At 46.3% G+C, this 122238-nt stretch overlaps 3 protein-coding genes across 11 annotated transcripts in view; all 3 read left to right on the top strand.

The window, feature by feature from the left end:
* Positions 1-19101: 19101 nt before the first annotated feature.
* LOC140907831 (cryptochrome DASH-like) lies at positions 19102-51372 on the top strand. Of its 5 annotated transcripts, XM_073334697.1 has the most exons (14): positions 19103-19258; positions 20851-21023; positions 22994-23087; positions 25002-25132; positions 26408-26556; positions 27649-27737; positions 29198-29271; positions 31256-31345; positions 32817-32896; positions 33741-33800; positions 35375-35532; positions 43765-43884; positions 45617-45793; positions 47248-51372. In XM_073334697.1, exons 1-14 carry the CDS (start codon positions 19190-19192, stop codon positions 47356-47358), a joined length of 1575 nt encoding a protein of 524 aa, XP_073190798.1. In that variant the 5' UTR covers positions 19103-19189; the 3' UTR covers positions 47359-51372. The 5 variants fall into 5 exon arrangements, with proteins under 5 accessions (XP_073190799.1, XP_073190801.1, XP_073190802.1 ...); XM_073334698.1 differs by lacking the exon at positions 43765-43884 and having other exon boundaries at positions 19102-19258; XM_073334700.1 differs by lacking the exon at positions 47248-51372 and having other exon boundaries at positions 19102-19258; positions 43724-43884; positions 45617-45706.
* A 3472-nt stretch (positions 51373-54844) lies between these two features.
* On the top strand, positions 54845-71623 carry MYD88 (MYD88 innate immune signal transduction adaptor). Of its 3 annotated transcripts, none has more exons than XM_073334702.1 (6): positions 54845-55235; positions 61878-61997; positions 63203-63383; positions 64855-64946; positions 68108-68282; positions 68792-71623. In XM_073334702.1, the coding sequence occupies exons 1-5, from the start codon at positions 54893-54895 to the stop codon at positions 68260-68262; spliced, it is 891 nt and encodes a 296-aa protein (XP_073190803.1). In that variant the 5' UTR covers positions 54845-54892; the 3' UTR covers positions 68263-68282; positions 68792-71623. The 3 variants fall into 3 exon arrangements, with proteins under 3 accessions (XP_073190803.1, XP_073190804.1, XP_073190806.1); XM_073334703.1 differs by having other exon boundaries at positions 69073-69131; XM_073334705.1 differs by lacking the exon at positions 68792-71623 and having other exon boundaries at positions 65810-68200.
* A 20449-nt stretch (positions 71624-92072) lies between these two features.
* OXSR1 (oxidative stress responsive kinase 1) overlaps positions 92073-122238 on the top strand; it is a 117650-nt gene continuing 87484 nt past the window's right edge. The window contains exons 1-3 of one of the 3 annotated variants that reach the window (XM_073334695.1): positions 92195-92282; positions 99238-99352; positions 101232-101434. Coding sequence is in view for 1 of the 3 variants with exons in the window: in XM_073334693.1 (XP_073190794.1) it covers positions 92213-92282 (70 nt within the window). In the remaining 2 variants the exon portion in view is untranslated. Of the gene's footprint in view, positions 92283-99237; positions 99353-101231; positions 101435-122238 lie in introns of all 3 variants that reach the window. The other 2 variants (XM_073334696.1, XM_073334693.1) reach the window with 2 other exon arrangements.

Below are 122238 nucleotides of genomic sequence, written 5' to 3'. Positions count from 1 at the left end.
CTGTTCCTCTAGGCTGGGAGGCCACTGTTGCAGCTTGCAGTGTGGCTAGAACTGCAACTCTGTTGGCAGGCCCATCCGACCCCTTCCCTTTTGATGTCTATGATGGCCAGGCTTATTTGGGTGCTGTCATGCCCAATACATCCAGTCACAGAAGCCCATACCTTAGCAACGTCCTGCTAGAGATGTTACAGAACTGCAAAACTTGAATTTGGATCTGAATTTACAATCTGATTTCTAGAGGTGTGGAGTTGCTGTCCCTCTCTTTCAAGTAAATGGGAGCTGTAGGGACTCGGCACCTCTGAAAACCAGGCTACCTGATTTCAAATCCTATGGGCAGTTGTCCAACCAATTTGAACTCCCCTTTAAATCTGCAGGCAGGCAGAGGCAGAGAAGGCCTTCCACGAATGCAGCTGCTGAGGGGCATTCTGGGGCATGTCCTATGGATCAGAGATCATAGTCCGCAGATTGCTAGCCACAGGGTCCCTGACTCAGTACTGAGCCATACACTCAGACCCAGGATTGTTTTGTCTGGGGCAGAGGGAAAGATGGGGATAGGCACTGCTCTGCAGAACAGTGACACCCCTGAAATCCAGAGATCTACTCATAACCCATCTCCTGGCGATGGCCATTTAGAAGTCTAGGAGAAGAAAGCTCTCTGTGACTCATGCATACACATCTGGGCAGAGTGCCGCTTGAAATGGAAGGCTAACCTGGTCAGCCATTAGGTGGCACTGCATGTAAAATACCTTATTTAAACAAGCCTCTGCCATAGAACACTGAAGGATCTTATGATGAACACATCTGGTATGTATAAACTAGCTCTGTAGCCAGTCCATATCTGGTTCAGGAGCAGGACACCATTGTCCATGGACTCCCTCAGAGCAGTGGCTATTACCTAGAGTTCTCTCCTCACTGCTCCCTCTGATACACTCTTTTGCTCAGCCTTTGACTTTACTCCAATCATAAGAGCAGCCATACTGGGTCAGACCAATGATCATTCTAGCTCAGTATCCTCTTTGCTGACAGTGGCCAAGGCTAGGGGCTTCAGAGGGAATGAACAGAACAGGCAATCATCAAGGGATCCATCATCCCCTGGCCTCCCCCGTCCCAGCTTCTAACTGTCAGAGGCTAGGGACATTCAGAGCATGTGGACTGGACATCTTGGCTAATAGCTATTGGTGGACATATCCTCCATGAATTTAATTGCCTTTTTTAACCCAGTTATACTTTTGACCTTTGCGATATCCCCTAGCAATGAGTTTCCTAGGTTGACCGTGCGCTGTGTGAAGAAGTACTTCCTTTTTAAAAAAACCTTGCTGCCTATTAATTTAATTGAGTGACTCTGGGTTCTTGTGTTATGTGAAGGGGTAAACAACACTTCATAGAATATCTGGGTTGGAAGGGACCTCAGGAGGTCATCTAGTCCAACCCCCTGCTCCAAGCAGGGCCGATCCCCGACTAAATCATCCCAGCCAGGGCTTTGTCAAGCCTGACCTTAAAAACTTCTAAGGAAGGAGATTCCACCACCTCCCTAGGTAACGCATTCCAGTGTTTCACCACCCTCCAAGTGAAAAAGTTTTTCCTAATATCCAACCTAAACCTCTCCCACTGCAACTTGAGACCATTACTCCTTGTTCTGTCATCTGCTACCACTGAGAACAGTCTAGACCCATCCTCTTTGGAACCCCCTTTCAGGTAGCTGAAAGCAGCTATCAAATCCCCCCTCATTCTTCTCTTCTGAAGACTAAACATCCCCAGTTCCCTCAGCCTCTCCTCATAAGTCATGTGTTCCAGTCCCCTAATAATTTTTGTTGCCCTAATCCTTATCTACTTTCTCCACACCTTCACATAACCATCTGACCCCAGTTCCTTTTTATGACTTTGAGAGACAGGGCCGGGTCTAGGTTTTTTGCCGCCCCAAGCGGAATGCCACCGAAGCAAAAAAAAGAAAAGGGAGGGGTGGCGGAATGCCACCCCTTGAAAAGTGCCGCTCCATGCACTTGCTTGGTTTGCAGGTACCTAGAGCCGGCCCTGTTGAGAAAGTCCAGAGAGGAGCAACAAAAAGGATGAAAGGTTTAGAAAACATGACCTGTGAGGGAAGATTGAAAAAACTGGGTTTGTTTAGTTTTGGAGAAGAGAAGACAGAGAGGGCATGATAACAGTTCTCAAGTACATAAAAGATTGTTACAAGAAGGAGGGAGAAAAATTGTTCTCCTTAACCTCAGAGGATAGGACAAGAAGCAATGGGCTTAAATTGCAGCAAGGGCAGTTTAGGTTGGACATTAGGAAAAACTTCCTAACTGTCAGGGTGGTTAAGCACTGGAATAAAATGCCCAGGCAGGTTGCGGGATCTCCATCACTGGGGATTTTTAAGAGCAGGTTAGACAAATACCTGTCAGGGATGGTCTTGATAATACTTAGTCCTGGCGTGAGTGCAGGGTACTGGACTAGATGACCTCTTGAGGTTCCTTCCAGTCCTAAAATTCTATGGGCTTTCTTTTTCTGTGGGCTTGGGACACTCATCTGTGGCCCTTCCTCATTAGTGGTGATCAGATGGGCCAATGCCTTTCACCTGCGCTAAATGCACCCACATTTTTTATTAAGATGTGTAGTGTTCCATGCAAAATAGTTGCAGACATGCAAATTAGCTCATTGCATAATGGCAGCTATACCTTGGTCCTTCCCTCTCTTCTCCCCCATACCTCTCTCCCCCCAAAATAGAAGAAGACATTTCCTAAACTTCCAATCAGCCTGTGATCATGCCCTGGTCTACACTAGGACTTTAGGTCGAATTTAGCAGTGTTAAATCGATGTAAACCTGCACCCGTCCACACGATGAAGCCCTTTTTTTCGACTTAAAGGGCTCTTAAAATCGATTTCCTTACTCCACCCCTGACAAGTGGATTAGCGCTTAAATCGGCCTTGCCGGGTCGAATTTGGGGTACTGTGGACACAATTCGACTCTATTGGCCTCCGGGAGCTATCCCAGAGTGCTCCATTGTGACCGCTCTGGACAGCACTCTCAACTCTCAACTCAGATGCACTGGCCAGGTAGACAGGAAAAGAATGCCGTGGTATGGCGTCTGCACAGGTAATTCAAGAAAAAAGATTGTCTGCTGCAAAACGATTGTCTGCTGCTGCTTTCACGGAGGGAGGGAACGGGGGCCTGATGATATGTACCCAGAACCACCCATGACAATGTTTTGGCCCCATCAGGCATTGGGATCTCAACCCAGAATTCCAATGGGCAGCGGAGACTGCGGGAACTGTGGGATAGCCACCCACAGTACAACACTCCGGAAGTCGACGCTTGCCTCGGTACTGTGGAAGCGCTCCGCCGAGTTAATGCACTTAATGCACTTAGAGCATTTTCTGTGGGGACACACACACTCGAATATATAAAACCGATTTCTAAAAAACCGACTTCTATAAATTTGACCTGATTTCATAGTGTAGACAAACCCCATGAAGTGCCCTTTCACCCAGCTTGGTGTGTTTTGTGTTTGGGGTATTTATTTAATCCATCTGAAGCTCCATGAGAAAGTAGAGAACTATCCAGCCACTGAGATAAGATGATTATCTCCCTGGCAAACAATAGGAATGTGGTTGAAATTAAAAATAATTTGATTGCAAATAGGAAGCTTAGTAAAGCAGCATAGGAAACATGACTAATGTTTTTTAAGCTTGTCTAAGCTCACACAGTAGCATTTTGCATGAGCTGTAACTTTGAATTATGGATCTGTGGAAAACCCATGAGGATAGAATGGCAAAAATCCAGCCGTGCTAGCACAATAGGGGCAAGTTAAAGTTGCTGCTATCTCCCAGCCAAAATAGCTACAGCCGCAAGCTATTTTAGGCACATTTTGGCAGAGGCCACAATAAATATTATTTACACCTAAGCATTGATTTGGGGAGGAGGAGGAGTGAAGAGTTTGACTCATTTTTCTTTCCTTTCATTTGCTTTCTCTTAGAGGCAGGAGACCAGATCTTAGTCCCATTGAAGACAGTGGGACCAGGATTTGGCTCATTGTATCCAACACAGGGCCAAAGCACCAACATCCGCATTCAGTGTTTCCTTTCATCTTTTTTTAGGCAAAACTTCCATTGCCCTCAATGGAAGTTTGAGTGAAACTCTGGGAGGACCTCAGGATTGGTCGCTAAGTGGAAATCCTGTTACATATAAAGTGTAAGTGATGCTAATAAAGACATTTCCTCCAAGTGATTATTACCTGGTGTGACGAAGCGGGACTGTTCTTAATGTTTCCTCTGAATATTGTGGGGGTGCCTCAGTTTCCCCTAGGCAGTTCTTAAGTATCTAGGTGGTGGGATAAGGGTGTATGATCATTGCAGAGCCCTAGAGGGCAGGTGTGTGCAGGGGTCTGGACACAGAGAATGGCCGACACCCTGTTTCCTGGCAACTGATGGCCTGGCCCTTCCCCCCTGCGAGGTGAGAGGTAAAGGGTTGGAGAACAAAGGAATCAGGTGCCCTCCTGGCCCCGGAAAGGGACAAAGCCCAGAGGAGGAGGGGCTGGAGAGAGTTTCAGTTTGGGGCTGGCTGGGGACATGGAGTGAAGTGCAGACATGGTTGTCTGGCTCACTGCCCCCCAAAATGGACCCAGCTGAGGGGTCCTGTTCTCTGTACCTACAAGCTCTGTTTTAGACCATGTTCCTGTCGTCTAATAAACCTTCTGTTTTACTGGCTGGCTGAGAGTCAGGTCTGACTGCGGAGTTGGGGGGCAGGGCCCTCTGGTTTCCCCAGGACCCCACCTGGGCAGACTTGCTGTGGGAAGCACACGGAGGGGCAGAAGATGCTGAATGCTCCGAGGTCAGACCCAGGAAGGTGGAAGCTGTGTGAGCTGTGTGTCTTGAAGACAGTCTACTCCCAGAGAGGTGGCTCCCCCAGAGTCCTGACTGGCTTCGTGGGGAGCAGTTCCAGAGCATCGCCCGGGGACTCTGTGACACCTGGCAAAACCATTTTCATGATTTCCAGAAATGACGCGCTATAAACTCCTTGCACTCTAAAGCAAAACCCAGCATGAGGTTTGGGGAGTGAAGGGAAACATTCCCTTTGGGAAGGTTCTTCTCTGACTGACGTCTGCAGGGCTCTGGCATCTTCCTGTGAAACATCTTGTATTGGCCATGGTTAGAGGCAGGACACTGGACTGAATGGACCGTTGCTGTGATCTAGTTTGGCAATTCCTATATTTCTATCTTCTTCATAGTCTACACATTAAAAACAATCTGGTCACATTGATTAAAACCAATGGATATTAACCTTTGAACCTGTCTTTAAATATGCAGGATGGGTTTATTTGACTGCAATATCCTATAAACTTTATCATTCACAGTACTTTGCACTTCTAATTGCACCTTCCAACCAAGGACCTCTAGCACTAACAAAATAATACTCGTAAGGCCCCTGTGAGATAGGGAAATATCAGTATCTCCATGTTACAGAGAAATAGTGCACATTGGCTATTTGAAAAACAACAACAACAACAACTCAGCACTGGATACTTCAGTTCTAGCCAACTACTACCCAGCATCAAACCTTTGGTTCCTGAGCGTGCCCATAGACAAGCTAGCAAAAGGCTGCCTGTAAAGCTCAAATTGAAGCCAACACTCTAGACCTGGCACAAGCTGGATTCAGGCCAGGATATGGAACTGAAACTGCTTTAGTGGCATTCATGGATGATCTCCTCCAGTCAATGGACTGAGGACAATCATCCAGTCTTATCCTCCTGGACCTCTCTGCAGACTTTGACCCTGTTGATCATGAGATTCCGTTGTCTCCCCTGAGAAAGGTGGCAAGATAATGTGCTAAAATAGTTTCAGTCCTTCCTGGAGGGATGCACCCAAATAAGTAGTAATGGGACACTGTGCCTTCATCACAAGTCCCCTCACTTGGGGAGTTCCCAAGAGTCAGTTCTCTCCCGTCCTTTTCAAAATCTACATGCACAGACAACTCGTGCTTCTCAACTCTGGTGGGGGGAGAGACATGCGATGGCTCCATGTGTCTCTTCTACCCAGTGACCCCCACCCTGCGCTCTTCCTTCCCCCCGCACCAGATTTCTGAAGTGAGGTGGGGAGGGCTCTGTCCTCCGGCTGCGCCTGCCCCCCCGGCACGTTTGGGCTCTGTCCTTCCGGCTGAAGCTGGCCACTCCAGGTTGCTGCTCTGTGCACCACAGTAGCTGCCTGCGAGAGCCAGGCTGAGGAGGCGGCGGTGGCAGGCTGCACCCCTCCCCACCCACATGCCTGGCTGCCGGGGACAGGGGCTTAATGAGCTGGAAACATACCAGGGGGACTCTGGCTAGCTCAGCCCCTATCCGCGGCAGCCAGGCATGGCAGGTGGTGGTGGTCTGCTGCCGCGGCTGCCCCCAGAGCAGCGACCCCAAGCTGCGTCTGAGAAGAGGCTGGTCCCGCCCCTTCTGCCCCACCCAGGCCTGGCTGCCAGGGGCAGGTGCAGCAGCAGAAGGACAGACCCCCTTCTCCCCCTCCACCCCAATAGGCCAAGCAGAAATCTGGAGGGGGGAGACTTGACCCCCACATCCCCGCTGTACTTGTTGCTTATGTGGAATCACTAGGTGAACCAGTCAGACAACAGACGCAAGTGCCAACAGTACACAGATGATACACAGCTCTGACGATCCTTCACCACATCCGCCCACGCCACTACCACCAAAATGGCCCAGTCCTCGGATGAGATCAGCTGGCTGAAGCTGAACCCGAGTAAGAGCGAGGTGATGCTGTTGGGCAGAGGAAAGCACTTTGAAGAGGTTGCAGCCACAGTGTGATCTCTGTTGGTTGAAGACACACACCCACAGCTGGCCACTTCAGTCCCTACTCTAGGCATACTCTGGGATTCCTCGCTAAGTTCTCACATAGCAGCGTATCTCTGAGTTACACTGTCTACCATCTTCTCTTGGCTAGGAAACACTTTCCCATCCTGGCCGATGAAGACTTGGCCTCAGTTATTCATGCCTTTGTCACCTCTTGGCTGAACGACCACAGTGTGATATACCAGGAAAGCTACAGCACCTAGGTAACTAAGTAGTTCAGAATATTGCAGCACATCTTCTCAACACCGCAGACTATTGCCAACACATCAGACCGGTGCTCCAGGTGTTTCTCATAGAATTTCAAACCCAGTTAAAGGTCTCAGCCCTTATCTTCAAGGCATTTCATGGCTTGGGCCCGGGATACCTAAAAGACCGTCTAAAGCTCAGGGACAAAGATCATGGTCGACAACTTTGCTCCTCTGGCATGGTGGAACTTTCAATCATAGGACTAGAGCTCGTCTGTGTGACAGGCAGAACCTTCTCCAGGGGCGATCTGAGGCTGTGGAATGAACTCCCCTGAAAACTAAGGGCCCTCACAAACCACACCATCTTCCACTTCGAGAGCACAGCACATTTCTTTGACCTGCCTTCTCAACATAAACACATAACAACAGGTATAGGTATGTTTGATGGGGTGTTCGCCCCACCCCAGCCCTGAAGGGGTAAGGTGGCTAAGAAGAGGCCAATTAACCTTATAGGCTGCATATGGGGGAGAATCAGGCCTGATTGATAAGTATTAGTTGAAGATGAATGGCTGCTAGGCAGCAGCAGGCTGGGTTTGTAGAAAGCCAGGAAGTTGAGAGAAGAAGGGGGCTGCAGGGAAAGAGACTGCAGGCACTCTGGGCACAGAGAGGTGGGTAGGAGAAAACTCAGAGGGGAGCAAAAGCCCTGGGATCCTAGCCCTTCAGGAAAGTTTTACCCAGAGGAGTTGCGGAGGAGAAAGCCTGTGGAAGGCAGAGTAGGAAGAAGCTCAGGGAAAGAGCAGCAAGGGTTGAGACTGTATAGACCTTGGGTGCTGATTGTAGGGTGCCTGGCATGGACCCTGGAGTAGCAGGCAGGCCCAGGTTCCCCTACCAGCCACTGGGAAGTGGCACAGGACTGGTGAAGGTGGTATCAAGTCAGTTGGTCAGGCACGACATAGATGCTCCAGGAGGGGAAAACTATAAGCCCTCTGGCCAGGTGATGAGAGTCATGTAGAGAGAGCACCCTGAATCCTGGAGAGTGAGAAGAACCACAGGGCAAGTGAGTGATAGAAGAGGGCGCTAGACCAGATGAGAGCAGATCCCCAGACCCAGCCATAAGGAGGCACCCCAGCAGTGAGTGAACCCTGTGATAATATATTAAAAAACCCAACAACCACACCCTACCAAAAACAAGACACTCCACTGCATACTCTTCTCCCTCTAGGGAGAGGATGAGAGAACAAACACGTGACAGATGTGTAGTCTTGTTGCTTAATGCACTCCTGGCAACCGTTCAGATGCTATGGTGATGAGTGCAGTTTAAAACCTGTATAATCGAATAGAGGAAACGGAGGCATAAAGAGATTAAGGGATTTGTCCCAGGCCACGCAGTAAGCATGGAGCTGGAGAGACAAAGCCCTGGTTCTCCATCCTGTGTTTCTGACCACAAGCCCATGCTTCTTTCTCTGACTTTGCAAAACTGTAGAATTTAAACTTTCCATTTTAAGGCTGGGGCAAATCTTCAGCGAGTGTAAGTCAGGGTCGCTTCATTGGAGCTATATTGAACTACACCACTTGAAGATCTGGCCCCTGTTTTTTACCGCCTATTCACTTAACCAAAATGAAACTACACCAGCTGCAGTTTCACCTACATGATCTTATGCCAGGATAGAATTTTGCCAGCATTACTGGGGTAACAAACTTTGTATTTCTATGCTATTCAGTGGCTGATGTATGTTTCACACATCATCTGCAAGGAGCTCATCTGGGGTCTGATCCCGTGCTGATGGAAGTCAATGGGACAACTCCTGTACTGAAGTTAAGCACAGGCGTAAGCTTTATTGGTTCAGGAACAAAGTGCTGAGTGCCTTGGAGGATCGGAAAGTGTAATCTCTCTTAGAAGCTCTCAACAAGGAGGAGACAACAGAAGAGACTGTAGCTGAATTAACATTACCATCCTCCTCCTCATTATTCATTGTAGTGCCTAGAGAACCCTTATCAGGGATCACAGCCCTACTGTATACAGTTAACTAAAAGATGCCCCCTCCTGAAGAATTTATAATCTAAGTATATCTAAGTAGATACTTAAGGTACAAACATTTAACAGTGAGGGTAATTAATCATTGGGACAACTTTCTTTGGGAGGTGATGGATTTTTCATCACTTGCAGACATTAAAGCATTATTAGATGTCTTTCTAAAAGAAATGCTCTAGCTCAATCACAAGCTATGGGCTTGATGCAGGAATCACTAGGGGAAGTTCTCTGGCCTGAGCTCATGCATGATACAGACTAGTTGATCACAACGGATTCTTCTGGCCTTAAAATCTGACTTGAGGAACAAGACAAGTGAGTACAATAACAGAAGGGATGCACAAGGCAAGAGTGAGGAGAGCATAAATAATGTAATAAGCAGTGGTATCAGCACACTTGTTTATTTTATTTGCAAAATGAATTATTCCTTATTAATAAACTTTAAGTTCTTGTTTGTCTAAGTCCTGGTTCCCCCTGCTGCCTGGAGAGAGGACCTCTGAATTCACATCACATGAAACAAATACTGAGAATTTGCCAGTCTGATCTTTGTGTCCCCAGACTATAATTCAAGTAGTTCTGGGTTGTATGGCCTGATCCTCCCCCTCCCAAACTCACATTTCAAACGTCCCTGTGACAATTATGGTAATTTCTTGAAATATCCTGGACAAACCTTACTGAATTAAGTTTAATACCTTTGAGGTCCATTGTATTAAAAATACATTTGTTTATGTGTTATTGTAGAATTGTATGTAACCTCTTTAGGAGATGCAACTAATGCCATCTCTGAGAAGTATTGGGCACTTCAAAGGACTTTTTGGGACTGTAGTAAAGCAGAGTGGTCTCCCTCTGGACCCGAGGGAGAGAGACCCCTGGTGGGCAGAGCCAAGCCCGCCCTGCCCCGCTTCCCAGAAGTATCAGGGTGGAACAGGAAGTATAAAGGAAGGGCCCTGTAGCTCAGTTGGGCCTGGACCAGGGAAGGGGGCAGATGTCACTTCCAGGGAGCTGAGTCCTGTGCAGGATTCAGGACCAGCAGCTCAGCACCCCATTAATGGAGGAGGCTGAAGGTTCTAAAAAGGTACTGGAGGGAACACCACCTGACTATGAGGTGGCAAGACAGAACGCAGGCCTGACAGAGCAATGCCGACAGAGTTGGGTAGGAAGTAGCCCAAGGGAACCAGACTTCGGTCCAGCTGTGCTGCTGGGAAGCTAGGCATTGTGTTTGTGAATCCCCACTGACCCAGGGGCAGCACCACCTGCCATTATCAAGGCTCTGGACTGGGACCCAGTGGAATAGGGTGGTCCCAGGTCCCCATACTCTCTGCTGCCACCCCTTCCCTCCCTCTTCCCCCCCCCTCCCCGGGGCCGGCTGCCTACCCATACAGACAATTAGTTGTCTGTCCTAGCCAGGAGGCTCTGGGCCATAAACTGCTTGTCGCTCAGCCTGGCCAGAGGGGTCAGACCCAGACTATTGGTGACAGCCGTAGTGAGGCGGAATGGCCTCCCGAGTGGGAGAGACCACTATAGGAACAATACGTGTGAAGTGGGTTTCTTAGAAAATACTTTGGGTGAAGGGAATGCAAATGACACCTCCCTTTTCTGAAGCTTCACCTTGAGCATAAAGTCACTGTCTGTGATTACCTATTCAATGTCTCTTCAAAGGCCTAAAGGAATAAATGAGTGAGTCTTAGAGTCATAGGTGTGCTTGTTTTGACCGGAACTGGTGACCACAGGAAAACCCCTGGATGGGGGTGGTTAAAAAGCAAATCACCAACCAGAGTCCTTGTAGGAGTGATTTCTGGTAAGCTTATTAGCACATATGAAGGTTCTTTTACTGTTTTCAATACGTTTTCTCTGTAATGCTTTTACTCTATGGATAAATGTGCTTGCACAGAAAAAATTGGTGTGCGCAATTCTCTGAAGATAAAATGAGCAAGCTTGCTTAGACAGTCTGCTTTGCAAGTGAAGTCAGAGTATGATCATGGGGCTCGGGAGCCTGGAAATTCTCCCTTCTGACTGGGGTGAGAAGCATGTCTCCTCCCAGGAGACAATGGCTGGGGACCCAGAAGCTTAGAGTGGATGGCCTTGCTGGATCATAGAGCAGGAAGACAGGTGTGAATGTCCTGAACACCTTTTGTAGGTTTTAAGGCCCGGAAGGACCATTATGAACATCTAGCCTGCTCTCCTCTATACACAGGCCATAGAATTTTACCTTGTGATTCCCACAATAAAACTGTATCTTGTAGTCGAGTCAGAGTGTACCTTTTGGAAAGAGACCCAATTTTGATTTAAAGACTTCGGGTGATAGAGAATCCACCATGCAGCAGCAATTGCTGACCAAAGTGAGAAGGCTTTGCTTGTTAAAGGGAGAATGGAAAACTGGCATCCCTTTTGGAGCAGAGAGGCAGGTGTCAGCAGAACAAAATGTCTTTTGTTCTTATGGTCCGCATCTGTCTGAACAGAAAATCCAGGCATGAAAAACACTGCAGTCCAAGGATCACAATGCCAGTTCTCTTGCTTTCTCTATTTGGCACAAGCTGCTTTTCACCCCCACACTTCATGCACACACCTATGATACACTCATTTACAGAGCATGGTTTCATAATAACCCATATGAGCATGGTCTGGGGAGGGGAATTACATACAGAACCAAAGGAGAGCAAACCACCACATACCTAAAAAAAGAACTTAGCCAAATGCAAACTGTTATACTCAGGAAACTAACAAGGGAGCCTATTAATAGTGTCTAATGCCTTAGAAAATTCTGATTTGCATGTGAAGTGGTATTTGGCTATGTCACAGGGTAGGTACACCCCATCATGGGGTGTCAGATTGTGGGGGTTAGCCAAATGGGTAATGGTCCAAGTGGCCTGGGTCTATATATCAGCCCTGCAACTCAGGGCAGTACGGTCCAATGGCCAGAGTCAATAAGGCTGTCTTTCTGCAGCCAAGATCATCCCTGCAGGCATCAACCCACCCTTCTCCCACCAGGTCCCAACCCAGAGAACCACTACTTCTATGATCAGTCCCAGTCATCCATTACTATAGTCCCATTCCCTGAGCTGCTTCCTTCCCTTTCTTCCAATGCCAGTAGTCTCAGCCTCCACTGTCTCTCCACCAGCAGTTGGCTGGGGGTCCACTGCAGCCCTAACCCAGCTGACTTCTGTGTCCTGGCACTCCAGCAGGAGCCTGCAACACAAGTTTACTCCCATAAGTGGCCAGCCCAGACTGAGCTGAGCTACTCCCTTTTATACTCTGGTTCCAGTTGGAGCATGCCCAGGGGTGAGTGGGGTGTGGCTTCCTTGGTGGGGCAAGTCAGTTTCCCCTCCCACCCTTTGTCTGTCTTGTCTCTTTAGATTGTAAATGTTTCAGTGCAGGGATTGTTTCTTACTACGTGTAGGTACAGTGGTTAAAATGGGCCCTCTAGGTACTCCTGTAATATAAATAGTAATATAACAAAATTTGTATTCTTTTCTTTATGGAGCATACAATTAGCCTAGATTTTTTTTCTCCTGGCTTTTCTTTAACCCCGGACATATCAAGTCTTGTCTTGTTTATTTTTGCGAGAGTTCTCTTTAGGAGCTTCAAGGAGTAGATCTGAACTTTCTCAGCCCATAACTGAAGGAAAAGAGGGTAGAATATTTAATTACAGAGCACATTTTTTCTTTGTCGGGCATCTCTCAGTGCCATGTTAGCACGGTGACAGAAACAGACTTCCATCTATCTGTGAATCAGCTGTCCTCTCAGCACAAGTGAACCGACATTTCCTTTGTTTTGAGCAATTTGCTTAAAGGGATATTTATCAGACTGGCAACCCATCATCCCTGGGGACTGAACTCTGGAACCGCAGCAGAAAGATACAGGCCTGTAGCACCAAAGATACAGGAGAGCTCCCTGAGCTGTAGGAAGTGGAAGGCTGTATAACTGCTGGGGACATAAGAACAGCCATACTGAGTGAGACCAATGGTCCATCGAGCCCAATATCCTCCTGTCTCTGACAGTAGCCAGTGACAGATGCTTCATAGGGAATGAACAGAACAGGGCAATTGTGAGTGATCCAACCCCAGTTGTCTAGTCCCAGCGTTTGGCAGTTGGAGGTCTGGGGACACCAGGAGCATGGGACTGCATCCCTGATCATCTTGGCTAATAGACATTGATGGACCTGTCCTCCATGAACTTATCTAATTCTTTTTTTAACCCAGTTATACTTTTGGCCTTCACAACATCCTGTGGTAATGAGTTCCACAGGTTGATTGTGCATTGAGTGAAGAAGTACTTTCAATGGTTCCCCAGCTGTGCCCATCAGCTTGGCTTCCACAACTCTTCGCCATGTTGTTTTCGGGCGGCCTCGTTTTCGCTTGCCTTCAGGTGTCCATCTTATTCACAGTCTGGTGATGTAAAGGAGTAAATAACACTTCCCTATTCATTTTCTCTGTACTATTAATGATTTTCTAGATCTCTATCATATCCCGCCTTATTTGTCTCTTTTCCAAGGTGAACAGGCTCTGTCTTTTTAATTTCTCCTTGTATGGGAGGTGTTCCATACCCCTAAACATTCTTGTTGCCCTGCTCTGTAGCTTTCCTGATTCTAATCTATCTTTGAGATGGGGCAACCAGAACTACATGCAGTATTCTAGGTGTGGGCATACCATGGATTTATATGGTGGCATTAGGATATTTTCTGTCTTCTCATCTATCCCTTTCCTAACGGTTCCTAACATTCTGTTAGCTCTTTTGATGGCTGTTGCACATTGAATGGATGTTTTTGGAGAACTACCCACAATGACTCCAAGATCTCTTTCTTGAGTGTTATGAGCGAATTTAGACCTTATCATTTTGTATGTCTAATTTGGGTTATATTTTCCAGTGTGAATTACTTTGCATTTATCAACATTGAATTTCAACTGCCATTTTGTCACCCAGTCACCCAGTTCTGTGAGATTCCTTTGTAAGCCTTTGCAGTCAGTTTTTGACTTAACTATCGCGTAATTTTGTATCATCAGCAAATTTTGCCACTTCACTGTTTACCTCTTTTTCCAGATCATTTATGAATACGTTGAATAGCACAGATCGCAATACAAATCCTTGGGGCACCCCACTATTTACCTCTCTCCATTGTGAAAATTGACCGTTTATTCCTACCTTTTATTTCCTGACTTTTAACCAGTTACTGATCCAGGAGAGGAACTTCCCTCTTATCCCGTGACTGCTTACTTTGCATAAGCCACTAGGTGGTGTCATGATCACAAGTATTGGCCTTCCCTTGGCTATTACGTTTGCAACCCAAACATTGCAGCACTAAGAACAGGACTATAAACAAATGTGAAACCAATTTCATTTATTGTTATTATCCAAACGGACGGAAATATAAACAGAGCCTAAACAGTGACTTGTACACTGGATTTTTAAAACCCCTTCGCTTCTAAATACCTATGGTGCTATTCGTAACATAGGGAGAGACATGCACTTGTCTACAAGACATGATTCCTTAGCTGACAGTGTTGCTTTAAATGGGCCAATTTATAAAATTAGCTATCAGCTCTCCCTTTCTTTTCTCCATTGTGAGCTTTGGGAGATGAATCACTGTGGTTCATATCTAGGGATATAATATGGCAATGAAGGGAAAAGAAGGAAACCAGGGAATTATGAGTCACATGGAAAATCAGTATCATTTCCTTGTGCCAGCCACTGCAAAGAGCTTTTTAAGGATCTTGAGGGTCTGGAAGAGTTGGTGCTCAATATGGAAATAAAACAAGGACTCCCTGCTCGATGATGTGTTGGGTGTCATAACAGCCTAGGATTTCTCTGGAGCATCCAGGAATCAGGATCTGGCTCCACTGGAAAAACTGAATCAATGGAACATTCAAAACTTCAGGACTAAGGCCAGATGCCCTGGTGAACTGCTGCAATTCACTTTCTGGATTCTGCATCCCAGTCCCCCTCCTAGTCTATTATCCTGACCCTGGGCACCAGTGGAATTCCCCTGGGGAGGAATTTGGCTGAACACCCAGTGAGGTAGGTGAGGAGTGTTGCACAAATCCTGTTGTTACTAAGAATAAATGTTGAATGCAAAATGGACCTTGAGGACAATTCTGTGAATAATCTGGACTCTGAGTAAGTGATGTGTCACCAATGGGTGTCACAGTAGAACTACAGAAGCAGTGGGATGAGGCAAGTCTTTGACTCCAATCACGGTTATTAGTGATAGGGATAAAAGACGCTACTGTTGCTCGGTAGTGGCCAGTTGCTTTTAACAAGCTTTAATAATGAGTTGGTGAGTTCCCTAGGAAGTTGCCCTATACACCAATGGGTTCTGCTTTACAGGGCAAATCTTTATCAAGGCCCCCCAGCCTGAACCAATAAGGTCCTGTGCATGCAAAGGCCAGACTTGGGGAATCCATGCCATTGTTATGCACCTCTGGGTGGGGTGGAACAAAGAGAGCTCGGAGTGAGAGGAGAGATGGAAGAGCAAGGATCTATTATTGCTATGTGGATCCACTGCTCTCCATAAGGGAGGAGGAGACTGAAGCAGCTATACATCCTCTCTGTGGCCTGCTTCCTCCCCATCCTCCTCTTGGGTTCTGGGAAGTGGGTGGGCGCAAGCCCACCCATGGCTAGAGGACCCTCCCCCAGCCTATGGAGAGGATCCAGTGAGCCCAGCACTCAAATAATTACGGGGGACAACAGAAAAAATAACAAGGACAGATGTGAAGGTCAAAGGGTCAAAAGTAGAAAACCTAAAGGGGACATCGAGCAGAGAACCACAGACAGCGCCCACTGCTCCTCGAAGGTGTCAAGGGAGCCAGCGGATGCTGCCCAGAGGAACTCAGGATGCGTGAACGGAGAGAGACTTGGAAATAGGACTCATGGTCGCAGAGAAGCCCCTCAGCCAACATCCTCTCCCTGGAGTTGTAGATGGCCACTTTGGCTATCACTAGAAGGAGGCTGGCGAGGAGGTCCCGTGACTTTGTGGGGCCATGGATAGGGTGTGCATATACGAGAAGATGGGGGGAAATGTACAGCCAAAACTGCAAAAATAAGTCCAGGAGGACCTGGAAAAGGGGCTGCAACCTGGTGCACTCAAGGTAAATATGCGCCAGGGTCTCCCTCACGCCGCAAAAGGGACAGGCATCTGGAACAGGGGTGAACCGTGCCAGGTACACACCTGGGCTCATGGCTCCATGAAGGAGCCGTCAACTAATATCCCAGGCTGGCCGTGGAACCTAGGTGGAATCTAGGCTGGCCCACCAGGGTTCCTCACCCACAATAGGTGGTAATAGGTCCCGCCACTTAGTGTCAGGGCAGGACACAAGGGTGAGGAAATGGAGAGTATGGAGCATGAGCATATACAGATGTGCTCTTGGCACGGTTCAAGAGAGAACCAGCTGCAGGTTCCTGGAAGGTCAGCATGCAGCTTGCCTGCTCAGACTATGCCTGGCTTTCCCGGGTTTGGCCCGAAGTGAAGGCCACAGTGATAACACAGCAGAGTCCTCAGTGACCCTGCACAGGGCCTTAATAAGGGATGCTCCATCACAGAGATACCCAAACTTTGCCCATTGGAAACTTGCCAGGAACCTGCTGAAAGCATTCCCTAATATGCATACCACGGAGGAGATTTCAGCCATTCTGTTCCGAGCTGTGGAGACGAGGTCTATATGGAGACTGCAGGGCCCAGATGATGAGAAAAAGGGACTCCTTCCCTTGTTTCTCCACCAGATAGCACAATATTTTCTCTTTCTGGTGCCATGAATACACAAGTGAGCTTAACAGCAGCACAGCTGTGCTGATGCAGCTGTGCCGCTGTAAGATCGCTCGTGTAGCCGCTCTTTGCCAACAGGAGAGAGCTCTCCCATTGACATAATTAAAACACCTCCAACAAGCGGTGGTAGCTATGTTGGTGGGTGTGATAAATGAAATGGGGGGTGGGGGGGTTAGCTCCCTTTTATGGACACCCAGCCAGTCAGTAGCTATAAAATCCCTCTTAGTAGCTGTTCTCTAATTGTGCTACCTGTAAAGGGGTTAAAAAGCCTCACAGCTATGCATAGGTAAAAGGAAGTGAGTGGACACCTGGCCAAAAGAGCCAATGGGAAGGCTAGAACTTTTTAAAATGGAGAAGAAACTCTCCTTTTGTCTGTCTGTGGTTGTTCTCCCGGGGAGAGGCGGAGAGGGCAACAGCTATGCTGTAAAAAGCTTGGGCCAGGTATGAAAAACCATCAATATCATACCTAGAAACTACTCATTGGAAACCCCAAATATGTAAGTAAATCAGGAAATGTCTAGGAAGACACGATTAGATTTATCTCTTTTATTTCTTTATGGCTTGTGGATTCCTCTGTGCTAACCCCAGGTGTTTTTGTATTGCTTGTAACCTTTAAGCTGGACCTCAAGAAAGCTATTCTTGGTGCTTAATCCTTGTATTTGCTCTTTTAAAATCTAGCAATAACCTGAGTTCCAGATGTTGGGGTTTTTTTAAAATAAAATTTACCTTTTTTAAGAACAGGATTGGATTTCTGTGTCTTAAGAGGTTTGTGCCCATGTTGTTGAATTAGCTGGTGGCAACAGCTGATTTCTTTTTTTCCTTTTCTTTCTCAGCTCTTCCCCGGAGGGTGTGTGTGTGAAAGGGCTTGAGGGACCCCACAGGAAGGAATTCCCAAGTGAGTAGGGTGATCAGTTGTCCCGTTTTTATAGGGACCATCCCATTTTTTGGCGCCTATTACCCTCCACCCCGTCCCGTTTTTTCACAGTTGCTATCTGGTCACCCTACAAGTGCGCCTTCCTCGGTTCTCAAAGGGGTTCTGCACTTGGGTGGTGGCAGCATCAACCAATCCAAGGTCAGAGAAAAGCTGTAACCTCGGGAGTTTAATACAAGCTGTCATGGAGTGTGGTGGAGTCAGGGCCCTGCACCCCCCTCTTCCTGCGATTCTCCATGACTTACAGCCAGCCTGTAAAATGGAAGGTTTATTAGACGACAGGAACACAGTCCCAAACAGAGCTTGTAGGTACAAACAGGACCCCTCAGTCGGGTACCTCTGGGGGGCGCAGGAAGCTTAGATCCCAGCCCTGGGGCTCCCTCTGATTCCCCAGACCGCTCCAAACTGAAACCGCCTCCAGCAGTCTCACCCAGCCTCCCCCCGGCTCCTCCTCCAGCCTTTGTCCAGTTTCCCCGGGCAAAGGTGTCACCTGGCCCCAACCCCCTCCTGGCTCAGGTTACAGGCTCAGGTATCGTCCCTCAAGTAAAGTCACCCCCTGCTACCCCATCCCCATATGCAAACAGTCCCAATAAAACTCCCCTGCGACAGTCCCAGGTCAATCCGCCCTGCTTCCTACTGCATCACAAAAGCCTGGAGTGGTAAGTATTAATTTTTAAAGTCCTTGTGGGCACCCACCTTCTGCACTCAATGTGCCAGAGGAGGGAATCAGCCTTAACAGCGGGAGAGCGTCTCCCGCCGACATAGCGCTGTCCACACCGGCACTTCTGTCGGTGTAATTTATGTCACTCAGAAGGGTGTTTTTTCACACCCCTGAGGGACATAAGTTATACCGACAGAAGTGCCAGTGTAGACATAGTTTGGGTCTATTTTCCAGGCTGTCAGCATGGACAGAGAACACTTTGGTAACAATTTCCCTCTCCATCTCTGAAGGTTTCATGCCGCTGCCCAAATTCTCAGCAGGAGCAAATCCCCTAGTGGACTTCATGGCATTTCTGGCTCTTCTTTTTCAGGGGGAAATCTCAGCTGGGGCTATTGGTTTGAGTTGACCGATTTGTTTGTGGGGTGGTGTTTGTTAACATTTAAGATACCCCAATCACCCTTAGACAGAGACACACTGCAGCCCTGCTGCGTGGACCTTCAGTGTTGTGGGGACAGGGGTAGTTGCAGGCCAAAAAGGGGGCTCAGAGTGTCTAAATCTGCCTTTAGGTGGCCCCACCTTCACGCCGGCTGGCAACCAGGCCCCGGACGCCGGCACGGAACGCTGAGCAGCCGGGCGGGGCCCCGCCTTTGTCGCCCTGCCCGGTCGCTGCAGCGGGGCCGGGGCTGGGCGTAGCACGGCGGCGGCAGGGGGCCGGGCCGGGGCTGCGGGAGGCGGAGCGGCTCCTCCTGCTCCTCCCAGCCGGGCCGCGGCGGGGGGCTGCCCGCGGCATGTCGGGGGCCGGGCCGAGGACGGTGATCTGCCTGCTGCGCCACGACCTGCGCTACCACGACAGCCAGGTGGGGGCAGGCGGCGGCGCGGGCCGGGCTGGGGGTGCGGGGCGCGGCTGCCGCCCGCGGAGCGCCGGGCGCTGTCAGGGGCACGGGCTGGGCTGGGCCGGGCCGGGCCGTCCCCGGGCGCCGAGCCCCGCGCCCCCGCCGGGAGCCCGGCCCCAGGCCGCTGCGGAGTTGTTGTCCCGGCTGCCCCGCACGTGGCTTTATGTAACCCGGGCGCTTCTGAGCTCCGCCCCCGGGGCCGCTGCTGAGAGCCGGGGCTTGCGGGGCCGAGCCCGGGCCCTGAGCGGGCTGGGGGACCCTAGCCTGAGCTGGGGCCGCAAGGGCAGAGCCGGCGGCTGGGTCTGGAGAGGGGGAAGCGAGGCGGGTGGCAGGGCCATTTTGGTTGGGGAAAGGGACTCGCTGGTGTCCCGGAATGATGGCGGGCGGGCGGGATAGCTCAGTGGTTTGAGCACTGGCCTGCTAACCCCAGGGGATGCAGCCGAGGAAGTGAGCTGTAGCTCAGGAAAGCTTATGCTCAAATAAATTGGTTCGTCTCTAAGGTGCCACAAGTACTCCTTTTCTTTTCGCCAATACAGACTAACACGGCTGCCACTCTGAAACCTGTCATCCCGAGGGTGACCAGATGTCCCAGTTTTACAGGGACAGTCCCGGTATTTGGGGCTTTTTCTCATATAGGTGCCAATTACCCATCCCCCCGTCCCGATTTTTCACACTTACTATCTGGTCACCCTGATCGTCCCTGGGAGGTAGGGGTGGGACCTATAGGGATCTTTGGCAGTGAAAGGCAGAGCTCTGAGCAGCACATAGCAACGCTACCAGTGTCCTGCATGACTAGAGGGAGATTTAGGGAGGCCAGCGGCAATTACCGAGGTTGGAATTTGACCAGAACTCTGGGGATAGCACCACCCCATTACAGATATTGCCATGGGGTCTTTCATGCCCTGTACGCTGACCCTTATTGTGGACGCTGCCCACACATTTTAGTCCGTTAAACTAGGGCCACATTTTAATCTCTCCTCCTGCCAGCAGAGGGTCTGAGAGTCCAGCAGATCCCAGCCTAGGGGAAGAGTGGGGATGGCATGGGAGAGTGCCCCGTCACTGCCTCAGTGCCCCCATGCCCTGTGGTAACTGCGATGAAGGGTTCCGGCTCTGTGCATGGGAAGGGGGAGGTTGGAGGGGACAGCTGTAAGAGCAGCAGCATTCCCTGGTTAGCCTTGAGGCACTTCTGTGGGGATGTGATTACTGACTCAATCGACATGGACGTACCTACCTTTCACCTTGGTGCTGTATAAGCCCCTTTGAGGAAGTCTAATTTTTATAACTGGCATCTGGATACCAAGGTGATAGACACGCTGGGGCTCTGATCCTGGTCTCTTTTAAGTCAATGGGAGTTTTGCCTACAAAGTCTGTGCAGGATCAGGCCCTGGAAGAGAGAGACCCTATAATAAAAGCTATAGTACAATATCCAGTTGCATGTCTTCCTTTTTCATGATGAGTCTGAATAAAGGAAAATTGAAATGGTGCTATGAATTGCTGTACAGAAAGAAAACACCTGGAGCACTGACATCTTTAACTGCTCCTCTCTGTATTTCTAGGTACTACACTGGGCTCAGAATAACGCAGACTATATCATTCCTCTCTACTGCTTTGATCCAAGACAGTACCTAAGAACCTATTACTATGGTTTCCCAAAGACTGGGCCGCATCGACTCAAATTTTTACTGGAAAGCGTGAAGGATCTAAGGCAAACACTCAAGAAAAAAGGAAGGTACAGGGGGGTTTGTCCTAAACATGAGTCTGTTTTATTATTTAACCCACTTTGTTCTCCCACCTCCTCTTCCTTAAGACTTGTCTGTCCTATGGAGCAAGCAATGCTGGTGACAAGCACGTTTGAGCACCTGTTGCTAGTACCATAAAAACACAGGAATTCCCATGCTAGCCCAATAGCCTGTCTCTGGCAGCAGCCAGCACCAGATGTTTCAGAAGATTATGCAAGAAACCCCATGGTCAGCAATTATGGGATATCTGTCTATCTAAGGTTCTTGTATGGCCTCCATTACCATAACATCTCAGCACCTCACATTATATAAAGTATTTATTCTCACAACATCCTTGTGTGGTAGGGAAGTACTTTTATCCCCATTTTACAGATGGAAACTGAAGCACAGAATGGCTAAGTAATAGGAAATCTGTGGTAGAGGAGGGAGTTGCACACTGGTCTCCGTAGTGTCAAGCCAGTGCTCCAACCACTGGACCATCCTTCCTATCCCTAGGGAGTTTCATCTAGTGGTTAGCTTGAGCCCCCTTGATGTATGAAAGATGTTTTCTCAGACCAACAGGGGCCGTGGCTTTCTGTGTAGCCCATAGCTCAGTGTTATACCACTGATAATACAGTCCTCAGGAAAATCATCTTGTCCATACTGGTCAGGGAAAGTTATTAGAATCTAAAATTTTCCAAGCACCTTTTTCTTCATTTTATTATTATCACAGCAAGCTAATGTTAATCCTTGGGTAGCAGAATATGCAGCAGCTGGCTTGCCCCTCTCCTGAGGGGGTGCAGTGGTGACAGGTTGTGGATCACAACACCTGAAGAATACCTTTAGGTCTGCAATACACTATGGTCCATGAAAGGGGTTATGCTCATTTAGGAGGACCAATCTGAATCCCTAACAAAGGTAATGAACAGGCCAGTATGTGCCACTGGCCTGTACTGGAGAGAATCAGAACTGCTCAAACACATGTGATGCCTTGCGACTGACTCACAAAGGCCACATATAAGACCTAACATCTCTGCAGATAAGAGATTCTTCTTTAGCTCAAATGGCAAAGACCTCTGATTTTTAAGATCATTCAGATCTATACTCCATCTGTTAATATTTGGCATGTCCTTTCAATGCCGTAGTATTAACGGACCAGATTGTAACTCTCCCTCACTTTAGATCCATGCATAGTGGTGCTCCTCCATGCATAACTCTCCTTTCACATCCATTGTGAGCATGTAGAGGGGAACAACCGTTTCCACAGCATGTCTCTCTACGTCCCCCACCTAAACCCAGCCAAGCCCTTTCTTGAAGCAGTGTTTTTGCATAAACTAAGCATTGAGTTTAAATTGTCCTAAGTATTGAGTTTAAATTGGTGATTTAAACTCGATGATTGCTTGTTCTGTTCATTCCCTCTGAAGCACCTGGCACTGGCCGCTGTCGGAAGACAGGATACTGGGCTAAATGGACCTTTGGTCTGACCTAGTGTGGCTGTTCTTAAGTTCTTATGTCCTGACAGTGTGGCTTTAACTATTGCAGAGCTACCCAGAGTCACTGCACTGCTTTGCTTGATGTTAATAAATTAATCTTTTCTCCCACGCACGCAAACGCATGATAGGTGCCTCACGAACACAAGTGCAGACACCGCCCCTGTCCCAAACAGTCTGCATTCAACAGGTCATAAACAATGAGGTCCATGTGCAGATGAAAATGGGGGAAAGGAGAAGAAAGGACAAGAGAGGCAATAATAAGTATTGTCTCTTTTTTAATGCCCCTGCCTCTCTCTGGCTGTATCCAGCTGGTGTCTCTTGTCTCATACTTACTCTGCAGGCTCTTTGGGGCAGGACCATCTTTTTGTTCTGTGCTAGCACTGTGGGTCCTGGTCCACGACTGGGGCTCCTAGGTGCCACGGTCATACAAAGAATAATAATAAATAATAGCATAAAGCCTAATTCCTTCCAACTTTGTGTATCCGCAGTAATTTGGTGGTAAGGAAAGGGAATCCGGAAGATGTGGTTCATGATCTTATTACGCAGCTGGGCACCGTTGCTGCCGTGGCTTTCCATGAAGAGGTAAAGGAAAGGTTTGAACCATGTTGGCTCAGCATAAAGTTGGCAAGAACATTTAGTGCAGGGCAGTGGACTTGCCTGGCCTGTGAATTCAGAGTCCTTTATGTTCTCTGCTACTGTCATGTCTTAACCCCTTGGAGCTGGCTAATTCCAAGGGAGGTCTTAGGTCCGAGTGGCTGATGGGAATCAATTGTGGGTACAGGGTACAGGTTGCTGGTTGTGAGTGGCCACTCGGGGGCGCTGTGCTTTGGAGGAAAGCAGTTTCTGGATGCTGGAGGGCTGAGACTCAAGGGTGGAGCAATATTCTCCCTCCAACTGGAAACTGCTGTGTGCCTCTCGAACTGCAGAAATGATGGGCATACACTGCCACGCCCTGGCTCCTTGCTCAGACTGGGAGCCAGCAGCAGGCAGAGTACAGTGGGAGCAAGGGGGCACCAGCAAAGAGCCCAGCCTACCTGTGTATAGGGAAGTGGAGGCAGGGAGGGCGCCGCAAAGAGCCCAGCCTACCTGTGTATAGGGAAGTGGAGGCAGGGAGGGCGCCCCTGCAGTTAGATGGAGAACGGTGAGGAAGCAAAAGAGGATAGACTTGTCCTGTTGGTGGGACGTCGATCTGTTGGCAGAAGTGGAGATCCGCCGATTTCTGCACAGCAGATCTGGAGGAGGAGCTCACCAGGAAACTAGGGAATTGACTGCTCTGATATAGCAGCTGCAGGGGCAAGGAGGGAGAAGCAGGCTATTTTCCTGCAGTCAGAGAAGTGGAAGTGTCATGATGATGAACTGGCTGGCTCGTAGGGGCCACCACTACCTTCTTCTGGATGGAATTGGAACTGCCCAACTGCGTGTCAGAGGCCAGAACAGGACTGAGGAGGGAGCCAGGTGTATGGTTTGGGGCAGTGATGGGGGCTGTGTCAGCATATTCTCAGCGAGCTAATTGTGAGTGGCTATTGGAAACTTGCAATGTCCCTAGCCACCAATCTGAATCACAGCCACAGCTAGGGTTGCCAACCCTCCAGGAGTGGCCTGTAGTCTCCTGGAATCAGCATCGATCTCCCGGGGATTGTTGAAAGCAATCCGGGAGATTTTAATAGGATATTTTAAGGAAATGACACCACGTCATGCTGGGGAAAAAAATCTCCCGGAATAGTTTCAGTCAGAGTTGGCAACCCTAGCCACAGCCCTTGGGAAGGCCAGAACTTCATCCCTTTGCCTTGATCTGGATTTAAAAATCCATTAATCCACCCAGCACAAGCAGTTTAATCCGCGTTTAAGGTCCATCACAGCTGTGCCCCTCCCTACTTACCCCATCTTGTCACATCGACTCCTGGCTCCGCCAATGGCACCTGTCTCGACCATCCATCCTGCAACTCTGTCTGGGCGTGATGCACAGCCCACTGCAGTGAGTGGCAAGATGCCCCTGGATATCAGTGGGCCATGGACCCAGTCCTTTATGCCTTCTGCCACATTGCCTTCTGCACATGAATCACCCTCCTTGAGCTGTTCCTCTTCTCCTTCAAATTCCTTCTCAACAACCAACTCTTTTATGATGCCTACAAGAAACTGGTCAACTAAGAGCTTGATGCAAGGCCTGTGTAGTCAATGGCAGGACTCTCATTGGCTACCATGAGTGCGGGATCAGGCTGTAATAGCAGACAGGTCAAGGGGCAGCTGGGTACAGCTGATGTGTGTTGATCTAATAAATGAAACCCAGGATATAATGTCTAGGAATTGTTGGCATTTTGCTTGTGCTCATCTCTTAAAGGGAGGGGTGCGAGGGATTGAGGCCAAAGCCAAATCTGGCAAAGGGGAGGACATAGGAGTGGGAGGTCAGTGTGCATGAGGCACCCCAGATGCTCTCAGCTGCACGTTGGGTGCGCAGACAGAAGAGCCTCTCTCTGCTTTTGTCCCCATTGGTGCTAGGTGACGAAAGAGGAGCTGGACGTAGAGAAGGCGCTGCAGCGGGTGTGCGCTCAGCATGGGGTGAAGATCCAGACCTTCTGGGCATCCACTCTCTATCACCGGGACGACCTGCCGTTCAGCCACATTTCCAGGTAGGCTGATCTCTGCCTTCACTCTGTGCGTGGGGATGCTGCCCATTCTTCCCTCTGCCACTGCGTTCACTGCCAGCTCAGGGGACGGATCCTCAGTATAAATTGTCATAGCTCTGTTGGCTTTAATGGATTTATGACAACAATGTACACCAGCTGAGGCTTTGCCCCAGGGGCCTCTTGGCTCATATGCACCAGGGGGTGTGTGTGGGGGCTGTTTAGCTTACCTGCACCACATAGGAGGGAAGGGGCAGGGGAAGGGCCTGTTGGCCCACCTGCACCAATGGGCAGGGGCGGGGCCTGTTGGCCCACCAGCACCTCTGGGGAGGGACCTGTTGGCCCCTCTGTACCAGGAGGGGAGGGGCCTGTTGGCCTATGTGCACCAGTGATGGGAGGGCATTTATTTGTTTTCGCCTCCTCCCAGGGCACAGTTTGCTCCTGTTGCTTCTTTGTTTGTCCCATGCTGCCTGGTGCCCACACAGCTGGGTTACTGCAGTGCCTGCAGGGCAGGGCTGAGCCGTTGCTCACAGCTGGGTCATGAGGCAGCGGGGCAAGTGCCATCTGTGCTCAGAGTAGCCCCCTGCATTTAGTGTAGTGGCTAGATAGGAGCAGACTGACTCTGCATTGGCAGTGCTGGCCCTGGCTTCTTTCAGACCTGCTCTCTGAGCCCAGCACTGAGGGTTTCTTCCCTCCCACACCCCTGTGCTGAGGAACCGAGGAAATCCAGATAATTTCATCCGCCCCCCATTTTACTACATCTGCCAAAGGTATCCCCCAGAGCTGCTTTTCTGGTGACAGAGATTGGCCCTCAGCCCAAATGGGGCTTCCTTAATGTACATTAGGGATGGTGGGATAACTACCTTTCCTCCTGTCGGGAAGAAACCAGTTTCTCCCTTGGTTTGGTTGCAGACTTGATAGCATAATATCAGTAAGTATCCATAATTCCTCCTACAGTGTTTGTACATACCATTCACAATGATATTAATGACCAGTGTATCAGAAGCTTTCATTTGATACCTCACACAGCATTCTACATAGATAAATACGGTGACAGCAATGTGTTTGGTGTAGTGAGTTTGTCAGGCCCGATCGGAGTTGCTACAGAACGTTGGACCCTTTACAACTAGGCATTGAGGGGTTCCTAAGGTCACGAGCTCACAGTTAAAATATTAACCCTACCCCTTCAAAGACTTACTGCGCTGTGGTAGCGTATTGCTGTGTGGGGAAAGTTGTGAGGGCCTGTTCCCTGTGCAGTCCTAACTGCTGTAATCCACGCAGGTTGCCTGATGTCTATACCCAGTTCCGAAAAGCAGTGGAGGCTCAGGTCAAAGTCCGTCCCACTGTGCAGATGGCAGATCAGCTAAAGCCTCTGGCCCCAGGGGTAGAAGACGGATGCATCCCCTTGCCTGAGGAGTTTGGACAGAAGGGTAGGAAAACCTTGACACAAACCAGTTCGGGTGCTCCCATTGAATTCAGGTGGAGTTGCGGGTGCTCGGCGACTCTGCTAATCGGATCCCAAGGAGTTGCATGGGGGACACCCAAAAATGGAAGCATCCCAAACTCGTGACCACTCTTGAAAATGTGGGCTACATGTGGCTCTGCCTCTGTCTACTTATTTTTAAAAGGGAATAATTGTAAAGAGTTTTGAAGCTAAATTTATTAACTTTATTAGTAGTAATATTAGTAGTATTGTGGACTTAGGGGCCCTAGGCAAGAACCAGGACCCCATTGTGCTAGGCACTGTACAAACACAGAACAAATAGATGGTCCCTACTTGAAGGAATTTACAATCTAAGTAATTGGAAAAAGCTTCAAATGGTTTGGCTACTTATGCATTAATGTACAGATTTGCCCAACAATTTCAAACAGTGAACCCAAAACGAAATACTTTAGAAATTAACTTCAGTTTTGAAAGGAAAGATCTTAATGTTGATTAGCTTTCCCCTATACACACACAAAGCAATCTATCGGAACGCGGAGCAGAATGTGTGTTGGCTGAGAGCAGAGACTAGCCCCGCCTAACATCATTACTGAGAATGGCTGTGCCATAAGCTAGAGAACTTTCACATTAATCCCTGGAAAGCTGTGTATGATGAGCTGCTGAAATGGAACTCGCACTCCCAGTGGTAAGTGCTTGGAGACCCCTGGGTGGCAGGATAGAAGGACAAAGCACTGTCACATCTGCCAACGTCTCGGGATGTGTAGTGACATCCTCCCCCACGGATGGGCCATCAATGAGCATTGATCGTGGGACTTGCATGTTCTAAAAGGATAGGTCCCTGCCGCCTGGAACAGAGCACCTTCCAGTGCTAGGAGACTCGGAGCCCTCATATGTGGCTCTGCTGCTTAAAGGGGTTACATAGAGGAGAGCTCCCATGCACTTGTCACAGAGACCAATGTTTCCATATTGACGCGGCAAGAATCAAACCCGCAGCCCCGAAGGCAACTCTCCCGTGGGTTTTGAGCTCCCTACCTTTGAGCTCGTTCTCATGCTGACAAGCTGGTGCTTTCCACTGCAGATCCCCTGACGGATCCGCGAACAGCCTTCCCCTGCAGCGGAGGAGAGACCCAGGCCTTAATGAGGCTGCAGCATTATTTCTGGGATACGGTAAGTGTGTGCATTTTCTTGCCAGTGTCCTCCCCCACCTCCTCCTGTCACATTGACACTCTGGCGGGGACGGCAGCAGTTTCAACTCCCACTAGGATTTCCTTAGCGCCTGTGAGGCACTCTTCCTCCATAGGTCTCAAAAGGCTTTACAAAGAAGGTCAGCATCGTCATCTCCATGATGATGAGGAAACTGAGGCACGGAGACAAACAGTGACTTGCCTGAAGTCACCCAGCAGGTCAGAGCCAGGAAGAGAATAGTGCCCTATCCACTAGGCCTCACTACCTAGATTTAGACTAAGGCCCTGTGTACTCCATGACATCGGTGCAAGGTGATTTTCCTGTGCAGTCTACTGTGCACCAGGCCCCAGCACAGATTAGTTGGTAAAGAAAACAGAATATGTTTATCTAACCCACTGCTGAGTGTGGGTTAGATGTCAGTCTCTGTGCCCAGTTCACAGGGATATAGGTCTGTTACAGCTCTCGTCTTGGGAACCTAGGTCTTTAGCTCAAGCTGGAGGGGTTTGTGCTTTCACCTCAGCAGGAACCTGGGGTTGGTCAGGATGGCGGCTGCTGTGTTTCTGAGACAAATAATAGGCAAGCCTGTTAATGTTTCCTGTGCAGGTCGGAGAAGATTAGCTCAATCTCAGTCTTTTTCACACTCATACAATCATGGTGGTGCTACTTATTGTGGATCAACCCTTAGGTGTCCTCCTTACTCAGGCTGGGTTCCCAGATAGTGTAGAGCTGTCACAGCTGACCCTTGTACCCCATCAGCCTCCAGCACAGAGAGCATGTCAGGTTGGGAGAAGTGGCTGGAGCGTGATGCACTCTGCCTTTGTGTAGCTGGTGTTAGCCCAGCACAAGTTAGAGCAGCCCATAGGCTGCTGTAACATGCACGAGAACTGGGGACCAGGCAGAAAATCAGGATCCCTTGCACCTGATGATGTGGAACCAGAGAATCTAGCCCTAGAAGTGCAAATCTGGGTGGCATGGGTGTAATGGAGATCAGAATGTGACCCTTTACCAGCAGCCACGGGGCAGTCAAAAATCAAAATAAATTGCTTCCAGTCTGATCCTCAAATCCAAATGATCAAGGGGCCAGCCCATCAGCTATCGCAGGAACTGGCTTTTGGAAATTAATCCTTGATTCAGATTCATTGATTGATCACTACCAGTAGGGATCAGTTAGACCATATTCCATTGTGCTTGTAAAAGTCTACTACAAAGTAAAGCAGGAAGTAGAATTTATTACACATAATCCAGGAGCTGTAATAAAAACTTCTGGGGCCATTAAATATTGTGCATCAGAGGAAATAATTTCACAGCAGAATAATGCTGCTAGACAGTCACTGGATGGAGCACTGCCCTGCACAAATATCCATCTCAAACATCCAGGAAAGCATAAGTTGCAGGCTGCCCATATAATGGTTTTAATTTTTTCTTTTTTATTGCTTGGATAGAACCTAGTGGCATCTTACAAGGAGACTCGAAATGGACTGATAGGAATAGATTATTCAACCAAGTTTGCACCATGGTAACTATTCTTCCTTGATTTCATTTGGCTGTTGAAACATCAAGTTCTGTTAGCTTAGATCTGTGGCTGTGTTTGAGATGTCCTTGGCACAGCTTATTGAGGGTGGGATGCAAAGGCAGCTGTAAAATGCCTTTATCCCCTGTCCCTGATCATGTCTTTATGGCGGGCTCTGTGTCCCAGGGCAAAGCTGAATAGCCTCAGGGCTGCATCAGAGTATGCCAGTTGCTGACAGCCCCCAAGGGACTGTTGGTACAGCAGGGACTTGCTGAAGCATGGAAATGCCGGGGCAGGGCCCGCTGCACTGAAAGCTGGGATCAAGCAGTGGCATGGAAGCCCGGCAGAGGTCATCTTCAACTGGCCGGATCTGCTGGGTTTATGGCCACTCTGCACTGCAGGAGTGGTGCAAAGCAACCAGCGGACATTAGAGTATCTGATCTGTGGTTTTTTGGTTTTTTTTAAAGACATGATACTTTTTTATGTAGGGGCCATAAGCCCAATCCTGGGAGGTACTAAGTTAGCTCCAGATTTACACTAGCGTAACAGAGCCAAATTTGCCCTAATGTTTACGGGGCTTTGACGGGGGCATGTTAAGTATTTGATCAGTGAGCAACCAGTCGGGTACAGGATCACACTGTATTAAAGACTCCCATTTCCCTGACTGAACTGCAATCAGAGCATTTTTTTTCTAGGAAAAAGAAAAGGAGGACTTGTGGCACCTTAGAGACTAACAAATTTAAGCTTTTGTGGGCTACAGCGCACTAGGAACGTTCTTGTGTTTTATTAAAATCTAGAGAGGCAAGGTGGGAGAGGTAATGATTTTCATTGGACCAACTTCTGTTGGTGAAAGAAACAAGCTTTCAAGCTTACTCTCTCTAATATCCTGGGACCAAACGAGCTATAACCTCACTGCACATAACAATGGAAGTTATTCCAATCTGGTATTTCTCCTTTTCAAATTGGGATCTATATTCTGTCTGTGGAGACTGGTGCCACCTAGTGGCTCTTTAATGGGCCACTGCTTTGTAACAGGATGTTGTTCGCATGAATTCTCATTTATTTTTGATAGAGTCCACAATGAGCTAAGCGCTTTCCAAATGGAATAAGGATGGTCCATGTGCCAAGGTGTTCACACAAAACTGTGTGCTCCAGAGAACCATCAGTCACGTCTCTGTGTATGTAAGAGCCGTGGAATGGTGTTTGGAGGATAAAGTAATAATGGTCAAATAGAATTCCAGCCAGTCACATTTTCCTGCAGCTGCCAATTGACTTCTCAGATAGAAATACTGAGCTGGTCAAAAACTTGGGAAAACTTTTTGGAAAATTTCTCCATATTTTTTCAAAATTCATCAACTTGTTAAACATTTCCACTAGCTCGGTGGAAAATGCCCGGAATGACTGCCCAGTCAAGATGCATTCGAATAACATTCATATAAAATCAAGGTTAAAAGCACTTCTCAAATCCCTGCTGTTTTCACTGTTGTATCCAGAATCAGCGTGGCCATATAAGTACCATAGATAGACTTGTATTCAAAGGAGGGTTTACCAATGGCTAGAACAGAGGACTGGGAATTTGACGTTCTGGGTTCCGTTTCTGGTTTTGTCACTGTTTCACTAGTTAAATCACTAAACCACTGAATAATTTGGGCAAGTCACCTAGGGCAAAATTTTCAAATTTACCTATCTAAAGTTATCCATTTAGGTACTTGATGACTCCCATCACTGTAGAACATAGAGATGAATGAGTTTCTCCCTGTGAGGGAGGGATTATCACACCCACTGTGAAGCTGAGTCAAAGAGAGATTGCATGACTTGACCAAGGTCATTCAGAGAGTCAGTGGCAGAAATGGGAATTTAACAAAGGTGTTCTGAGTTCTAGTCCAGCATCTTAAACACAAGGCAATCCTTCCTTTCTCTTTGTGTGTACTTAAAGATCTCATTCCCTTATAATGTTCTGGCTTTTTACACGTTTTCCTTGTGTTTATAGGCTGGCGTTAGGCTGTATTTCACCCCAATATATTTATGAGCAGATCCGGAAGTATGAAAAAGAGAGAACTGCAAATCAGAGCACATACTGGTAGGACACAACCAGATCAACAAGGCTTTCTTTCTTTGAAATGTACACTTGCATCTAGTTTGTAGACGGGACTATAAGAGGAAATGATTCAGGAGTCAGGACTACTGTTTTTGATTAACATTAGTGTTTCCTGCGCCTGTCTTCTGACTGCTGCTGGGCCTCATTTGAGCTTCTGTTTCTAATATTGGTTAGTTGGCTTTGTTAGATTGCACTGGGTACCGAGAGGCATTGGGTGTCTTGTAAGTAGAAATGATCAGCAATTATTATTATTACGAGGAAATAATGAGGTACTCACACTATACTAGAAATAATGTTTACTAATAAGAAGTAATAATTATAACGTGATTATTTCATCATTCCCAAAGATGCTGTACAAATAATAAGAGAAGTAAGACCAAATAATGATTAACGAACAAGATCATTCTGGAGCAAATGAGATTTCTCATGACAGTAACCTGGGCAGGATTTGACCCCATATTTGAAATATGATAAAATAAAATCTGTCTGTTCTGCCTGCTTTATCAGACCTATCACCCAAGTTTCTGAGAGCCTTAACATGCAGTCTGTGGCTTCGATCCTGCAAACACTTATGCCTCTGCTTAGCTATTACACCAGGAGTAGTCCCATGGATTTCAGTGGCATTACTAACAGTTGTAAAGTTAAGTATACTCACGTGTGTTTGCAGGATCCGGGCCTAACACTAGATGTGGTTGAGAAGACTGGAAAAAAAATATTGTGGATGTTTTAAAAAAATCTTTTTTCTATTTTTGTGATTTTTTTTAAAAAACATTTGGCACTGTGTCCTGGCCTATAACCTAAGCCAGACTTCCAGAGAGATCTTGTGAGCAGAAACATCAGATGAGCAGAACATTCGTGACCAGCCAGGGGTTGATGCTGGTCTCAGCGTCCAGGAGCCATGGCCTATAAAACCAGCCATTTGTGCATGGCTAGCAGCTGACCTTACATGTCAGGCAACTGTGAGCACCAAAGACTTGATCCTGCTAGTTAGTGATCACTCCTGAAAGGTGCTGAGTGCCTTCAACTCTTGTTGAAATCTGTGCTTAAGAATATGCATGTGCTTTGCCAAGTCAGGGCTTCAGTACCTCCCAGAAGTGAAGAATTGAACCCCAGTGGAGAGCAGATTGGAAGTGGTGCTGTTCAAGCCTTGGAGTGGGGTTTGGACAGGGATCTGCAAACTGCACTCTGTGAGGTCTTTTTCTATTTTAATCCTCATGATAAAAGTCAGGCCGATAGATTTTTTGCCTCTGTTAACATGACCATGTTTGCAAAGTGGTCTGACTTAAATAAAACACGGGATGTCATTAGTGACTCCATTAGGTAAACAGCAGGTGAAATCCTGGCTCGTTTGAAGTCAGTGGCAAAGTCCCCATTGATTTCAGTGGGGTCGGGATTTCACCCAGTATTTATATTGATCAAAGGCAAAAATGGAGACATGGCTGATGTGTTTTAGGGTCATATTCGAACTCCTGTGGAGGGATTACTTCCGATTTGTCGCCCTGAAGTACGGGACAAGGATTTTCTTATTGAAAGGTGAGTTTAAGTAGCATGCTTTGAAGGCGTGTTGATTTCATTTTCCATTCACGTTGCCATTTAATAGTCTTGGTGATATCAAAGCGGTTTTATGATCCGATTGCTTGGACCGTGGGCCTTACGTAGGCAACCGACCTTGTCTTCCACTTCGTGAGGTCATTATTATTGTTCTGTCATCTAGAGGCCCAAACTGAAATGGATATCCCATTGTGTTAGGTGCTGTACAAACACATAGAGAGAGTTTCCTGCCCTGAACATCTTGCAACTCTGCCAGTTAGTTTAAACCCAACATTTAGGTTTTATTAAATGTAAAGAATTGGTTTTACAAAGTCTACAGAATGGCGTCGGGAGATTTAAAAAAATCAATATGAGCAAAAGGAATTAGCCTGGGCATAAAGTTCCCTTGCCATCTGTGCACTCCCAGCACTGCAGCCTCAGGCCAGTCAGGCAAGAGAAGCAGAGAACGGCGCTAACTGGTGGGTTTTCTTTGTCTGTGCCGAGAGAAAGGCAAATAGCAAACCAAGCACGGAGTATAAAGGGAATCTGATTCTTTAAAATTTTCAGTTGAAATAATCTAGGTCTTGACCCTGCTCCCCTAGCCGACGATCCCATTGGCTTCAAGGGAACAGGAGCAGGCCCAGAAAGTATTTATAACAGGAATTTTGCTTTCGACTCTAATGTGTAATCACCATGGGTCCCTGCAGATCACCAGGAGAGCTGGTGAGCTGGCCTGATCCCAAGCTATAGTGGTGACTACAGCATCTCATGTTGTCATTGTGGCTTAGTTTAGTCCTTATGCATGTCAGTGCTGGTGTTCCTGACACTTCGTTCATTTCCCCAACAGGACTGCAGGATAAAGAGGTGCCTTGGAAGAAAGATCCCAAGCTATTGGACGCTTGGAAAGGTCAGTTGAAACTGTGATCGCAGTCTTGAGGAAAGTCAGCCCAGATTTACATTGGTGTAATGCAGAGCAGAATCAGGCTCCAAAACTTAGACTCTGTTTAGCAATAAAGAGCCCTATCTTGACTTCAGTGTGAGTGGAGGATAGCTAGCAGCTGCTGAGCACCTCCCAGGAGCAGGACCAAGTTACTAGATGCTAAAGGCCAAGTTCTGCCCTTGGAGGTACATGCACACATATATGCAATGCGTTTTAGTTAGATAGTCGAACCAGAGAGGAAATGTTTAGGCCCCCATGGTCCTCTCTGCTTCCTCGCCCAGAGGGCAGCCTGCACCTGCTGACTGTGACTCAGGGAGTGTAAGGGAGGGAAAAGCTCCCAGAAGCCCCTCATGGTGTGCTGGGGTACCCATGCTGATCCCTGGGTTCCTCACTCTGCTTGCATCCTCCTCTCAGAGCATTCAGAGGTGTGGAGCAGGACAAAACCAGAGTCAGCCAGGGGATGCTGCTGCACAGAGCTGCTTTCCTCCCTGATCACCCATGCTCAGCGGCGTGGTGCCTGTGGGGAGGACGTTCGGTAGGCTTGAGAGAGAAGATGCTAACTATGGGTCGTTGTATCGGGATTTCCTTTACTTCCATCACCTCTGAGTGGGGGGATGATATGACTCATTGATTCTCCTTCAGCTCAAGTGGCAGAGGCCTGTCTTATCAGAGCTGTAGTTCTGCCTTATGGAAAAGTCCTATAGAATTCCATAGACAACGATAACCTCGCCACGTTTTTAATCCTTCCTGCAGAGTTTAATATTACATACTACTGTGCCAGCTATAGATTTCTGTATGAAAGTGAACAAACCTATAAAATAGATCTAATCCGCCATTAAATTCTATAGGCCTTTAGGATCCTTTCATTTCTTTTAGTTAAAACTTTTTTTATTTTTTGTCATTACCGTACATGAATAGAAAATATAATCATTCAAATTGATCAGTCATCCGTTCAGGACTTAAAATCTGTGAACTCATGAACTTATAGCGATGTTTGTCCTTCTTAACATTAACCTAATAAATTCACATTTCCACACAATCAGAAGAAATCGTATCCATTACTATAAAAGAGTTTCCATATATCTCTCCTACTAATATCACCTGATTTAGCTTTCAAAGATATAACCAGCTACCTTATATGTCCCTTCATACTGTTACCTTTAAAAGAACCATCTGTGTTTGGTCAGTCTCATTGTTTTCTCTTTATTTTACCCAAATTCAAAACCTGGTGACTATATGCTGTAAGATCTGATTGACCCTGGTATAAGACTATCCATCACTTTCTCCATCATAACGACTTCCCATTCCAAGGCTCCTTTCTACAGAGCCCTATTTAATTTTTATAGAACCCTACTGTTATCATCTCTATTAAATTTTATGGGGCTGTTCCATATGAGAGAGTTCCATCCCTCATGTTACACATGGATTTGGATTCTACTCACTTGATCCAAGTAGATATCCATATATACACAGCTGCAGATTGACTACAATTGAAAGAGTAAAGATCCTGCATCCCCGCTCTGTTTCTCTTGTCCTGGCAGAAGGAAGAACGGGGGTTCCTTTTGTAGATGCCAACATGAGAGAGCTAGCAGCGACGGGCTTCATGTCCAACAGAGGGCGCCAGAATGTTGCCAGCTTTCTCACCAAGGACCTGGGGTTGGACTGGAGGATGGGGGCAGAGTGGTTTGAGTACCTGCTGGTAAGACCGAACTCAGCGTGTGATTGGAGTGGTTTGTGATTCTCTTTGCAGGTGGCTGACAACAGGCCATCTTGCATGGGCCTTAAAGGAACAGAACTCCCTTTGAGTTCAATAGCAGCTTTGCTCGAAGAAAGATCATATAATTTAGTCTACTCTTTTTAGGGCACTCTCAGTATATGATTCAAAGATTTTGATAAGGAAAGGGTATGTTGCCCAGAGCAATGGTAAGGCTGCCATCAACTGAGATATAGCTCTGATGCCTGCAATGAGAATTCAGATCTTCTAATGTAACGAGAGAGGGAGGGTAGCCTTGTGGATAAGGCACTGGATTGGGACTCAGGAGAGCTGGGTTCAGTTTGTGACGATACCACAGACTCCCTGAATGACCGCGGGCAAGTCACAAGGGGCCTGATTGTCAGGAGGACTGAGTACCCACAGCTCCAGATGAAGTCAATGGGAGCTGTGAATGTTCAGCACTTCTGAAAAATTACGCTCCGAATCTCAGTTCCCCCTCTGTAACAGGGGGATGATACTTCTTTTCTCCCCTCTTGTCTGTCTTGTCTAATGAGATTGCTGTCTCTTCAGAGCATGGATGGTCCTTCACTTTGTGTTTGTACAGCATCTGGCACAACAGGGCTCTGATCTTGTTTGGGGCCCCACAAGATAAATAATAGTGTAGAAAATGTTGTTCCCTTATAAAAGCCCCTGAGAGGGAAAGATTAGACAAGGTAGCTAGTCTTAGGGGCTGATCCTGTAAACACTCACTGCCAGCCAGGCATAGTCTGGTAGAATCAGTGGGAAACTCGAGGTAGTAGGCGTTATGCCTGGTCATGTTTGTAGTATCAGGGACCTTCGTGTTTGACGTAAACAATGACATTCATAGTCAGAGGCAGGAAGGTTCACTTGCTGTTTAACAGGAGCTTCTGCTTCTCTCAGTTAGCATTTCCAGAACCAAACCCTTCGCTAGCTTTATTGAACTGAGGCTTTTCTACTTTATCTGGTCCTCCTCTGCTCTTCCATGACCCGGAGCTTGGCAGCTGCTGTAAACCATTCAGTAGGGAAGGTGATTTTTCACCACCACGTTGGTTGTTTCTGGATAAAAAGTGCTTAAGTCCCACCACACTGAGTCGTATCTGTCTGTGCTGGGCTCATCACCGTGAGACCGAATCTGAGACTGTGAAGTAAACCTCACCCCGTGGGGCTCCTAGTGTTAAAATAATACAGATAAATAACACACTGAAGTCAATGAACAGACTCCCTCTGAATGCAATGGGCTTTGGGTTAGGCCCTTAGAGAGAGCACCACTGCATTAATGCCTATGATTAAAAACACTAACAGTGGGGCGATAGTATCTTCCTCTAACCAAACCCCCAGTGGAGTGATCAAAGGTTTGTATCTTCTCTGAGATTGTCCCTGATTTTGTCAGGACATCCCATGGGGAGCTAATGAGCCACACAGTCTCACTGCAGCACATTGCTATTTTAGCACATCAGTGCTCCATAGACATTACAGTGTGCAAGGAAAGTGTTTGCAGTTGTGATTTCCTCACATTGACTCACTGTTGGAATTTACTTAATGACTTTTTCTGTGAGTTATTCGCCTCCTTGAGTGAAGCCAATGGGCGTTGCACCCACCTAATCAAGAGCAGAACCTGCCCTTCGTATATTTGTCTCGCTTCCCCATTGCTGACATGCAGCCACCTCTGGGTGGAACACAGCAGCTGTTCTGTGCCAGCAATGATGCATACCAGGTGGGAAAGCTGAATGCACTAAAGGGATGTTAAGTAAGCAGGCATCAATGCAATTACCCATGTGGGAATTTACCAGAACCCTGCCACACTTGAGCAAACTTTAAAAAAATAAAATGTTAACAATTGTCTGATTTGTTTAGGTCAGATTCTAGGGACAGGAGCCAGATCCTCAAAGGTAGATAGGTGCCTAAATATGTTTGAGGATCTGGGCCAAAGGCACCAGAGAAATAGAATAAGCATGTATTTTTGGCAAGTTAACTTGATGTTAGTGTAGGGGTCCATATTGAGAACTCTGGCTACTGAAGTCTTCTAGACAGAGAAAAGGCAATGGCTATAATGGGGCCTACTGGCCCTTTGAGAGCACAGGGGGACCAGAACAGCCCATTCCAGGTAGCTGGAATGAACAAAGATCCAGGAAATGGCCTTGTAGTGGAAGAGAGGAAGTGGTCCTGGAGAATTAGTAGTTGGAAGTGGGGGGGACCCAGGGCACTGTCCCTTTAAGGGCCCTGGACCAGGAGCCCTGTAGAGTAAAGTGGGGGAAGGGCTCCCTTCTCTCCAGCCAATCGAGAGGCGCTCTCTGTAGGAGGGCAGTATATAGACACCCTTCTCCCTCAGCACAGGTGAGATGGTGGTAGGAGAGGGAAGCTAGAGCCAGTACCCTGAGCTCCTGGTAGAAATGACTAGGGGGGGTGACTGTGAAGGACAGATGCTGGCAGAGGCTGAGCTCTGTGTGGGTGGCAGAAGGTCAGCGTGAACTCTCTGGTTGCAATGCAGAGTTTAGTTTTTGGGATGTTAAGGACTGTGTGGAACGGCTTGTGGTCATTAAGTCAGCCCCAAGTGGAGGGTGGCTCTCCTCTTAAGAGAGACTGTGGAGCTTGTGAGGGGCCCTGAAGAAAGAGATCAGAGGGAGGGTGCTTCAGGGGGACCTCTGGCCACGAGTGGGCTCTCAGTAAGAGGCAGCCGTGCCAGGCAGTATTGTCAGCTTCCAGCTACTCCACCTTCACCTGAAGGCATTAGCCTGTTCTAGTGAATCCTTGGCATCACTGCATAAGGGTGATGACTAAACGCCAACTCCCAGATACCACCCCCCCCCCCCAGTCATTTCCTGGTATGCTTTTCTTCGACTCTCACCCATCCTCCGGGGGCATTGCTAAGAGCACAGTTTCACTTCGGTAGCAGTGTCTCTTATCTACGTTTGTTCTCACCAAGCTGAGTTATGAAATCTGGGGCTGGGTAGTTTCCAACCTCATCTGCGCTGGTTTTGGCCCCAGAAGTTAATGGCATGGACGGGGGGGAAAGAAAAAAGAGAAGGGAGTTCTAATGTCATCCTTCCTTCCCTACCCCACCAGCATCGTGTATCTGGCATGTTGGCGGCAGCATGGTTGCCGCTAGCCAGGCAGAGCGTGGCTGTGGGTATCTTACAAAGCTAAGCCATGGCTTCCTGGCCTGTCGTCTGCAGATCAAGAAGGAGTTTCCTAACTAACGCAGCAACTGTGTGCTTGCTTGGGGCTGGCCCCCACAATGCCGTTGGCTTCGCAGCGACTTACAGGAAGCTTGAAGCTACAGTAGACACAAACTTGGCTGCAGCCTAAATTTCCACGGCTCGCTTCAGGCTTGTAACACTCAACAGCACCTTGAGCTGTGAGGCTGGGCTGGGCCAGCACTTGGATGGGAACTCTGTACAAAGTGGGGTTGGTGATTCAGTTTGGTGACATTTTTGTCCTGTAAGTCCATGCTGACCCAGTGTCGCGGATGCACCCTCTTTCAGATGACCCTTAAAACCCATATCCTGATGCCAAGCAACTGGCACTAAAAGAACTGGCGGTTTTTTTGAAAAAGCAGCAGTGTTAGCCTGGGTGTCCTGGACAAATTGCAGTTTGAATAACTACAGTCGGCGTAAATTCCTGCTTCAGTTTCAGGATATATATGGCATTCTGGCATTCTTAGTCACTGCAGTGGAAAATGGGGACTGTATTTTCATTATCCCCCAGGGTGGCTGCATTTCAGTGATGGATGACGTGATTCTTATATGCAATGTGTGAATTACGTGATGCATTTTGGGATCCTTTACTATGAAAGGTGTAGAATAACTAATTTCCCATACCCACACAGCTAGTGGTCAGAACTGTACTGTGCGTAAATCATGGAATGAATAATCATAATAATAGTTGATGATTTCTGGCACTCGGTAGTGCCTTTCATTGGAGGCTCTCAAATCACTTTATGAGGGTGGATAAGTCCTGGCATCCCCATTTTACAGAGCAGGAAGCTCAGATGCAGAGTGGATGAGTTACTCACCCAAGGCCTCACGGTGAGTGAGTAGGAGAAAGGTGAATAGATCTCAGGAGTCCTGGCTCCTACGCCCTGCTATAACCACTAGACAGCACTGGCTCCCTTCAATGGAAACTTGATTTGTTTAGGTTTCAGAGTAACAGCCGTGTTAGTCTGTATTCGCAAAAAGAAAAGGAGTACTTGTGGCACCTTAGAGACTAACCAATTTATTTGAGCATGGAGCTTTCGTGAGCTACAGCTCACTTCATCGGATGCATACCGTGGAAACTGCAGCAGACTTTATATATACACAGAGAATATGAAACAATACCTCCTCCCACCCCACTGTCCTGCTGGTAATAGCTTATCTAAAGTGATCATCAGGTTGGGCCATTTCCAGCACAAATCCAGGTTTTCTCACCCTCCACCCCCCCCCCCCCACAAATTCACTCTCCTGCTGGTGATAGCCCATCCAAAGTGACAACTCTTTACACAATGTGCATGATAATCAAGTTGGGCCATTTCCTGCACAAATCCAGGTTTTCTCACATCCCCCCCACCCCCATACACACACAAACTCACTCTCCTGCTGGTAATAGCTCATCCAAACTGACCACTCTCCAAGTTTAAATCCAAGTTAAACCAGAACATCTGGGGGGGGGGGGGTAGGAAAAAACAAGAGGAAATAGGCTACCTTGCATAATGACTTAGCCACTCCCAGTCTCTATTTAAGCCTAAATTAATAGTATCCAATTTGCAAATGAATTCCAATTCAGCAGTTTCTCGCTGGAGTCTGGATTTGAAGTTTTTTTGTTTTAAGATAGCGACCTTCATGTCTGTGATTGCGTGACCAGAGAGATTGAAGTGTTCTCCGACTGGTTTATGAATGTTATAATTCTTGACATCTGATTTGTGTCCATTTATTCTTTTACGTAGAGACTGTCCAGTTTGACCAATGTACATGGCAGAGGGGCATTGCTGGCACATGATGGCATATATCACATTGGTGGATGTGCAGGTGAACGAGCCTCTGATAGTGTGGCTGATGTTATTAGGCCCTGTGATGGTGTCCCCTGAATAGATATGTGGGCACAATTGGCAACGGGCTTTGTTGCAAGGATAAGTTCCTGGGTTAGTGGTTCTGTTGTGTGGTATGTGGTTGTTGGTGAGTATTTGCTTCAGGTTGCGGGGCTGTCTGTAGGCAAGGACTGGCCTGTCTCCCAAGATTTGTGAGAGTGTTGGGTCATCCTTTTAGGATAGGTTGTAGATACCCCCCCCCCCCCGATGTTCTGGTTAACTTGGATTTAAACTTGTTTAAATTTATTTTATATTTATTTATTTATTTATTTAGATAAAATGTTTATATAGATATTTATATAGATAATGTGCCCCCAAGGAACAAAATTTTGCAACCCCTCCCAGCTTGGTATTATCCACAAGCTTTATAAACGTAGCCTCAATGCCATTCTCAAAATCACTTATGAAGATACTGAATAAAACTGGACCCAGGCCAGATCCCTGCAGTACCTGACTCAAGATGCTCTTCCGGCTTGACTGCCAACCATTGATAATTACTACCTGAGTATGGTTTTCCAACCAGTTGTACACACATCTTTATAGTAGGTTTGTCTAATCTGTATTTCCCTAGTTTGTTTATGAGAAGGTCATGTGAGACAGTATCAAAAGCCTTCTGATCACTGCTAACCTTTCTTTTGAAAATTGAAACAAAAATGGCATGTAGTTCTTCGGCCATTGTTGCGTTTTCTGTTATTGTCTTTCCCTCCTTATTGAGTAATGGGCCTACCCTGTCCTTGGTCTTCCTCTTGCTTCTAACGTATTTGTGGAATGTTTTCTGGTTGCCCTTTATGTCTCCAGCTAGCTTAATCTTGTTTTGAGCCATGGACTGTATTTTTGTCCCTACATGCTTTTTATATTCATCCTTAGTAATTTGACCTAGTTCCACCTTTTGTGTGACTTTTTAAAGTTTCACGTCTTTGAAGATCTCCTGGTGAAACCAGTGTGCTTTCTTACCATACTAGGTATCTTTCCTACACATTGGGATAGTTTGCTTTTGTGCCCTTAATAAAGTCTCTTTAAAAAACTGCCATCTCTCCTGAACTCTTTTTCCCCCATAGACTTGCTTCCCACGGGATCTTACCTACCACTTCTCTGAGTTTGCTATTGTCTGCCTTCTTGAAGTCTTATCATCTTTATTCTGCTGGTGTTCCTCCTGCCATTCCTTAGAATCATGAACTCTGTGATTTCTTGATGGCCTTCACCCAAGCTGCCTTCCACCTTCAGATTCTTAACCAGTTCCTCCCTGTTTGTCAGAATCAAATCTGGAATAACCTCTCCCCTAGTCACGTTCTTCTCCTTCTGTAATAAAAAGCTGTCTCCGGTGCATTCCAAGAACTTGTTGGCTAATCTGTGCCCTGCTGTATTTTTCCAATGGATGCCTGGGTGAGTTGAAATCTCCTTTCACTAACAAGTCCTGTGCTTTGGATTGTTTTGTTAGTTGTTTAAAAAAGCCTCATCCACTACTTCTTCCTGGTTAGGTGGTCTATAGTGGACATCTACCATGACATCACCCTTGTGGTTTTACCCCTTTTTATCCTTACTCAGAGACTTTTAACAGGTCTGCAGATGTGCAGAGCAGGGTAACAGTCCCAGGGGCCACCTTCCTGGCAGTGTGAGATCTACACGCCGCCCCAGCCAAGGGGGATTCTCCCCTCCACAGTCTTGGGGGAAACTGTTTCACCAGAGGGTGGAGGGAGAAGGATGTTGTGCCCTGGGCTCTGGAGAGGGGATGTACATGGGGAGGGGTGCAGACATGGCTTCTTGCAGGCAGTTTAAACCACACCAGGGAGATGTGGTGGGAAGGGAGGAAGCCCAGGTGAATGGGGGGCTCTGGGTGTGTCCCTAGGAGACAGGGGTGATCCCAGATTGGGGACTGGATGTGTCCAGGAGATCCCGGTCTACAGAGAATGTATCCTCTGGGGCGGGAGGATTCTGGGTTGGGGGTACAGTGGGATCCCAGGCCATAGAGAAGGTATCCCCTGGCGTGGGGGATCCCAGACCCTGGGGGCGGGTGTCCCAGGGGATACTGGACTCTGCAGCGGTTCACCGTGCGGGACTGGGGCAGAGCGTGCGGGGAGGTGGGGCGGAGGCTGCCAGAGCCCCTGGGATCGGCTCACTGAACTCCGGCCCCTGCACTCAGCACGACAGCTGCTGCAAAGTCCTGTCCCGGCCGCCAGAGGGAGAAGAACCGGAGGGAGCCACAGCCCCAGCGCCACCAAGGGCAGAACAAGAGAGTGGGTGCCCAGGAGCAGCCTCTCTCCAGCGGTGCTGTGGAGCGAACTGCTGGGCACTGGGTGTACCAGAGTCTGCTGGGATGGGGGCAGAGGGACTTGGATGAGCGGTGGATTTAAATGCTGCCTAAAGGGCAGTGAGAGACGCGGTGGGTCCTGGAGGCCGTTGCGCCCCCTGTGGAGCAGGGTGAGCGCAGCGCTCCCCGCTATCACTCACTGCTCTGGATGCTACCCTGCCTGCTGGCAGTGCATACCTCTGCACTGCGCAGGGCACCCCCCTGACCACAGTGCCCTGGGTGGTCTGGTTGCCCACGTTGCCCGCCCCTAAGGCTGGCCCTGGCAAAATCAATCGTTTTCCGCACAGCTCTTAGGTTCCTTTGTTAAAGTGTGGGGGCCCATGGCCACTTTGGCCTCCCTGGTTCCCGTGCCCCAGCTAAGACTCACTTCAGAGAGGGAAACTGAGGCAGTCAGTGCTAAGTGCACCATGCTTGGCCAAGAGGGAGTGCTGGGGGAAGCCACACCCTATGATAGGGCCAATCAATACCAGGCCTGGGCTGTGTGCAGATTTTTTACTGGTGTAACCCCACAAATATTTAAAGTGGTACATCCTCTCCCACTTCCTAGTGTGGAGGCAGTTTTACTGGTATAAAGGAGCCTTACCCCAGTATAACTTGTTCCCCTTCCTATACAGAAATAGCTATACTGGTTCAAGCACCTTTATACTGCTATAAATGTCCACATTAGGGGTGGTTGTACCACTCTAATGGTACCACATAGTGTTGTATGTAGACAAGTCTCAGATGCCAGAGCAATGGCTGTCTCTACATGATTTTCCTCCCTTTGCCCTTTTCTTGCTGAGCAGCAGACCCAGCCTTTCTTACTGGTTCTCCGTGTGTGTTTAAGGTGGACTATGATGTCTGCAGCAATTATGGAAACTGGTTATATAGCGCTGGAATTGGAAACGATCCAAGAGAAAACAGGAAGTTTAACATGATTAAACAAGGCCTGGATTATGACAGCAACGTAAGTCTCCTGGTGAAATGTCCCAGTGCTTTGTAGTTCTCTTCCTCATCTTCCCTCCCACTTCGCCCCAGCAGGTAACAAACCAAAACTCCAGCAACTATGGAAATGGCACATAAGGTTTTGATTTGACTTCACAGTCACCTGGGTCAAATTTTCACAAGTGAGGCCCTGCAGTTACCCTTCTTGGGGCTTGACTTCAGTGGGAGCTGCCTGAGGGCTTAGCACTCTTGAAAATCAGGTCACTCATTTAGGCACCTAAATATGGAGGTAGGTGCTTAACTTTAGGCTCCCAAGTGTGAAAATCGGGGTCTACTCATCTGTGGATCCTATTTATTTATTTTAAAAGCAGCCAGATTAGGCTCCCTGAAACCAGTGGTCATTTAGTTTGATCTTCATTCTTTAATGAGCAAAGATTGAGTTTGCCAGAGGCAAAAGCAGGTGCAGCTGCAGTGAAGTCATAGGGGTATGCTGCAGAGTGTGAATGTGTCTTCGTCCCCCGGGGTACCCCCACCGGCATGATTACTGGCTGGAATTGTTTTTTCAGGGCTCTTTTCTCCTCAGCAGGGAATCCGGCAGTCTGTAATGTTGATATTTTAGCCCCAGTGCCACTTAGCCTGTCTCCTCTGAAGAGCTGCTTTCTGCGCTGAGTGGAGCTGCAGAGACAGATGAGTGAAATCTGTCTAGGAGACAAATGAGCATGATGAGCTTATAACAAAAGAATAGCTAATCGTTTGCTCAAATGCTATGGAGACAGGCAGCGGTATAAAACCCTAAAAAAGCGAATGCATGTATTGAAACAGCTACGCCAGTGTTACAATCTGAGCTGTTTATATTCAGGCGGGTACTGAAGAAAATTAAATGCAGAAGCAGCTACTCAATAGATGCTTTTGCTAGAAAAATCCCTTGGACTGCAGGCCTTTCCTGATGAGTGGTGATAAGGGCAAGAGGAGATATGGCATTCAGAGTCTGTTACCTGGCTCGGGAAGTCTGCCTCTATGGCTGTCCCCGTTACCAGCATTGTGTTTAATGACCATTTCCCCAGGTAACTGTCATATCATCAAGACATGGTGCAATGTGTTACTCAAACACAGGCCAGCTGCATGGGAAACACAGAAATGAATAATGGGAGGGTCGGAATTGATCACCTAACACAGTAATGCACCTCATAGTGCGTTGAAACCCACAGCCATGAGATAAAAGGACACTTACAGTCAGTTTTCCCCTGACCTTCACCTTGTGTCATCCCTTTCATACTCCTACCCCCTCCTAATGAACCAGAGTTTTGGAGGAGATTAATTTAGCCCCCACTCCATTCCCCAGCTTCGTGGTGTCCTGCACAGTCGCAATCCCTGCTGCCTCCTGTGTCAAAGCAGGGAGTGGGGCTTATTTCTGGTTTAGGAACAAAAGCTCCCAGGGACTCTTAAGCACCCCGAGTTGAAGCACGTATTTGGCATCTCTGTAAATCAGGCCACCTATTCAGATGCCTGCATATGGATTTGAAGGCCTAACAGAAAGCTCCAGGGTTTGAAAATGTTGGCCCTGACACAACAGTGCCTCCATTTTCCCACCTGAAAAATGGGGCTAATGCGTCCCCATTTCATGGGGCTTCATTCTTTAGTTAATAAAGCGCTTTCCCATCTTTGTTTTGAAGGCACTGTAGGAAGTCAGATTATTATATCCTGCCATATTGGTTTGAGTGAATCCCCCTGAATACCACTGTTTCCATTTGCAGGGAGATTATGTCCGACTGTGGGTTCCAGAAATACAGTGTGTAAAGGGAGGGGAGATACACACACTCTGGGCGCTGAGCAACACAGATCTCTCAGAAGCTGGGATAGCTTTAGGGGAGACCTATCCACTGCCAGTCGTCCTGGCCCGGGAATGGAGCAGACATATCAAGCAGAGGCCTGTAAGTACTATGAAGTTTCAACTGAGCTAGGGAGTTTGTTGTTTCTTGCTCTAAACATGGGTGTAAATTCTGCAGTTCTCTCCCATTTACATTTGAGAAATAACTGGAAAACTGGTTTAATCCACATCATTTAAAGGGTCCATGACTGGGCACAACATTACTTTTGAATGAACACTTGATATCCATGTAACTGGAGTGTGAAGCTGGATTATATTTTATTCTGATTTGTGCATCTATCACAGCAAAGCTTACTAAATTCTGATCAGTCTATACCTGTGCAATTTTATTGAAAGCCATGAGATTTCACAGGTGTCTCTGAGCGTTTAATTTGGCCTGCAGACACCTTATGACAGGTGGTTGTGTATGAGGAGAAAAGAACCCAGCTTGATCCTCAGATCTCAGGAGGAGTTTGTGGGGCCGGCAGCTAGCAAAAATACCTTTTGGACTTGTAAACAGACACATCTGATCTGGAATTAGTGACCCATTAAACAGGGGACCACAGGAGGCCATTGGTACTAACACACTTTTCAGAGTGGATTTGTCTTTTAGAAAATGCAGCAAAACTAACAAATAAAGAGCTCAGTCTTAGGATTGAGCACTGCCAACTTCCATCTGCTGACCATGCTGATGCTGTTCTCACCCAATAGCTGTATATTTCATCTCACAAGTTTTCATTACTTTGTTCCCCTCCTTATCTCTCTTGTCGCAAGACAGTTTGATTCTGTAGTGTAATAAACCAAGTACAAGGATGAAACTAGCCTTTATATAGGGTTTGGGTACTGAGGGCCCAACTCCAAATTTCTGACTCAGGCAAAACTCATGACATTAGTGAGATCCTTTGTCTGAGAAAGGCCCCCTGGCTTTGGCTCTGAGAGTTAGAATAATCAGTTCTTTTATTTCAGTGTGCAGTCGAGATCAGAAAAGTGACTGACTGTAAATAGCTCCTTGGCTAGTGGCCCTTGCTTGTGACGGGGGGAAGAGTGATCATTTTTCGGCATGAACATTTGAATCCAATTTTTTAAAACTTTTTGTAAAGTGAGATTGGAGTCACATTTCAGCTCTCTCCCCCTCCTCAGCATGCATCTAGCTATCTCAGGAACATCTGTGCCCCTATCACCATAGTATCTGGGCACTGCACAATCACTAATGTATTTTATGAATCACGAAACCCCTGTGAGGTAGGGAAATACTATTTTACTGAGGCACAGAGTGACTTACCCAAAGTCACACAAGAAGTCTGACAGAGCAGAGAATTGAACCCCTGTCTCTGAGCCCTAAGCTAGCATCCTAATCACTGAGTCGTCCTTCCTCTCTGCTTCTCATCTGGCTAGAACTGCAACATCTTACCCTTTTTTCTGATGGCTGTGAGATATCTCGGTTGCTTTATAACATAAAAACGAGACTTTCTTTTAGCTTCAATCAAAAACTTTCGCTGCCCTTCTCTCAATTAACAGAACAAGAGAGACCATCCTCCGAGGGGAAGGAAAGATCCCTCCGACACGCCAAGACAACACAAGGACAGAGGGGTGGACTTTTACTTCTCTCGCAACAAAGATTTATCGTGAAGGCAGTCCCTGCACTTCTGGAGAAGTGACTCTGCCTGCTGAGAACTCCAGCTGACAATGGTTACTATTCATGGCTAACTTCTCTCTCCCATTACTATCTAAGAAAACCAAGGGTGACATCCTAGACACATTGAAGTCAATGGAGTTTTGCCATTGACTTCAACTGGATCAAGATTTTGACCTCTAATCTTTAGGAAATTGTTTTCTTAATGAGCCAGCTGATTGGGATTCAGAAGGGAGCTGAAGTTCTTTGTCCTTTGTACTTTTAAGAATCCCGTGACACCTTTAACAAGAACAGAGGTGTTAACCTTGTATTCTGGCCAAATTAGAGTGGGTAGAAATTACACCACCAAAATGCCCCTCAAAATCAACTGGATGTACTAAGGCCAGATTCTCAGATGGTGTAAATCAGCATAATTCTATTGAATCAGTTAAGCTACACTGATTTACACCTGTTGATAATCTGACTTGGTATTTTTCACTTCCTGCTTTTAAACTGTTGCTGTGAGCTGTTAAACAGCTAATGTATTCTATCCCAGAGATGGGTGATGAGTGACTTTGTAAAGTGCTTTTGGTTGAAAGGGGCTTCATAACTAAGTAATTATTAACTGTAACAGTAGGGTCATCTTGTTATTGTCAAGTGGTCAGACTGCTTTTCCAGTGCCTTTGCTTTGTACTGGGGCTTATAGCTGTAGCCAGATTTCTACCTCGTATTACAGACTGGAGAAGGTGTTCACTTTTTTATACATTGGAAATATATATACTGAATTTCCTTACGCTAACATGCTTTAGGGTGTAAAACTTAAAAACATTGTTCCATAGTACAACTTAAACCTTTGCATTGGAATGTCTTTACTTTCTTGATTTCCTCTCTTCTGATAGAGATCAGAAGGCAGAATGGCTGATCTGAGGTGCCAGAATCATAGAATATCAGGGTTGGAAGGGACCTCAGGAGGTCATCTAGTCCAACCCCCTGCTCAAAGCAGGACCAACCCCAACTAAATCATCCCAGCCAGGGCTTTGTCAAGCCTGACCTTAAAAACTTCTAAGGAAGGAGATTCCATCACCTCCCTAAGTAACACATTCCAGTGCTTCACCTCCCACTTAGTGAAAAAGTTTTTCCTAATATCCAACCTACACCTCCCCCACTGCAACTTGAGACCATTATTCCTCCTTCTGTCATCTGCTGCCACTGAGAACAGTCTGGATCCATCCTCTTTGGAACTCCCTTTCAGGTAGTTGAAAGCAGCTATCAAATCCCCTCTCATTCTTCTCTTCCGCAGACTAAACAATCCCAGTTCCCTCAGCCTCTCCTCATAAGTCATGTGTTCCAGTCCCTTAATCATTTCTGTTGCCCTCCACTGGACATTTTCCAATTTCTCCACCTCCTTCTTGTAGTGTGGGGCCCAAAACTGGACACACTACTCCAGATGAGGCCACACCAATGTCGAATAGAGGGGAGCGATCACGTCCCTCGATCCTGTTCTCTTTGACTGTATCCTCCATAGTGCTTTCGGTTCACCTTGGAATCTGATGTGGGGTCACTGTGGTAGTTCTGTTTGCCTGTGGCATCAGCCTGAAAGTTTGAGGCCATATACCACACGCAGATCAGTTTCAAAACATTGCTCTATGCTCAGTAAGGGCAACCAGTCCTATTCTGGGTCCATTTAGAACTTCAAGTTCTTGTCCAAAACGTCTTAAATGGTTTGACTTGGTTGCTTTAGAATAGTGGCTCTCAACCTTTCCAGACTACTGTACCCCTTTCAGGAGTCTGATTTGTCTTGCGTACCCCGGTTTCACCTTTCTTAAAAACTACTTGCTAATAAAATCAGACATAAAAATACAAAATCGTTATAGCACATTATTACTGAAGAATTGCTTTCTCATTTTTACCATATAATTATAAAATAAATCAATTAGAATATAAATATTGTACTTACATTTCAGTATATAGAGCAGTATAAACAAGTCATTGTCTGTATGAAGTTTTATTTTGCACTGGCTTGGCCAGTGCTTTTTATGTAGCCTGTTGTAAACGTAGGCAAATATCTAGATGAGTTGATGTATCCCCAGGAGGACCTCTGTGTACACCCAGGGTTACTTGTATCCCTGGTTGAGAACCATGGCTTTAGCGAGATCCTTCCTGTCACTGTTCCCTAGCATGGCATCTTCACTTCCCGAGGAGTCCAGATTCAAACATGTTGAGTCTGGGAGCAGGGTACTCTCAGTGGAGGGCCCTTGATTGACTCTGGAGTTCATTACCACCAGGGATCAGGTTGAGCCACAGGCCCTACCTATAAAGAAACTGCTCTGGTTTAAACACGTCAGTTTAAAATCAATCTTATTAAACTGGTTCAAACCCCTAATGTAGAAGCCCTTGCCCTTGCATAAACTGGTTTAGCTTGTATTGGTAAATTACTGACTTAATTTAAACCCATATGCATCTTTCACACATATCATAGGTTGAATCCCTGCTTTAAGTGCTAAATGGAATTAAACCCTAACTATGGAGCCGTGATTTGCACCTCCATAATTAGCAATGGTTAAACCAGTTCATGGGCATCTACACTAGAGGCTTGCACCAGTTTAACTAGAACAATTTTTAAATTGACTTAATTAAACCAGGGTACTTTCCTAGTATGGACAAGAACTAGGGCCTAGTCTACACAAAAAAGGTTTGACATAGCCAAAATGGCAAACCCTTCTAATCGATATGCAGCGCATACTGGCAAAAATTGCTTTTGCGGTATAACTTATACTGGTTCCTGTAATCAAAAAAGCTATAGCACCAAAAGCACCCTTTTGCCAGTATGAGCTGCATCTGCATTAAGGCATTTGCTGATATAAAAATGACATCTTAATTGCTTTGACTATACTGGTCTGGTAACCTTCAGGGCAGATTGCAAAATTCATCTCTTTCCCCAAACTTCCTCCTAACAAATGAGTTGTGTACCGGCTCCTGCAACATTGCTCCTGGAAGTAACCAGTCATGTTTAACCTTGCATAATTGGCTTTATCTGAGGGGGAGGAGAGTTTAGTTCCTTTCCCAGGAAGACCTGATGCACTCTACCCTCTGGCAGAGGAGTCCAACCTTTCCAGTCTGGGGCTGATTTCATGGGAAGTTCTGTCTGAGGCCAGGTCTATGCTAGAAACTTTTGCTCGTCTGGGAATGTCAAGGAGAGGGGTGATTTATTTTTTTTAAATCTTTGTGTGTGACATTTTGATCCTGCCAGAGCCCTAGGGCCAGATTCTTAAAGGTATTTAGGAGCATAACACCCATCGGTTATCAGGTTGGGAGTCAGACATTTAGATACCTTTAAAAATCTGGCCCCTACCTTAGACAGAGTTATACCAATGCAGAAGTGCTTTGGCTGGTATAACTTATTTTCTGTGCAAAATCAATATGTTGTAGTGGCACAGGCACTCCTTTGGTTTTTTTTTCTTTCGTGGGTATAAGCTGCATCTACCTAGGATCTTTTGACAGCAAAGCTGTGTAGGAATAGCTATCCGGGCAAGCCTTTTTCCAGTGTAGACATGGCCTCAAGTAAGTGGAGTTGAACAGGGGCCTAATGCTATAGATGTAAGAGTGCCCCCTCATTGGCTGGAACCCAATCCTTTAAAAATCCAGGGGAGCTGAAACAGGCCCCAAATGAGAATCAAATTATTTGACAAATGAGCAGGAGAATGTATGGTATCTTCAGTTGCAGCCTTGTCGGTGGCATGCTATCACCACAAGCTGTTGGATATGTACATTAACGTTAATTTGATTGTCTGTTCCAAACATAACCTCCATTTTCAATCTAGTAGAAACCTAAGGTGTAGGGAGGGGATGAGGAAGAGAAGTGGATGAAGAATCAAAGTTAAGACAAAGTGTAAATGATGTTAGTGAAGATGCTTGTTGCAGAATCAACCCCCCAGCTGCTCTGAATGTCACAGTTGCTCTAAAAACAAAACAAAAAAACCTTTGAAATGTATCTTAAATGCTGATTAAATTAAAGTACAGTGTATTCATTATGGAGGACTCCACTCTGGTACTGGTCCTAAGGAGCTTGCATTTTCTGTCAACAATGTAATTCAGACATAGAAAGCATCAAGAAGATGGATTTAGCACACAACAACACAGGCTTTTTCTGATCTCAGGTTTTTATGAGATAGCATTTATCAGCATGGTATCTAAGGCTTCCTTCTTTCTTGCCCTACATCCCCATCTTTTTCCTTCTCTTCTGCTCCTGTAAGGGTATGTGCACTGTTTCTTTAAATCTGTAGCAGAATACTAGGCAGGGGACTTGGGGAAGGTGATACACCCAAGCTCTGCCTGAAGTAAGATGAGACAAAGTAGTTGTAGGGAAAAACTTTTCCTTTCTTCCAGTCAAGTTCCTCGCCTCCCCGCAGCCAAATAATCTGGAGTCCCCTCTACTACTGCCATTTAGCATCCACAAAGAAGAACGCAGAACAGCCTAGATCTGATTTAACAGGTGAGTGCTGAGGATTTCTGGGGTCATGTGATGTCAGTGACATCATCACTGGCAGCCTGGAGGCGACCATGTGGGGCAGACCAGGTGCAGCATGGGTCCCCCATAGATGCAGCTCAGGTAAGGGAGGGTGGAAGAATGAAAGATGGGTATTGCTAGGCACTTGGGTACTGCCTCGGCCACCCTTCAGGGTGTTGGGAGTGAGTGGCTGGGTGAGCTTGGCCATTGCCCTGCTGCAGGTAGCTAAGGAAATGGGGGTCAGCCAGTGTTGCTGTGCCTGTCTGGTCAGGAGCAGGCCTAGCCCCAGGCATTCCTTGGGGGGCTTCCCTCTCCCCATGGAGCAGGGGTGTCCATCCGCAGGCTCTGCTGGTGCAGGGTACAGCTGGTGGTCTGAGCTTTCTGGACTGAGTCGCCTTCTAGGTGGGGTGTGCCCTGTACAAATGTCCTTTTCTATGCTGGCAGCTCCTGGGCTGCAGCCTGGGTGGGGCCTCCCTCTTTCTCAGCCCTCAGCTGACTGGTTTCCCGGCGAGGAAGGAAATCTCTGCTCTCCACTGCTTCAGGAATGTGGGGGGTTTTGGTGGGGAGAGGAGGGCTCTTCCTGCCACCTAAACCAGGGCTCTGCTGTGATGGGCACAGCCACCCAACGAGGGCACTGTTGGGACCTTCCACCCAGACATCTCTGTGGGGATGGCAGCAGGGGAAGGCAAATGTGTCCCTTGTGTGTGTGAATAGGAGCAGAAACAAGCTAACCTTAAGTCGGAGTAGTAGACCAGAGCGGGGGCTGAGCCTTCAACTGACTTATGTATAGATGTCCCCTACTAAAACCAGCACTCTAAGCAGGAGCCTGTTGGTTTGGGATGAGCAGGAGACGCTGGTTCAACGCCCAGCTCTGCTGCAGCCTTCCCATGGGATTTTGGGTAGGTCACCCCATCTCTCTGTGCCCCCTCTGGGACATGGGGCTAATAATGCTTCCTCTCTCCCACCACCTGCCTGAGCTCACACACACGCTCTCTGTGTTCTTGCAGTACCCAGCCCAATGGGAGCCTCAGCTTGATCCCAACAGAAATAATGCCATCAACGCATCACTCCCCCCATCCTAGCCTTGGGGGTGTTCATATTGCATCCCTCTTGGGCTGGGGCATGGGAAATGCAGGCTCTGCGTGCAAGGGTGGGGGTGTCTGTCTCCATGGAGGTGGGGGTAGGGAAGTGGGTTCAGGGGATGGGTAGAGGGGTCACCAGCTGCTCCCTGACAGGCGAGGGGAAAGGACGGTGTGGGTGTGTGTCTGCTCCCAGGCTGGGGCAATGGGGGTGTCTGGCTCTTAGGCCAGCGGAGAGCCAAGCTCTGTCAGGTTTTGTGCAGGAAGGGGAGGAAGTTAGAAGAATGCCCTCTCCAGGGAAGAGGGGGCCCTGACCCCCTCCCACACTGAGAAATAGGTGTCTGTCCCTTTGCTCCCAGGGAAGGTGCGTGGGGGACAGGTTGGCTGCTAGGGTGTCCTCCGGGACTGGGGGGCATGGCTGGCTGTTGGGGGCTCCTGTCTGTCTCTCTGTCCCTGGACTGAGTGTGTGTGTGGCTGTCAGGGGCTCCTGTCTGTCCATCTGTCCCTGAGACTGGGTGTGTGTGGCTGTCGGGGGTTCCTGTCTGTCCCCGGGCGTGGGGGGTGGCTGTCGGGGGCTCCTGTCTGTCCGTCTGTCCCTGGGCCTGGGGGGTGTGTGTGGCTGTCGGGGGCTCCTGTCTGTCCGTCTGTCCCTGGGCCTGGGGGGTGTGTGTGGCTGTCGGGGGCTCCTGTCTGTCCCTGGGCCTGGGGGGTGTGTGTGGCTGTTGGGGGCTCCTGTCTGTCCGTCTGTCCCTGGGCCTGGGTGTGTGTGGCTGTTGGGGGCTCCTGTCTGTCCGTCTGTCCCTGGGCCTGGGTGGGGGGGTGGCTGTCGGGGGTTCCTGTCTGTCCCCGGGCGTGGGTGTGTGTGTGGCTGTCGGGGGCTCCTGTCTGTCCGTCTGTCCCTGGGCCTGGGGGGGGGGGTGTGGCTGTCGGGGGCTCCTGTCTGTCCGTCTGTCCCTGGGCCTGGGTGTGTGTGGCTGTCGGGGGCTCCTGTCTGTCCGTCTGTCCCTGGGCCTGGGGGTGGGTGTGTGGCTGTCGGGGGTTCCTGTCTGTCCCCGGGCGTGGGTGTGTGTGTGGCTGTCGGGGGCTCCAGTCTGTCCGTCTGTCCCTGAGACTGGGTGTGTGTGGCTGTCGGGGGCTCCTGTCTGTCCCCGGGCGTGGGTGTGTGTGTGGCTGTCGGGGGCTCCTGTCTGTCCGTCTGTCCCCCGGCCTGGGTGTGTGTGTGGCTGTCGGGGGCTCCTGTCTGTCCCCGGGCGTGGGGGGAGGGGTGGCTGTCGGGGGCTCCTGTCTGTCCGTCTGTCCCCCGGCCTGGGTGTGTGTGTGGCTGTCGGGGGCTCCTGTCTGTCCCCGGGCGTGGGTGTGTGTGTGGCTGTCGGGGGCTCCTGTCTGTCCGTCTGTCCCCCGGCCTGGGTGTGTGTGTGGCTGTCGGGGGCTCCTGTCTGTCCCCGGGCGTGGGGGGAGGGGTGGCTGTCGGGGGCTCCTGTCTGTCCGTCTGTCCCCCGGCCTGGGTGTGTGTGTGGCTGTCGGGGGCTCCTGTCTGTCCCCGGGCGTGGGTGTGTGTGTGGCTGTCGGGGGCTCCTGTCTGTCCGTCTGTCCCCCGGCCTGGGTGTGTGTGTGGCTGTCGGGGGCTCCTGTCTGTCCCCGGGCGTGGGTGTGTGTGTGGCTGTCGGGGGCTCCTGTCTGTCCGTCTGTCCCCCGGCCTGGGTGTGTGTGTGGCTGTCGGGGGCTCCTGTCTGTCCCCGGGCGTGGGGGGAGGGGTGGCTGTCGGGGGCTCCCGTCTGCCCCGGGCCGTGTCTGTCGCTGCGGGCGCGGGGCTCCCGCCCGGCCCTTCTCGCCCGCAGGGGAGGCTCCAGGGCGGGCGGGCGGCGGGCTTGCAGGCGGGGGCGGGGTGGGAAGCGAAACCCGCGGGGATCCGGGGCGGGGGCGGGAGCGGGAAGTTGCGAAAGCGGCAGGCTCGGCTCGCGAGCCATGGACGCGGCCACGGCCCCGGCCGGCTCCGGCTCCGGCTCCCCGGCGGCCCCCGAGCTGGAGGCGGTGCCGCTGGTGGCGCTGAACTTCGCGGTGCGGCGGCGGCTCGGGCTCTACCTCAACCCGCGCGCCCCGGTGGCCGCCGACTGGACGGCGCTGGCCGAGGAGCTGGGCTACGAGTACCTGGAGATCAAGCACCTGGAGGCGCAGCCCGACCCCACCGCCCGCCTGCTGGAGGACTGGCAGGGCCGCTGCCCCGGCGGCGCCAGCGTGGGCCGCCTGCTGGCGCTGCTGCGGGCCGTGGGCCGCCAAGACATCCTGGCCGACCTGGGCGGCCGCATCGGTGAGAGCCGGAGTTGAACCCGCGGCCCAGGCCCCGCCGCTTCCTCCCGCCTGCGCCTCCTCGCTCTGCTCCGCCCCCTGCGCCCCCTTATTGCCTCTTCCCCCGCCCGGTGCTGCCCCCCTCGCCGGCCCTGCCGCCGCTGCCCCCTCGTGTGTCCGGCTCTGCCGCTCCCCTCCCCTCGGCCCGCTCTGTTTGACAGCTGCGCCGGGCCGCTGGGGCTGGACTCCTCCCCGGGCCTGCCGGGTGGCTGTAGGAGCCTGGGGGGCTTGGGAGAGAGGAGAGTGGCCTTTGGCACAGCCCTTGGGGGGCGGGGGGCCGAGGCTGCGCGCTTTGGTGGGGCACAGTTCAGCCTGATCGCTGGATGACCGTCTAAATAGGTTCTGGTGACATCATAGGCCACCTGCTTCATGGGCTGTACAGAAACAAAAGCACCCTGGAGGCAATTTTAATGATTCCCCCCAGGCCCCACCCAAGACCGAATGAATAGTTTAGTTTCTCTTGGGGCTGGGACCGATCTGCAGAGACAACTGGAAAAGAAAGTTCTGGGAGGTTTGGTTTGGTTTCCCCCCTGAAATTCAACATTAGTCAGTGTTAAAACTCTGGTGTAAGCATGGCTAGGTTTTGAGTGTGAACTGCTAGCCTGAAGTGGGTTTAGTTTGGCAGTTCTTGGTGGCTAACTTCCTTTATATCCTTGTCATCCTTTTGAGATTTGCCAGTTAATTTCAAAGCCTGATCTAGACTGATAGGTTAAAGAGTCACTGTCAGCTTGTTTAGGTCCTGAAATTTAACTTTGTTTGGGAAAGCTAAAGCCTATGTGTGGCATCTGTAGAGAATTATAAATAATACAGGGATACTGCATAAGATACAGCTTTCTTTATGAAAATAATTTTTGAGGCCTAACCATAGTTTGAGTGGTATGCTTTTTGTTTTGCTTGTTGCTGTTCTACTCTGAAAACTGACATTGCAGTTACATATTTACTGTGCTTCTCTGATTTTTTTTTCATAGTAAACTTGCTCAGTTTTCAATGGAAAGAGAGAGCTTCATATTTCTGCTAGTTACCAGCCCTTCAAATTCACCCTGCATCCTTTCTGTCTTGCATGTGATCTCCAGTGATATAAATCCTGCAGGTCCAACAATGCCTTTGGCAACATTAGCCATGAGATAGTTTGCCCAGGTTTCATGGAGGGCATGACCTGAAGGTAATGGGATTGGACTGAGAATCTGATTTGGCTGGCAGAATCTTCAGGTCTGGTGATGATCCATGGGATAGAGCACAGCCTGAATTTGTGGACCTGGTAGTTGTGTGGGTGGGAATTATTTTTCAACTGAGCAAACTTGATACAGGAATCCATGAGAAATAATAAATAAATAAATAAATACAGAACCCCACAGAGCCATTTTCACAAAGCATTATTTACAATAGAACCACGCTTTACGGGAACCCAAATGGCACTAACTGGAAATGAAGTTTTATCACCTAAATATTTCTCAGGTCTCTTTCGAGTCACAAGTTATGCTTGACACTGAGTGTCTACAGGCTGTACACTTGCTGGGCTACTGGTGGGGAAGTGAGAGATCTCACTTCCTGTTACTTGCTGATGAGAAATCAAGATGGAAAACTTCACCGCTGCATCTTGCAAAACACCAAATAGATAAACCAGTGATCTAGTGTAGAGATTCCCACTGGGTCCCTCCTACTCCCACATGTATTTTGAGGACCCTCTGCTGCTTTTTTTTTTTTTTTAAGGGACCTGTTATTAGTGTTATGCCTCATGAGCCTCAGTCTGTTTTGGTTTTTTTTGTTTTTTTTTGTGGTCCATAACAAGAAGCAGAGACTTCTGGCTGGGTGAGAAGGTTTGAACTTACAACCCAAATGAAGCTGCACTTCAGAAGCTCTTCATTCTGGCACTGATGCTCTTAATTCAGGAGCTGACTTTTCAGTTCTTCTTGCCACATTAACACGTACAGTTTCGTTCAGGAAGAGGCACTGAGTCTGAATACCTTTCAAAAAGGGAATATAGAACCAAATGGTTTTAACTGGGTGGGGCCTGAAGGTTGAGGAGGCTCCCAGCTGAGAGTCACATTGAGATGTTCGCCTGGAGACTATAGCTTGGGTCTGATCCTATGCTACTTACTGAGCACCCTAAACTCTCATGAAAGTCAGTGGGAGATGATTGCCCTCAGGATCAGGTCCCTAACATGCATTAAAAAAAATGGAGGATTCAGCCACCCATATCGTTGGTACTGAAATTTGGGCTTTAAGCAGTGCTGCTTCTTGATCTGAGTGTCCTGGCTGTGTTATATGTTTGGATGTAAGACTCTTTGTGAGGCACATAACTGATCCATAACTAAGCCCCTTTGTTTTCCATTTAAACCGATTTTTACCAAAAAATCCCGAGTTTTACAAAAAGCATTATTCATTTTTTTCCGATTTTCACCCTACTTTTGTATCATTCAAATATATTTAAAAAACTTGTTTGATTAGGAAAATACAATACCTTGTATGAGATGTATGTATTATGATCATGCATCTGTGTGTATATGCCAAGCTGCCTTTTGAAATAAGGCTATGTATTAGTCTAGAAAAGACAGATAATAAACCACCAGGCACACGCAAGCTCTGAAGTGTGTGCACAGTTGAACGTACTGATGAATCTCACACCCACCACATGCACACTTCGTGCTGTTAGTGGATAATGGTTTAAAGATTTGACACACTAAAATGGGAAGGAAACAGAAATCTGTATCAGAATACGTTTCAGAGCACAAGGAAGTATTCAAAAGTTTAAAAAACAAACAAAATAGGAGAAAAGGATGAAGTTGAGTGTATGCACTGCAAATGGTGTGGCCCAATTATTAAATGTAAATGTTTATAGGCTAAGAGATCTACGTCTTCAACAGTAAACTGTTCATTCAGATAAAAAGTTTTATTTGGGAATTAGAGATCTATTGTTTTCTTAAACTCAGAAGTGGCATTGTTTTTTGAGTTCTGTTTTAGCCCTGCAGCAAACCACATTGAATTCCGTTCATCAAAGCATTAATCTACTGAATACTTTCCCCCTGTCCTTCTGTCCACCAAAATAAACCCTGATATTTACCCAGAAAAATAATTAATAGTTTTTTGCATTGATTTTTCACCTGTTTTGGTTGTTGTGGTAATAAACACCTATAAATTTCTGGGGGAAATTAAATCAAATAAAAACCGAAACCGAAGGGGCCTATCCATAGCACAGAATTCCAAAGACTGCATGTGGTCTGTGGCATGCACTTCAGAACCAACCTCTCTTTCCATGCAGCCGTGAGTCAACTGTTCCATCCCAATGGATGGCAACAATACGCAATAATTATAGCAACAGTACGTATCATCATTCCTAAAGAGGTGGTGTCTAGTCTAGCCTTAATAGTTCCCATTCCAGCAATGGCAATTCTGCCTTCCTTAGCAGCTCTTTCCATTGCCTGATTGTCCTTAGAGTTGTAAAGCTCTTTACCTTGGTGCGTTTGTCCTAAATCTTCCTTGCAAAAGCCCATTACTTTCTATTGCTTTCTTGCTGACTAGTGACAAAAACTGGTACTTGTCTGCTTAATAATTAATCTCCCTCAGTTGTCTTTTTTTCCCCTACTCGGAACATGCCCAGTTCATCTACCCTTTCCTCGTAGGGCTTATTTGTTTATAATTTTTACTCCTCTCCTTCAGCTTCCCTTATGCAAGCCATAATTCATTTCAAGATCAGAGCTATGTTATATGCCTTATATTGAGGTTATCTGCATAGACTGGATGGGGTTTATACAACTGCATGGAACTCGGCCATAGGTGAGAGGTTTATGGCAGGAGTGGGTGGGTGAGATTCTGTGGCCTGCGTTGTGTAGGAGGTCAGACTACATGATCATGATGGTCCCTTCTGACCTTAATATCTATTAATCTATTTCCGTTTGCAGGCTTTGTGCACTCTCATTTAGTTGGTTTTGTTCTTATGGTTTCAGACCCCTTGATGGTCACTTTGACTTTGTGCCCTAATTAACACATGACTCAAAGCAAAACTCATTCAACATTTCCTAGCATGGAGACTGACCCATGCCAAAACTACTGGAAACCATTAATCAGCTCAGGTTGGCTGGAAAACCTCATCTCAATTTCAGTGAAATTGGCCTCAATTTTGTATATGTAACAATACTATGTGGGTTTTACCAGGATTGGTGTGTCATTCTGAAAGTTTTGCCTCAGTCAGAAGCTTTCACTCTTGGAGATGGATGGGCAAAAGGATTAGCGCATGTTTGCATCATTAATGGAATAATCTGAAGTGCTCAAATAAGTGTGTATGACCCTGAACAGACTAATGAGGAGAGCATGAACATGGTGTCAGAGCCTTGAATTAAATTCTGATAAGGAACTGGGAAACAGTCTAGAGAAATTCAGATAAGGCCACTCACTGTATATTCCATTTATACAATGTGGGGGAAAATATATAGTTTTTTTAAAATGTTCATTTGCCATCTTATGCACCCAAATTACTTGTTTTCATCCAGCCCCTGGTACTTCCCCTCTAAGCTCTCTGAATAGCTCTGATTTTTCCTCTTGGTCTCTTTTGTTGTTTTTCTTTACCCAGTTATTATTTTAAAATGTGTCATTACTTCCAGTAGATTCTCTTTCCTGCTATTTCCAGTCCCGCAGCAATTGTTCTCATCACAAAGACCAGCCTGTGCAACACACCAGCATCACTAAGATCCAGAGGGTTACATGATGTCTGAAAGGGTTGCATGATGTCTGATTAAAAATTATACATTAAAAAAAACACACAGCAATATTTCAGAGTTTGCCTTTCTCCATTTGTGCTTTTTGTTTGCATTTTGCACTTCCACTTGGGAAGTGGAAAAAACACTAGTCAGTTTTCAGGCTGTTGTTTTTTTCTAATAGTTTCAGATCTATTCTTACTCACTAGTTCTCATGCACTAGTACAGTGCTGCAATGGGTTGGTTGTATACACTACAGGGGAATTTTAAAAAACAAATTTAAAAATTTTAAATTTTAAAAAACAAATCATTACTATTTTCATTTAGATTGTTTAAAAAATAAAGTTAATGAACATATTTCTACTTGTAACAAACCTATATCCACGCAGGATTTCATGGGAACTTCATAGCAGCAGTGGATCAGAGTCCAGATTTTACTGCTCTAGAAGAACATACTACCACAACTTGAGCTAAGGGAGAATCTCCACTGACAGTTACTGTAATCAGCCCTATTCTGCTGTGGGTTTGTCTAGATTTTTATATGGCCTTCCTCACTATAGTATCTGAACGTCTGATTCTGCGACTGATCATCAATTCTGATTCCATCTTCTAGAAGGATGGTTTAGTCCAGTGGTTCTCAAACTTTTTTTTTCATGGACCACTTGAAAATTGCTGAGGACCTCGGTGGACCACTTAATGATCTTTCCAAATGTTGTTTGTACTGTTAGCTAACTTTTGTAAAGTGCTTTGGATAAAAGCGCTATATATAAAAAACAATAATAATTAATTTTTTTTTGTTCTACAAATAAAAGCACACAACTCACATATTTTAATATCAGTAGTCTTACCTTTCTAATGGGATGGATGTGCCCCCCGAGCTGGGACTGGGAAGAAAGGGGTCTCTCCCTCTCTCCCCCACCACGGCAGCTCCTGAGCTGGGGCTGGGAAGGCAGGGGGTCTCTCCCCCTCCACAGCAGCCACAGAGCTGGGGCTGTGAAGGAGGGCCATCTCTCCCCTGCATCTGCAGCCCTGGAGCTGTGGAAAAATGTCTCTTTCTCTGGCCGCTGCAGCCCTGCACATCCCAAATCCCCCCCACCCCCTCCTCTCACCACTGCCCCCTCCCACCTACTGCCTATTTCCCCCTAAGGCCACCACCACACCTTACATGTGCGTCTTCTCCAGGGTCCAGGCACCTAATTAGTGGAGCCACACCTGCGTGGCTCCACTAATTAGGTGGGTGGCCCTTCATTCTCTTGTGTGCAGCCCAGGCGCGCACCTTAAAGGGAACTATCTGCGGACCACCTGAATGGAGCTTGTGGACCGTGGACCACAGTTTGAGAACCTCTGGTTTAGACAAATCTTGCATCTTGGCAAAGGGTTAGACTAGATAACTCTTGTGGTCCCTTCTAACCCTATGATTCTTAGCTAGTAGTATACAGATGTGCTAGTCAGTTCATTACATTTATTATTATTAGATTTTTATGAAGACTTAAAAAAACAAAACTCCCGAGTCTCTCAACCCCTAGATTTTGGCTCCAAACTACCTGATGGTGTTTCGTTAAGTATTAGTTAGAGACTCAAAATGGGCAACAATGAAAGGAGAACATGGAGATGTTAAAACCTATGGAGTCACTGCTCTGGTGATATTTGCATACATTGTATGTGCTGTTCAATGAGAACAACAACACCTAAATAACACCTTTTGTCCAGTCTCTCAGTGCATCCTACACACAACTAATACTCCGAAATCAATTCACCTTAACGTTGTAAGTCCCTTTTACTTTCAAGTCAGAATGTTGCTGAAGGACTGGGGGTGCTGTTTGTATTTTGTTTAGTTACCGCTAAGCGAGTTCGTCTGTGTGTTGAACCTCAGCAGCATGATCAGCATCAAGTGAGCCTTTTGTGTCTTGCAGAAGAGGACTGTAAGAAGTACCTACAGAGGAAAGAGCAGCCTCTTCAGGTGCCAGCAGTAGACAGCAGTGTCCCGAAGACATTGGAGATGTCAGGCATCACTACCAGAGATGATCCTTACGGTAAATAGCCATAGATCTATAGATTTAATAATAGATATACTGTGCTAGGGCTTGTCTTCTATGTATTAGACCCCTGTGAGAAGTACTGAGAATCATTCACCTCCCTTCCTATCTCTGTCCTTCCCTCAACCTATGCATATACATGACATCCTGACCAAGCAGGGAGATAGGATTGAAATACTCAGGGAGGGAAGAGGGGCAGTAGGGCAAATGGTAGTGCAGTAAAATATGTGGAACTCTGTGCAGTTTTATAGGCCTAAGGCCAGTGCAGCATGATATTGTGCCCGGACCACTTTCTGTAAAAAGCTTTCATCTCGTCAGAGTTCATTGCATGGATCTAAATTTCCATTCATTTGGAAGGAGACCTTTTTAGGTGAGCGTGATCGCGAAGCCCGGTTTACCAGTTTAGGCCCTGAGCCTGAAAACAGAGCCCCACCATTTGAATCCTGTGGGGCTCCCCTCAGGTACAAGGTTCTGCCTGTGTGGATCTGATTTTAGTATCTGGGCCATAGAATGCTAATGTTTTCCCTACCCCACTTTTAGGGCCTGATCCTTCACTACATTAATGCAGTTTTATGCTGGCACAACGCCGCTGAAATCAGTGTTGTCATGCTGGTGTAAAACTGGACTAACACAGTGAGAAATTGAGCCAGTAGAGGTTGGGCACCCAGTTGTGTAAAATGCTAGCCTTAAAATAAGGCACCTGAATCTGTGGTTGGGCACCGAATAAATAAAAGAAGGCCTCAGTGAGAGCTGTAGGTGGCTAACTCAGTTAGGTCACTTATTCAAGTGTCTGATACCCAGGTCAGAAAATATTGGCCAGTCTTCTCCCCATTAGATTTATTTCTCATATAGCTCTCTTTGTGATATGTTTGTATTTCCCAAATCTGAGGGCCTGCCTGATACTGTTGTAAATAGTGAGTGTAGTGTTGCCCTTACGTGAATTATCTGCAGGGACTGAACCTTGGAGCTCTGGATTTAGAAGCAGGAGACTCTACTGCCTGGACCAAACAATCCGATTCATTAGCCCAAAAGCTGCAGCCAACTCAGTCATAAATCTCTGTATAAGGGCTAGCCACTAGAGGGGGACAGAGAGCCACACTGTGCTAATATGGGTGAGGTGAAGTTATGAATCCAAGGCTCCAGTACGTGTGGTTGAATTGAATTAATTTAATATGTCTGCATATAATTCTGAATGGTTTCAGGGAACACACCAGAGCTATTTGATGCCTTCATCTGTTACTGTCAGAAAGACATTCACTTTGTCCAAGAGATGATCAGAGAGCTGGAACAAACGGAGTTCAAGCTGAAGCTGTGTGTGTTTGATCGGGATGTCCTGCCAGGATCGTGTGTGTGGTCCATCACTAGCGAGCTTATCGAGAGACGGTGAGTGAACAATGTTTGCAGGGGGGGAACTGGCTGTAAGGAAAGTATTTTTAGATTTTTCCAGTGTAAGACTTTGGGTAAGCCAAAGGAGAATTGGTTCCTTGGGACCAGATTTGCCCTCTCCTGTTGGAGCATGCAGGATGGGATAGAGAGACAGGGAAACACCACAGTGAAGTTTGTGGAGCTTCCTATTTACTATCTCCTCAAGAAGGAAGGGGGGAGATGTCCCAAACCAAGACCCCCTCCTTATGGCACCACTGGTCTCTGCGCTCTCTTCTGCTGTTTAGATACCCTGTGGTTGCTCAAAGGCAGCTGTGAAGGGGGCCCAACAGGAGATAAAACAGCTCCCAGCTGCATCAACTCCCACACAGCCAGATTTCCACACAGAAATCCAGTAAGTTTTCAAGAGACAGTATTGTGGAGAGTCACTCTGGCCCTCACCCCAGGACTCCTTAGAGCCCTTTTCATAGAGTTCAAGGGGGAGTTGTCCCACAGAGGGTTAACTCCTCCACCTCCCTCCTTATGCCCAGAGGGGAGAGCTGTCTGGAGAGAGCGTCAGTGCGTCTGTGTGTAGGAGAATGCACCAGCACTCGTAGTTTTTCCTTTATCCAGTTGATTTTTCCACCCACTGGAACATTATGATGTCAGTTCTCTCTCTGGGCAGCTAACATAGCTACCTGTGCAGAGTGTGAGCACCCTGGAGCAGCCAGGGAATTCAGAAGAGAGATCTGTCTTCTCCCCAAGACACTGGTGGTGCACAGGGGAACTTATACATGCTCAGTGCTAATGGCTACTTGTCTGGATTTCCGAAGGATCCTTTCAGACAGAGGGGGTTGTTATGGTAGCATCTCTAGGCTCCAGCCAGGATCAGGGCCCTATTGTGCAAGGCACTGTACAAATACACAGGCAGATGATGAGTTGAAGAACTCACCATGTAATGTAAGACAAGACATATCAAATGAGTGTAAGTAGTGAGTAGAAGGAAGATGCAGCTAACAGTAATGAGGTCTTGTGGTTCTGTAGCTTATTGTTAGCAAATGCACAAGTTGATGGTTCCAAATCATTGTAACACGTCTTCAAAAATATACCTTAATATCAGTGATACCCACCTGATATCATAGTATGAGATTATACTGTTAAAGACTGCATCATAATGCATTCGTACAAGGGGGCTGAATTAAGGATGCACAAGTGACCTTAATTCTGGCATTCCTAACTTCTGAGTACTTGATTTTGCAATCTCAATAATGTTTCTTTTACGTACATTTTTTGTGTGTAATATATATACAGATGTAAGTAAAGTATCAAAACACTTCAGATTTTATTGACATTAGAACTGGAACACTGTTGATGGTTGCATGTTTTCAGCAGAACAGTGCTATAAAATATATATTTTTCCAGCAAGCATGAAAAGCATCTCTCTTTCGTTCAGTTAATAACCATTTTTTCCCCACTCTCGGTTTAAATCCAGGTGTAGGAAGATGGTGGTTGTTATTTCAGATGATTACCTAGACAGCAATGAATGTGATTTCCAGACCAAATTCGCTCTTAGCCTTTCCCCAGGTAAGAGAATTCAGATGGCCCATTAAGGGTACATTTTCCCACAACAATGCATAGTCAATGTTGTTCTTAATTATTTGTATTACAGTAGCATCTAAAGGTCGCAGCTGAGATTGGTGCCCATTGAGCAAGGCATTGTACAAATGCAGAGTAACGGCTTGCTCTGCATTAACTTGCCAGGTGAACCTGGCTACCACACACTAAAAGATCCGTAGGGAGCTTTGATGTTCTCCCATTTCAAACAGCGCTACATCAAAGTACACTATGGATCTTTTAGTAGACAGCAGCAGGCTCCATCTGCTGAGTCAGTGCGTAGCAAACTAGTGTGCTGTAGATTCACATCCTGGCTTGCTGCACACTAACTCACAGTGTGGACAAGCCCTAGGAGACAGTCCCTGCCGAGAACAGCTGGAACAGACGAGGGGTGGGGAGGGCTGCAGAAGAGTAAAGTGATTTGCCAATGGCAGAGCCAGGAATAGAACCTAGGTTTCCTGAAACCTAGCCCAGTGCTGTATCCACTTAGCACATTGTCTCGTGTGTGGAAAACCTTCCCCATGGCTAGTGCTGGCCCAGTGTTCAAAGGAAAAGAAAGGGATTTCACTCAGACCAAAGGATATCATTCTTGAGAGCCATTACTGCTTCCTTGAGGGGCAATCAGACGGGTAGGAGTCTGATCCTATGCAGACATTGGTAGAGTGATTGCTTGCTGCCCTTTAATTACCAGTGGGTGCTGCAACCTACAGTTCTGAGGGAAGTATGTTCGTAGAAAAGGAAATGGTGGTAACCTAGAAAAGCCTGAAGATCTGGAGGAAGTGGTTTAGGATCAGTCTACTCATTGTTTTTTGGTTACTTGAGTATCTTTTTAGATCTGCAGCTGCATCTGGATATCCCTACAGCACAGGTTGCCAAGAGTAAATCTTTCCAGTGGCATCTGGCCAGGAGGTTGTGGCATGTTGAATAATGAAATGGAGAGCGCTTATCAAATTTGTGGATAACACCCAGCGGGGAGAGGTTGCAAGCACTTAGGAGGACAGGACTAGAATTCAAAATGATCTTGACTAATTGGAGAATTGGTCTGAAATCAACAAGATGAAATTCAGTAAAGATAAGTGCAAAGTACTTCACTTAAGAAGGAAAAATCAGATGTGAAGCTACCAAATGGGGAATAACTGGCTAGTGGGGTCATACTGCAGAAAAGGGTCTGGGGGCTATAGTGGATCGCGCTGAATACAAGTCAATGTGATGCAGTTGTGAAAAAGGCTAATACCATTCTCGGGTTTATTAACAGAAGTGTTGTGTGTAAGACACGGGAGGTAATTGTCTCACTCTGCTTGGCACTGGTGAGGCCTCAGCTGGAGTATTGTGTCCAGTTCTGGGTGCCACACTTTAAGAAAGGTGTGGACAAACTGGAAGGGGAACAACAAAAATGACAAAAGGTTTAGAAAAGCTGACCTATGAGGAAAGGTTAAAAAACTGGGCATGTTTAGTCTTGAGAAACGATGAATGAGGGGGGCCTGATGACAATCTTCTAATATGTTCAGGGGTCTTATAAAAAGGACAGAGATCAATTGTTCTCCGTGTCCACTGAAGGAAGGACAAGAAGTAATGGGCTTAATCTACGGCAAGGGAGATTTAGGTTAGATATTAGGAAAAACTGTCTAACTGTAAAGGCAGTTAAGCTCTCAAACAGGCTTCCAAGGGAGGTTGTGGAATACCCATCATGCGAAGTTTTTAAGAACGGTTAGACAAACACCTGTCAGGGATGGTCTAGGTTTACTTGGCCCTGCCTAAGTGAAGGGTGTTGGACTTGATGGCCTCTCAAGTCCTCTCGCTTCCACCCCTCCATTGTACATTCTTTCAGAGGTGGACTTCACCGCAATTCTCCATGCCTTCATCACTGGCAGATTGGATTAATCCAGTCTGCTCAGTCAGGGCTATCCCTGTACTTCTCAGACTTCAGCTGGTGCAGAATGTTGTGCGTCTTGCATGGAATGCAGCACACCCATGCCCCAGACATTGCATTAGTTGCCAGTTGGAGTTTTTGGTGCAGTTCATGGTACTGACTTATAAAGCTGTCAGGGTTCTCACCCCACTCTGAACTCTGGGGTACAGATGTGGGGACCTGCATGAAAAGCCCCTACACTTATTTTTACCAGCTTAGGTTAAAAACTTTCCCAAGGCAAAAAGTTTGCCTTGTCCTTGAACAGTATGCTGCCACCACCAAGTGATTTAGACAAAGAACAGGGAAAGGACCACTTCGAGTTCCTATTTCTCCAAAATATCCCCCTAAGCCCTTACACCCCCTTTCCTGGGGAGGCTTGAGAATAAACAAGATGAGCACAAACCAGCCTTGGATTTTTAAGACCCAAAAACCCAATCAGATTCTTAAAAATCAGAACTTTATTAGAAGAACAAAAAAAAGATAAGAGAATAACTCTGTAAAATCAGAATGGAAGATAATCTTACAGGCAGTCAGATTCAAAACATAGAGAATCCCTCTAGGCAAAACCTTAAGTTACAAAAAGACACAAAAACAGGAATACACATTTCCTCCAGCACAGTGAATTTACAAGCCAAAACAAAGAAAACCTAATGCATTTTCTAGCTAGATTATTTACTAACTTTACAGGAGATGGACGGCTTGCATCCTTGATCTGTTCCGGGCAAAGGTATCACACAGACAGACAAAAGCCTTTTTCCCCCCCTCCAGATTTGAAAGTATCTTGTCCCCTCATTGGTCATTTTGGGTCAGGTGCCAGCGAGGTTACCTTAGCTTCTTAACCCTTTACAGGTGAAAGGATTTTGCCTCTGGCCAGGATGGATTTTATAGCACTGTATACAGAAAGGTGGTTACCCTTCCCTTTATTTTTATGACAAAAGCCATTCAAGGTTTGGCTTGTGTATGTTGTAACCTGTTCAGGGAGATTTGAGATGCATGTTCCCATGTGCGTTTGGCTAGGGGAAAGAGCCTTCGACGCTGGAACTTGCTGTCCAGGAGCATGGCCAGTTGAGTCACACTGGTGTAACTGAGACCGGGGTCAGGCCTAGGTGTATGGACCTGTGCGTGTGTGCTGCTGCTTTCACTCTATGGGGGATGTAAAGAATGGATTTATGGTTACGATGCAACTTTCTTTACTCGCATGCCTGGGTGGACTGTCTTTCAGGTGCACGCCACAAACGGCTGATTCCAGTCAAGTGCAAATCCATGAAGAATGAGTTTCCAAGCATCTTGAGGTTCATTACGGTCTGTGACTACACTAATCCCTGCACCAAAAAATGGTTCTGGATAAGACTGGCAAAATCCCTCTTGCTTCCATGAGACAAAGCTACATAAGCCAGGTGCCTTTTGATCCTGCACAGTTGTGCCTTCTGAAAAAAAGAAACTCTAACATTCAGGTGTAGTCTATACAGTCTTTCAACATGTCAGAACTTTGATCCTTGCAATATTATGCCTGGGGCCTGCAACAGACACACAAGTGATATCTGAAGGGGGGCTTAATTGCATTAAATGGGGAGTTAATTGCAGTAAAAGGACTACAATGCACTTCTCCAGGTGGGTAACTTGAAATGACCAAAGCCACAAACCGTTGATGTTGTACACAACTTTTATATGGTTTTAAACACCGTTACAGGGCTCCCGTAGTGGTATCTGGGGATTGTCAGGGGAATAGTTTCTCTCTTTAATCCCTGGTGAAATCTGATGGCTGGTTACTGACCTGTATGAAATGAGTTTGGGGGTCTCAGTCTGGTTTTTAGTGGACAAATGAGAAATGCCATGAAAATCATTGATACTGGCACCTTGGTTGGGAGAGAGGCCAAGGATTGAACTACCCTTTTGTTCCCTAAAGGCAACCCCTCCAGATCCGGGTTGTAGCAGACTGGAAGGGCAGGTTCCATTGCCGCTGCCCAGATTGTACCTGCTCTCTGGCTGTACGGAGGACTTCAATCTCCAGGACACTCTTTGTATTTAATGAGCAGCACATTTACTTAAACATCGTTTAACTATCTAAAAGAAATTAACTGATCTCCCATTATTTTTAGCAATATCTGACTCTTGAGAAATGGCTGAAGTGAGTTTATTTTTTGTTTAATATTTTTTTCTCAATTTTGGTCTTTTACAACATTTTAGGTCATATTCCAACCTATTCAGAGAGTTAGTTACTCATGTAACGCCCCTATTGCTGACATCCTCTGAAACAGCCTTCCAACCTTGATCAACGATTGGTTCTTCGTTAAAAGCAAAAGCCATAGAGAAAGTCATGCTAAATAATGAGGGTGCTGCTTGTAGCATGTCCGTCTGTCCGTCTGTGCACATGTCCCATTTAACTAAGTGATCGCTCTTACATCAGCACTGGGAAATCATAGATCCTGTAATGTTTACAACAGATCAATCTCACGTCGATGGCTCAGTCTTGGATTTGTATTGTAGGATTGAACCTTAACACACAAGGTGCTGAATACCGTCAGCTTCCATTGACTTGAATGGGAGAATTGAGCTAAGAACTTTCTAGGAGCAGCCCCTAAATCATTTGGCCTCTAAGAATCTCGCAGAACACACTGGCTTTACAATGTCTCAAAACCAAAAGGATAAGTGTCTGACAAAGAATGCCTTGCATTATAGATCAGACCTACGTCAAAACAAATAGTAATGTTTTAATATGAACATGTATATTTGAATTAATATATTATGATACTGTGATTAATTAATCCGTATACTTTAAATCTAAAAGAATCCCCAGTTGCTTGCATGAATGAGGTTAGGCGCACCACTCTTGTTGCTGTAGTTGTATGCATCGTGTGGATCTTGACCTCAGAGGCTCTGTATGATCCAGCCCTTATGGAGACTTGGAGGGTGGGTGGGTTGTTCTGTTTTGTTTGTTTGACAGGTTATTTTAAAACAGGGTTTTGGTAAATGTTTACTTTCCAAAGTAATGTGGTTTTCCTGTGCCTACAAATCTCTATTTGCTTGAGTTGCTGCAGGTTGGTTCATTCCTTCAGCCACTGATTTGCTATGGATTTTATTTCTTAAAAGGAGTCACTCGTGTACGTTTTCAAACAGTAGCCGATCATCAGTTTCTTGACTATTCATTGCAATATTAACTGTTTTGAGTTCTTCTGTTAGAAATGTCTGTGTCTGAGTGTCTTTAAAGGACATTAATGTCTACTCATAAGCTGTTGCTATATGTTTTACCAACTTCTTTTTGCCCACTAGGTCTCTTGTAATAGACAAGCCAACCCTATTGTTGGGAACCTCAATTAACTGAAGCTTGTTAAAGCTCTTAGCATCAGTAATGGGGAACACTTTTGGATGGGCCTGCAAAACACACTTTTTGCCATCTCTGCCATTAATATAGTGGTCTCCACCACTCTGATGAGATCACCCTGCATAGGTCTGTCCTGAGAATGTTGTGGGAATTAGTGAGAGAACTCTGGGGAAACCCCCAAACTTAACTGATCTAAATGGATATAAATGTATCTCCCAGTCCTCTTGTCCTCTGGCCCTTGGTGCAGAAGTGGAGCACAGCTGCTTATCTTGGGATTCCTGCATCGTTTCTAAATGTCAATTATATAAATAACCTGGGGTTCTGAGGACTGCTAGGTCCCCAGCCATTGTAGGGAATTGGATTGATTTTTTTTTTTGCTGAATATTAGCACTTCCCTGGTGTTTTACAAACCTGAATACACCAGCGGTGGGATTGAACCTGATATGTTTGGATCTAAAAGCATGAGCTTCTGTTGAATGACTAGGTCTATTAACTCCGAAGGCTGTAGCAGAAACACGAAACTCTTCATGGTCTAGCCACTGGGGGGGAGTACAGTGAGCCACACTTACACACATGACTGTTAGTGAATTACACCTCCTAATCCTGCTGGCTGGCAGGGGAAACTTGTCCCCAGTTCATAGCGGGGAAACAGGCACAGAAAGTTTAAGTGATTTATCCAACATTGCACCATCTGGAACCCACATTCCCTGACTCCCCGTGTCCTGTTTTAAGTAGGAAATGTTTAGCACAGATATTGAACTCTTTGGCAGAGACTATAATTTTACAACATGTTTGTACAGCGCCATCTGTGGTGGACCCTGATCTCTGGTTTGGACCTATAGCTGCTACAGCAATGCAGATAATAAAATGATACTATACTGTATTCATATTTACTAGGTGATGAAATGATAGATGAATATCTCTGCTCTCTGAATAGAGAAGATGCTGCTTTTGCAAGGAAACAAACAGCAGCATCTTCATCATTTCTAGTTCATCCAAACATACCCAGATGAATTTACCATTCCTAATAACCATCAGAGACCTCATATTGTCACCTAACTTCTCTGTGTCTCCGAAGAAAGCTGCTGTTCTTTATAAGTGCAAAGTATTGTTAATGAATGGGATGTGCATGTACTCAACTTTTTAAAATCAAGACAAAAGTTCTTAAGTAGGCTACAATAACGCTCTTGGGGTTAGAAGTAGTAATCCCAGAAATAGAAGGTCTGGAGGTTTAAAGAGGTACTTCCGTAATATACTGTATGTCAGGTGTCCCCAGACTTTTTATGTCATGTTGTCCCTTATGTAATCTGTCCATGCCCCTCCTGAGGGCTGGGAGCCAAGGCTGGGGTTGGAGCTGCAGCTGGGGTCATGGCTGGGAGCGGGGGCGGGCTGGAAGCGGGAGCCATGCGGTTGGGAGGGGAGCCAGGCCGTGGTGGGGGGGTCGAAGCTGGGGCTGGAATGGAGCTGGGGGCAGAGCGTGGCTGCATGGTGCTCCGTCCCAACCCCTTGTGGGGGCTGGCCCTGGCCCCGCTGCACTGCCTGAATGTTTCTCCATGCTCCCCTAAATGGGCACGCCTCACAGTTTGGGGACTTCTGCTGTATGCTAAAGTAACTTCAAGATCCTATGCACTTCTGAATTTGTCATAAATCTGTTCTGAGTGTGACATCTCCTTAAGTCATAAAATGTTATTTATCCCAAATGCAATTAAATTGCAATGGAGTGTTTCTCCGCCCTTCCGCCTCGTCCTGTGCAGAGGAAGAGCCAAATCCTCAATGTGTTTTTAAAAAATTACCCACAAATGATGTTGGTTACATTGTATTTTTTTATCTCACTTTAAAACAATCAGAGCTGTGCTTGTTAATATCAAAACATTTATTTGTATATTTGCATTATTTTCTGTCCATTCTGATGTCCAGCTTTTGAAGGACATACATGTTTTATATCAACTGTTCCACTGGTTGGTTCTTTTTAAAAAGTTTTCCTACTTTTGAAATTGTGCCAAAAATAAAGACTGAAGAAAAGCAGGATTTGTGAACATGCTGTTTTTGTATCAGAGAACACCTGCCTTTATAGGGAAGTATGGTATTGGGTATTCAGCAGTGTGTAGCTCACCACTGTGTCCCAGCAGGAACGCTACCAAGAAATTATGCTTCAGAAAGGTACAATTCCTCTCCAGGTCTCATTCTTCACTTGACAAGATGTAGCCTCTTCCCTCTCCCATTGCCTGCATCCAGCCAGCTCTCTTAGCTGGCCTGTGGGGTGGTACCAGGGCTCTGCGTACTTCCTGCACACTGGCTCATGGGCAAGGGGAGTATTGGGCATTCAGCCACTGTGCATCCATTCCCTCTATGCCCAGAGGTCCAAGTAGGTCTCACACAGCTGTACAGGATTGGGGGGGCTTGCCAGCTTTAACCCCTGGGCAGCTACCTAGGACCAGGGCACAATCTACCCTTAAGGTAATTTACACATGCAAACACAACGCCTCTCAGGATCATCTCTGCCTTCCAAAGGTAAAGTAGAAGAATGCAGTTTTGCTCCATATCAGGCTAGGTTAAACAGTGTACTTGCATGATGCTATTATGTAGTCTAGTTTCCACTTGTATGCTATGAAGTGCCCAGCAATGGATGATACAAAACACACACAGTTCTGTGGGGAGCATATCTGAAAAGACTTAGGCGCTAACACTGAAATGAAGACCTTTACAAAACCCAACAGCGGGTAACATTTTCAAAAGTGCCCAAGTCCCATTGACTTTCAGTGAGACTTGGCTCCTAAATCCATTTTGAAAATTGGACTTAGGTGCCTAAGTCACTCAGGTTACAACTTCTGACCTTGGTTGACGGTTGATGAGTATAACTTGGGGTAGAATTAGGTCTTCGGGTCTTGGTTTTTTTGTAGGTCTGTTCAGTCTCTTGACTGATAAAAGATCGTCTTGTGCTTGAGGCGCAAAACTGGGAGCTAGGAGAGCTATTCCTGGTCCTGTCTCTGATTTGCTTTGTGACTTTGAGTAAGTCACTTAACCTCTGTGCACCTCAGTTTCCTCATCTATTAAATGGGAACAATATTTACCTGACAAATATTTATGCAGCATAATTCAGTAGGTTGTATACAATGCTCTGAGCTCCTCAGCTGGAAGGTGATACACAAAGTAGTGTTCTCTCTGAATCAAATTCTGCTTTCAGTTATACCTATATGGCCCCATTGAGATGAATGGAGTTGCCTCAGCATAAGAGCAATTTAGTCCAGAGCCTACATTCACAGGAAGAAAAATGGCAAAGGTGGCATTATTATGCACAAAAAGGAGCAGGAAAAATGTTGCTTGATTATCTTTAGGAAAATAAAAGGAAGCAAACAAGTACAAGGGCTACATCACTAGAAAACATGCTATTAGACTTTAGTAAAGAGAACGAGCTAGCCGAACTCCAGAGGTTTTAGTTGATATCCGTCAGTCGGTCCTGGATGTAGTTCAAACAATGCACCATTGGTAAGAGTTCTCCCAGGGCTAAATTATAAATACTTGTGTTTTCGCCAAATCCCATCAGCACATTTGTGTAATAGGAAAGCCTGGTGGAACTGCTTGAGGAGGACTCTGGAAGCATGCCCACCAAATTGTTCTTTTTGTAGCAAAACCACAGGCACCAGAGTGCAGATTGTTGTGTGTCTGCTCTGAAGCTGCCTCTAGCTTGCCTCCTCTCAGTTTAAAAAGAAAAAAAAAAGTTGATTTACAGTGAATTCATTTTTAACACATTCCAAGCTCCGAAACAATGCATGCTGAATTGTGATCAGCTAAGGACCCAATCTGGCAATAAACCTGCACTTCAAACACCGGTTGAAGTCAACAGATCTGCCCATGTAAGTATTGTGGGAGTAGAACTCTCTGGTGCTGGTTCTCAGCTTGCCTACGCTGGTGCAAAGGTGGAGACATTTTGCCTGCACCCAGTTTGTGCAATGATTTAACTCAATTGGTTTAAAAACCGATTGTATTAATGAACATCGCTATGTAATGTACCGGCAAGTGTGTATGTGCACCACTGCCCTCTGCTGCATGGAATAAAAGCTAATGGGCACCAGCTCTAGCAATCTGGCCCGAGCTCCTCTTTAGAGGCCAGTTCTTCCCACCTCTCTCCACTCCCAGGGCGCACTGCAGACAGGGCAACGGGCCCCACCCCATTACTTATTGTCCACAATATCTAACCCTTTAAAGTGAGTTTTCTCAATGGGGTCAGGGCCTCATAGTTTATTTACAATCCTAGAAAGTAAGATAATGCAAATGGTTGGTTGGGGTTTTTTATTCTAGATTTTACATGTACATTCATGCCAAAAAGGTTGCAGGGACTGAGTGGGGTTCACACACAGTCACTCATCCTGGCAGTCGCTGGGGGCTGACTCTGAGGCCAGAGCAACTGTCTTTCCTGAACTGCCACAATGCTCCCCTGCTGCTGGTTCTCAATCTCAGCACTGCTGGTTCTCCGCCACTGCTGGCAGAGCCCTGGTGGGTGTGCGAACAGGAGGCAGATGGCTGCTGCAAGGCCCTGCCAGTAGGAGGGAAGAAGGACTGGGGTCCTAAGAGGAGCAAGCTGGGGACACCTCGCGAGTGCCTGCCCCTGATCTGTCTTCCCAGTCTGTTACCCATTGGAGCTTTGGTCCCATTTCAGGGCCCTGTCCCCCTAATGAACCTGTCCCCTCAGCCCACTCCCTCTGGGGGCCCTCTTTCCGCCCTGGCAGGACTCAGCTCATTTTCCAGTTCACTTTAGGTCAACTTTTCCCTAGCTGGATGAACTGTGCACAGGAAGGAGCTGATCCATCACTGAGCCATGTCAAGGTGAAGCTGTAATGTAGTTTCGTAAGCTTTAGTGCTCTGGTGTGTGTGACACTTTTTGGGGTGAGGTACCCAGGATGAATCACCTGCTTACAGTGTGGGACAGCCCTGTCTGTGCCCATCTGGGGAAACTTGCCCTAGCCATCGGTTCCAGTACCATCGGTGCTCTGCTCTGTGCTCCGCAAACCTTGCTCTCTCTCTACGTAGGCTAGCAATTTACACACCCCAGTTTGCTACACTGGAATGCCCAGTCCTTTACGTTGTGGACACCTGTAACATACCTATCTGCTGCTTCTGTGGAACCAGTGCACCCCCATTCGCTGGTTTCCCCTCAGTTCTACCTTCTTAACACAAATCACTTAATACAGATTTATAGTAAAACCAAATTGAAGTTTATTTAACAGAGGTAGTCAAATACAAGCAAGTATCAGGATTTGGAAACATAAGGTTACAGGTAAACAACAAACATAAGATGCAAACTATAGCCTATACTTATTAATGAGTTTCTTTCCTGACTAACAAGATGAGCTTAGGGTCAGTTCTTGCAGCGCTTGTCCTGTTTGGGATCCCCTCTTCAGAGAACCCTCCAGGAGTTCATTTGTCTTTGTCAATGCTCAAGTCTCTACCTGGACCAGCCAGTAAACACAGCACTGCCTCTACGGATGTCCATTGTTCTCAACGTTAATTGAGTTAGTCCCGAGGCCCTACCTTGCTTCTGGTGACGTCTCACTATTACAGTTTTGCAACCTAATATTCTATATTCTCATAAACTATTTCCCATACAAACATCTCACAATAACCATGACACTAAGTTAGTTCTTAGCTTTGAGCAGAGGCCACACATGACCCCCTCTGGTGTAATATGGAGAAAATGGTTAGACACTGATGTAAAATACCTGCCAGGCTATGCCTGGGCATGACTGTCACAGTGTATCACTGGTAGCTGATATACATCAGTACTCTCTCGGTTTGCAACCTGGCCAGGTTTTCCCAGGATTGTCCCTTTTTTGAGGTAGCTGTCCTGGGAAATCTTTTGTTTTTTATCGTTAAGTCCCCAAACCTGCATTCCTTATGCAGGCTGGAAATGAAGTGAATTAAACGGCACTGCAGTGGCTATTGCTAACCAAGGAGTGCAGGAGTGGGACCTGCATTTTTATCTCAACAAATATTTGATGTGAAGGTCTGACAGACTATTGGTTGTACATGAAATAGTCGCTGCAATTGTAGCATTGAACGTTGGTGGTGTGCGATTGGTCAACATAACATTGTTTCTGCTGCCTGACTGGATGACTAAAACATCTGTAAACCAGAGGTGGGATATCAAAGTGATTTAAATATGGCCATTAAATGCTTATGCCATGAACCTTCATGCAATACATACTTGCATAACCATTTGAAATACTTTTATTCAGGAGCATTTCTGAAAACAACTCTCTTCTCCTCTCTTTTGCTAGAAACAGCCCACGTCCTTAGCAAGTGTTGATCCTGCTGGGAAAGGTTAACTGGGGTCTGCTGACTCACTAAGACAGGTGAAGGTTATTCAACCTGCGTCTAAGGGAGTCGTGATGGGCTTTATAGGGAGCTAGCATTTAGGATGCGGAAATCCTAGGAGCAGCTATTAAGCCTGGTAAGATGGTTTCTGCATTTCGTTTGATAATAAAGTCAAACCCAAGATGGGGTGAGTTTGTACTTTACACAATGCATGGATTATAATTGCAGAACAGGTTGGGAAAGGGAGCTGCTTGCATCTGGCAAATACTCTCCCAGCAAATCTGTGAAATTGATTTGAGTGAGTATTCACAAACCTTTTTTGTAGTTATTTGTGCCACTTTAGGCAGGTTCTTCCTCATCTTAGCTGGCTGAACTAAATTGTGACCTGCAGCCTTGCCTCATAACTTAGATCTTTAAAAACTGTTTTTGTGTCACTTGATTGTATGCTTCGCTGCGTCAGGAGCAAGTTTACCATAACAAGCTTCCTCACTGGGGTAGAGATCAAAGCGTAGGCCAGGGAGGCGGAAGACCTAGTTTCATTCCTAGTTTTCCAATAGAATTTGTATACTTCATTCAGAAAGCCACTTAGGCCAAACTTTTCATAAGTGTCCACTTGAGATGTAGGATTTGACCCCAAGTCAGTGTAAGACTTAGTGCTTGATTGTCAGAGATGCTAAGCAACTGATGTCACCAATAGATGTGGGGGCTCAGAATGACTGGAAATGAGACCTTAAGAGTCTTGAGTTGCCAGAATTAATGGATGCTTTTGAAAATGTTGGTTTTAGCATGTCTGTGCCTTGATTTCCCTGTCTCTATACTGGGAATAAACCAAACTCATGTGGGTATTTTAAGGCCTAATTTATCAGGATTTGTAAAATGCTTTGATTTCCTTAAATGAAAGGAACTACAGAAGTGCAGTTATAATTTTTTGGGTACTGCAATTAAGTTAGTTACCCTAACAGTGAGTACATCCTATTCCTAATACCATCATTATTTAGCCTCTTATCTGTGACGTAACCTCCCTTGGCAATGCATCTGTCATCTTGGCTCTTTTTTTACTGCACATTGGGAATGAAAGCTTTTGAGATCTTGGCTCTCAGCCATCCCTGCTGACCAGCATGCTGCTGTTGGCAGGCTGTGGTTTTCCTTTTGTGCTAAGGCATGCATATCAGTCAATCATTCTCCTTTGCTACTGTCATCCTGTCTCATTGATTTTCATTCTCCTGTATTGAAGAGGAAGCATTCAGTCCACGGAGAATCTACTGACTCTGAAATCTTGCTTTTAGTACCTTTCAGCCAAGCGGTGAATGTAACTAAGCAATGAAGAGCTGTGACTAGCTATTTTGGCTAGCAAGCCCTACAATTTATGCAGGATTCAGTTTGGTTTTGTCTATTACATTTCTGATTCATTGTGGCGACTTTGCCCATCACATGACTTCACATTTTAGCCATTAGCCTCTGATGTGCAATGCTGTCTGCATAGTGTTTTGGTTTTTTTTGTTTGTTTGGGTTTTTTTGGGACCCACAGATACGATGCTCACGTCTTCCTAGCTCCTTTTTCCTGCTATATGCTCCAAGAATCCAAGCAACTTCAGGACACTGCCAAGGGGAGGAAAACTGAGGCTTCTTGTGGAAGTTTCCTCTGAATCTTTCTGTTAAACTGCAAGAATCAGGGGGTTCAGGCCTAAGGCCCCAAGATTCCTTGAGATTCTTATGAATCTTGAGAATCTGCTGGACAACAATGGCCATCTGAATAGAAGCCTTGTATTTCTGTGCTGCCTACGTGCTCTCCTCTGGCTTCTTGTCAGCTGGCAGGGCTTCTGGGGACAGTAGTCCCTGCAATTTATTTCAAGATCCAGGATGGGAGAGTCTCACAGGAGCAAATGCTGACTCATGTTGTATTTGGTAAAATACAAAGTGCTGATCCTCTCTCCCAAAGGCAGCCTCAACATGTAAAAACTTGGTTCTGGTATAATTTATTCTTCTCTCTGTATAATCCCACTGAAACTCTTTATAGTTTGCCCCTATCTGTTTGAAACATTTCTAAACTCCCTTGGAGGACTGCAGTTACAAGTAGTTCCTGGTTTCAGAGTAACAGCCATGTTAGTCTGTATTCTTCTCTATACAAAATACTTGGTTTCCTTCTCCTACTATCTCTCTGATTCTAGTCCTTTCTAGACTTTATATACACAGAAACTGCCCTAGCTTTTGTAACCAGCAATCAATTAAATAGAAGTTCATGAGTGGGGAGGAAAGGGTGTTAACTTTCCAAACTGCATTTTTTTTTTAAAGGAGCTCTCTTTGCACTATGTCTAAAGTAATACGGAATGAAAGACAGTTGCACAGCACCATTATGCTATTCCTGTAAAATCACATAATCAGAATCTGTTATCTTAAGGCATTAGCCAGTTTGGCCTCAATTTAGTAACATTCTAAGTTTGGTCACTTCTATGGATAACAAGAATATCTCTTCCCACTACTTATTTTCGGATGGTGAGATTAAATTTTCCTTTTTTTCTGCTTCATCCTGCTATTCCAAGCTATTTTTATTGCCCCTGCCCCCCAAATAATTTTATCTTCCTTCTGAGTTTCCTAATGAAAAATTCTTTTCTTTTGTTTCAAAGGGGTTGTAAAAGGAGGCATATTGCACTTTCCAGGACCATCAGACCTAATTTAATTTACATAACATATAGTTCTAACAGCAATAGTTCATACTTCCCACGCTTTATACCACTAATGCAGGAGTTCTCAAACTTCATTGCACCGCAACCCCCTTCTGACAACAAAAATTACTACAGGACCCCAGGAGAGGGAACCGAGGCTTGAGCCCACCCATCCCTTGCTACGCTGGGGCAGGGGCAAAGCCAAAGACCCATCTCCCCAGGCCGGGGGGCCAAGGCTCAGTTTGAGAACTGCAGCACTAATATTTCACACTGGGGGAATCCCAGGGGCGTGAGATGATAGTTCAGTCCCCCGAGTCCAGGACATTTCATCTTGGGCCTCTAGACTACAAAAGACATGACAATTGTGGTGTACACACTTCCCCATTACACGCTGGAATGAGGCCATCCAACTCCTTGCGCATAGGCCATCAAAGAGCAACATATGTGCCAGTGTTGGATTCATACAAGTGACCAAGAGGTGAAAGGCTTCATAGCCCATTATCAACCCCTCTGAGCCATTCACCTGTCCAGAACGCCTTTCTTAACAAAGAATACCACTTTGTTGAAAATAGCTTGGGAGAAGCCTGTCTCTCACATAATGGGAAGTTGTTCCAAAGATTTTATACCCCAATGGTTAAAACCATGCTGGAATAAATGTGGATAGTCTTTTACAGACTTATTCAAAGACAAACTAATATAAAAGTGTGACTGGGGTCCCAGTGGGGAGCCTTCAAGGTTACTCAATTAGAGTGAACCCCAAAGAATGGGGCAGACAAACCCCAAAGCTGATGGATAGTTCAATACTTAGATTTACCAAGCCAGCACTAAACAGCTTGTTATACCTTACTGGTTACTCAGAAGTCCAGACAACACCATTCCCTTGACATAACCCAGCCTCAGGCCTCCATCCAGGTACCCAAGTCAAATATGATGAAGATTTCTGAAAATCTTATTTCATCATATAAAAGAAAAGGTTCTACCAATCCCAAAGGATTGGACACATCACCTCCCAGGCTAACAAATATTCCAGATCTTACCCAAATAAATGTTACAGCCAATTCTTATGAACTCAACTAAAGTTTATTAGAAAAGAAAAGGGAGTATGGTTAAAAAATCAATATACATACAGACATGAGTTCAATTCTTGAGCTTCAGATACACAGCAGAGATGGTGAGCTTTGTAGTTGCAAAGAGTTCCTTTAGAATTTAGTCCACAGGTTATAGTCCAATGTCCAATATCATATCCAGGGTGTGCCAGCTTAACTGGGATCTCATTGTGTGACTCAAACTTCCTCTGATGAAGCTTAAGCAGATCTGAGATAAAAAGGATCAGGACCCAAGGATCTTTTATACAATTTCAGGACTTCTTTGACAAGTTGGAGTCCCTTGGGGAATAACAGACCCTTATTTCCTTAGCATTGTTGTTAATTATTCATACAGATTAACATAAGGCAGTCTATCCATCAGGCGATCATCACTGGTACTTAGCTATACGAATTAACATAAGACAATTGTCTGTTCCTCCACCATTCACTGGGGATTTGCTATACATTTCAAAGAGAGATAAATACAGAGAGATCCCGTGTTTATACTTCATTTAAATGCTAGGATGTTCATTTGATCATCAGAATACAGCACTGACAAGGACTGATTACATTGTTGACCCTATTTATATATATGTAAATACACAAAAACACAAACTTTGTCTCCCCACATGTCTTTAAGGGTTGAATTTGAGTCATTTATTTTGCAGGATGTTTAACCCTTTCTGGCCATGGGTCACTAAGATATTCTCTTATTCCAATGCAAAATCAAAACTCTATATTTAAGAGCAGTTTGGATGAATGATAGGAAGATTTTGACTTTTTACTTATTTGACATCTAATATCAGATTTGAAGGGAATAGTAAGGCTCCCTCTTTCATAGCGGATTAATCTACTCCACCTGGTACACTCAGCAAGGAAAAATGAACACCAGCTGCAAAATAGAACATACAGGAAGAAGCGACCCATGGCGGGAGGGCCCGAAGGGTCACAATACCCTCCCCAAAATGTTGGTGAGGGGGCAAGGCCAGCAGCTGGGGCGATGAAGGGGCAGGGACAGAGCCTCTCCTCTTCTGGTCATGCTGGCTGGTGCAGCATGCAGCGGCTTCACTCTTCCAGGCAGCCTCTGGCCACGCTGTTTGGGGTCCTAACCTATCGTTTGAGAAGCGCTGCATTAATGTTTCACATTGGGGGAATCCCAGGGGAGTGAGTGTCCCAGGCAGACAGCGTGGCGGGAGGCTGTCCGGGAGAGAGCAGCTGCTGTGTGCTGCGCCCCGGGCAGCGTCCCCGGCAGGCAGCGTGGCAGGAGGCTCCCTGGGAAAGAGCAGCCACTATGTGCCACGCCATGGGTAGCGTCCCTGGCAGGCAGCGTGGCCAGAGGCTTCCTGGGAGAGAGCATTAGTGGCTCCATGCATGCCAGGGGGACTGGAGTAGAGCCTCCACCGCCAGGTACGTGAGATGGGGAGAACGTGGGGCTCCTGGGCTGGGGGTGGGGTGGGGATCATGTGGGGAGCGGGGCAGGGAGTCACATGAGGGGTCACGTGGAGGGAAGAGTCACGTGGGGGGTCACATGGGGAGGTCATGTGCCCCACTTTAGCTGGTGCCTCCTTTGTGTCCCTCCCTCGCCTGTCACTTAAAACTATGGATGCATTTTCAGTGAAGCAAGTAGGCAGAGAGAATGTAATGTTTGTTAACTGGGAGGAGGTGGGGATGTGATAAGGGGAAACTGCAGAACAGAGTAAGAGCAAAATCTGGATCCCATAAACTTACTCTGAGAACCAGAATGCACCTGTTCAAACCTGGCATTTGGCTACTTCAAAGTGACCTCAAAGGTGAATGTAAAAGTACTTAGTACACTAGCATGGAATGCAATGAATGACTGGGGGTACTCAATATTACACAGAATAGTCGGTGCAAACCTATTTAGTAGTTTAGGCTTGCATTTGGCTTATGTTTTGAAAACATTCTGCCGAGCTGATTGTAAGAACAGTGCATTGGTTGGAGGATTTTAAAGCAAGGCTCTTTGCTGCACTGTCCAATCCGAGTCTTACCATTTTCTCAAGAACAAACAAAGCACACATGATCCGAGAGAGCCCAGGAGATAAAGTGCATTCCTGGCTTTGTTGGCTACAGAGCAAACTGCAATGTAATTTGTTTAAATAATCATCCACAATTTGAGGGAGTAAGTTCCCTTCAGTAAGCCTGAAAGGATTTCCATCAGTGAAGAACAGCATGCAAATTTCGTACTGAAACAAGGTCAGGCATTCTGCTTGCCAATGCACACTTGCACTATTATGAATGCAATAAGACAGGCATTGTTAGTTTCCCTCTTGCTTTAGTAAACCATGACCGTACTGAGCAGTTCAGTAAGCACATTAACTACTATTGTTTGTGAGAATCATGGTAGCTAATGCACAGTCACTTATAAACACTGGATTATAGTCCCTTAAAAAGCTTTTAACTAGAAAAGTGGTAGCAAGTTCCATGGCCCTAAACCACAACTGAACTGTAAACACTAGATACCTCTGTATGGCTGTCTTGAAAGAGCAACTCTTTAACTCTAGCTAAAGGATAAAGTATACATGAATAGTAGGATGATGTAGGAAATACCTGAATTAGCAAGATGGAGTTACATCAAATTAGCTTTGTACATGCTAGAAGTTGCATCCCTATAGTGCCCCTGGTGATAATAAAACCTTGTACTTGTTCTCTCTACCCAGAGTTCCTACATATATTAATTCTTACAACATCCTTGTGTTAAATACTAAGATCATTATAATATCACAACTATATTATCTCTGCGATGGAGTCTAACATCATTATAACAGATGGGGAAACTGAGGCACAAGGAGGGGGAAGGGTTGAATTGTGCCATTAAACCACAGGCTTGCAATGAGGCAGTGTGGAACTGTCCCTCCTTTTGGGGAATGGCAGGAGGCATTCAGGAGAACACAGGTGGTAGGGGAGCTCCTTGTTCTCTATTGTACACCTATGTAAGGGTCACCCACCATGTGACACTAAGTGTCTTGCCCAAGGTCATGCCCTAAGTCAGTGTCAAAACCAGGGAAAGGACTCACAAGTCCTGACTCCTGGTCTTCTGCTCTAATCACTGAACAATAGGACCCCCCCCATATGGTAAACATGGTAACCCCAGATATAAGACCTCCTTTTGCAAGGAGGATGAACTGTACCACTCTTGAGTATCCCTTAAAGCCTGGCACAGAATGGAGGTTCAGGGGCAGAAGGTTACTACTCCATTTCAGATTTCTATTAAGATTTAGGGGTATTATTATGACAAAACATTTACACAGCAACATAACTTCACCAGCTGCTTTACAAACAGAGATAAAATACACTTCCCCTGCCCTCAAGAGCTGACAATCAAAACGAGACCAGACAAAACACAGCACAGAATACTAGCTCAGGAGAAGTTGAGCAAGGGGAATATTAATGATGAGATGTCGGGACATTGCTTGAAGTTTTGAAATTGCATAAGGGTTATGATTTTCCCCCTCCTTTTTTTAGACTGTACCAATTCTGGTTAAAAACAGATATTTGAACTAATGCCACTGCAATTTCTGACTTTTGAGGAGTTAAAGAAAGAGAGCTTGGAGTCATTGTAGATTGTTCTTTGAAAACATCCACCCAATTTTTTTAAAAGGCTCCAGAGGCGATCCCAACAATTGCAGTCCAGTAAGCCTAACTTCAGTACCAGTCAACTGGATTGAAACTATAGTAAAGAACAGAATTATCAGATACATAGCTGAACATGGTTTGTTGGGGGAAGAGTCAATGTGGTTTTTGTAAAGGGAAATCATGTCTTGCCAATCTACTAGAATTCTTTGAGAGGGCCAACAAGCATGACGACAAGGGTGATCCAGTGGATATAGCGTACTTAGATTTTCAAAAAGCTTTTGAGAAGGTCCCTCCCCAAAGACTCTTAAGCAAAGTAACTTGTCATGGGAGAAGAGGGAATGTCCTCTCCTGGATCAGTAACTGGTTAAAAGATAGGAAACAAAGAGTAGGAATAAATGATCATTTTTCAGAATGGAGAGCGGTAAATAGTGGTATTCCCCCAGAGGTCTGTATGGGGACCAGTACTGTTTAACATATTAATAAATGATTTGGAAAAAGGGATAAACAGTGAGGTGGCAAAATTTGCAGATGATACAAAACTACTCAAGATAGTTAAGTCTAAAGCAGACTGCGAAGAGTTACAAAGGGATCTCACAAAACTGAGTGACTGGGAACAAAATGGCAGATGAAATTCATCGTTGATAAATGCAAAGTAATGCACATTGGAAAACATAATCCTAACTCTCTCTCTCTCTCTCTCTAAAATGATGGGGTCTAAATTAGCTGTTACCACTCACAAAAGCGATCGTGGAGTCTCTGTGGATAGTTCTCTGAAAACATCCACTCAATGGGCAGCAACAGTCAAAAAAGATAATAGAATGTTGGGAATCATTAGGAAAGGGATGGATAATAAGACAGAAAATATCAAATTGCCTCTATATAAATCCATGGTATGCCCACATCTTGAATACTGCGTGCAGATCTGATTGCCCCCTCGTAAAAAAGTTATATTGGAATCGGAAAAGGTACAGAGCAGGGCAACAAAAATGATGAGGGGTATGGAACAAATTCTGTATGGGAGAGATTAAAAAGATTGGGCCTGTTCAGCTTGGAGAAAAGATGACTAAGAGGGGATATGATAGAGATCTATAAAATCATGACTGGTATGAAGAAAGCAAAGAAGGAAGTGTTATTTACTCCTTCTCATAACACAAGAACTAGGGGTCATCCAATGAAATTAAGACAGCAGTTTTAAAACAAGCAAGGAAAAGTATTTTTTCACACAACGCACAGTCAACCTGTGAAACTCCTTGCCAGAGGATGTTGTGAAGGCCAAGACTATACAAGAGCTCAAAAAGAGCTGGATAGGTCCATCAATGGCTATTAGCTAGGATGGCCAGGGATGCAAAACCATGATCTGAAGTGTCCCAGAAGCTGGGAATTGGCGACAGGGGATGGATCACTTGATAATTACCTGTTCTGTTCATTCACTCTGTAGCACCTGGCATTGGCCGCTGTCGGAAGACAGGACTGTGGTCTAGATCAATGGTTCTCAACCAGGGGTCCGGGGCCCCCTAGGGGGCCTCGAGCAGGTTTCAGGGGGGCCTCCAAGCAGGGCCAGCATTAGACAGCCAAAGCCCTACCGCATGGGGCTGAAGCCCAGGTCCCTGAGCCCGGCCACCTGGGTCTGAAGCTGAAGCCTGAGCAATGTAGCAGGCAACTGCCCTGCTTGCTACCCGCTAATGCCGGCCCTGGCTTTTATATGCAGAAAACCAGTTATCGTGACACAGGTGGGCTGTGGCATTTTTATAGCGTGTGTGGGGGTGGAGGGGCTCAGAAAGAAAAAGGTTGAGAACCCCTGATCTAGATGGTCCATTGGTTTGACCCAGTGTTCTTATGTAATGTGCCATGGAAATCAAAGACGCTCAGAGAATGTTGGACATCATTAGGAAAGGGTTAGCTAATAAAACAGAAAATATCATAATGCCACTGTATAAATCCATGGTATTCCCACACCTTAAATACTGCATACAGTTCTGGTCACCCCATCTCAAAAACAATATATTACAATTGGAGGAAGTACAGAGAAGGGCAACAAAAGTGGTTAGGAATATGGAACAGCTTCCATGTGAGGAGAGATTAAAAAGAGTGGGACTGTTCAGTTTAGAAAAGAGACGACTAAGGGGGGATACGACAGAGGTCTATAAAATCATGAGTGGTGTGAAGAAAGTAAGTGTTATTTACCCCTTCACTTAACACAAGAACTAGAGGTCACTTGATGAGTTTAATAGGCAGCAGGTTTAAAACAAACCAAAGGAAGTACTACTTCACACAATGCACAATTAATCTGTGGAACTTGTTACTATGGGATGTTGTGAAACCCAAAAGTATATCTGGGTTCAAAAAAAGAATTAGATAAATTCATGGAGGATCGGTTCAACGGCTATCAGCCAAGATAGTCAGGGACACAACCCTATGCTCTGGGTGTCCCTAAGCCTCTGACTGCCAGAAGCTAGGGCAGGATGACAGAGGGGAAAAGGGTGCGTATGGATTACAGGAGTCCCCTGATTCTGGTATCTATATAATAGTTCACCAAAGGTACTGAAAGCCTGTGTCACACTGGTTATTATAATAATTGCAAAATGTATGTATGGATAAGATGTAAGGTGTTATGTATGTATACTGGAAATTATATGCTCTTAAGGGGGGCTGATCACCAAAGGTGATAAAGAAATTTGTTTTGGGCAGGAGATGCTTATCTATCTGTCTGACTATGTGTAAATCCTGTATTGTCTGCCTCACTGAGTCTGAGCAAAATGCTAATCAAATGTGGAAATATGCTAATCAAGAGATTGCAGAAATCTATAGGAAAGGACCTCTGCAGGGAAGCAGCAGTGAGGTGTCCCATTTACAAGCAAAGTCAAAGGATTGTTTGGATTAACTTGGGGTACAGAGCTTCTTTTGCCAAGGTGGCAAGCTGCCAACGACTTGTCTCATGATCAGAAGATCACAGCTAAGTCTGGCTGTTAAGCACTCTAAGAAAGATTTTGGGTGAGCTAAACTTCAATAGACAAAAGGTAACTTGTTAATAAAGTTTAGGCTTTAGAAGATGAGTTATGGTTTTATTTTATATGATACTTTTTGTTTCCAATTCTCCTACTTGCCATCACTAGACTCTCTAAGCTTTGTTAAATAAACATCTTCTTGCTTTCACTAAAAAACATATCTAAGGGCTGTGTTTTAAGAGGAGCAGTGATTTGAGGTGACTGGCAAGCTGGGGTGTACTGTTCTTCTGGGAACAGTGAGTCTGTGGATTCTGCATGTGTCCAGTGGATCCGGGCTAGACACTCCAGGGAGACACTCAGGGTATCTGTACACAGCAAATAAATACCTGCAGTGCTGGCCCGTGCCAGCCAACTTGGGCTTGCAGCGCTAGTGCTGCAGGGCTGTTTCACTGCTGTGTAGACTTCCTGGCTTAGGCTGGAGCTTGAGCTCTGGGAGCCTCCCACCTTGCAGGGTCCTAAAGCCTGGGCTCCAGCCTGAGCCCAGAAATCTACACAGCAATGAAACAGCCCTGCAGCCCAAATCCCATGATCCCAAGTTGGCTGGCACAGGCCAGCCATGGGTTTTTCTTTGCTGTGTAAACACCCCCTTAGAGGACTCAAGGCTTGGAGTCTGCCTATTGTTAACCTGTAAAGAAGGAATGGAGCCTGTTTAGGCCTGAAGGGCAGTGCTTGTGTTGCCAGAGAAATTGGGGAGCTGACCCACAGCAGGTGTACGCAAGGCTTCCTCCTGGGTGCCTCACAACCCTTCGTACTTCCAGGAAACATCACAAGCTCCACCAATGTATACCCTGGTACAGACAATTCCTTCCATAATATATTTAGTTGATCACAAGAGATAGTGTGGAGCAATAACTGTATTATACTTACACAGCACAATTATTTTTGTTATCGCTCTACCAACCGAAGGAAAGAAGTAAAATGAACATCCGTTTTCAGATGGTAAGTTCTGTGGAACAGGGATAATCTTTTTGTTCTGTGGTTGTACAGCACCTAGGCATAACGAATTCCTGGTCTATACATATAACCAGAGGAAGGGGTTGCTGTTGAATACATTAGGCAGTATTATGATGTCAGCTAAAAATGGTGGACTCACATCATGAATTTTTCAGGATTTTGTGGATCTTCTATGAATCTTGGTTTGTCAGCTGCACCTCAGGGAACTTGTTCTAATAAGGTAAAAAAAATGTATGACTGGTGTTCCTTGTGGGACAAGCTCAGTGAGGTAATATCTTTTATTTGACCAATTTATGTTGGTGAGAGAGACAAGCTTTTGAGCTTACACAGAGCTCTTCTTCGGGTCTGGGAAATGTACTCAGAATGTCACAGCTAACTACAAGGTAGAACAGATTGTTTAACATAAATAAACGTATTTCAAGGGACCATTCAAAGTGAAGTGGCCCATCGACACCTCTCAAGTCATGAGAGAGGGGGAGGGTTAGGGGATTATAGATAGTTGTAATAAACCATAAATCTACTGTCTCTGTTCTGTCCATGATTTTCAGTGTCTAGCAAAGTTATTAATTTAAGCTCCCAGGCTCATCTTTTGAAGGTATTGTGTAGGTTTCCATTCAGGGTGAGAACTGAGAGGTCAGGTATGAAGTGATCATTTTGTGAAATGTTCACTCACAGGTGATGTGGTGTTTTTGTCTTTTATCATTTTTCTGTGTGAGTTCATCTGAGAGCGTAGTGATTGTCTGGTTTCACCCACATAGTTGTTATTGGGACATTTAGTGCATTGGATGAGGTACGCCACATGGATCTGGAAAGGTATGTTATGGGGGGTGTTGGTCATCAGAGCAGTGGAGATATGTCTACAGGTTTTCCAGCTGTTATTCTGGAAGGGTCTGGTGTTGCTTTGAGTTGGTACGTCCTGGTGTATGGAGAACTTGCTTCTGATGATGAGTTTGGAGAGGCTGGGGGGTTGTTTGAAGGCCAGAATAGGGATTGAGGAAAAATTTCTTACAAGATGTGGTCCCCATAAAGTATGGGTTGTTGTTGTTCATGATACTCCTACAGCTTCCAATGATAGGTGACAACTAGAGGTGTATGGTTGGACAGGGTTTCATTTCTGTATTGAAGCAAGTTCTCTTGGGGTATTTGGATGGCCCACTCCATGATGCAATCTATTTCTCTGGGGAAACATCCTTGTTTGATGACGGCTGCTTTTAGTGTGTAAAGATGTATATCCCAGACTTTCTATTTGGAGCATATGCTGTGATATCTGAGTGCCTGCCTGGCGTCTTGGTGTGTTTGGGGTCGTTACTGGATCTGTGAAGGCAGGTATGGTGATCAGTGGGTTTCTTGTATATAGTTGTCTGTTGGGTTCCATTGTTGAAGCTGATCATGGTGTTCAGGAAGTTGATGCTAGTAGAGGAGTGTTCTAGAGCGAATTTAATGGATGGGTGGCAGTTGCTGAAGTTGTGTTGGAAATCTATGAGGGAGTTTAGGTCACCTATCCAGAGGATGAAAATACCACTGATAAATCTTAGGTATATTATTGGTTTTGTGGTGCACTTATCCAGAAATTCTTCTTCAAGGTGGCCCACGAAGAGGCTGGCATATTGGGAAGCTATCCTAGTATCCATGGCTGTCCCATGGTTTGGACAAAGTGAAGAAGAACTTTTTGCTAGACATTAAGAATCATGGACTGAATAGAGACACTGGATTTATGGCTTACTACAACACTCTATAACCCACTAACACCTCTCTCGACTTCCCAAGCATTCTCTCCACTCCCCATGACTGGAGCATTGTTGACAGGCCACTTCACCTTGAATGGTCGCTTGAAATATGTGTTAAATACTCATGCTAAACAATCTGGTCCACCTTATATTTAGCTGTGACACTCTGAGTACCTTTCCCAGACCCGAAGAAAAGCTCTGTGTAAACTTGAAAGCTTGTCTTTTTCAACAAGTAGAAGTTGGTACCACCTAAGATATTACCTCATCCACCTTGTCTCTCTAAGATCCTGGGACCAAAAGGGCTACAACAACACTGCATACAACAATGGAAGATGTTCCTTGTGACTTATTGTAATATCTGATATTAAGCTGGATAGTGGCCACTCCAGGTAGAGTAGAAAGCAAAAATAAAACCTAACACACAAATTCCACAGATTTTGCCAAATGTCCCAGCTGATTTGGGTTGTCCTTGACACTAAAACTATTTTATCTATTTTGTGTGTGTTTAAAAACTGCCTTGAAAGCGTCTAGCTGTGTGCATAATGAGTGTATGATCTGAAGAGCTCTGTGTAGCTTGAAAGCTTGTCTCTCTCACCAGCAGAAGTTGGTCAAACAAAAGATATTAACCACCTTGTCTCTCTAGTGTATGTAAATTCATGTTATTATTGTTATCCTCTTCCTTGCTCCATTCCTTCTGAGTCATCTTTTTTCCCTTAGGCATTACTTCTGCCACACACATGGATCAATAGGGCTCCATGCTGGCTCAGCTGTGCACCTCTGTGCAGTTAATTAGCACCTAGCACAATGATTCCCCTATCCTGTCTTTGGGCACTATTACAATGTCATAATTATAGGGGCTATGTCTTGCTGAGATACCCAGAAGATACTGCCAGGATTTTATCATGGTTAGTAATCAGTCAGAATACTTGATTGACCTGGTATTTGAATCAGAAAGTCTGGCTATATTACTCAGTATTGAAATTAGGGAGGGGAGTATGCAGAAGAGTTTGGCAACTAGGAGATCTTGAAGAGAGGAGAAAGAGTGACCTTTCTTCTACACCAGATGACATCCACCATAACCTCTCCCTGTAGTTAAATACAGAATATGGAGCCCAAAAGCATCTGTGGTGGACTACTGCACCTGCCCATTAAATTAAGACAAGCCTTGGAAATATACATACATTGAAGAAGAGGGAGCCCTATTGCCTGGAGATACTGGTTTAGTTAATTTAACACAATAATCTAAACCTCAGGGTTGAAATCCCTATGCTCTCTGGATGAAATATTTTGCAGCCCTTCATCTTTTCAAGATGGGTAAGTTTGTGCTCACATAACTTAATATTGAGAGGCAGGGGTGTCTCATATGTGTGGGCATTAGAAATATTACAGCACTTTTCCTAACGGGTTTAGGTTGTGCCTTACCCAAAATTTTCCTCCCTTTTTCAGAGGCTCTGTGCCAACTGCTTACCCTCCCCGAAGGCTGCTTCTCTGAGATTCTCCAGTCTGGCAGAAACTTCTAGTTTGTGATGTTTTGATACACTGCATCAAAATGTCATGGCATTGCAGTGTGAAAGTGACCCTGGGGAATTATTAATATCCCAAAGGATTGCCTGCAGCAGCGGGGATCATCACAGCAAAATCAAACGCTCCTGGCCAGACCAGGAGGGTGACGTGGCTACATGACAGTGACAAGGTGGCAATGTACTAAGTGGACGTTCTGCGTGAACCCATGCTCCTCCGGCATTCCCTACAGCCATTCCCCCCCAAGATGGACTCTGCACGCTAGGTCAGGCTCCAGGAGTCTGGCTCACTTTGCACAGGGCCCCACACAGATGCAGGCCCTTCAAGGACCCCTTCTCCTTCCCTCCCTTTTCTCCCCTCCCTATGCAAGAGCATGATGCACACACGGGTCGAGCCGGGACTTCAAGCTATGGACAGGCTTAGAAGCCAATCACTGCTGGAGAGCTTATAGCGGAGGACCAATCAACACCGGCCTCAGAGACTGGGGGGCGAATCCCTTTCCGCTCCTCCCTGACAGCACGGGTGAGAAGCAAACGGCAGCCATCTTGTGTGTGGCATGTTCTCGTTCCGCCTCCCTCCGGGATGGATTATACTACAGCCAAATCTTTACCCTTCACGGGATGTATGGCTAAAGGCAGCCGTTCATACGATGGTGGGGATGTGAGAAAGGTGAAGTTCTGACGGCGTCTGGCAAGCGCCTCACTCAAGATGGCGGATGAACTGCGTCTCTCTCTCAAGATGGCGTCGGCAGGCGTGCGCGAGTGACGTCATCCCGCGCCGGTGTGGGCTGGTGGAGGGACGGCCCATGTTCGTGGGGGGGGGAGAGGTTGCCATGGTAGCGCTTACCTTATTCGAGTTTGGTGGGTTTTTCTACTGAACTCTATAGGCCGCCTCTTCTATGGGCTCTTTGCTGAGGGGGGTGGTGACTAGGCCTCGCCGAGCATGACTGGGCCGCCCCGCCCCCCGCCGCTCCCTAACCGCGCCCCCGGGGCTGAGACCCCAGCCAATGGGGAGGCGAGAGAGGGGCGGCGCGGGGAGGGCTCGGGCAGGGTGGCTGTCGGGCCGCGGGGCTGCGCGCCTCTCTTCGTCTTTCGCCGCTGCCCGGCGCTGAGCTCGCTGTGCCCGGGGACGCGCCGCCGCCGCCATGGCCGAGGACCCCAGCTCCCTGCCCTGGTCCATCAACAGGGATGACTATGAGCTGCAGGAGGTGATCGGTGAGTGGGGCGCGCGGGGAGCCCCCCGGCCGGGCACGGGCCTGGGCTGCCCGCTCTCTGCGGCCGGGCGGGGGGTGGCTGCGCCGGAGGCCGGACCCGGCTCCATGGGGGTGGGGCGCGGGGTGCGTTGGTGTCTGGGCCGGCCCGGGGGGCAGGACGGGGGGGGTCTGCGCGAGCTCTGGAGCCTGACTCCTGGGGGGCAGGAGCCGTCGCGGGCGGGTCGGCCCTCGCCCTGGGGACGGGCTGGGCAGGGGACGTGTGTGTCTGGCCCTCGCCCTGGAGAGAGGGGCTGGCTCTGTTCCTGCTCCGGGGGTGTAGCGGCCGCGGGGCGTGTGTCTCGCTGAGCGCTGGAGTCGGGCTGGGCGGGGGTGGATGCCGGGGCTGGGGCTGGGGGGGGATCTTGGGGCCTCGGGCGGTGCTTGCGTCTGAGGGTCTTTGTTACAGCTCAGGAAATGGGAGGGCAAAGGGGGGACTCTGGTCTGTCTTCGGTGGAGGTGTCCCGGGGCCCGGGGTGTGTGTGTGTGTCTGCCGATGCGCTGAGAGCTGCATTTCTGCTCCTGGGGCCTGGGCGAGTTTGAGCTGGGGGGGCGGGTCTGGCAGCGCCTTCGGCTGTCTGTGTTTCTACACCGGGGGTGCAGGGATTTCAGCAGTGGGGGTGTGTCTCGGCTTTAACTGAAAAGGGAAGGGTTGTACTTACTCCAGGGTCTGTTCATGGATTTCCAAATTAATTGGTACGTGCGTTTCTGGGAGTGTCTTCTAGGGGACTCTCTCTTTCTTTTTTTCCGGAGAGGTGCATATTATATCTTAGGGTCAAATGTTTTTTTCCCCCCTTCTGTTGGGGGTCTGTGTGTTTCTCTAGCTTAACCTTTGGGGAAGGAGTTGTCTATATTTTTCTGATTTTTTGGAGGCTGTCTCTGTTTTGGGATTGGAAGTAACTGCTATGGGCAGTTGCCTGCCCACTTTGGGATTTGGAAGAGGGGTACTCATGTCATGCCGAATGGTGAGTGGTCTGTCTTGGCTGCTGGAAAGGATGAGGATGTAAGGTGTTTGTTGTGGCGTTTTGGGTGTAGGTAAATAATGAAGGGCAGTTCCTCTTCAGAGTCTGGAATATACGGTTTCTTTTATAGAACAGCTGCTCCAAGCTGTATTCAGTCAGAAAGGAGAGTCCATCCATATGGTGACAATTAATTTCAAGGCACTGTATATTGGTCTGTTTAAGGGAGGAGGAATTTGCTGGGCGTGTCTTTATATTTGAAATCTCTCTCATTCATTCTCACTTCAGCTTGAGGCAGCAGCCCTTGCTCTTTATGAATGACTGAATCTCTCTTGACTTAAACCTTGTTGTTGTGGTAGATCTCTTTGCACCAGTTCACTCAGTCTTTCTTCTTTTTTTAGTCACTTTATCACTATGGTGGTGTGAAGGCTATATTTGAGTATCTAGCACATTACTTATTGAGTGCCACAGGTGACTGTAAGGTCAGTGCCTCATGTTCCATTTCACCAGAGAGGCAGAGAGTGGAGGTGTAGGAGGGGTTGTTGGTCAAGGTCTTAGAACAGTTAAATTAAAAATTAATGTTTGAGGAACTTTTATCTTTTAAAGATTATAAATGAAGATGTTTCTGTCCTGCGTAGGCTTTACATCTCTGTAACAGAGCTGCTTTATTTTGCTAGGGTGGGAGAACTTGGGGAAATCATGGTTACAGAGATTAAATTCTTGGCATTGTTTGTTTTAAAAGTAGGAATGATCTAAAGCTATGGCTGATATGGAATCCTTCTTGAAGTACTGAAAATCCCCATTGCTTCATCAGATCAGGTTCTGTTCCCTCCCTTAGCCTATTGGGAGCAGCTGTACTATAGAAGGGGGAGAGTCTGGTGCCTGCAGCAGGGGCTGGGGAAACTAAATTGTGAGAATTAACACTTTTTAAACCCTTTCCAGGAAAACACATCCTGGGGAGGCTGGTGTCCAAAAATTGGGCTTGTCCTGTGAAGAAGCAAAAGCTAGAAAAAGCTGCCACTAGGCTCCAGTCTCTCTAAAGCTGGAGAGCAATTGCAGCTGTCTCTAGGAAGTGCTATGTTTGTGGGAGTCTACTAAGAGGTGCCTGCCCCACCCTGCAACAAGACCAAATCCTTGTGTGTGGATTTTTCGCCCTATAAAGTTCTTCTCTTATTTACTTTTATTAGATGTTAGTCTGTGCTGGGGGGAAAATGAAATTTACACAGGGCTAAGGGAGACATTTGAACTCCCAACAGCTGCTTTCAAGGGAGCTGCTGAGGGACACTCCTCACATAGTCTAACAATCACTAGGGGGACGTAGATACGTTGTAGTCCGCTTGTATCATATTGAGCTTGGGGAATAAACTTTTTAATTCCTTTTTCTTCTCCTCTCCCCCCTCCCCACACCCCCCAAAAAATCTGTATGCTGAATTTCTGGTTGCCAACTACTACCTGAAAGACTGCATCAGGATTCTGGACTATATTGCCTACTTTTGTGGAATATATGCTGAAATGTGTTTAAACATTTTTATTGCCCCCCTTATCTTATTCCTTCTTAATGTTAGAATGTCCTCCAATGTCTAGGATGTAGATGTGATTTAAGTCTCATAGCACATACCTAATTTGAGGGACAAAATGTTCCACGGTTGGCTAAGCACCTGGACTTTTTCCCCTCCTGCTTCCACATACCCTCTAACTCTCATCAGGGGCTTGCTGGGTTCTCATTACTCCAGATTTATAGGCTTACAATTTGTGGTCATGGTCAAAGTGGGAATCTAGTATGGAAAGTGCTAACCCTTGCAGCTATACTTTCAAGGTACTTAACTAGATCTGTGATGGATGACTAAGGTTAAGATTTTATCGTGATTATTTTTAGTAGACGTCACAGACAGGTTATCGGCAAGAAACAAAAATTCATGGAAGCCTGTGACTTTTACTAAAAATAATTGGGGGGGAGGACGACTGAAGCCCAAGCAGGGGGGAAGATAGCACCTGCTGCTGCGGTGGCTGACGGCTGCAGGGTCCACGCCACAGCGCGGAGCTCTGTGGTCTCCCGCTGTCTGACAGCTCTGGGCCTGCCACACTGGGGCTGAAGCAAAAATGTTAGAGATCTCTGAAAGTCACAGAATCTGTGACCTCCGTGACATAACTTTATCCACAGGGATGACAAAAGTTCTCTAGGTTTTCAGCCTAGCACTCTGTATGTTACATACTCAGCTATTTTTGATACCCGGGTAAAGGAAATCAGTTTTTCAGTCTCTTCTCTGATCCCTTATTTCCTCACACTAATTCTCTGCCTGTAAATATCCATGCAGAAATCCAGTGGGCAATGTGGCCTCTTAGTGCAGCAGTTAAGAGAGAACACATTCTTCCAGATTCAGGGAAGAAGTTCCCTTATAAATCACCTTACAGTTTCTATCTAGGTTTAAAAACCTGTTAGTCAGCAGTGGATCTGATTCATTCAATTTTAAAGGTATAGATTATTGCCTATATTTGTTATACTGTGTTAGCTTTAGTGACTAACAGCTGAGTATTCTCAAATACAGATTCCTTTTTTCAGTGTAATGTTGCAAATTGTCTTGTTCAGGATCAAAACTTGACTTAATTTTAAACAAACGAAAATTTACTGCAAACTGAAATTATAATAGTTATAGGGTCTGCCTGTTGTGAGTAGGCATCTTTCCTGTGTGACCATCAACTACTGTGGAATCTGGCTTCATTTTAAAAAAAAGTAGTCTCTCTCTCTTATGGTTGTAATGATAACCCTCCAGATGTCGACTGCATGGGAATCAATGCAAAGCTGTTTTCTAAAGTCTGAAGGAAGATAGCCCCATTGCTGCTGCTTCTCAGAGCTTCCCCAATCTGCCATAGAGTGAAGACCAAATAGAATTCTGTGGGTTCTCAAAGTTGCTATTGGGGGAAACCTCTGGGCAACAATGAAACTAAGTAGACTCAGCTCACTCATATTGGTTCTGCTGCATCTTCAGAAAGCTGTGAGCAGTATGGGGAGTAGACACTATCGTCCCGGGGGAATTCTGTACCACTGTGTGCATGCATAATAAATGAGCTACACATGTTTAATTTTTTGTTCAGAAAAAGCGTTTGCTTGAAAGCTGCTGCAGTACTGCCTTTTGCCCACTAGAGGGTGCTGTGGTGATAGAACAGAGCAGCAGCTTCTGGCCAGCTAGGGAAGAGAGAGTGCCTGCTTTCTTCACAGCACCTGTTGGGCCAGGTCAGGAGACAGACAGCGTGGGGCTGTTAAGGGTCAGACAGGGCTCATAAGGGCTAGTGGGGGACGACAGACTGGGGCAGGGGCTGAATGGGAGTGGAGATGTGGGGCCGCAGGGAGAGGGAGATGCGGGACCACATGGTGATGGGGGAGGGGAGGCAGGGCCATTTAGGGACAAGGGAGGCGCAGGGCCACATGGGAATGGGAAAGGGGGTGCAGAGCTACAGGGCCGAAGGGGGATGGTTGAGTGGGGGCACAGAGACACATGGGGGAGGGGGTGCAGGGCCACATAGGGATGGGGGGGGTTGCTGAGTGGGGCTGGAGGGGCACGTGGCTGGGGTACAAGGGGACACGGGTGCAGGGAGACATGGGGACAGGGACTGATGTGACTGACTGAATGGGAGAAGCTAAGGGTCAGCCAGGGTCTGCATGGGGGAATCTCCCGAACAATCCCTTCCCGCACCCATACCCAACAACCCTCCAAGTTCACACCCAGGCTTCTTCCCAGCAATTACTTCCCACTCTCTTAGCTCCTCCGTTACCCCTGACTCCCCAAAGCCTTTGCACTGGTTCTGAGGCGTGCAGTAAGTATGGTTCTGTATTGTAGTTTAAATGAACTATTACTCAAAATTCTGCATTAATATGCCTAGTAAGGAATCTATTTGTCAAAAAGCATTTCCTGAATCTTTTTTGTTGTCTGTATTGTGACAGACATACTTACTGACAGGTATTTTGAAATAAATGACCAAAAATAATTGAAACTGGTGTGATTATATTGTTGTTTTGACAAATTTGCAAAATTTTGCAGAACTTTAAAAGAGTGTACAGACTTTTAAATTTTTTAGCACAGAATTCCCCCAAGAGTAACGTTGGAGCAAGCTGTTAACTGAGGAGGAGGAGAATGTAAAACCGGAGGCAGGGTTGGGGGTAAATTAACAGAGAACTCCCTCTTCTCTCCCTTCCACCCCTGAAGACTCCTGCCTTCACAGCAGCCAGGAGGCTCTGGGTTGAGAAGGGGAGGAACAAAGGGTGAATATGCATGTTCCTTCCAGAAATGGTCTAAAATAAAGTTAATACATATTAAGGTTTTTCTCTTTCCCAGCAGCTGGGTATGTAGGTAGCTGTTTTACATGGGCATTGCCCCTGAACAGTAGAGCTTGTAGCTTAATCTTGTGGCATTTAGGTATGTCGTAAATTTTCAAGTCCTGTGGATCAGGGGGAATGTGGTTAGGTGGGAGAGATTGATTACTATTCTGTTGCACCCCCAAGAGCATCTCAAACAGTCTAGTTCTCTGAATGTTATCAAAATATCTATAGGGACCGATCCAACAAATTAAAAATGCATAGTACAGAAAGAGTACTCATAAGTATCTACACGCTGTAATAGCAGTTAAAACACTTTTATGTAACGGGAGAAGGAGATGGAATGGGAAAAATTTATCCAGCAATACGCTGTATAGAATCTGTTGGGGACTAGAATTGATGGTTCACCTATGAGTCTAGTATGGTAACTGTAGGCAAGTTGTAACTACAGTCAGTTGCATAAGCCTAAATAATTTAAACAACCAGTTTTTTTTGTTACTTTCATTTTCAATGTACAGCATTAGTAATAAAATCCAGTTCAGTTTTCACTCTTACTTGTGCTATTTGTTTCTGGCATTTCTCCATTTGTTTTAATTGGCTAACCTAAGTCAATTTCCATTGCAAGTTCTCAGTGTTCAGATTCAAAACACTGCAGGGAAATGTCTCTCCAATAAACAACTCGGTAGAAAGTTTGATCTGTTCTTTTAAAATGGAAACCTTTCTATTGGTCTTAGGTTGTATTGAAGCTTTTACAAAACCAACTTAAGAGGAACATAAAGAGTATTCAAAGTGCTGAGCCTATCTAAGCATCTATGCACATAGGCCTCATCACCATAACTAATGCCCCCCACTATGAAATCCAAACGCAAGTGCTTAGACTGTAAACCCACTTAAGCAGTCCAGTGTCCCTGCCGTATCCAAATCATCCACTCATCTGAACAGTGGGGATTTCTAGATACTTAGAACCTTGTTACCATCGCTTAGTAACAGCCAACCATTTGTCCTTGAATCTTTCCTCCTACCTGATCATCTTGGAATGAAGGAAAAGGGGTGTTCTACAAATGCAGTCCAGCTTCTATTGACAGCCCCTGCTACCTCCAGTTGGCACAGGAGGCAGATAAAAGGGAGGAAGGAGGCTGAGGGTATTTAAAAATAATAAAATCAAGCAGCAGTAGTACCTCTCTTCTGAAGAGGAGGGCTGAAAGAGAACCTCATAGAATCAGATTGGCTGCCTTTCCAGCTGACTTGAGGAGAGGGCAAAGGACTCTGCTTCTGCTTCCTTCACCTATTTTGGGGTGAGAGACACACAGGGAAGCCGTAAATAGAAGTAGACCACTGTGGTTTGTTCCTGGATGGCAGTTAGTTCCAGTGGAGCTAGTTTCTTGGAAAGATTAATATTTCACACTTTAGTTTGTCAATAAGCCATTTTATAAGTATAGTAACACACTCTGGGTTAGGCATTTCTTGGCTAGTAGTCAAATATCTTGGGTGTCCTTGGCTTCTCTGCATACCCGAGGGGTGCATTTATTGGCTGACAAATGCACACTCTGGAATGTTCTTGCTTATGTGACTGACTGCATCTCAGAGAGAGAATCGATTCTCCCCAGAATGTTCAGCTTTTAAAGTTCATCGTGACTATTTTATTCCAGAGGCTGGAGCTGTTGATGAGAACAGGAGCTGGTCCATTAAGGCTCTAGATGTTGACTTGAGTTCTTCTGAAATTTAAATATCTGAGCCTTTAAAGCTGCAAACAACTACAGCTAGGTATTTTAATTACAAATGAGTATTGAAACTGTAATCTGTTAAAACTTGATCTTTTGTGAAGTGTTTTCCCTGGTCAAACTATTTCACTTGCAGTTTGGCCACTAGGGTGACTAACGCTAAATGTAGTTTTAGACTTTTTACCTGCAAGCTTAGAAGACACAAAGTTGTGAGCAAGTGAGTATAGAAAATAACCATGGAATAATTGCCAGTAGAAAAGACTGCCGTATTAGGCAAATGGGAATTGCTGTACTAGGTCATCCTAGTGATCTGCCCAGTCCGTTTTTCTGACTCCTGTCATAGCTGAGCAACTGAGGCTCAAAGACGAAGATTCCAACTTTCAAAGTTGCTGTAGCTCCCTTTGACTTTAGTTGGAGCCGTCCATGCTCAGCACTTCAGAAAATCAAGCCTTATGTGACTTGCCCAGGGTCACACAGGAAATGTGTGACAGAGTCAGGCCTAAAACCCAGATTCCTGACTACTGATCCAGTGCCTTAACCACAGGACAACCATTCGGTTGAATTGTACTTGAAGAAGACTGTCGGTGCCTGAAAGGACTACTTAGAAGGTGACATTTAGTCATAACTATGTTAGTGAAGAGAACATGTCTTTAAAAATGTAATCTGAGTGAATGAAGTTGGATATTACGTCAGTAAGTGGTATGAGTATACTTGAATGGAAAATGTCAGCTTGGAAGGATGAAATTTGTATCCATAAATGTCAGTAAACATTGATTTCACCATACACCTACAAATGGCTGGAAAAAATATTTCCATTGAGAATTGAAATTTACAGATGGGCAAAGAAAGAAAAATGCTGGTTGGGAACTTATTAGAGTCAAAATTCATCGTTCGACTTTTGAATTAAGCTTGTTAGAAAAGGACGAGTAAATGAATAGTAAAAATCAGTAAGACTCGTTGATTTAAGCATATTTACTTTGTATATTTTGACATGTAAGGGGGACAGTTTGTTTTAACAGTTTATAAAACGTTAACATTTTGGATCTGTGTCCTGTCATTAAACAATTGTCTGACTCCCAGTAATTTCTTGCTACTGTAAACATTTAAACAAAAATCTTAAAAAAAAAAAAAAAAAGCTTTAAAATATACATCAATGTTATGAGTTGAAATTATATAATCCTGCCAATTCTATAGATATGTACATCTAAAGTGGCAGATATAAGCCTTATTATTTTGAGAAATGCTGTGTTCCATAGTACTTAAACACCAGGGGGCAGAGCTAAGGCTTCATATGCCACCATAAAGGGATACTGCCTAAGATCTAGACAGTTGAAACAGTTTTTGTCCTATACCTGCCCTGAAATGCTCTGTCAACTTCTGTGGTTTTAAAATGACAGTTTTTGCTATCTTTTACACATCTTTCTCTCCCCCGTTGCTATATGCCAGACCCACATGATCTGTATATGTCCACCTGCGGCTGGCCTATGCCAGCTGGCTTGGGTTAACAGGCTGTTTAACTGCAGTGTAGCTGTACAGGGACAGGTTCCAGCTCTGCGAACCTCCCACATCACAGGGTCCTAGAGTCCAGGCTCCAGCCTAAGTCTGAACATCTACACCACAGTTAAACAGCCCCTTAGCCCGAGTCAGCTGGCATGGGCGAGCTGTGGGGGTCTAATGGCAGTGTAGACGTACCCTCTGAGTAAGCGGATTAGACTCACAGGGTTGTCAAGTGCACAAAGTGAACAAATTAGAAAATGGAAATCTTTCATTTCTCGGTCACAGTAGTCTTATCAGGTGTTACATCTAACATAGAATACTTCTAAAAGTAACTTTAAGACAGTTATGACTTTTTTTGAAGTCCTTTAACTTTGTCACTTCCTGACTTTTGAGTGTTTAACGTGGCTTTTATTGTAATCTCCTAGGGAGATTAAAAGAAATTCTGTGATATGGAACTGTTTGGCTACACAACATGACAACATCAAATGCTGCATCCCACACACCTTACAAGGTTTTCTTAGAGGGAGCTCTTCTACTCTGCACTCTGGGAAGTCTGCAGGAGACAGCTCTCTCCAGCAAGCCTTAAAAGCTGCACAGATCATTTCTTTCAAGATGCACAGTGAATGAGGTAAGAGCTCTGGATTCACTCTGTGCATTTACTTTTTTGCTACACTGTTAAGTTAGTCCCAGTCTCCTGCTCAGTGTAGCTGACTTTCACTACAAACACTGCTTAAAGGAAGTCATACCAATTGTATTGTGTATGCATGAAGTGCAACTTTCAAAGGCTCATAACTCGGTCAAATTAAAATGAGTTTTCATTGGAATACATAAAGGCTCTTCTCATCAAGGGCCTAATTTCTGGCCAAACTTCAGCTTTCTACCCCAGCCATCTTCACTCTCTTCCTACTCAAAGGACTAAACTGGTTTTACTGAAACCTCCCAAAAGAAACTCCTGTTTGATCAGAGAGCAAGCCTGTGTCAGCCCAATAAGTGAAAACTTCAGAAAGTTATGAGCAAATGAAAGAGGTGAGATTGATGACAAACTGAAATACAAACTAGCAGTATCTCCTGCTGTGATAAACCCAAGCTGCTTATTGCTTATAGTTCTGCTGTCCTCAGTCATAAATAACTTTAGTCAAACAAGTTTTTTTATTCCTTCTAGTGCCTCATTATCAATATATCTATGTAGGAGGGAAATCACTTCACTTTTTCATCCATCCACAGAATTGTTAACTAGATTCAGATTGCAGGATCAAATTCTGTTCTGTTATCCCCAACTGAGCATTTGGGGTTGCACAACATAACTGAGTCCAGAACTTGGCATGTGTGTGGTATCTCCTTCTAGAGGTGATGTGTGAGAGGAAAGAATTTTAATTGCCTCTCAGAGCAAAGGGTGAGTTCCTAAGTTTGGCCAGTGGGGGGGAAGACGGTGTCGTCTTAACCGCATATGTGTCACTGGGAAATGGCTGGAACACAAATGGAAAGACATTTCTGGTGAGCTTGACACAGGTCATTAGATCCTGGGGGTATTCTGCAGCAGTTTTAGATAATTGAAAACCGTGCATATTTTTTTTTAGTTTAAACACAACAATGAAAAAATGCAAGTAGTATAGTAGTGTTGTGTTCTTCATATTCAAGCCACTTTGTGCTCTTGCCATGCTGTCAGTTTTCAATATGCCGTACATTCTTGTACTGAAGATGCTGGACAGTTGAGTAGAAGCTCTTATGAAGAAATCTGGAAGTTTTGACAGTAGGGAATTCTGGTTTCTGGGAGCTGAGAACCAATTTAGGATTGTGGAGTGGTAAGCACATCAGATGGGTGTTTCTACTAAAATCATCAGCAGTGAAATAGCTATGTTGATATTGTCATCTCTAGGTTTCATCGTTAACCTCATTGAGATGATTGGTGCAATTCAGATATCAGAGTTATTATTTCAGGATGTTTGCAGACTCATGCAGACAGGACAGCATTGGTTAAATCCAAGATTAAGGTTTTCTTCACAACAATGAGGGCTAGAAACAATTCTTTAGCTTAAAAAAGAGCCTAGATTCGTGAAAGCAATTCTGTAACAGCCAATTCAACCTCTATGGAATCATGGACTCCATGGGGCACTGAGCTTTCTGATGCTGTTCATAGTTGCTTTTCAGAACTGAAGTAAAGGGAAACATCCTTTACAATAGAACCACAGCTTTACGAACACCTGGGGAATGGAATTGTTCATAACTCTGAACAAAACATCAAGGTTGTTCTTTCAAAAGTTTAGAGCTCAATGTTGACTTAATACAGCTTTGAAACTTTACTATGCAGAACAAAAATGCTGCTTTCCCTTCATTTTTTTTTTTGGGGTAGTAGTTTACATTTAACAGAGTACTGTACTGTATCTGGGTTTTTTTGGTCTGATTGTGTACTTCCGGTTCCAAATGAGGTGTGGTTGACTGGTCAGTTCATAACTCTGGTGTTTGTAACTCTGAGGTTCTGCTGTGTTTAGAAAGGCCTAAGTTAAATTAAGAGGGCTGATTAGTGAATACATGGTACATCTTTTCTAAAGTGCATGTGAGAGTTACATGCGTACATTGTGTTAGTCCAGTGGTCACCAACCTGTCGATCGTGATCGACTGGTCGATCCTGGGGATTCTCCCAGTCGATTGTGATCTCTGGCTGCGGTGGCACAACGGGGCTGCTGCCGTGGCCCCACGCCACTCTTGGAAGTGGCCAGAATGCCCCTGGGGAAGGGGTCTCCATGCGGTGCTCTTGCCTGCAAGCACTGCCCCTGCAGCTCCCATTGACTGGGAACGGGGAACTGTGGCCAATGGGAGTTTTGGGGCGGTGCCTGCAGAGAGGGGCAGTGCACAGAGTCATGTGCCCCCACCCCTCCAGGGGCACGTTGGCCCCTTTGGGAAGCGGTGTGGGGCCACGGCAGGCGGGGAACCTGCTTTACCTCGATTGGAGGCACAGCAAGGCGAAGTGCCACCTGGTGGGAGGCCGCACCCCAACCCTGAGCCCCCTCCCGGAGCCTGTACACCAAACCCCTTCCTGCACCCTGAGCCCCTGTCCCATTCCTGAGCCCCCTCATAGAGCCAGCACCCTGTACCCCCTCCTGCATCCCAACACCCTCCCAGAGCTTGCACTCCTAACCCCCTCCTATACCCCAAACTCCTGACCCAGGCTCAGCCCAGAGCCCGTACCCCCTCCCAAACCCCTGCCCCAGCCCAGTGAAAGTGAGTAAGGGTGGTGCTAATGGGGGGGAATGGAGTGGGTGGGGCCTTGGGGAAGGGGTAGAATAGATCCTGTGTTGCTCTTAAATTCAAAAAGTGATCTTGGGTTTGTAAAGGTTGCAGACCACTGTGTTAGTTAGATTTCTCTGTGTGTTGTATGTCCCCGATGGATGAACTCCTATTCACCCTCTTATTGCTTGTTCAGATACTTCTGATAGACGTGTAAAGGTAAACTGCTGTAGGAGGGAGTAAATATGCCCTTTACTGCCTCTTTATGATGTATAGAGATGCTGTTGTTTCTTCAACTTTTCTTCTGCTGCTTGTTCTACATTAGTGATGCTGGTCCTGGCAACCTCTTTGCTGGAGGGTTGGTTGATATTTGGAGCATCTGAATGGTGATATTGCAGCTCTTTTTTTTTAAACCCAACTGAATATACTCTCCTCTTGTTTGGGGGATGGGAGAGCTGCAGACTGACATTTCAGCACTGACCTTTTTATCTTTCAGATTCTCCAAACATTTCCAAATAGCTCTATTAAAAAGATGGCAATTGGAACTTGATTTAAAATTGAGTAGTAGAGGATGCAAACTCTTGTCTAGTAAATACCTTGACATTAACCTCCCACAAACAGCATTTCAACAGAAGAATTCTCGTTAGATTGGTTTCGGAGTAACAGCCGTGTTCGTCTGTATTCGCAAAAAGAAAAGGAGTACTTGTGGCACCCTAGAGATTAACCAATTTATTTGAGCATAAGCTTTCGTGAGCTACAGCTCACTTCATCAGATGCATGTAGCTGTAGCTCACGAAAGCTTATGCTCAAATAAATTGGTTAATCTCTAAGGTGCCACAAGTACTCCTTTTCTCATTAGATTGACATTTCTCCATGTCAGGGACCCAAACCTTGATTTTAACAGCTGTGAGGGCATGATGGACAAGTATCTTGAACATAAAATTATTCATTCTGCATATAGGATCCAGGATTCAGAGTAACTCTTCTTACTCATGCTTTGGTAATACTGTTTCTAGCAATTCAACTAATCTTGTGCACTGAACCCGCTAATAGAGACAGAAAAGATCCTATTACATCCAGCCTATGCCTTGCAATGACAAGATAGCAGCCTCCAATAGGGCAGGGGTTCTCAAGCTTTTTCTCTCTAAGGTCCCTTTCAACATGCTATAAAAACTCCAGGGCCCGGGGGGGGGGGGGCAGACTCTGGGCAGGGGCCTTGGGCAGAGGTGTAGTTTGACTTCTGTTTGCGGGTGGGGGTGGGGGGGTGCAGCGGGGCTCAAGCCAGCTCTGCATGGCAGGGTCTGTGGAGGGAGCGCCACCTCCACCCCCTGACTCCTCAGCAGGCCACCCAGCCTGTCTGGGTTGGGGTGGGGGTTTGGGAGGGCGTGCAGCCAAAAATTGTAACTCAAAGGTGGGGGGCTTAGCTTAAAAATTTGAAAAGAGCTTAGGGTGCAGGGGGTGGGGTAGCTAGGGGCTGTGTGCTGGTAGGACTCCCCTGCGGTCAATGTTCCTGGAGGGATCTGCCAGCCAAGGAGCTGGGTCTCCCCACCCGGGTGGCTATTACCTGCTGCCTCTGCAGGAGCAAAGGGGGCTTGGAGCTGAGGAGCAGCTTCAACCTGGGGCACCAGCAGGAGAGGCGGGAACGCTGCGGCTGCCTGCTCCATGGCACAAACCAGAGCATCAGCTTCCCTGCACAGCCTGGTAACGGCAAAAACAGCAGCCGGCACGTTTTCCCACAAATAGCAGTTACCTGTACTGAGCCTGCTCAGTTTGGGTGAGCACGCTCAGTACAACCTAGATAGGAAATTCTTCTGCCAGCAAGCTGTTTGTGCCACTACACGGGCTCTGGCCTCCTGCCTCCGACCTGTCCTAGGGGCAGGGGAGAGGTGCGGAGCTGTGCTGCTCCTGGGATTGCCATGCTCTTGCACTGCAGTTTGGGTGTGGCAGTGCCCTCCATGTTCCCAACTTTGCCTGTGGGCTCAGGGCTTCTACCCCATAGGGAGCACCAGGGCTGGGGGATTCAGTCCGGCGCCTCCTGGCTTCAGCCCCATGGGGGGCGCTGGCAGGGATCGGGTCTTCAGCCCTGTGGGGAGCGCCGTAGCCTCCTTGAAAGGGCTTGCAAACTCCTGGGGGCTGCGGACCCCTGGTTGAGAACCTCTGCAATAGTGGACATATCAGATGGTTAAGCAGCTATATGTAAAAACTAAAATAACCACTGCTTTTACTGTCAAACATCTGCATTGTATACTGACAGCTTGTTTTGTTCGGTGGAACTCCAGCCAAATAAAATCCCTTACAGTTGATATATACTGTTCCAGACAAAATTCAGAGATAGAGGTTGAGAGGGGAGGAGTGAGAATACTTGCTTGGCTAATGTATCAGGGCTGTGTTTTTAAGCCGTGGTAATAGGAACACAATAAGCATGACATTTATGTTCATAGAAGATTAGGGTTGGAAGAGACCTCAGGAGGTCATCCAGTCTAACCCTCTGCATAATACGTTACAGCAGATACCATCAAGACAGCTGAAGTGAATGTATTGCTGGCTTCGGAAATAAGATGTCTCGGCCTGCCTTTACCTTCCATCCTGCAGACTTAATGCTGCATAACTTTTGTGTCCTTTAAATTAGCCAAGGAGGCTGGCAAGTAATGAAATACATATAGTTGGTTCAAACCGCAAATCTAATGTGGATATGTTACTATCATCTTAAGTAAATGTGGCAGATTGCAAAGGAGTTGTGTACCTGGCCCTCAGTGCTTACCATGGTTGCCAGTGTGGGGAATACCTTTCCCAGAGACAATTCTCCAGATAACCCTGGCATCTTGGGGGTACTGGACAGTCTTGTGCACCCTGTGATGAATCCTGAGTTATTCTAAGCACCTCTGAAGGCTTGCTTATCCAAACCCGTGGAGGCCCTGAGTTCACCATCCCCTACAAAATCCTGTACCTGCTTGATATAGAGTGTTTCAATCAGTCTCTCTTGGAATGGAGAAGGGTCTGAGGCTTCTTCCTTATTTTATTATTTGTATTACCACAGTTCCTAGGAGCCCCAGTGTGCTAGGCTGGACAAACAGAGACTGTCTCTGCCCTAAAGAACTTGCAATTTAAGGGTATGTCTACCTGCCAAAAACGGTATTCTTATTTGGGTTAGCTAACTCAGGTTAAAATAGCAACCTTAAGATGCCCTCCGAGTTTTTACCCAAACTGCAGCCGTAAGTTCAGTTGCAGTGTCTTCACTGCTTTTAACCTGAGTTAAGAACACACTTTTTTGGCAGCATAGACGTTCCCTTTCTATAAGACAAGAGACAACAGATGGATGCAGACAGATGGGGGATTACAAGGAAACAACTCCAGCATTGGTCAGCATCATATTCCTTCCACAAACATCTTTAGATGGAGCACCTCTTCAATTTTCTCCTCATTGTAGTACTGGGGGAGATAGTCGGTGGCTGAAACTTCCACGGCTAACCAGCAGAATGCGGATGGATGGGGAGATGTCCGCTCTACTCTGCACAACACTCTCTAAGTGGCAGGAAACTAACTTAAAAAAATCAGACTGCTCAGCTTACTGTGATATTAGCTGGGACTTTATATCTATCTATATCTATATCTATATATTTAAATAATACGGGTGCGGTGGTCAGGTATGGTTAACTGTTGAGAGAGTGGCTTCCTGGAAAACTAGTTGGAAAGCCAAGTCCCTCAATGGCAATGTATCTGCTAACTCGTCTAAATTGATTTATGAGAGTGGCTACCACCTATTCCACTTTAATTATCTTCTAGTATAGGTTTCAGAGTAACAGCCGCGTTAGTCTGTATTCGCAAAAAGAAAAGGAGTACTTGTGGCACCTTAGAGACTAACCAATTTATTTGAGCATAAGCTTTCGTGAGCTACAGCTCACTTCATCGGATGCATACTGTGGAAACTGCAGAAGACATTATATACACAGAGACCATGAAACAATACCTCTTCCCACCCCACTCTCTTGCTGGTAATAGCTTATCTAAAGTGATCACTCTCCTTACAATGTGTATGAAAATCAAGGTGGGCCATTTCCAGCACAAATCCAGGGTTTCTCACCCTCCCACCCCCATACACGCACAAACTCACTCTCCTGCTGGTAATAGCTTATCCAAAGTGATCACTCTCCCTACAATGTGCAGTTTCCACAGTATGCATCCGAAGAAGTGAGCTGTAGCTCACGAAAGCTTATGCTCAAATAAATTGGTTAGTCTCTAAGGTGCCACAAGTACTCCTTTTCTTCTAGTATAGGGCAGCTCCTGCAGTTCCATAGTGTTGGTGGCAGATTACCCACAGCCCCCTTTGCCCCCAAACCATCTGATTCCACTAGGAAAAGGTTGAGAACGACTGCTGTAGACCCAGCCCACTCGGATGTTGAGGATGGATGGAAGAGAAGGAATGGGGTAACAGATGACATTTTCCTGGAGCAATGCTCAAGTGATATTAAGAGGTGTGGGCAAAGATATTAAGAGGTGTGTATGTAGGGGTGGTCAGCAATGGGGAATAAGATTCCTCTTGCTCCCTGTAAAGCCCTGACCTGTCTGGTGAAGTGAATTGACCACTTCAGCTTCCCAATAATTCATCAATAAACAGTCCCTTCTAATTATAGCACACAGTACAACGGGAGGGGAGAAGTGTACCAAAACTGAGCTATAGCAGCCTATTGGTGGCTGATGCCTTTGAGGACAAGATGACCTCTTGCCAAATGACTGTTAAAATGTTGTCTGCTCGCTTACATAAATTGCAGAGCTGGGCAGTAATTCTAATTGTCTGTAAAATACTGCTTGAGCCCGTATTGATGTGGGGGTGTTGGAGAGAAAGTATGGTTAAATGAGTGTTAACAACATCCAACTATTTTTAGCTGTCCTCTTGGTACTTTCCTCTGTGTGTGCTGAACATCAGGAATCTTGAATTAAAACATTGTCTTGGACAGAAACACCCATGCTCTGAACTCGGTGCTTGTTTTTTGAATGGCACTGTAAACAGCAAAAGCTCTCATCAAAATTGTGGATTATTCACTGCCAGCAACTTTATATGCAGTTCAAATATTTCACACATAGCCCATCTTTTATAGTTGTTTGTTAGTCTGCATAGCTTGGTTCTGTGTATTTCTTTTCTGAACACACTGGATCAGTACTGAGACAGTAGTTGTCTGCTGGTGTGACCAAATGCACGCCTTCATTCACACTATACAGACTATTATGTTTTGTACAAAGACCTTACAAGACGTAATGATATCATTTGAAAACTAATAACTCACTGGTCAATAATATGGTGAAATGTATAGCAACATTATACGTGAAGTTAGTTATTAACATATGATTAAATTGTGACTGAAATGTGTTTACCAGACAAGTCTCAGAAGGGGGTAAATCTATTTCTCAAAGATAAAGGACAGGCTGACGCTTCCAGCAGAGGCCATCAGAGTTGATCGTGGCCATTTTTTGGCAACAAAGGGGGCAGGAACAGATCGATCTGTATTGTAAGAAACAGCAACCTGGAACCTCTTTAACCAGAAGACTCCATGTCTCCATCTTCACAGTAGGAAGGAAGTTTTTCGGGGGGGGGGGGGTAACCCTCAGGAACATGCATTTCAAAGGGTGATTGGACTATTAAAAGTGAGATTTCAGAGTAACAGCCGTGTTAGTCTGTATTCGCAAAAAGAAAAGGAGTACTTGTGGCACCTTAGAGACTAACCAATTTATTTGAACATAAGCTTTCGTGAGCTACAGCTCGCTTCATTGGATGCATACTGTGGAAACTGCAGAAGACATTTCCACAGTATGCATCCGATGAAGTGAGCTGTAGCTCACGAAAGCTTATGCTCAGATAAATTGGTTAGTCTCTAAGGTGCCACAAGTACTCCTTTTCTTTTTTTTTAAAAGTGAGGGACACACACACACACCAGCCATAAGACGTTGGGAGGCGTTCTGAACTGAGAATTTGGTCAGTCCTTTTGCTGAGAACATGTATTAAGGATTTTACTTTGAGCCAAGTCTAGCTTGTTAAGTTTTAGCTACTATGTTTTTCTTTTTCTGTTGTAATAATTTCTGACTTTAATACTTGTATGCACTTAAAATCTGTCTTAGTAGTTAAATAAATTAGTTTTATTTTTTAATGAAAATGAATCCATTGTTGTGTTTAAACTTAGCTGTTCAGTAACTCCATTTAAAGTGGCAAACTGTTGCATATTGACCCCTTACAGGGGCAACAGACCACTAATAATTGTCTAGTAGAGGGCTGGACAGTGCAGAATACATGTTTTTGGGGAAAATATGGGACTGGGGGTGTCTTAGGGTCACTCTGTAGGTAATAATTCCAAGGCTGTTGGAAGCCAGAGTGTGCTTGGTGTGTCTCTGACGGGCTGCTGGAGTCAGTTGCTGGACCAGGGCTGTAGCTGTACACACACTCAAGGTGTGACCTGCAGGCTGAGAGTTACAACAGCAGAGCATTGCAAGACACCCACAGTTGCAGGGCAGGTGGTGACACAGCCCCTCACTGATCTGGATTGCACCCTGGAATGTGATAGTTGGCCACTACAATGGGTGAGGGATAAAACAAATGAGAAATTATTCAAGCTTTGGGAATATGAGATTAGAAATTTGTAATTGAATCCTGACACTTTAAGTATTTTCTCTTAGGAACAGTGACTGAAACAAATAAAATGGCCCTACAATTTACAGAGAATTATAAACAGTCCTGGTATACTCAGGGATTGAATTTACCAGACACTACACTACAAAGTTACATGGACATAAATTGCCTTATGTTGAGCTATATGTGCATGCATCTACAGTCTGTTGTCTCCGGCAGATGAAAGTTCCTTGTTACAGCAATGCGGTAAAACCACATACCTAAATAGTGTAAAGCCGTGGTTGACCTACTGAGATGACAGTGAGAGTGTAGACCTTGGATGACCTGTGGTGACCCTAACAGTCCTCCAACAGCTGTCCCACAATGCCCCATTTCCTGCAACATTGACTGCGCTGGTCACAATTTTAAACTCCAGTGCCCGGTGATGGAGACCAGAAGCTGCCAGCCCAATTAAAGTTCCCCATATGTTTTTTTTGGAATGCCTTTTCCTGGTTGTCTACCTTGGCAAGCACACCTAGCAGCTCACCTTTGCTGTGTGCAACTGCCCAACCGACCATGCTGGCTCCGCGTACGCAGACGGGTACTAGACAAGCTCCTGCCTGAAGCACATAGGAAGTATTGGATCTCTTGGGCCAGTGAGGAGGAGAGACTGCAAGCACAGCTACAGACCAGCTGTAGATCTCCATTTTTCTACAAGCAGATTGCACAGGGGATGCAGAGATCAGCAGCAGTGCTGAGTGAAAGTGACACAACTTCATCAGGGATACCACAAGGCCAGGAAACACAACAATAGATTTGGTGCTGTGCTACCACTGTTACTTCTACAAGAGCTGCATACCATACTTGGCGGACACCCTATCAGCACTCCACAGACCTCTGCTGATACCTCAGAGGAGACAAACTCCTGCTGTGAACAGCCTGGGAGGGGAGAAATGTAGGGGTGTGCACATTGGGGGACTCAAGTCAAGCTGCAAGCCAGGGCTTGTTTGAGACTCTGCCACAGTCTATCCAGTCCTGCCAGCTGAACATGGATGAGCCTGATGAAGGGGAAGAGAATGTGAGTAAGTGTGTGCCTATTTTTCCTTACGATCTTAACGTTTAAAGAGGGCTTCTAGGCCATCCCTAAGTTAATAAGACACATTTCATCGTTTTACTCATATGAGAAATGGTAGAGATGCAATAAATGGAGTTGGTATTTGCTTCTCATTCCCCTTGTAGAGTTAGGCATGCAGGGCATGCGGAGTGGTTTATGCACATATGGATATTCCATTTGTGCTCTTGAGATCTCCATGGTCCTCTCCTGAAGGTTTCTAGGGTGGATGCTTTATTTTTCTCTGCTGTAGGATACTTTCACACGCCACTCTGATGGCTTTGGCAGGCTCATTGCAGTCAGCAGTATACAGGCCCGGGTGGCTTTGACACCAGTAGCAGCTGTTCTGTGCCTTTGTGATCTTCATGTATGAGATGTCAGCTAAAATCACCACTAGCTGTGGAAAATAGTGTCATTGCCATATGCTCAGACCCATGGGAAGAGTGGCTGAAAATTTTATAGCTTCATGGAACAAAAAGTCCACCCTCCCCCATACTTGTGGTGGGCTATATTCACCACAGCTGGGCATGAAGAGCGGCATTGTGCCAGGTGCTTCAAAGTCAAAATGTCAATAAGCATCTCTTATTAAAAGTGGGAATGAGGGAAGAATTTTGAAACTTATCTTTCCTTTGCCATTGCGACTGTCAATCCAATAAAAAAAAAAGTGTACTTGTGGCACCTTAGAGACTAACCAATTTATTTGAGCATAAGCTTTCGTGGGCTACAGCTCACTTCATCGGATGCCTACTGTGGAAAGTACAGAAGATCTTTTTATACACACAAAGCATGAAAAAATGGGTGTTTACCACTACAAAAGGTTTTATCTCCCCCCACCCCACTCTCCTGCTGGTAATAGCTTATCTAAAGTGATCACTCTCCTTACAATGTGTATGATAATCAAGTTGGGCCATTTCCAGCACAATGCTGGAATGCTGAGCCAATGCTGGGCCAATGCTGGAATGTTGGGCCATTTCCAGCATAATGCTGGAAATGGCCCAACTTGATTATCATACACATTGTAAGGAGAGTGATCACTTTAGATAAGCTATTACCAGCAGGAGAGTGGGATGGGGGGAGAGAAAACCTTTTGTAGTGGTAAACACCCATTTTTTCATGCTTTGTGTGTATAAAAAGATCTTCTGTACTTTCCACAGTATGCATCCGATGAAGTGAGCTGTAGCCCACGAAAGCTTATGCTCAAATAAATTGGTTAGTCTCTAAGGTGCCACAAGTACTCCTTTTCTTTTTGCGAACACAGACTAACACGGCTGTTACTCTGAAACCTGTCAATCCAATGGTACATCTGTTTTTATCAGAAGCTCCTCATGTGGTGGCCTGAAGGGGTACCCCTTGCACACATGCAGGAAGCATGACTTTGGAGAGGAAGAGATAGAAGAGGATGAGGGAGGACATGTTCTGTGAGACCCTCCAGGCCTATGCTGCCCTGGATTGTCGTCAAAAGGCTTGCAGTGTGAATATGGCTAACAGCATGGAGAAAAACAGAGGACAGGAAAAAGGCCCAGGAGTCCAAGCAGGACAAGGAGTGGGAAATGCACCAGGACATAATGGGTCTTCTCAAGTAGCAAACTCAAATGCTGCAGGACTTAAAAGTCTAGAAATCCCAGCCTTTCCATCTTTTGTTTTCCTTGGAGAACTCCATAGTCATTGCTTCCTACATCCCTCTCCCCAACATACTACGTGTTCTCACAGGGTGTATCACTAGAAACGGAGGACAGGCTGGAGGGAATGCAGGCAGGATGGACTTTGCCTTCCATATGGACTTGGACCAAACCTAGACACTTACAACAGGGGTGAGATCAGGCTGGAGGGGATTGTGTTCAGGGGTGCTTTTTCCATAGATCTATAACTCTCTTGCGCTCTGGTAGAATAAAGTGTATCTGTTTAGGAAATTCCTTGCTAATGCTGTTTTTCCTTTTTCTACTGCCATGCTGTCCCTGATTGGGTTAACTAGAAACTAGAGCTCTCCCAATGAGGTCGTCGGGGCCGGGGGCAGAGAAGAAATGTGTCTAAGCACCTGGGGGGTGTGGGAGCACACTGGTTCCAGGGTCTAGATGGCTGGATTGTGGGTCTCGCTGCTAAAAATGGGTGTCAGATGTTGGGGTATGCTTTTGGGGAGTGTGCCTGAGTGACCCAGAGCTAGGAACAGAGATCAGTCACTACCCAGATCCAGGAAGCTTAGCAGCTCATGGAATTTAATGGTAGGATCTCATCATAATAAGATTGATTCCCATTGAGAGAGCTGGAGTGGACCTATGGAAAGGGATTGGACTATTAGCCAGTGTGAGATTTGTGATGGGCAGCCACGGAAATTCCCTTGCCCCAAATAATTTTGTTTCCTGGTTCTAAATGTTCAATAACTTCCCAGCCAGGCAATGTCGCCTCTCCTCAGCCTTCCTTCCTCCATATCTGTAGTTTGCAGTTTCATTTGCTGAATATATTGATACGTAAATCTTGATCCACTGCTTTAAGTTTCTTGTCTTTCCCCTCTCCCATCTCTCCCCCATCCCCAAGGAATTTCACAAATAAATCAAATAGCTGCAACTCCTTAAGCACCCTACCACTCAATGCAAGAAAACCACAGCTCCATATATACTAATCTGTGAGAATCCTGGTTCATGTAGGTATAGCATCAATGGACTACATTTGTTTACTCAAACGGACATAAATTTTTTTTATAATTTTATATTTCCACCCCCATTTAGTTATGTTAAAAATGTGTATAACTCTCCCTATGGGGTTTTTCACATGTTGAGTGAGAAAAAGAGCACAGAAAAATCAAAGTTCTATGTTAGGCAAATCAAATTCTTTATTAGTTCAGAACAAATATTGCAGAATGCATAGTGGTTGCCAAAGCAAATGATATTGTAAATTCATAGCTTCAGGAAAACAACCAGTCATATTCATTAATGTGTACGGCAAGCACTACACAGTTCTTAACAACCAAAGCTCGAGGCCCAGAGAAACTCTGGCTGACCATTCAAGTGCTCTTAAAGCCTCCCTCCACCACATAGCTCTGTGCTGGGGTCTTGCAATAGCACTTGTCTGGCTGTTCAAAGTCATGGTTGCAGCTTTTCCCCATTTGTCTCACAGATATTACCATTGGGATATTTTTCTCACTGAGATCCAGTTTAGTGAGTGAACACCACTAGCGTCTCTTCAGTCTATCAAAGGCACATTTGACAGTCATTTTGCACCTGCTGAGTGTGTAGTTGAATCTTTCCTTGGTGCTGTTGTGTCCAGTGTATGGCATTTTGAGCCAGGGGAGCTAAAGGTAGGCTGCCCCTCCGCAAATTGCTATTTGCATTTCAGTATTACCAATGGTAATAGGCTGGTCGAGGAAAGAACATCCCTGCTGCTGAAAATGGGCGTCAGTCATGGGGTCTGCTCCTGGGGAGTGTGCCTGAGTGACCCAGAGCTAGCAACAGTGATCAGGCCAGGGGTCGGCAACCTTTCAGAAGTGGTGTGCTGCGTCTTCATTTATTCACTCTATTTTAAGGTTTCGCATGCCAGTGATACATTTTAACATTTTTAGAAGGTCTCTTTCTAGAAGTCTTTAATATATAACTAAACTATTGTTGTATGTAAAGTAAATAAGGTTTTTAAAATGTTTAAGAAGCTTCATTTAAAATTTAAATTAAAACGCAGAGCCCCCCGGACTGGTGGCCAGGACCCGGGCAGTGTGAGTGCCACTGAAAATCAGCTTGCATGCGTGCCATAGGTTGCCTACCCCTGCACTATGCAAAACTAGGCAGCTTAGTAGCACATGGGATTCAGCGGTAATATCTCTTCACAATAGACTGATGCCCATTGAGAGGGCTGGAGTGGACCAGTTGAGACCATACATAAAGGGATTGGAGTATTAGCCAGTCTGAGATTTGTAACCGATAGCCATGGAAATTCCCTCCCCCCATAAACTTTGTTTCCTGGTTCTAAATGTTCAGTAACTTCCCAGCCAGGCAAGGTCACCTCTCCTGAGCCTCCCTTCCTCCATATCTGTAGCTTTCAGTATCATTTGCTAAATATATTGCATTGCATTAACCTTGATCCACAGCTTTAAGACTCTTGTCTTCCCCTCTCTCGTCCTTCCCCCACCCCCAAGGAATTTGACATAGCTGCAATTCCTGAAGTGGCTTTGTTGCTATGTTTTCACTCCTCTCTAGAGGAGCCTGGAAACCTGTCTTTGTTCAGCCTCTAAAGTAAGGCATGCTGCTGCCATTACCAAAGAGCTGCTCCACTTGTGGCACATCCTGTTGCAGCTTGGCTTAAACCGTGCTTGATATGCTGTTGATATTTCATTGTTTCGCTATAATGAACTGCTATAGTGGGAGCTGGAAAGAGGAGAAGCAAGGAATATTGGGGTGGGGGTAGCGGAAGAGCAGATGATGACTGAGCAGTGAGAGCGGCAGGGAATTATACTCAGAGTCCTCAACTTGGAGGATTCCCTTCCTGCCTGGCCTCAAAGTGATTTGGATTTTCACTGTCTAATTCCAATAAGACCCCTATAGAGATCAGGTCCCTATTGGACTAGGCACTGAACAGACAAACACACTGAGAGATGGTCCCTACCCTGAAGAGCTTACTATCCAGTCAGACATTGGCTGGGACAATAGTTGCATACATGGTTTAGCCTTTGGCTAGTCTGCGTCCAGGGTTTTTTGGTAAAATGGCTTAAAGAGGAAATGCAAATCACAATAGCTTTTTTTTTTTTTTGCCTCTTTATTACATTGGACTGTGACCTGTGGTGCCAGGGGCAGCCCTCACTGGAAATGCCAGGGTCAGGGTAGGCTGAAAAGGGAGAGCAGATACTCCCAAGACTGGTGAGTAACACTGAAGTTAAACTCCCCAACCAGTCACAAACTGTGCTTCTGATTCCCCACGCTGGTTATCAAGTAGTAAAAAAGAAATCACAGCCCCTTTTATTGCATTCCAGTCTTTGGCTCCCAGTCAGCACCTAGGTCCAGTACAGTGAGAAGTTTATTTTAAAAACTCTGCTCACATATACAAAATGTTCTTCTGACCCTAAAGGGTCAGCCACATAGTGGCTGGATCATTACACAAATTTAATCTATTTCCCCTTGTTAAGTATCCGCACACCTTCTTGTCAACTGTCTGAAATGGGCCATCTTGATGATCACTACAAATGTTTATTTTTCTCTTGATAATAGCTCATCGTAATTAATTAGCCTCTTAGAGTTGGTATGGCAACTTTCACCTTTTCATGTTCTCTTATGTGTATATATATCTTCTTACTGTATGTTCCATTCTATACATCCGATGAAGTGAGCTGTAGCCCACAAAAGCTTATGCTCAAATAAATTTGTTAGTCTCTAAGGTGCCACAAGTACTCCTGTTCTGTTCTTTTTGCTGATACAGACTAACACGGCTGCTACTCTGAAACCTATTACCAGGTCAGTATAGGTTTGGATCTTACCCAAAATATGAAAATACCACGCTGCGAGCCAATCCTTGACTGTCTAAAACTAAAGGTTTATTATAAAGAAAAAAGAACAAGGAGAGATGTTTTGTTCAACATCTTTATCAATGATCTGGATGATGGGATTAATTGCACCCTCAGCAAATTTGCAGATGACACTAAACTCGGGGAGAGGTAGATACGCTGGAGGGTAGGGATAGGGTCCAGAGTGACCTAGACACTGGAGGATTGGGCCAAAAGAAACCTAATTTGGGTTCAACAAGGACAAGTGCAGGGTCCTGTACTTAGGAAGGAAGAATCCCATGCCTCGCTACAGGATGGGGACCGACTGGCTGAGCAGCAGCTCTGCAGAAAAGGACCTGGGGATTACAATGGACAAGAAGCTGGATATGAGTCAGCAGTGTGCCCTTGTTGCCAAGAAGGCCAACGGCATATTGGACTATATTAGTAGGCGCATTGCCAGCAGATCGAGGGAAGTGATTATTCCCCTCTATTCAGCACCGGTGAGGCCACACCTGGAGTCAAGCGTCCAGTTTTGGTCCCCCCCACTACAGAAGGCATGTGGACAAATTGGAGAGAGTCCAGCACAGGGCAATGAAAATGATTAGGGGGCTGGGACACATGACTTATGAGGAGAGGCTGAGCGAACTGCGGTTATTTAGTCTGCAGAAGAGAAGAGTGAGGGGGGATTTGATAGCAGCCTTCAACTACCTGAAGAGGGGTTCCAAAGAGGATGGAGCTCAGCTGTTCTCAGTGGTGGCAGATGACAGAACAAGAAGCAATGGTCTCAAGTTGCAGTGGGGGAGGTCTAGGTTGGATATTAAGAAACGCTATTTTACAAGGAGGGTGGTGAAGCACTGGAATGGGTTACCTATGGAGGTGGTGGAATCTCCATCCTTAGAGGTTTTTCAGGCCTGGCTTCACAAAAGTCTTGGCTGGGATGATTTAGTTGGTGTTGGTCCTGCTTTGAGAAGGGGATTGGATTAGATGAACTCCTGAGGTCTCTTACCATTTAACATAGAATATTAGGATTGGAAAAGAGTCACATATGTACAAAGACTTCAAAGTCCATATATCCGGTTTCTAGCAGTATTGGTGAGTTTGCTGAGTTGAAAGTCCCTCTGGAACACATCCACAGCTTGGATGGGTCATTCAGTCCTTTGTTCAGAGCTTCTGTTTGTAGGAAAGTTCCTGGAGAGTTAAGAAGCAGGATTGAAGACAAAATGGAGAAGATGCAGCTGGCTTTTTATAGTCTTTTGCCATGCGGCCTGTGCTTTCTTTGTTTTAAACAGAAGTTGCCCAGCACATGGCTTGAAAGCCTTAAAGTTCTGTCCATAGGCATGTCCCTGCATGCTTTGCTGAGTCATAAGATGTATCTGCCTTCTCTCAATGGGTCAGTTGTATAGGCAATGGTCATTAATGAGCCATCAAGCAGGCTAGGCAGTGCTGATGCCAAACTGTCTGGGGGTGTCACCCAGAAGCATAGCACAAGTTTGAAATACAGACAGACATATCTGTAACTCCTAATACAAAAGTGATTTAAACACATAAATTAGATGATCATATCTAGCAAATTATAACATTTTTGCAGGTACCTTACATGGCCTATCTGGTATAACGCATTGCAATTTTACAATATTAATATTCATAATATCCTCAAGTGTCCCCCAGATTCCGTACAGCATCACATGGGCGTTGACTCTTTTGCTGGAGAATTTGGCTTATAGTTGTGATATGGTCTGAAACATCTGCAATTCTGCCAGCCCCAGTGAAGAGTGTAGTGGGAGCTGTGCAGTAGCCATGGTGGGATGTACAGCGCAATGTTGGGGTTTACTCAGGTAGAGTCTGAGGCCTTGTTTACACTGGTAAGTTTCTACGCAGTAAAGCAGCTTTCCGTGTTTTAACTCCCGAGGTGTACACACTGCTAAGCCACTTAATGCGTAGAAACTGTGCAGTTGCAGCACTGTAAAAAAAACCACCTTGATGAGAGGCAAACAGCTTTCTGCGCCATGGCTACAGCACCGCAGTGCCAGTGTAGACACCGTAGTTGATTACAGCGCTGCAGTTGGCCTCTAGGAGGTGTCCCACAATGCCTGTTCTCACCTCTCTAGTCATTGGTTTGAACGCCGCTGCCCTGTCCTCAGGTGACCAACTGTGAGCCCCACCCCTTAAATTCCTTGGGAATTTTGAAAGTTCCCTTCCTGTTTGCTCGGTGATGCATGCAGTGGTCTCAGCGCATCTTTCCAGGTGACCATGACTGTTCCACGCACCAGGCGATTCCCCCACTTGGAGCAATGCCGAGCTGCTGGACCTCATCAGCATTTGGGGAGAGGAGGCTGTCCAGTCCAAGCTTCGCTCCTGCCATAGGAATTATGATACCTACAGACAGATTTCATGATGCATGACGGAAAGGGGCCATGACGGGGAAACACTGCGGTGCCATGTCAAAATGAAGTAGCTGTGGAATGTCTACCACAAGGCGCAGGAGGCAAACCGCTGCTCCGGTGCTGCGCCCACGAGGTGCTGGTTCTACAAAGAGCTGGATGTGATATTCGGTGGCCACCCCACCTCCACTGCGAAGGCCACTGTGGATACTTTGGCGGCTTGCATGCCAGTCGGGAGTGGACTGAGCCGGGAGGAGGAAATTTTAGATGAGAATGTGGAGGGGGACCCAAAGGCAGAGGACAACTTGGAGGCCGGAGGTCAGAGATGCATGCAGCCAGGTGCTCCTCTCTACTCTGGAGGAGGCTAGTCAATCACAGCTGTCAGAGCTTGGTGAAGCGCAAACAGGAGAGGAGGCCCCGAGTAAGTGGCTTTGATTTTGGGAATTGCTGAAGTGAGTGTTTGGGGGCAGGAGGGTTGCAGAAAGCAGGCTTGTGTGTGTATGATGCGGGTACCACCACATGCCTAGTCTGAGCGGTGGAACAGGGTGTTGATTGACTCCCTCACTTCATGGGAATCTGCCTCAGATCTCCACGAAACTCTCATGGAGATACTAGGCAATCCGCTGCCGCAGGTTCTTTTGCAGAGCTGCTTTGTTTCTTGCCCCATTAAGGGGTAACTTTCCCGTGCCATTCTGCCATCACAGTGGGCGACACCGTTGCTGCACACTGGCAAGTTGCATAAGGGCCAGGGTGGAAGCCGCAGTCTTGGAGAAGACCCTCCCTTGATTCCCTGCTCACCCTCAGCAGCAAGGTATCTTCCATAATGAACACAGCCTTCGGAAAATGTGGGGACAGTAATGATTATAAGCCCACCCCCCACCCTCCCCACAGTGCTGGCTCTCCCCAAGAGCCATGTGCCCAGTGTACAGTATGGTCCTGGAACACTGATTTTTCCCTGCCCCTGTGGTTACTCACCATTTTGGGGGTCTTGTGGTTCATGTGTGCTTGCCTGGGATCAACCAGTTAGTGATTGGTATATGAATAGTGACTGTTTTAAATCACTGAATCAGTCGTCTGTATGTTGCAAACAATAGTGGTTCTGTAAAATGTTGCATTTTGGCATCACAGATATGACCTTGGGAGCACTGTTCCCTCTTAGCTGTGCGCTTGTGCATGTGCGCACAGATCCTAAAGCCTGCGTGCACGGCAAAACACTGCGCGCACAAAAATTTGCACAGAAGAAATATTTTGCGCACACGGCCTGTCAAAAATTAGAGGGAAAGTTGCTTGGGAGCCCAGCCTCCCTCTTTATCGCTGGCTGAATGGCTACACAGAATTAGAAAGCAGCCACGAAGAATTAAAGAGGAATTTCTGTGTGATGTCATGATGCACTGCGGGACGGCAAGAAGAGGGACCAAAAGGAGAATGCGGCGTGCCAGAAGGAAGCCGCAAAGCGGCTCTTAAATGTTATGGAGCGCCAAGCAAACACGCTCCAGGCGCTACTAGCACTGCAAACGAAGCAGCTCCGTGTCCGCTGTCCCCTGCAGCGCCTGTCACAAAACTCTTTCCCATGAGCCCCCCAGCCAACACACTCTTATCAACCTCCTGGCTCCAGTCTGTACCCGCTGCATTCCACTCCTGTCAGAGTCCAGCCCTGCAGACTCCCAATCACCACTGCACTCAACACTCTTCCCTCTGCAGTTTAGCCCTGCTGAAGTACAGTACTCGCTGCACTATACTCCAAAGGAGAAGGCTGGATACGATCCCTGGATATACACAAATTTTTAACCTTCCTGGGACCCCACCTCCTCCTGGGACCCTCCCTTCCCCTATTCCCTCACTGCTGATGTGTTTTTTTTTGTTTGTCTCTCTCTCTCCTCTGGTTGGTCTTTTTTTAATAAAAGAATTGTTTTGGTTTGAAAGCGATCTTTATTCCATTAATTGAATGCAAATAGAGCCCTGCAAAGCAACAGACAGTTTTCTAAAACCTTGACAGTGCATTGTCTGCACCAGTCACAATCACCCCCTAGCATTTCAAGCACTACACTCCTGAGCATAGCAACAAATATTAGTGGCTTTCAGCTTAAAATTGTTTCCTCATGGTATCCCTGATCCTCGTGGCCCCGCGCCGCGTCCCTCTAATAGCAGTGGTCTCTGGCTCTTCAAATTCAGCCTTTAGGCGCTGAGCCTCAGTGGTCCAGCCCTGAGTGAAGCTTTCACCCTTCCCTTCACAAATATTATGGAGTGTACAGCACATGGCTATAAGCATAGGAATATGGTCATTGGTTAGGTCCAGCCTTCCATGCAGGCAGCACCAGCGGGCCTTTAAATGGCCAAAAGTACACTCCTCAGTCATTCTGCACTTGCTCAGCCTGTTGTTGAACTGCTCCTTGCTGCTGTCAAGGTGCCCTCTGTATGGCTTCATAAGCCATGGCGTTAAGGGAAGGGGTAGGCAGGGTCTCCCAGGATCACAGTGGGCATTTAGACTTCCCCTATGGTGATCTTCTAATCCGGGAAGAAAGTCCCTGCTTGCAGCTTCCTGAACAGGCCAGTGTTCCGAAAGATGTGTGCGTCATGCACCTTTCTGGACTAGCCTGCTTTAATGTCTGTGAAATGCCCAGGGTTATCCACAAGTGCCTGGAGAACCATTGAGAAATGCCCC

Source organism: Lepidochelys kempii, chromosome 2 (genome assembly GCF_965140265.1).
Source record: "Lepidochelys kempii isolate rLepKem1 chromosome 2, rLepKem1.hap2, whole genome shotgun sequence".
NCBI lineage: Eukaryota > Metazoa > Chordata > Testudines > Cheloniidae > Lepidochelys > Lepidochelys kempii.
The sequence above is the reverse complement of the archived record's forward strand: the minus strand, read 5'-3'. Positions and strand labels throughout refer to the sequence as shown.

What these genes read in the sequence shown, in the direction of transcription:
- LOC140907831 (XM_073334697.1), top strand. Translation starts at nt 19,190, where the DNA reads ATGTCGGGGGCCGGGCCGAGGACGGTGATCTGCCTGCTGCGCCACGAC. An exon ending in CCGTGGCTTTCCATGAAGAG is followed by an intron (nt 23,088 to 25,001) that starts GTAAAGGAAAGG and finishes CATTGGTGCTAG; the next exon opens with GTGACGAAAGAGGAGCTGGA. An exon ending in TCAACCAAGTTTGCACCATG is followed by an intron (nt 29,272 to 31,255) that starts GTAACTATTCTT and finishes TTGTGTTTATAG; the next exon opens with GCTGGCGTTAGGCTGTATTT.
- MYD88 (XM_073334702.1), top strand. Translation starts at nt 54,893, where the DNA reads ATGGACGCGGCCACGGCCCCGGCCGGCTCCGGCTCCGGCTCCCCGGCG. An exon ending in CGACCTGGGCGGCCGCATCG is followed by an intron (nt 55,236 to 61,877) that starts GTGAGAGCCGGA and finishes TGTGTCTTGCAG; the next exon opens with AAGAGGACTGTAAGAAGTAC. An exon ending in AGCGAGCTTATCGAGAGACG is followed by an intron (nt 63,384 to 64,854) that starts GTGAGTGAACAA and finishes GTTTAAATCCAG; the next exon opens with GTGTAGGAAGATGGTGGTTG.